We start from the raw sequence: 103,973 nt of genomic DNA on the forward strand, positions 1-103,973 counted from the left end.
GAGTGTTCAGTTTTGGGGGTTCCACTATCCTAACAGTGTTACATTGGCGGCTCCCGACAGGAGGTCCTAATGTCCCCTTTCTGCACGCACGAACACGTGCAGCTCTTGCCTAAAAGTGCTGATGGCTTCTTTTCATGAACAAATATTATTTCCAGATGGGGGTCATGAATAAAACCCGACGGAAACAAGTCGGCTGAAACTGGAAACCTAAAAAAAACAGAAACATAGCGCGATGGCGCTGAGTTAAAAAAAAAAAAAAAAAAAGACTTTCTCCTCCCCCCGCTCCAGTTGTCAGTTCCACGGTTACAAAAAAGAGAGAAGCACACTGTCCCACAGAAACAGGAACGTGCTCAGTCGAAAGCTTTCAGCAGCGCGTAAAAATGAAAACTTCCCTCAGCACAAGAGTGACTTTCATATCAAAACAGAGAAGGGCTTAGCACAGCCGGAGCGTTAACCCCCCCACCCCCCAAGCCTTTACAACTAAATAAACACAGCCAGTGAGACGCTCGTTCAGCTTCTTTGGAACCGCGATGAAGTAAAGAACCCCAAACCTGAGCATGCGCGCGCCGTGCTGCTACCAACACGTCCACGGAGGACAGCTGTGATGGGTTCCAGCAGACGAGGACAAGATGAAACAAACACAGAACATCCATGAAGGCGGTCCAGAAAACGAACCAGACGCCAGGCTTTTTTTTCCCCCCCGCTTCTCTGCTGATGTGGAGGAGGACGAACCACAGCTGGAGGCTTCAATAAATCACCGCGTATTACTGCAAGAAGAAATATTAGCGAAACTTCAAAAGGAATGGTTTTAGGAGGAGGAGGGGGGGGGGGGAACATGAACAATTGCCCATAAAGCGGCGATGTTACACAATGTTGAAATATGTCAAATCAAATCTGTGATTAATTCTGTCTGATGAAGCATAACTTGCACTTCAGCTAACTGCTCTGTTGACTTTGAAAAGAGATTTTCACAGTTCAGTTATTATATATTTTGCAGTGGGGGCGGAATGGCTCAGGTGGTCGTCTTCGCTGATGGTGTCCAAGTGTCCTTGGGCAAGATAATGAACCCCCAGTCGCTCCTGATGCTGCGTCATCAGTGCAGTAGGCGATTGTGTTAGCAGCGTCAAGGCCAAAGGCACAATTTTCTGGTATAAAATCTGCTCTAATGTTTTTAATATTTGGGGTAGAGAAGTGAATGAGGTATCAAAGTAAAGCTGTGGTTATTCTTTATCAGAATTAATCACAGGCTTGATTTTACACATTTCAAAATGACATTAATTACATTAAATTACATTTAGCTAACTAGCCGTTGGCTGCAGCTTCAAATTTATACCTGTCAACCCTCCCGTTTCTCCCCCAAAACTACTGTATTGTGCCCTTCTTTTCAGGTTCCCGCCTGTTTTAACAGTTCTTTTTATAAAAAAAAAAATGCTAACTAGCTAACTTGCCGTTGGCTACAGCTTCGTTTGTTGAACTATAGCTAATGCTAATACTAAGCTGTAGCTTCATCTCAAGCTACAGCATGCTAACTAGCTGTTGGCTGAAGCGTCATTTGTTTGACGATGCTAATTAGCTAGTACTCGCTGTAGCTTCATATGCAACATTGAGCTGACTAGCCGTTGGCTGAAGCTTCATTTGTTTGCACGAAGCGAAGTAGCTAGTTCTAGCTTCATGTCATGCTGCATTAAGCTACTGTAACTATCTGTTGGCTGTAGCATCATTTAATTTGCACTACATTCAAGTTACTAGTGGCTTATAGCTTAAATGATTTCATTATATTAATTAATTAATGCTTCATGTACATTGGCATAACTAACAGTTAGCTGAAGCTTTATTTGCCAAAATAAGCTAATTAGCTCATATTTGTAACTTCATAATTATGCTACATTGAGGTAATTGTGTATTATTACTTCAACACCACCACTATGTTAATTATCTACTGTCTGTACCTTCATGTGCTACATTGAGCTAGCTAGCGGTTAACTCAAGTAAATTTGCTTCCTTATAGCTACCTTATACATTACAGTAACTAACTGGCCACATCTGAATTTATGATATTGTGTTAATTAACTACTGTTTGTAGCTTTCTACGGTACATTACGCTATCTGGTGGCTGTTGAGTCATTATCTTATACTCAGCTAAATTAACATAGAGCTAGCGGCTAAAGCACGGTATGCTACGCTACGCTGACTAGTCAGTGGATATAGTGTAAGTCCATGCTTAAACTTTTTTCATGTCATGTTTTTCCATTCTAAATTCACAAAAAGGGCTGGTTTTAAGTCCTTATTTAGCATAACAATGAGTTAATCTTTTTCTCCCATTTAACCTGTCGTTCTAGTTACTCAAGCTGTGTTGGTCCAGTTGTTTTTAATCTAATCAAACGTCTTTATCTGAGTAATGTGATTGTAATCATCTGTCTTTGTCCAGACAACAAGGGGCCAACGTGAGGCTAAGAAGACCCCGAGGCCTTCCAACCATAAAAGTGTAATTTGTGGACTGGACAAGCCTTTTCAAGTCACTTTTTAACATATTTTATACCTCAATGCATCCTAAGTGTAGTGTTTTGCTTTTAAGTTGTGCTCGGAGGACCATAAGCATTTGGTTTCTTTTCGACATTGCAGGTTTTTTTTGTGTTTTTGCGACTCCAAAAGTCAAGACTTTCCAAATGGCACCGCCTGCCACCCTGAAGTCCCGCCCTTATCTCAACCTCAGCGGGTCCGTCCTGGCAGGCCTGGATGGCAAGCGAGCCCTTTCTTGTGCAAACATTGTCCAGATGACTGCTTCTGCCTGACAGTGATGCCCCCCTCCACTCACCATGACAAAGAACCAGCAGGTACTCTCATTTGCATGTATTAATTAAGCCTGGCGATGAGCTCAGCGTGACGCGGCATTCGAATGCATCCCTGACGTATTGGGCAAACTCGGCGGAGCTCCGTCTTAAACACACACAAAGTCAGGTCGGTATAGACATGCGAGCTTCCCCATTCTCCCTGGACACACACACACACACACACACACACAGGTGCTAATGGGGAGGTGGGGGGGGGCTGCTTATTGTTAAAAATCATACAATAAAAATGCAAATGACAACAAAAGTCAGTGATGAAAAAATGATCCATTTATAAAATAAGACTGCAGATACAATAGACAGTGTAAGAAAAAAACATTTTTCATTGAAAAATATTGATTTCACCCACAGGGTGCGCTTAAACCATGTAAGAACTATTACATTTGATCCTGATACCAATTCAACTCATTTCCAAAAAGGTACACGAAACAAACTGGAATGCTTTTAGTTCCATTTGGCCTCGAACGGAGGGGTAGTTTTCGGCTGCCTATTTGGGTGTTTTATTTCAGCGTCGAACGGGTCCTCTGGGTTGAGGCAAGTAAACGTCGTCATTTCCTGTTGCCACCGGGTGGCGCCGTGACAAATTCAGGAAGCGACCAACGCATAACTTCTGGGTGTCACCGCACACGAAGATCTGACCTTGCGGGGTCGAGTTATGAATGTGAACACCGACGTGGCGAATTGTCAGACCGACCGTCAGAGTTTGTCGCCGTATCCCCACCCCCCCTTGTCCTACGACGCAGGCAAAAATGCTTCGGAATTTGTCATGATCCGTCTGTCTGGTACACATGATTTTAATTTGGGCTTTTTTGGGAGGTGTTTGTCAATATACAAGCCCTAGTTTTTGGGCTTCCTGTTTGTTGGTCAAATTTGGTTCTTTTTGTGCGTCCTGTCATCACAGACGTCTCCAACAAATTTGGTGACAGTAATTGATAGGGGGCGCCACCCCCCTGAAATATCACATTGTTCGCTCGGGCTGACGTGCGTGCACGCTTTGGTTAGTTTTCATGCGAGGAAAGTAGCGGAATAGGAACAACAGATAGATCCGCTTCATACACATTTTACAAAACGATTGCGTTGTCGTTCCCGTCCAAACCCACAAACACGCTCACCTTTGGGAATGGAGCCAAAAGACAGTCACGGTCAAAACAGCGTCTGAATGTTGCGGAACGACTTAGCGCTCGTCTGGCGAAGCGTACATTCATTGCACCGCCACGATGCATGACTGACCGATGTCTTCATTCACATACCCTGCCATGACAACAACAATACGGAACCCCGCTCCGACCGCAAAAACGAATAAAAATGCAGCGATACGCACGCCGGGCCACTGGTTGGCGCTGTGACTCGTACGGAAACACGAGCACACCAGTTTGTTGTTGCAGGAGAGTTTATGTGTAACCTGAGCTCCACACGTTTAGGAGGCGGGAGGACCAATGCTGTCATCCAGAAGTGGCTAATTGGTTCCAGACCTGACTGCAGTAAGTGCATTTCCGCAAAGGACTCCATATTAATAAAATGAATATTTTAGGAGTTAGATCATAGAAAACCTGTTCATGACCTACTGTTTTTTTACCTTTATTAGAACCCCAAAATTTAGCATGTTGGCCACACAGTCACAGTCTGGAGATCTGGAAGATCTGGGTTCGAATCTACGTTGGGCATTTCTGTGTGGAGTTTGTTTGCCCCGTGCGTGCGTGGGTTTTCTCCGGGTACTCCGGTTTCCTCCCACATTCCAAAAACATGCATGTTAGGTTAATTGGCGACTCTACATTGTCCATAGGTATGAATGTGAGTGTGAATGGTTGTTTGTCTATATGTGCCCTGCCATTGGCTGGCCACCGGTCCAGGGTGTACCCCGCCTCTCACCCAAAGTCAGCTGGGATAGGCTCCAGCATACCCGTGATCCTAATGAGGAGAAGCGGCATAGAAAATAGATGGATGGAAGGATAGAACCCTGAAATAACACCCATATAAGTCCCCTTTACACTTATTATTCTTTGAAGGGACCGAAAGGTCGGTTGAGAGTTGATTTTCATTTTGTGAAATTTTGACAAAAGTAAACATCCATCCATCCATTTTCTATACCGCTTCTCCTTGCGGGGGCATGCTGGAGCCTATCTCAGCTGACTTTAGGTGACACCCTGGCCTGGTCGCCAGCCAATGGCAGGGCACATATAGACAAACAACCATTCAGTGGTGCAGGTGTATGCAGGTGCATAGATTTCGGTTTTCATCAGACTTTTTGCAACAAAAATAATGCATATATTAATGCATTATAGTAGTAGAACTCCTTAGATGGATACACTTTGATGGAGAAGCGTGAAAAGGACGCTGGCGTTTAAACAATGACCGTATTTGAAAAATACTACAGCTCAGACACCACACACACACACGGATATTTAAAAAGTGCATATTTTTCTCAAGCTTTTTGCCTTGAAATACTGTATGTGCCATTATCTCACGTATTTAATAGAACACGTCTGACCACGTCTGTTAGCACCATACATGGGCTGATGCAAGTGCGGTTTATGACACACTTGGATCATGATAATATTCATTCATGTTGTTGAATAAAGAACACTGATGTGAAACATAGTTTATGCATACCTACACCTAATATGCCACGATGTTAAACTACAGGCATCGCAATGCGCAACCAAGTCAGCTGAGTTCTGACTGAGCAAAATGTGCTTTCCTCTGGACATAGATTGTTTAGGTGGGAAAATATACCTTTTTAAAAACATCCGTGCATGTGTGGACTTCATCCATTGTCACCCAAACAAATGGTTGTATTTACCAGTTAATAACTGCGCTGTAGAGGTCCTTTAGCTCGCAGCATCGACATGAGCGTGTGCTTGTATAAGAGCTTGTTTTCTTTCCTTGTCCTGAGGCATCAAACGCTGAGCTGCCGCGGCTCTACTTATTACCTCCTCGCCTTAAAAAAAAATCCTACCACGGGGGAGCTGGCTTCACAACAACAAGCAGCAAATAAAGTCAAGGTAGAAACACTTAAAAAGAGTGAAATAAAAGCAGAAGGCGCTCCCTCCTTAATTGTACCTGAAGGGAAATCCCTTTAAATAGAAGTTGGCAGAGGCAGCGAGCTGGCAGAGACATCAAACAGTCAGTGAGCAGAAGCTCTATAAATACATCACATTCACTTGCCTCAGCGCTCAGAGGAGCCTCGACTTTCCTCCCGCTAAGCCTGCGCCGTTCAACATGGACGCCGGACACCGCAGGACTCCTTTTAAGCGCAACGTGTTGCTTTGCTTCACAACGCCGGGAGGTTTTTATTTCTCCAAACCTTTATATTATAAGTCCCAACCCTAACTGGAGGGCAGCCTGGTTTGCGCCTCTTGTTTATAAGGCAGGAGTTTCAAGGGCTTTGCTTTTCTTCACGTACACCTCGGATGTTTGGTCTGGTACCAGGTGACTGAAGCTGCTCCGGAAAGAGGCCAGAAGGCGACCTAGACCAGGGAATAAGAAACAACACGTCAGCTACATCAGCTAGAGCAGTCCCTCTTCCCAAAAGGGCCATCTACTCTCCAAATTATGCAAAAACAATATTCTACTGTAACAATAGACATCGGACTTCATTGGCAAACAATTCAAAAAAGGACCAACAATTCAATGGAACACTGACCCAAAAAATAGGAGAGTGCAGAAATATGCAAACACTAAGCTCCTCATGGACCACTTGGGGACCCCACTTTGACAGACACTGGACTACGAAGTACCTACAGACAACTACAATGTGAAATGCAGACCTCACCAAGGAGAGCTGTTAAAAAACGATGGGGCAGGCTACTTCCTGGTTAATGGAGGAGGTGCCAGTATGATTGTTAGGGATGGGTGGTTCCCATTGGTGCCACAGTGACTCAAACAATTTGAATAAATCCCTCTATCTGCACCGCTAACCAGATTCAGTGTTTCCCACAGGACTGCAACCTATTTATGATGGCAGCAGTAGCGTTGGGGAGGTGTCTGGATGATGTCATCTCATTTGCATAATTAACCATGACACGTGCATGTCATTTTCCTCCTTCGCTTTTCATGATGGCTTGCATTTGATTACCGAGTAAATGCATGATGAAAGAAACACTTCCTGCCTTTCTCTTTTATTGCCTACCATGTAGGAATTTGGAGCGGAGTCACCCTAAATACCGCCACCTAACAGGTAGTGCCAAAACCCTTTCGTGGCGGCTCAAATTTATTTGTGGTGGGCCGCCACGAATGAATGTATGTGAAACACAGAGATGCTCCCCAAGATTCCTCCATTCGTTCTAATCCATTTAATGTACATCTGTAGGCACCCTCGTGCCATCTTAAGAAGTCAACTGTAACCTCAAAGATGAACGACTTGTCCAGTTGTGTACTTTAACTAACCTGTCCATGTCTTCTGTCCACTCAGAGTGAAGCTGCTGCACTGCGAGTGGGAGTTGCAGATGTACGCTGCCTCTCGTGCACCGTGCACAGACAGCACGCAGCCTTGCTGGCTGTAGGACGGCCAGCAGCGATACTCCGCGTTCCCTGACGTTGTCATGTCTTGCATCATGCTGTAATCTGAACACCAAAGAAGGACATGTCCTGTAAGTACACAATACCATGAAGGATGTGCATGCACTATAATGTCGGGACAAGACCTCCACCAAGGCCTTCTTATTTCTAAACTAGGAAGTCAGAAGTCAGAACAGTGCATTTCCTTCAAACTTTAAGTCGCTGCTTGCCAACTCTGGGCCTCGACTTTTATGAAAGAAATTTGATGACACACCTCTGTGCAAACAAAGCAACTGTGGTCTCCAAGTACTAGATGTTTCAGGCTTCCAAACATTCTTGAACGCAGCATAACAACAATTTCGTACAGACCAAAAAAAACATACAAAAAGCATTGTCATCTGTTAATGTGGGTCAAGATGTACAGGGTCAACTGTCCCAATGTCACCCCCCCAGTAACTAAACCACAACTTTCAAGTGCCATAAAGTTTGTGAAATTTGTTTGTGAAAGACATTCATTTCAATGGGAAAAAAAGGTTCAAACTTGGAGGTTTCCCGCTGCAATTTATTTTGTTAGCATGTAGAAAAACAACTACAATCTAAATAGTAGCTCGTGTTCTGTCTTTTTTTGTGGCCATTTTTGAATCCCTTTACTCAACATATTGTTAGCCGACCACAGCTTTGTAATTGCACGATGGTTTTCCAAAACATCTTGAGCTCTTCTCTCGGCGTGCTGCGCCACACTAAACGCATCACCCTTCCACGACCCAAACATTTGCCTTACATTAATCATTATAATTCTTCCAGTCAGGCGTCCTGTCTTAAATCATCTGCTCCACATTATCCATGAGAAAGAAGCACGTACACACACACACACACACACACACACACACACACACACAAAAGGCTAGTTCATCTAGAGAGGGCGCTCTGTTACAAACTGTTAACCTTCTTAAATGGTGTGAGCTAGTTTGTGTGTGTGTGTGTGTGTGTGTGTGTGTAGGGGAGTGTATTGTTGAAATAAAAAAGACATGAGATCTGCCTTGTGGGGATAAAGAGAGAAGAACAAGGAGTGTTTTAGAGGAGCTTTCTCCAGGCGGGAAAATGAGGCCTGTTGTGGAGCGAAAAGGTGGCCGACCTCAGCTGTTTGGGGACATATGCATGAAAGCTCTCTTTGTCTTCCACATGTGGGTGGGAAATGGTTAAACATTTAGTCGAGTTCCTGCTTCACTTGAAATGAATCATCTCCGAAAAAAATAATATTCCAGCTTCCTCTGTCACTGATCTCAACTGTGGAGAATGTACGCCGAAGAATCGACATCTGTGAGCCATTTCAAAATAAGACTTATTACCTGTTGAGTCTTTCTGACACACACGCACGCACACACACACACACGCACGCACGCACGCACACACTATTACACTGACATCATCATGGCCTCTTTTCTGCTGAGTTGCGTCTTTGCTAGCAACAGTTGTGCATGATTAACTGAGTGTTGATTAATCAAGTCTTGAAGCAATTGAGGCAAAATGCACTACTGGGCTGCAACCAGCTGAGGTGCTGTTGATTCAGTCTTACGCTTCTATATATCTATATATCTTTGCCATCTTTTGTTGATTTGTTGACCAACTGGCACACATTACTTTCAATGAAATATAATGCACGTAATGGGATGCACCTATTCCGCCTATAAAGCCTTCTGAAAAAACCTCCAAGAAGCGCCAACATGGCCATTTACATAATGTGCTTTGGGTGCTCACGACAGTTTTCATACTCTCTTTGCATTTCGGGTTCTTTTGCTCAATATCATCTTTGTGGAACCCAAAATAAATTTCCCTGGGACTGCGGTCCACAAATACAGTATGAATGTATGGTGCATACCCTGGCATACTACATCCTGTACACACATGTACTGAGCTACACATACAGCCACTTAACATGACTGGCATCACGTCTCATGCAATGACATTACTCATGGTCACTTATTAGACTGCGTTGATGTCAAACCAACCCACCACAACCATGTCAGCTAATATTTTCCAATAATAATAACATTTATAAATATATAGTGGCTTTCACATTTTTCTAACATTCCATTGTCATGTTATTTGCCTATATGTGTGTGCCATGTTGGCTTTACAAACTGGATAGTTCATCAAAAAAACATCCTCAAAATTATCCTTTACACAAAAAATTAAACAATTAAAATTTCATCAAATAAATCAATCAAATCAATAAAATAATGACATCAAATAAAAGCACGGAATCCTTAAAAACTGCTACCAACAGCAAAGTAATCATACTTTCCTATAGAGACGCTTTTAGAATGTTATTTTCTTGTTCTTTATTTGTGAATTGTCAATTTTGCATAATTGGCCATGATGTACATGTTTCTTGTTTTTTTAAAGGCTTTAAAATCCATATATTTCAAGTGAAGTATTTGTGTTAGTAGTTTTTAGTATCATTCGGAGCAGAAAACAAAGTATTTTTAGCGCATGAGTGGGAAAGCACTGTGGTACGTCACAGAGAGCAGTCATCTTTCCCGCAGCGCTCCAGTATCCAACTGATAACACAGCTAGTTAGCTACGTCAGCGAGCGAAGCTTGTACGGCTGAGATGTCATCGCGCGTCAACGCTGATGTGAACCAAGAAAAGTTGGAGACTTGTAGATTTATACACAGATGCACCAACATGTACTCTACTCTAGTGTTATTCACTTTGTATGGACTTAATGCCAATGACTTAAAATGACAATGAAAGGGTTGAAAAACGTAGTCGCACGTCGCTCCCTTTTTACTTTCTCTAGTTGCACAGTCTATTTGATTTTCTAGCACACACAGTCAAAACAGACAAAAAATGCTTTTATTTTCTTTTTTGTAAAAACACCGAATTTACCGACATGGGCAAAATTACGTCGGTTAACTTGGTAAATTTCGGTAAGGGTAAATTTTCAGTTTATTGGCCAGGCCTATGATGTAGTCACGGTGGTAACCAAATGATTTCAGACATCTTTTTGTATAAGAGTGCATTTGTTTACCACGGCAAACTTCAATAATAAACGTTGAAATGAATACCTCACTGACAGTGTTGAACAAAACTGAACATAATTATTACTTGGTAAAGGCAGAATAAAACATATTTAAATATATAATTAATCATTAGCATCATTATTATTATTATTGTCATAATAATTCTTATTATTGGTGGCATTAATTTATATGACAGATTTCCCCCAGTTAATCAACAATAAAGGAAATCATAAAAGTAAAATTCAATTTAAATAGAAATATATGAGCACATATGTAAAATAAATATGATACAACTATGTATATATATCATTTAAATTTCAAACTATTAAAAACATTTAATGGACAGTGTATTTATAAAAAATATTATAGTCCTGCCATATACTACAATTAGTAATTCTGTAAGTAATCTTTTAAAACCCAAAAGGAAAATGAGGCGAGAAGATAAGCAAAATGGGCAGGAAATCACAATTAGCTGCTATAAGAGGTTGTTTTTTTTTTTCAAATGTAGATTTTAAAGAAGCAGCAGCAACAAAAGAGAATATAACATTAGTGTTAAATCAACGTGACCAACTGGAGGCTCAGACTGCAGTCAGTCATGTGACTGCTTGTGACCTTCTCACTTTACCCATGGAAACAACCTGCTCCACACATTCTCCCAACTGCTTGTTATTTGATGTGAAAGAAAAGCTGAACTAAGCCCACATATAAGGCTAGATCCTACACATTTTCAGCTGCTCTTATCTCACACACCATCAGCCATGCAGAGGCTTGACTTTTGTGGCACCTCCTCGCGAAGCTAAAACATTCCCTGCTGGTGTTAGCTTCGGCGCCCATGGACTCTTTCCCCTCAATCTGTGATTAAATTCACAAAGAGCTGCTATATAAACAGTCCGGCATCTGCGGGACGGAAAAATCTCTCGCCACAGGAACGCGGCTGAGTCTTTCTGTTATTAATATTTCATACGAGTGCAGACGGACGGCTGGAAGGAGGGAGCGAGGAGGGGTCACAGGAGAGTCAAGACTTTTTTGTGTGTATAGTGAAAGAATACAGCTTTGTACGTTATATGGCAAAAAAATGTCAAGCTATTGAGTAGTTCTTATTTATATATATAAAAAAAAATCTTTGCATGTATCCATCCAATGTTTTCTTTAAAAACACAGACTTTCTGAGCCGGAGACATGCAGGATTAATCCCACTCTGTTAGTTTTGTCCTTTCATTCCAGCTGCCTAATAACCTGTCAAAACAGCTCGAGCAAGAGACCCCCCCAACCCCCACCTCTCCACACACACACACACGCACACACACACACCTCCCAGACCTCATTTTTTTAAAAGAAAGAAAATGAAGTGTAGCCTGTCCTCCATTAGCCAGAGAGAAGGCCAAGCATTGTGTCAGTGGAAGGTCACAAGAGGGCCCTGTGTTCATTACCTGCCAGTAAAGATGGAGGCATGTTGTCCAGGTGCAGACCAGACTGGTAGAGGCGCAGGATGTGTTCAAAAGCCCCCAGCGTCTCGTTGATGTCGGCTTTCAGCTCACCTGGACACAACGTACATGCGGTGTATTCAGAATGCAGCTAGAAAAATATCAGCACGTCTACGTGCACCATATGTAAGCTGATCAGTACGTTAACATGCAAGAAAGAAAGTTCCACTCCCCCGGGAAGATACTCGACAAGAATCTGTGGTGTGTTTGTGTGAAATTTTTGGCTCCATTCATCCAGAAAAGCATTTGTGAGGTCAGAGGTCGCAGACAGATGAGGGGGGCCGGCTGGTCTGTGGAAGCATTTGGAACTTGAATAGTTCAACATGCCTTGGGGAATTAAAGCGTCTTTGTCAGCTCCTTATTAATTAACTGGAAACAATGCATGCTTGTAGATGACTACAGTGCATCCCACCAGGCATTCCTCAACTGTTTATGTACACTATACTGGTGTCTTAGAATATTCGGCTATTTGATTCGGAGGAGTCTGATTCCACTATTAATCTCACTGTTGACTCATATGAAAATATCACGTGATCAAGATTGTACCATTCTGACTACATGGGGTTGCCCGCGGCTGCGCGTACATTTTTACATAGAATGCCTTTGTTTTTGTCATAAAAAGCATATTTTGATGCAAAAGCAACCTCATTTGTGTTAATAAAAATTGAAAATGACGTGTGTGTTTAACAGAAGACATATACTTACGCAAAATGGCGGCGTGTACACACAGTGAAGCCCAGTGGCTCTTCCAGATTTGCAGTTTTATAGTTATTATTTTGCTAAAATCGCGTACGTTTGTACAAGGCAGCTTTGGGCTAACATCTTATACCCGTCAGGAGCTTTGGACATTGGGTTTCGCAACGGCAACATTTTCATCACCGATCTTTGAGTCATTCCTGAGATCTCCAGAGTACTGGAGTCTACACACGCACATGCGCACACACACACACCCCAGCCAGGCGGAAGGCGAGGAGGAATATGAGCTAAGCTCAAGCTAACACCACACAGACTCGGAGCATTTTCCTGGCTATTGTGTGGTGTTTGGTGAATAAAATGGATGAGGTACGCCCCCAATGTCACCCACAGTAAGAGACTTTTCACCGAAACATGGCTAAACAACAAAAACATTTGAGAATTCGTCAACTATGAAAATCCTTAGTTGAAGACAGCCCTAACTGTAATATAAATATTGATCGCCAAAAGTAAAAAATAATTGACTAGTGGTAAACTGATTAATAATTCATCAAGATTAATAGAAACATCTCGAAATTGAGTGCACTGTTGATAGACTACTAAAGAAAGGTTTCAGCTACTGTTATGCATACCATACATTTTTTGTTTAAAAAATGGCACTATAGGATTACTTTTAATAACATCCTCAACTCTAAAATCAATATAAAATATTGATACAAAATAACAAATAAAGTGATTAAAGGATCGTTGATTCTTTCTCCAGTTGATAAAGGAAACGCCCATCCTAAGCAGTCTATCCCAAATTCACGATTACAACATTCAAACGCACCAATAGCTAATTGTCAGCTAATTATAGCCATTTGGCAAAGTTTAGCTACTAACGTTAGCCATCTTTAAACGCATAGCCTATCATAACCACACAATGAAACTCTTCAATGTCTTTTAAATGACATAAGTTCTTCAAAATTTAAAGGGATAACATTTTCACATCAAAATCTGAACATGATCCAAATGAAACTGGAGTAAAAAAAAACGAATCCACTATGAATCCAATGTACCTCCCAGTGGAATCCTAATAATGAATTGAGGTGTGTTTTGTTCATACGGAGCATTCATGACAAGTTGTATTCATATCTTGTTCCACGTCAGCGCATTAAATGAAGCATTTAAAGATGGGGCAAGTCATCACAAGACTACAATAACACAATGATCGACTTCTCTCTGATCTTCACAAGTCATGTCGAGACGCCGCTCTTCCTCACCTGTGGCGTTCATGATGTGGTCCACCAGGTGTGTGAGGCCGGGCGGGGCCTGGTGAGGCAGCAAGTAGGTGAAAAAATACCTGGAGCCATGCAGAGAAACGGAAAGATCCATCATTGAACATGACTTGTGTGAAGGTGCTGTTAAAAGCAGCACATAAAGCTGTCAACAATCTGAAGGTGGTTCAAAAGCGACAAGACTCGCTTTTCGCCTCAAACTACCCATTTATGAATCACGCCTCTCCCGTTAAAACCACAAATCTCCAGCCCCTGTACGCTTTGACTGGCAACATTTTGTCAACATGGCGTCTGTTTAAACACACACGTGCATCGCTCTTCATCCATCTTCTTTACCTGTAGGCATTGTAAATGTTCATCTTCTCATTCAAACCATCACACACGCCACGAGACGAGCATCTCAGGGTGAAATTTCGGTGTGGAAACTGGAGGGAGCAGTCGCCGTCGGTCCGGCAGGGGGTTTCGGCCGCGCTGGCGTCATCGAGATCGGTGAGCTTTAGCTCGCCTGACACCATCACGAACTGGCGGGGCTGAAAGTCCAGCAGAGCCACGGAGCCCAGAGGAGATTGAGACAGGAAGTGAAGGAGACGGACCAGGTCCAGACACACCTGGAGGGACACAAGACAATTCTAATTGTCTGATTGTTCAGGTCATTGTAGAAATCAAATCTCCCTTTCAATCAAAAATGTTCAATATTTTCGTTAACAAATGATTTACGCAACTAAAACTACAATTGAAATTGCCACCTATAATCACGTTTGACACAAGTACTGGTGTAAGTTTGTGTATGTGATTAAAAATGTGTTCAAAATGTTCCACATTTTGCATGAAAATCCAACAAAAGCCTAAAAATTCAGGCTGGTAAACTAGGCGGACAAACTCCTGATTATTTGCACCAGTGAGTTAGCCAAGGTACTTACGTTTTATACACTCAAACATCATTAGCATCAACGTAAAACTCTTCTTTCTTTTAAAGACATCCACATTTCCAAGCCATTTCCTCATGCTACAGAAACAGGAAGAATGTAGGCATCAGCTGCACACTGACAGAGCATGTAATATGTGTGTGTGTGGGTGTGTGCGTGTGTGCGTGTGAGAGAGCGAGACAGTACAGAACATGCATACTGCAGTTAGTGTTGGGTAAAACTCTTTGGACGTCACTGGCACAGTAAAAACAGGAGTCCATGAAACCAGACACCTCTGGATTACTGTAGACCTCACAGATGTACTGTAGCTGAGCAAAGCCGAGCACGGCAACAGAGAGATTTTTTTTCGAGCTGCTATTTAGCTGAGACACGACTTTGCGTTTGGAGGGGAAAAATCATGTAGGCTAAAGATATAAATAACTTCCAGACCCCCAAACGCTTGAAAACACTATAGTATGTGCGGCAGGCCAGTCACTTTGGAATGAAACGGTCCTTCCATGTGAAATCTTATGTACGATGCGGTAAATGTACACTTTAATACTAGTTTTCAGCCTTTCAAATGTCATCTTGTTGGCCAAATGATGCTGGTTTTACACCTTTTAATATAGGTTTTATGTAGAGTGATCATAATTTGATTACCAAAAACCAGGACACTCAGCCCGGCAATGAGATACTGAAATGAGTTTACTCAAAGATGCCTTATGACTTAAATACATTCAAAGTATGCCTCTTTTGTATAGATAGAACATTGTTGTACAGCCAAACCCAGGTTTTCGTCACAGATTTTCACCAAAATGTTGCTTCTGTTTTCATAGGCTGTCTTGTTTTGTATCATATTGCCCGAAAACAAACTAGCCAGTTTACCCGGGACTGTATTGTCACGCAAAATTGAGTGCCCAAACAAAGCACACTACGCGTTGATGACTCACTGTCCATGAATTTTTTATTGAGTGCAACTGCTAAAAACAACTGCTAAACAACTGCTAAACGCGCCATTCGGCCGAGGAAAGTTGCAAGGCCCATCAATTTCATAAAGAATGTGAAAAACACTTGAATTTGATCTTGCCAGGATGTACGGGAAGTCCACATCAACAATGAGGTCCATTTGTAATTATTTCACAGTTTTCTGCATGTAAAACTATAATTATGCTCAATAAAAAGTATTTTTGGTTTATTTTTTTGGGTGTCTGGAACAGATGAATTGGATTCCTATTGGAAAAACTTGGTTGGCCTTGGTTTTCGTACGTTTCACTTTTCATTTCGAAAACCAAGGTTGCACGGTATTACAGAATACTACAGACAACCAAACACAAATTCTAAAGGAAGAACGTTAAAAAAATGTTCAAATGTTTCTAGATACTTTACGTTTGCTTTTGAGGTGTAACGATTAGTTTGAATAATGATGCCGATACGATTCAAGGACGATAGTGGTTCATTACGATCCGAAACGATTCAGTAACTTTTCAGCCAAAAACTCAACCAGTCTGACTGTGAATTAAATACCTGGTTACCGGACAGTGCAGGTGAAGTTTCCTAGATCCCCATAGTTTTTTGTAAGGGCATCAGGTATAAATAAATGATGGATATAAACAAACAAGTAAACAACAATTAATGGCAAATGCATTCATGTTTTATTTGAAAACCAACCCTTCAGCATGAATTAATGAATGAATTAACAGGTTGAATGAAATCAAGTCTGTGATTAATCTGATAAAGCGTGACTTGAACTTTAATGTGAGACCTCATTCACTTTTCTACCCCAAGTATTAAAGAAGTTATAGCAAATTTCATACCGGGATATAATGCCTTTGGTTCCCATTTCTTTTACATTGAGTCAAGACAAAAGCTGTGATCGATCCGCGGCCCTTGGCAAGTACAACCGTACTCCAGAATATATAACAACTTAGGCTGTGACACTTGTATTAAAAGTCAACAGAATAGATATTTATATTTTTTTTTACCATCTAAGAAAGGGAAGGGAAGAAAATCAAGTGTCATTTCATGTAGGCCTCGTACTCGCAGTGCAGCAGCACGCTGTATTCGTTTCCACGCCACACTACTAATTGTATGTGCACACTAGTTCCGGGGCAAAATTAACATATTTCTCAACATCAGATTTTAACGAAACTTCATCTGCAGATAGATATTAAAATGAATTTATATCCTACATACCGTTTAGCTTGTCCTGATGCTCCGATCCATGAGTTTGAAAGGCTTAAAGTTGGACTTAACTTTCGAAGCACTCTTATGACTCGATGGGGTCCAACACTCAAATAAATCCTGTATAAAACGTGGCGATGACATCACAGGCTGACTGAATCGGGTGTAGCGTCCGAGGTGTAGGGCGTCTCATGTCACACCTTACAGGACAAAAACTCACAAACTTGTGCTCTTTGGAGGGGACGTGTCGGCTCCGTTTATTCAACTCCACATGACGTCATCCGTGCACCCTGCTCAACAGGCATGACTCATCAACTTACGCCAAATCAAACTGTCACACGAGTAACGTTTAACATCTTTATCATTAAAAGTACTAAAGCCTGTCGTGCTTAAATCCAATGTTTTATTTCCTAGTATCGAATCAATCGACTGATTACCTTTCAAACGAAGTTAGATCATATATGTCGCCTGGAATGGGAACTTGCTGAACACAGATCGGTGTAGTTGGATGGTAGGAATATAAATCGATACATGGATGTGGTGGATGAATCGTTACACCCCTAGTTTGCTTGTTAAGTTTTGGAATGTAACCAGTATTTTGGGGAAAAACATGCCCTCTGAAGTCGCAAAAACTTAGGAATCTGAACCACCGTTGTGCATGTTGTCCCCCTTTTACAAGACTTCAACCCGGCTAGTGTCAGAGGATGAACTCATGTGTTTTGCTTATTCTTTGGCAATACTGGTTCTAAAAACCGCCCACATGGCAGCCTCTCAGGGATTACATCACACGCAGCATAGTGCCGCTCAATGTAGCATTCCAATGAAAAACAATGAAAACCAGGACATTTGGTCGCCCTAATTTTATGCAATGTGTGTCCTTTTCACTCTGTCACTCCCTCCTATTATTTCAAAGCAAAGCGAGCCACACTTGGACCCCTGCAGTGTCATCTGGGCTTCTGTTGACTCCCACACTGTGAGCATACCTGCCATGGGGGTTGTGCTAAAGCTGGGTGTGTGTGTGTGCGTGTGTGTGTGTGTGTGTGTGTGCGTGTGTGCGTATGCTGAGATGACATTCCTAGCCTGCAGTGGATTAACTCTTGGTCCCATCTCCATTCCAACGGGGGCCTGATCAAATACACTGAGGGACAGATGTCAGACCCCCTAAAGTTTCACGGTTCCACCTCTCTCACCCTCTCACCACACATGCCTTACCATGCAAAAAAGTACAGAAGTGCATCAAGAGCTTACCCTGAAGCGGTCCTCCCAGGGGCTCTGCAGCAGCTGGATCATCTGGAGAGGGCTCCCTTGTTCCAGGATGACAGTAACTCTTCCTGCTGCTTCTCCAACACAGTGACCTTTGAACTGTGTGACAGCACAGCAAGGCAGCATGAGACGTTGGGACGGTGTGAGGACATGAAATGATGCAGCACGCAGTCACACCACTGCTGGATGTGAGAAAGCTGTCAATTTGGCGGCGATAGCTGCACCATGTGGCTTCAGACGGATAGTAAAAGGAGACACATTGTCTGCTCCGGAAAAAGTGCACCCCAAAAGGTCACGAGGGGGTCAACTGATTGAATGTAATTAGAAGGGATGGTGCGGGACTTTCAGCTAGTGTGAGACAAAGGAAACATGTGACGAAATGCTACATGGAGGGAAAATCAAATACAATATGGAGTTGATCTCGCTCCACTACATTTGGCATGCGCGTCTGTGGGAAAAACTTTGGGAGGTCAGGTTCTTCCACACCAAACTCATCCAAGAATGCCTTCATGAGCATAATACTGCGCACACTAACACAAAACGGGCCTTCACCACACTCTTCCTACAAAGACAGAAGCACAGCATTGGCCAAAATGTCACGAGGAGATGAAGGATTAAGATTTAGGGGGAAAAACAGGGATCTAGCATTGAAAAGGAACAGTTTTGGTAAGAAAAATAATAGAAAATGACATTTACACACTCCATTGTGATTTTTCTCATCCCAACAGCAAAGCAAAAGATTACAGGAAATATCATTTAATGTTAAAAGAGATACAAAATTCCAGTATTGGGTTTGAAGTGTGCATTTTTATGTATTATCTAGTCAGTGGGCTTAAAAAAAAAGTTCTGTTAATATTTTCTCTTAATATTTATTTGACTTTGTTGTCTGGAAGATTGCTAGATAAATATATAAATGAATTGTACTTATGTCAAAAGGTTTCCTTTAAAGACATTTATCTATGAAAGGCATATTTTTGCATACCTTTAGCCATTTAAAGGTGAAGAATGAGGTGTCAGTCACTTCTCATTCGTTAAAAGTAGTACTTTTTTTTCCAATGTTGTCTTGATCTTTAAACCACTTGGTGCTAATTGAGGGCCACATAATTTGGGGCCATTTTAAAGGGAAAGGTGGTCTCAATTCCTTCTTTCTACCAAAAAAAAGTCACGCAAAAATCTTGTCTCTCTACCCAGTTTCTGCGTTTGCATATTAATACTTTACATGCTGCGCTTTCCTGTAAAGCACTTCATGACTGAATTATTTGTCAAACAAAAAAGTGCTATGCTGTATAAGCACACGTGCTTGTAAGAAGAGATTTGTGGTACCTAAAGCATGCGTTTGTGCACAGCTTCTGGGCCATTTACTCACATTGATCCCCTTTTTAGCCGTTAAAGTTGCACAAAATGTGAGGAAAAATGTCCCATGTTGTCCTGTATACACTGTTTTATGCATTTCATTATCTTTTACACAAGTTTGCGTTTTGTACAGGACATTGTGACCACTGTCGATGAAAAAGTATGCTAGATAAAAACATTTGACCTGATTACCTACGTAATTTGACCAATATTTGTATCTACTTAAGGCATGTTTTTGCATAATTTGGGGTCATTTAAGGCGAGGTGGGGTGTAGCTATAATGAATACCCAATTCTAACGTGTAAAACGGCTTCCTTTCAAGACATTTTTCTATGTAATGCATCATTTTGCACGGGTGACTCAGGGGGGTTAAAAAGGGACGTCTAAGCCACTTTTCATTTATTCAAGCAGCAACAAACGCGACCTACAATTACATGCTGTGTGCATCTCTTGATTTGTGAAGCACCATTGTCCACGAAAAGTAATAGAAATACATCTAATAAAACATGTTTTTGTCTTCTAGTTCAGGGCTGGCTTTTCATCCCACATGCATGAAATCAGATTGCAAAGCAAAGGCGTGTAGGTGTGACGCTCAGTGCATACCTTGATGATGTTTGGATGCTGCAGCCTGTGCAAGAGGGCAACTTCCTTGCTCAGCTTGTAGGAGACCAGCTGCCGGCAGCCATGAGGGTCTTTAAAGTCCTCCACACACTTGGCCATGTCAATGCCCTGCTCGTTGACCATCTTGAGGGCCACAGGCTCTCCTCCTGCCAGCGTCACTTTCACCACCAGCTTGGTGTAGCCGGAACCCAGCACCTCCACCGCCTGCATGTCCTGCAGAGCTCCACAGCCCATTGGATCCCCGGACCCACGCGTGATCTCCCTCCACATGTTCAAATCCCAGCTAGATCCCTGTGCTGGGAAAATGCTCTTCTTGTCCTCTGGTAGAAAAAGCAAAGGGATGATTTCTTGGCGTCTTTGCATGAGTTGGTAGTTTAACGCCAGCTCTTCATCATCGTCATCACCTCCGCAGTTGGAAGGTTTGGACGTGTTGGCTCCAAAGTGGTGCACGCTGCTAATGAGGAGGGACACCAGAATGGACAACACCACGAAAGACAGCAGGGCAGCCGCGCGTAAAGACTTGCCCACGGTGGAGGACATTGTCCACGCTCACGTACAAGCTCCACTGTGGACAGCGGTGGAGGAGTGTGAAGAAGAAGCAGCAGCACTGCTTCTGACTTTCAGCAGATCCTCGCTTGGAGGGAACTCCCTCTGGAGGTGTGTCCTGCCCACGTGTAACTTTACACCCAGCTAGCAAACCCTGCAGGAGGTCTTACGTCATCATCTCCGTTTTCAAATGGAAAATATGGTAACTCACTTAGCAACGTGGAGTCACACACGTGCTCTCACAATAAAGTCAAATTTCCTTTTTTTTAAATTAAACCTTCTCTCCCGATTGCATCTCCTGGAATTTGTAAGAAATTGAAGTTGAACTCAAAGTACTTTCACCACCACTTGTTTTTACTCCTTTAACTTTAATTAAACATTTGCTCCAGTTTCCAATCCGACCAACAGAGGGCGACAGAGCTCCTATGTCCTCAGAAGACTGGCCACAACATTAGGTACACTTGCACACTAATGCAGGGGGGTCCAGACTGTTCTCCCCCTCGGGGCACATCCTGAAAAACGAAAGGATGCAAGGGCCGCTTTGATGCAAAGCAACACATGTACAGTACATATGCTAGGAAGTGATTTCCTGAAAAAGACTATTATTAATACGAACGTTGGTCTTTTCTCCTTTTTTCCCCCCATTTTAGCTGTTGGGGGGGGGGGGGGGGGGGTGTTCAATTCAGTTCAGTTTAGTCTCATACAACTGTGACTTTTTTCTTTTTTCTGTTCATACTTTCATTTATGCTGTTGTTTGTTTTTTTCCAAATATTTCACCTTTCTTCTTAAACAGTCTTCCGAAATTTCATGGCTTAATTTCAATATTTTTTCCTTATTCTCGTATGGTAGCTTTTTCCCCAAACTAATTTTCAAAAAAACAATTATTTGTTTTATTTTGTTGTTTCTTAAAAAATAACTTCTTTTTTTTCTTTAATATTTCAACCTGTTGCAAGTAAAATTACATTTTTTTTCTCATATTACGACATTATTCCTGTCAAATTAGGACTTTTTCTTGTTAAATTACAACTTTTTTTCTCTTAATATTTTGACTTTATTTTTTTTTGGCATGTTTTACAATGTGCCGCGGGCCACACTTTGGACACCCCTGCTCCAATAAGATCCAATACAAAACCTGTATCAAACTGGGGCACCACTTTTAGACATGAATGCAACAAATAAGTAACAAATACGTTTTTGCTTTATTTTTTCTCAAGCTTCTGCAGCTCCCCTGAAGTCTTCTGGTTCTCCCGGGTGTCAGCTCGCCTCAACCTTGGAAAACGGTATTACACTCTGTGTTGCTATTGTTTGTAGCTATGGTGTTGCCAGCACATCATTATTCATATTGAGCATCATTTCCCTAATGGCATCCTCTCACTGCTAATTCCTTCTAATGTAATTTATTAATGGATGCATTGTTCCCATTTGTTTCCACAGCTCATCACACTGTTTGTTTTAGTGCCACATGCAAATGACCACGAAGTGTGTGTGTGATAAGTTAATGAGTGTCTGTGGTCAACAAGACATTAGCCATGTTTCAGGCGCAAACAACACTAACTTTATTACAGTGAGCACAATGTGGTCTCCGAGCTTCAGTATCATAAAATCATACAAGGATTGTGCAAAACGATGCATTTCGTCAGCAAACCACCAAGATTCATTGATGCGCTAATAGTTAGAAACGAGGCCACATGACTGAGATAAGAGAAAACCCCTCCCCTGCTACGGTTGTCACTGAAAGCCCCTAACTAGACTTTGATCCCTGCTCCCTTTACTGGTCCCACTCTTGTTAGTGGCTGTGACGGCCCAGTGCCACGATTCATATTTAGAACCAGACCAACATCCTGCCAGCCGCCTCATCTATTAGCGCCCGCTTGCATGCATCAGGGGCTCTGCTACTGCCTCACACTTTTCTTGGAAAGCCGCATGCCACCAAGACACATACTGGTTGCTAATATCTTCAAGTCAAATCAATCATTGCATAATACAATCATCGTACTCCACATAACAAAAAACAGAAGGGCGCGGGGGCCACTTTGTACATAAAAGATGCTAAAATCAAGTCAGTGTACAGCAAATATACTGTATGTTACTATATGTTATTGAAACAAAACATCTAAGCTTTGTGTTATAGGTGAGAAGCAAATTAGCGAAATATCTAATAATATATCTCATTAATATTTAATTCATTTTATTTTTACATATGGCAAAGGCCAATAAAATTTAAAAAAAAAAGACCTTGGGACTGAAAATGGCCCCCGGGCCACACTTTGGACACCCCTGACCTATGCAATATAAATGCTATGAAAATATTTACTAGTGTACGACACGTTCTCGAAACCTGCTGACTAAAAAACCCAACAAGGGAGTCAAAATTTCAAGTTGAAGTTCAATCGTGAAAAGAAAAGTACAATGCTAACTCAGGGAAAATAGTGGCAAATAAAACCTTGCACTGACAAAACACTCACATCCGTGATAACAACACGTTTTATTCTAAAACATAATTTAATGTTTTATCCAAAACTGCCCAGCTTTTTGCTTTGCAGCTGGTGTGTGTTACAAGCTAAACCGAAGGCACTCAAGGTGCTTTCCAGCAATTAAAGCGCGTGACGGCAGCGGACACGGAATGCAATGATTGTTATTTGATGACCAAAGTTCCTTCTGGTATCAGGGTTCCCACCTTCACAGCCGGGTGGGGGAGTTTACGTTTCGGACAATCTCATCAGAAATGTTCGGGACTGGAACAGCGTGTAGGCTGCGTTTCTGTTCTTCAGAGGTTCATTTTGCTCATCCAAGCTGCATTGGTTCCTCTTGTGCATGTTGATTGAAGCTTGGCAAACAGCTGTCATAGATTTTATATATTCTTTCACTGAACTTTTCTTAGAAGTTAAAGTCTTGTCTCGTGTCGTCCTCCTAGACCCAATCTCGTGTATCGTCTGCTGGCATCCCCACTTCCTATACATGATATTAATATTAGATGTTTTCAGGTTGACTGTGAATGTAACCAGACATCAGGGGTGTCCAAACTTTTTCCAGCGAGGCCCACATAGTAAAAATGAAAGGATGCACGGGCCACTTTATTCTGTACTGTAGATATCGGGGGAAAAGCCATTATTAGTATCAACTTCGCTCTTTGCTTTTTCTTCGCCCCCAATTTTGCTGTTTTCTAAGTTTTCCAAATATTTCAATCTTCTTCTTAAATAATCTTTGTACATTTTCTTCTTGTAATTGACTTATTCCGATAATATTTTGACATTATTCTTGTAACATTCGAACTTTTTCCTCAACCTAATTTTTCAAAAAATTAAAACTTTATTCATTGTTTTGTTTCTCACAACCTTAAAAAAAAATTCTTTAAAATTTCAACTTATTGCTCCAAAGATGACGTTGTTTTTCCTCTTTCCTTACAACCTTCCTTACGACCTTTTCTCGTTGGATTATAACTTTTTATCATCTCTTAATATTTTGACTTTATTCTTGCGAATTTACTGCAAATGTTTCCGTTTTTGCTGTTCATTGCTTTTAAGTTTCCTCATCAAAGTACATTTAAACAACAAATAAATAAAATTTAAAAAAAACAACCGCCGGCCTCAAATTTCAATCGCTTTCAATCCTTTTGTTTAAATATCGCCAAATCCCAACAGCAGTTCCCTCATGGCACTTCACACATGGAGGTCATGAATGAAAACATAGAACCACTGAAACCCCACATGAGCAAGCACTTGGCGACGGAGGCAAGGAAAAAACTCCCTCTGGGGAACAAACCTCAAACAGAACCCAGGATTTGTGTCTGTCTCGACCAGTTGTGTTAAGAAATAAAAAAGGTGTAGAGGGATAGATGGTAGATCAAGCTAGCAGTCTGTGTCTCAGTCCAAGGAACATAGAGGAGTGCCTCTGATGCATATCAGCGCATCGGAGCGCAGTTCTAACTACAGTGTATATGCTTCAGCATACCCATGATTACCCATGATTGACTAATTCTAAAAAATTCTAGGAGTGGCAAGTAATTGTAAATTCTGGGAGCGCAGTGTTCAGATGGCTCCCGGGCCGCACTTTGGACAACCTTGCAATAGATCCACAGCTTGTTGTGGTTAAAAGAAACAAATCATTTAACCATCACTTTAAACGGAGCGTTATCATCTTAGTCAAGTGAGAGTATTCACTACAGCCAAGGGTGTCCAAAATGCAGCCAGTTTTTGTAGAAAAGGCGCAAAGCAAATAGAATAGGCGAGATGTTGATAACACAATAACAAATAGGCTGATAACACAATGTTTTATATACTGGAATACAGTGTATACAGTATATACAGTGTTTTGTTTTTAGTCTTTTTACAAAATAAAAGAATATATTAAAAAAAAGTACAAAGTCTCCAACGCATCCTTTGATTTTTTCAGTGTGCCGCTCTCGCATTGGCCAAGTGTACCTAATACTGTGTCCCGTGACGTAATCGCCAATTAGGTCATTATATCACTTTAGCAAGCTCTATCTACTCAGAAGCTGCGTATTCTTTCCTCAGCCGTTCTCATTCCTCACGGATTGATGTGTAGCATGGTGTCCGCCATGGGCGCGCCACTCCGGGTGTACGCACTGATGGACGGAACCAGGCAGCGTCCTCAGCATCATCGAGGCTCAGCCAATCAGCGCTCAGCTCCGGGCAGATTAACCCGCAGAGCCCCGGCGGTGCTCCGTAGTAGACCCACAAACAAGCTTCTCTGGCACAGCAGCAGACGGCGACTGTTTGATCAAAGCATTTCCGAATTGTGCCATAAATTGTTCTTTTTTTTGATGCATCGGTGACTGAATGCAAAAGAGCAGGAGATGGATGCTGACTCCACAAAAGGAGACAGCACGGATGCGATAGTGATGGATGGCTGTTCTGCAGAAGAAAGGAGCATCCAGGATACCTATCGCAGGTGGGTTTTATGTCGACATGCGTGTTAAGTCTTCTTTTTAAAAATGAGGCGTGCCACTGCTTGTTCACAACGATATCATCACCATCATCACTGCACAGGACACTTCATTAGGTAGGCTTGCACAATCTAATGACAGCCACTATCACAATCAATCATGCTTTCACAACGTTGCTGGTGTACGTTTCTCTCACGTTCAACTCATACTCTCCTATGTACGCATTCCAGCTGTATTTATTTAAGTGTGTGCAACTGGAGCTCTAGTTTGACTGCTTTATTCACTTTTCCTTTGTTATTTTGACTCCGTGGTATGAATGGTTTCATGTTTGTTCCTCTCTAGATGGAAACCACTACTTTTTTACAGCTACAGTATTTATTGTGTGTCCATGAATATGCACCGTCTCTTCCAAATGACATGATAAACATTCGAAACATTCATGCAGCCCGGGGGTGTCCAAAGTGCGGCCCGGGGGTCATTTATGGCCCGCGGCTGTTTTTTTAAATTTATTTATTTATTTTTTAAATTGGCACTCTGCAGTTCTAAAAATCCAATTAAAAGATAATAATAAAAAAAACAACAGCAAAAATGGGACAAAGAGCAGCAATTTTAGGAGAATAAAGACAAAATATCAGGAGAATACAGACATAATATTAAGAGAAAAATAGCATAAAGTTGAAATATTAATTACTATTTTTTTTTTTTTTTTTTAAAAACAAAGACTTTATCAAAACAAAGAATAAAGTTGCAGTTCTAGGAAAATGATGGAAGGTAAAAGCTATATTACGAAAACCAAGTCCAAATATAAGATTAAAGTAGAACAAAAAAGGTAGAAGAAGAAAGTGGAAATATTTGTAAAAAAAAAAACGTAAAAAAAGGAAAAACGAGCAAAAAAAGTGTAACAAAATGATTACAAGTTCATATGAAGAGTCACCGATAACAAAACACAAATAAATTCCATTTTAAAAAGTCACGGGTAACACAAAGCTGAAAAGCAGACCGTTTTTTTCTTTAAATATCCATCCATCCATCCATTTTCTATACCGCTTCATCCTCATTAGGGTCGCGGGGGCATGCTGGAGCCTATCCCAGCTGACTTCGGGCGACAGGCGGGGTACACCCTGGACTGGTCGCCAGCCAATCGCAGGGCACATATAGACAAACAACCATTCACACTCACATTCATACCTATGGACAATTTAGAGTCGCCAATTAACCTAACATGCATATTTTTAGAATGTGGGAGGAAGCCGGAGTGCCCGGAGAAAACCCACGCGCACACGGGGAGAACATGCAAACTCCACACAGAAATGCCCAGGGGAGAATCGAACCCAGGTCTTCCCGATCTCCAGGCTGTTCCTGTATTGGCCAACGTGCTAACCACTAGACCACCGTGCAGCCCAGAAATTATAATTACTTCACTAAAACATTACTAAGACTAAATTACATATTTTACATTCTTTAAATATCATTCTTTTAAAATCTACACGAGTTGGTTTGGAAAACGTACACGTGGCCCCTGCATCCTTTGCTTTTTCAGCATGTGGCCCTGAGTGGGGAAAGGTTTGCACCCCACTGATGTGTTCATCTGCACACTCTAATGAGGTCCAACTAAGATGAGGTCCCAAATTATACATAATTATGCACAGTATGACAATAATTTGGCATTCACCCAGCAAGCCAAAACATTAGGAACACCTCTGTGTGTGAGGCAGTACAGAAAAGACACAATAATAGCATGAAATGTTATTACTGTGAGCGTGTGAGTCTCACATCATTTGTTACTATTTAGAAGTAGTGAGAGACTACAAAACCTTACAATTGTAAAAATGTTCTATTCTTCACTAAATAAAAACACGCGATGCCCCATCTGGGAGCGGTGTACCCAATAAATTGCTTAGCAATAAATTCAACTACAACTTTTGTTTTATTGTGTGTTCCTGCATGTTTTCGAAGTAAAATTGTTCCCAGGAGGTTTCCCTGACGACGGAACAATAATAATTTCGCCATAATGGAGGGCCAAGCTTGCAGACACCTCCCTTGGACTATTTCTGTATTCACACGCTGAAATATTGATGCGTTGCGCCAATTGCCCGCCGTGTCTGTTCGTATCAGCCAGCACTTGGAACAATAGCAGAAATAATAAACAGGCTTTTAGCAGTGCTGAATGCATGCATGTACTGGAGAATATGAAACTAAATGATTTGATTTGTTGTTGTACAATCTTAGTTTTATCAGTCAAAACCACAGTACTCGCTTCTGCTGCTGTGCCCCGCTGACAATATCCATCACTGCGCCCTCTTAGGGGATGCACATTAAAAACAGTGTGAGGTCATATTGCCTGTGTTGACTTACTGCGTTGCCATAGCGACAATGACAGGAAGTGCGGTCGCATCCAGTGCACTGTGGAAAAACAAGCATGTGTTACACAGACGCGGCACACTCTCTCCCTCTACTTGAGTCACCACACGACCTCATTAAAGAGTCCTGGAAGTCAGAGCACCGCATCCCCATTCACACAAACATACATCTCTCGCCTACGTAAACACTATTTGACATTGGAAATACGGTCATGAGACTTTAATCCGCTCCGTTTGCTGTACTTTGATGAACACTTATGACAAGTGTAAAAAGAAGTGAACCACTGCTATAGAAAAGATAAAAACAATACAACACTTTAGCTTAACTTCGATGATCTACCCCAGGGGGTCGGGAACCTCGAGAGCCATGAAAGCCATATACTTTAAATCAGGGGTCACCAAACTTTTTTCTTGCGAGAGCTACTTTTAGAAAATGAAAATGGCCACGAGCTACTCATTTTTGTAGAAATGATTTTCATACCTTATTTCAACCCAAACAGATCAAATGGCCAGCTACCTGGTGCCCACGGGCACCACGTTGGTGACCCCTGGTTTAAAATGTATTTCCGTGAGAGCCATATAATATTTTTTTAACATCAAATACAACTAAATGTGTGCATTTGTAAGCAAGACCAACAATTTTAAAATATGATCCAACATCTGAATGTATTCCGTTGACTAACATTGCTATACTGATGCTAACCAACAATCAATAAAACACTTGCACCGTACTCCGTATCTTTCTTTCTTGTCGCCATCTTATTCATCAAAAGGGTTGGCTCCGCAGAATTAGCCAGCTGACTATTTCATGAAAGGAGGTAAGTTTACTTCCTGGCCTCTCAATACCCCGAGTAGGCTACCGCATTATCCAGTAATAATCACGTTTTGGTGGCTGACCCAGCAAATACCAGAAGGACAGCTGGCATTGGCTCCGGCCACCCGCCTTGCGGTAGGAAAAAGGATGAATGGATAACCTCAGTTATTACTCGTCATCTCGCAATCTTCTCCTCCTAACATTCCTTGTTGAAGCTACTCCTTGTCATAAAAAAAGGCAAAGAAAAAGAAAAATGCATGAACAGTTACTCCTTTGATGTTCATCTGCAGCCCGCCTGGTTGAGCCGGGCCTGACCCTGTGTCCGCAGAATGACATTCGGGAGTGTTACCCATCGAGCTAAAAGCCCGGACTGTCAACTCAATATCCAGTGCGACTCTTAAGGTGTGAGCGAGTGAGGTTCACCGACGTACATCCGCACACTGGCTGACACCTGTTACACTCGTCCCCTTAAACCTCACTCTCATTTGGGGAACCAATGCAGCCCGCCTGGTCCAGCCAGCCTGGTACATCTGCACAGCCACACTGGCTGGCACCCGTTACATGTCGTTTTCAGGTTGTCACTCTGAAAAGATGACATTTTCCCCATCAGTTTGGTCAAATGGTGATTTGTACGACTGCCGGGGCATTCACCTCTATAAGCTTAGCTGGGTTCTGTGTTCTTGCACCTCCTGTTCATCCGTGTTATCAGGATTTACACAGCCTTCTCACATCACGGGATGGGATTAGATGTGCGTGTGATTTCTTACGTTTTTAATGTAAAAATACATTTGCAAACATTTAACAAAACCTTCTTTCATGTTGTCATCATGTGGTCACTTGTGTAGGATTTTTTGGCTAAGAAACTAATTTAACCCATTTTGGAATAATGCTGTAACAAGAAAATGTGGAAAAAGTGGAAGTGATGTGAGTACTTTCCAGATGCACTGTGTTCTTCCTCTCATCCGTCCTCCTCAGTGGAATCCCGGCTGTGTCGCTGTGCCCTCCCGATAGCGGGCATCCTGGCCAAGCTGAGCGGGAGCTATGTGATGGTTGCAGCAGCCTTGACGGACCGTCTTCCTCCACTCAGCTTCATCACAAAGTATGTGTGAGTGACGGCTGCACTGGGTTTAATGATATACAGTACAGCCATGCATGAGGTCAGGCAGAAAGCCATACAAGGGCTTTGAAATTGGTAAAATAGTGCGTCGCTGCCACTTTACACAACATCCAATACAAGAGCTGGATCAGAAAGTCTGCCTTCACAAAGACAATGTCCAGTTTTGTTGACGGTATTACAATCTAACCGTATTTACTATTGTTGTGCTGGAGTAGAACTGGACTGTGACTACATAAACCCTCTAAATTAGAAACATCTGTCATTACAATATAGAACAGCTGTTTCACACCACAATAATAAAAATCACACCAACATTAAATACGTGGGCCTGCTAGCTGTGTCTCTGTGACGTGCCTTGTTGGCAGGGCTAAAACTACTTTAAGCTCAATACTTGTGCTACTTGAATTTTCTATAGTGAACGGAGAAACGATCCGCTGCTAAATGGCAAGTTTCAAGTCAACCAGACTTATGGCGTGAGGGGTGCGGCCTTTTAAACCTGGTCATCTGCATGCCTATCAGGTCGAGTGGTACAATCTTTTTCAAGGGCTCTTTACTCATTTTCAATTTTATGCATTATTGGATGTTACTAGATTGTGCATGTGTACCTAATATTGTGGCAAGTGACTGCATATGATGGAATGACTATCATTTCTCCCCCCCCAAACTTCAGCTCCCCCGGGGCTCAGCAGAACTCCCAAAATGTTCCCACAGCAGACCTTGCACCGCTCTCAATCCAAACAAATGCGGAGACCCGAACAGCACCGTTGGCTCTAATGCAGAGGGGGGTGTGCTGGTGAAAGTGGGACACAGCTGCGGTTCAGCCCATCAGACGTCTCGCCAGGATGAAGTGGCGAGATGTCACTGGCTGCACGGGTCAAGAGACGGCGACGCGCAGAAACGGACGCAGCGCCGCGTGGTGACAGCTTGGTGCGCTTCCTGACATGCATGCGTATCAACGTGATATGTAACTGCTGTATGACGTAACATATGGATTTGTCGTTACCAACAGGGGTGGAGGACTCGACTGCTTTGTGAGAAGGTAAGAGCACACTTTGAAAGTGTCACTCAAAAATGTAAAATGTATAAAAAAACACTTACTGCGTCTTTGACAGCTCCTCCTTCTGTGGTCCTGCTTTCTTCTTCCACTTGACAGTTACTCCCAGCTGCTGGTGGAATACCCGCTAGAGGTTCTTGTGGGATGTGCCTTACTGCTCCTCGGATGTTCACTGGCTGGCCTCTTCATCGGTCCACTGCCTGACTTCTCGGAGCCTCTGCTGGCGAGTGTGCTTGTGAAGTACTCCTGTCGTTGTAGTAGCGTATCAACATAGAGAGGGAGTATTTCTTACTAGTCGTCTGTTATCAAATCTTGCATGCATCGTACTCGTGAACGTGGACTGCCATGCGAGTGTAAAAAGAAGTTAGGAGGTGAGGTGTGACTTGTAAAAACTACAAAACGTGTACTCACCTTTTGTTGAGTTCGAGTGAAAGTGTAGGACGATTCTGCCAATCCCTTCACAGCATACACTGTTCTTTTATTACTGTTGTTGCCATGTTGTACTGAGCAGCCAGGATAGCCAAGTATAGTTTGTAATGCTTTCTATCATCGCAACATCCATTTGCAGTTCTGTGGTTGTCATATTTGTCCTTTTTGTGACAAAAACGACACCAAAAAGCCGAACAAAAAGCCAAATACACTGATGTATCAAAGCCCACTGAGCTGGAGTCTTGCAGTTTCATGGGAGGACTAGGTTCCGACTTTTGTGTGACTTTAGTCCGTGGGCGGAGCTGAACTGGGGCGAGAAACCTTTCAGGCACAATGATAAAAAAAATTCACACAAAAAAATACTTTTGTAAATAACTAAATACAATTTTAAGTAAATACATATCAATTTTAAAAATATGGGCCATTATTTTATTCAAAAAAATAATAAAGTTTGAAGTTTTTGCATGTTTATGTTTGTTGCAAGTGTCCCACTTTGACAGTCCTTGAACGCACCATCGTACGTGCGCTAGCCTTCGTCCACTCTGCACAGATTGTCAACTATACTGTATTTTTATCGTTTTTCTTTCACTTCATATTTGCTCCCAAATGCTGATACTCTGTGGGAATGCATAAAGGTAAAGTTTGATGACGTTATTGAGCGCTAATATGTATATTTGTTGTGTGCACAGCTTCAAGGTAATTCATGCTAGCACTGTTAGCACACACATCAAGCAGCGGCGCTATCATCTTCTCTCTGAAAAACAAAGTCCAAGCTTATAGTGGTGGATGGTGGGTCTGTATTCACTTTGTGCTTTTAATTTGATGTTGTTGCTGTCTTAGTTTTACACAATACATACTAAATGAGATCAATTACATAGCTATACCACCACCACCACCACCACCACCACCTCCGGTCCGCGGAGATGTGTGGGAACACGAGCCGGGCCGTGGGTCCAAAAAGGTTGTGGACCACCGCTTTAAATGATTAAAAAAAGAAATAATAACAACCACTCCACTTTTATACACTCAAGTATATTGTTTGCAAAAATTGAACTCATACTGCGGTTTGGAATTGTAAATAAGACCACCCTCGGCCCAGTGTTAATTAACATTTGCATCAGGACTTCAGTCTCATCATAAGATGCACTGAATTAGATCAGATTACACTCACTTTCATCAAAAACATCAAAAAGGTGTTCCTACAGGAGGCTAATTAATTATTCCACTATGTACTAGTATGAGTTTTGGAGACAAACCATAGATGGACTGCTTTTCAAGTCTTAATATAAGGCAATATATAGCATCCACACAGTCTTTTGTTTTGATTTTTGTCCATGTGCGTGTGGTCTCCTCAGGGCTTTGAGCCACGAGGGACAGACATCGGCATTCGCCAGTCCAGCTTGTCCAAGCTGCAGGAGAACACTGGCCCAGGGAAAGCATTGTCCCTGTTGCCACAGCAGCTCACTCAAAGGTCAGTGGAGAGTTTGGGCGGAAGGCATGCTTTCGACATCAGCACTGCACTAAAGTCTTAGGTCATCACTTTAAATGACCTTTTTCCACAGCATTTTCACACTATCACCAATACAGTTTTGTCTGCGTCACTTGTAGCACTGCTCCTGAAGGAGAAGGCATCCACAACACCTCAGGACTACGATTGAAGAGGATGCTAGCCACAGACTCGACTTCAGAGTCATTCCTATGTGATGCCCCAGGTAAATCAGTCTTGATTAGTACGTCACACAAATCATTGGAAGATCAGCTATGATAGATAATCGATTCAACACTACACTACATTATGAATATAAATATAATGCTGTTGTAGCTCAACCTTGCATCGCTGACATTGTATTGTTCTTTGAACCACAAATAGACTGAATGAAGAGTCAAATACAGAGTTGTTTCACATGCTAGAAGAAAGGATGAGTCACAGGTGGCCCTATTGTATGTTGACTCCATCTGTCTCCTCTGCACAGGCCAGCGTTTAGCCCAGCTGGTATTTCGCTCAGAAAACTCAGCCAGTCTCTGGAGCCTGAAGGCCATCCACGCCATGTGTGAGATGGAACAATCGAGAGTACGCTCTGATCTATACTCATGCTTCCACGCCACCTTTAGTCCTCGCCCATCTGCTTGCTTCTTCAGCTCCTTAGTAATCATCCTGTGTTGAAATGTTGGCTCCAATGCAACGTAATTGGTTAATTTGTTTGGGAATGTGTTCAAAAACATTTCCCTCGTCTGTCGCAGATACGCTCCCAGGCTCAGTTCCAGGATGTGTGCCAGCAGCATGTGAGAGCTGAGGCTGAAGCGGTGTCCAGAAGTGGCTGCTGTCCAAGCTGGTCTCTAGGAAATTACTTAGCAGTCCTCACTAATGCCTCCTGCTGCCGAAGCCTAACCTCACACCAGGTAGCTTTTCCAAAAAACACACAGACCGCCATCAAGGGATCTTGAGTTCCCCGGTCCCAACAATATTTTTAACAGGTTTAAAAGCTGTTTTTACCATTGCCTTTAAGGTTATTTTTCTTCACCTCAGGTCTCGGAGGCTCTTAATCTTCTCCGGAGGTGTGCTCCTTACTATCACGAAGGCCACCTGGTGGAGGCCTGTTTTCAGACACACAAGTATGGCAGCTGTTCTTCTGTCCCATCTCACTGCAAACAATCTCGGATAGTTTTCCAAATTCTACACTTCCTGGTTGATAAAGACTTCCTCAGCCCACAGACAGCGGAATATCAGATCCCAACGCTCAAGTACAGTCTTCTGTTTCTACCGGTCAACAAAGGGGAACGCATGATGGAGATCTACATGAGGAGCCTGAAGGGAAGAGATCTAACGTACAACAACACGACTGTCACTGGCATGGATCTTGGAATCAAGCAGGCACTGTTCAAGTATTATCTCGCAAGAGACTCAGTGTTCCCGGTCCTTGCAGTCATTTCCCTTCTCTTCACAATGACCCTCTATCTCCACTCTCTCGTCATGGTGGCGTTATCTGTGCTAGCGATCACAGGATCCCTCCTCACTTCCTATTTCCTCTACAAAGTAGCATTTCGCTTGACTTTCTTCCCCTTGGTTAACCTCACGGCAGCGCTTATTCTCCTGGGAAGCTGCTCCAATCAAGTTTTTATCTTTGCCGACTTCTGGAATCTGCAGCGGTCCCAGAAGCCCTCGGCCTCCTTGGGGAAGCGAGTACACAGGGTTTTGCAGGAAATGGGCTATTTGATTCTAGCGTCAGGATTGACCTCCAGTGCGGCTTTTTTCTCTGGATATCTCAGCAGCATCACAGCTATCAGATGTTTCTCCGTTTATCTCGGCACCGCCTCCTTGGTCAGCTCTTTTTTGGCGTTGGTGTGGCTGCCGTGCGCGTTTATCCTGCATGAGCGCTACACAGAAGCATCCTCTGCATCCGTGCCGCCGCAGGGATGGAAGCCCTGTTGCACTAAAAACCCTGTCGGATTTTGGGATGCGAGCTCACGCAAGAGGTGCCTCTTCACATTTGGGCAGAAGCTAAGAGAACTGAAACGAGGTCTTGCTGACATGTCAAATTTAGTGTTCCTCAAAATCCTGCCTTGTGGAGTGGTAAAGTTTCGCTACATCTGGGTGTGCTGGTTCGCAGTGCTGGCTGCGGGTGGCACGTACATGTCCTGCTTTGACCCGGGAATGAAGCTCCCCACCCTTGACAGCACCGTCACTCAGCTTTTCCGCTCCAGTCACCCATTTGAGAGATACGACGCCGAATATCGTCACATGTTCATGTTTGAGAGACAGACGAATGGAGAAGACAGGCCCGTGACATTGATGCTTGTTTGGGGAGTCAAACCGACGGACAACGGAAATCACTTTGACCCAAAAAGCAATGGCTCTTTGGTTCTCGATCCAGACTTTACAATGAGCAAACGTGATGCTCAGGTTTGGTTGAGGGACCTGTGCGGACGAGTGCAAAACCAAAGCTTTTACTCTGCCCCGTCCGCTGTAGACAAAGAGGCGATGACAGATAATGTCTGTCTTGTGGACCAGCTCATACACTGGGTATCTCTCAGAAGGTGCTCAGAGAGTCGCGATGCACTTAATCTTTGCTGCAACGACATCGCTTTCCCATTCTCCCCTAGCGTCTTTGAGAGCTGCTTGAGCATGATGCTGGCAGAGAGGTCAGCTGAGGGCCATCTGACCAAAGGGGGAGGGCTGTACTTCCAGCCAGATGGCCGCATCGCCGCCCTGGTGCTGGCATTCAAAACCACATACAGCTACAGCTTCAACTTCAACCAAACGAGTGTTTTCTACAGAGAAACCCTGGCGTGGTTTAACAAAGAAATATCAGGAGCTCCAAAAGGGCTGGAGAAAGGCTGGTTCATCAGCCAGCTGTCTCTTTTTGACCTACAGCAAGCTTTGAGCTCGGAGACACTAGCAGTAGCCGGCACCTCTGTGTCGCTTACATTTATTTTGCTTCTCATAACCACCTGGAGTATTCCATTAAGTGTTTACGGGACTGTAGCTGTGGGTGGCAGTGTGTTTGTCACCGTTGGACTCCTGGTCCTCCTCGAGTGGCAGCTTAGTGGCATTGAGGCTCTGTTGATCACATCTGCAGCCGGGCTGTCTGTTGACTTCGTGGCCAACTACTGTATTTCCTACTGCTTTGCTCCTCATTCTGATAAAATAGGAAAAGTAGCACATTCCACAAAGAGGATGGGATGTCCCGTAGCAATAGTTTCTGGTGCTTTTTTCTGCACTGGGCTCATCATGTCACCTTCGACTGTGTTGCTCTTCAGAAAATTGGGGATTTTCTTATTTTTGGTGAAATGTGTAGCATGTGGATTTGCAACTTTCTTTTTCCAGTCACTGTGCTGCTTCTTCGGCCCTCAGAGGAACTGTGGCAGGATTCCACTCCCTTGTTTGTCAGACCCGCCTGGCGGGACGGTGTCTTCTTGCTCAGGGGCAGAAGAAGGCTCCCTGCCGACTAACGGGGCTTTTGACAGAGCTAGATTGAGGAGGGCTTATGAAAAAGAAGCAGGTGGCTACCTCTACTCGAACCAGCAGAGAGGGAACCAGATGGGAACCAGAGGGCCGGAACAGTACGAGCTGCAACCTTTAGCCTATCGACTGAGTGACAGCTTTGAGAACAGCACCTGCACCAGTAAGTTGTCCAACAGGCCTTCTGTGCTGTCTGATGAGATTGAATACTGCGGGAGTGATGCAGCCTTGGCGGGGGAAAGTGGGCAGACGTGCCAAGCACCTGTAGCTCTGCAGACCTCTTCTCCATACAAAGAGAACTCAATGCGATCTGTGGGTGCCGCAAAGGATGAAATGACTCTCGGCAAGAGGTTGTGTAAATCTTGTCAGGATCCTTCTAGCACACTGCAACACTGGACCAATAAAACATTCTCCTCGTCTTCTAGCATAGATGAGACCATAATAAGCCACACCCTTGAGACCACTGACCAGACATGTCTGTGCACAGATGAGCAAACCACAGAGGAGCAACTCCTTCAGGCCTCCTCTCAGTCCATTAGCTCCTGCGAGTTCCTGGATGATTCTAATGAAACATGTTTGAGCGACATTGAACCAGGGCCTTCCAATGCCCAGCAAAGTTACGGAGAAGCTCAGTTACAACCGGGACACCTGAATGGGAAGAGAGACACATTACATCTCTCACTCAGGGAGACAGTTTATGAGACCTGTGGGAAAGGTCGCAGCAGTCAGACTGAGGACGTTGTCATTTTACCCAATAGCAAGCCGGATTTACCAGACGTTTGGATTAAAAGAGATGGACGAGAGGAGACGCTATAAGCGAAGAACACTGTGCATTAATTGTCTTAATATCTTTTCACAAGGACATTAGCCCATTAGCCCAACATATTTGTATTACAAGCACTGACTTCAATAGGACAACGTTTTCTGTCGAAACGACATAGCACACAAACAAACGTGCAACCACAGCCTTTTTTTTCCTTTTACACTTAATCTCAAGGTTATGCAATGGTTTTACCTTACATTTATTTAGGAGAGGAACAGTGGCTTCTTTACTTTCCACTCCCCTCTGAAACACAGAGAACAGGGTTTTTTAAAGTGTGAGGTGCCAGAAGGGGAAGCGCAACAGCTTGAGAAAAATAAAGAAAACCTTTTTTAAAGCTGACTTTTGTTATATTAGTGCAAAGTAAACCGATTTTTACTTCGTACAGTGAGTGACTAAAAAGGCTCCCGAAATTAAATTTTTGGGGGAGTAGGGGAGGCCTCAACTGTATTATATTTGCTGAGTGGAGGCTCCCCACGTCACATTTTAGAGTAACTTGGGTCAAGACCCTGGCAACCTTTAAAAGAATTTTAGATTTGAGTTCTCGGGTAAAACTAACCAAAAGAAACATCAAGGGAAGCAGTGAAGAGGAAACGTAAGACCAGAAATCTGCTGCTAGTCAACATCATACAGTTTGTGTGCTAAATATTGTATCGTAAATGTCAACTATAAGGATGGTTGGTATGGAAAAGGTAGACACCAGGTAGCTAACACTTTAAAGATCGATCTTGTCTTTTGTCAGCAGAGGGCACAGTTGGAACATTCAGATTTCAAGAAAAAGGGCCCTGCAAAATACACAATGAATGCAGTACAGGATAAAAATACAATGCATCGATGCAGTTTTCTTCATGATGACAATGTTCTTTGTTTTGTGTGGCCATCGAGGAAGTCAAAGCCAGTTCATTGTGTGTCATAACTTGTGAAAACTGAATGCAGTTTATTCTCGTGCCCGTGACCAATTTACCACATCCACGCTAAAGGCAAATGAGTGTAATGCAAATTAAGTATGTGTGGATGTCTGTGTATTCTGTGTAGATCAAAGTGTGCTTATCCTTTTCTAATGACATGAATAATTGTTTACTTTGTGGCAAAAAAAGAAAACTATCTTTTGAACAGAAAGGTTTGATTTAGACCCAATCTCAGTGTCTCATCATTGCCATGCAAAACAATTATTGAACAAAATGTGCCAAATGTCTATTGACTGCAGAAATACCTGTTGTGTGTATTTGTGTGCCAAAAAGGTAAAACAGAAATGTTCATCTTGTTTCTTAAGTGTACCTTTTCTCATAGGTGACAAGGCTTCACAATAAATCCATACAGTCTGCCTTAAGAAGGAATCGTTTATTCCAGGCTTCCCTTCAGAAAAATGAGAGCACTTCCAAGGTTGTTTCCAAACCGCTGATAATAAAACAATATTTTCTTGCAGCCTAGGATTTATTGGCTTTTTATCATGGGACCCAACACATTACCATGAAACTAAAAGCACATAGAAAACAGATGACTAGATATCGCCACTGTCCGATGATAACCTCGTAAGTAAGTACCGCTACACTTTTGACTATTTAACACAACATGATTGTTCGTGTTCTCTTGCAGGCACGCTTAACTAATGCAAACACGATTTACAAGACCTTGCTTTTAACCTTTTCGAAGACAAGCAAGGATGCTCAACACCAGGGACTTCGTGATAATACACCAAGTGTCCACAACCTTTGAGCAGATGATTTCAATTCAGGTACCGTACATTCCCAGCCCCAAGTCTGATTGGTGTATGCTGGGCAAAGTTGAGTGGCAAAATTAGCAACTGAACTACAAATTATGCTATTTTTCATGTAAAATAAAAATAAAAAATATAACTATCCATTTATAGTAGACACCCATAATTACATGACACATATGTTCTTGCCAAACAAACATGGTTGGGCAACGAGCATCGACGGAAACCGGGGCTAACGTTCCGATTCTTCCGGGATCGCTCATTTTTAAAATTTCGATTCCTCATTTAGATGATCGACCAGCCTGCCGACTGGAAAAAATGGGCGCATTACACCAATGAAGAAGAAGCTGGCGAACACCAACGAAGAAGAAGCGGAGGTGGAGGAAGTGTTTCTGTTCATCCAGGGACGGTGTGTGACGGCGCTCGAAAGTTTGGCTGCAAGAAAAATGGGTCGGCGCAGTGCAACATTTACAAGGCCATCATATTACGAAAAAGTGGACTCAAGGTGTACAGAGTTCCCAGTTTTGACGCACTACGCCGGACTTCTTCCAACAGGCCAAGTAAGTCAAACAATAAATTCCGTCTATCTTATGACAACATTGAAGCAGCAAACATTTTTAGACTTTACCCTGCGAATACGGTGGGCAACTCAAATATCCAGCTCTGTTTTCATGAGGTTTTCACAAATAAAAATCATTTGTGAACGTGCACTCATAGGTAAAGATACTTGAAAACATTTAATGGTTTGATATTTATACACAGGTTGAAAATAGCCTGTGAGAGATTCATAGTGAAGTAATTCATAAAAAGTTCATGTAATTAAAAAAAATTCAGACAAACAGAATTGAGAATTGTTAGGAAGCGGAATCAAAAAGAGGAATCAATCAAATTCAAACGATGCCCGACCCTAAACATAGATGTGTCCTAAAAAAAAACAATGTTTTTTTTTTTTTATATTTAACAGTAAAAGATTGTATTTCTCCTCAAAATAAAATGCAAGTCAGAGACGTGGTTACCATCAGACAGCAATGATACGTTCACAGAAACCCATCTTTCCTGGAAAAACTGAATGTATCAAAGCGTCACAGCAGAATCCACCTTGGAGCCAATGTGGAAAGCGGTTTTCAGACGGGTGGTGGTTTAGCATCAGTCCACATCCACCCAGTCCTCTTGGGCCCAGTCAGGTAACTGTGTTGAATATTCAAAGTCTGGTCCTTTGTAGCGCAAAGCGTGCAGGTACATGATGAGCTCCTTCTCGGTGGGGTCAGCTCGCACTAGTTTGCACTCACTACAGAGGTGGTCTCTGGTGGTCGTTTGGCTTCCATTCGATTGGTCTTGAGCTTGTTGGATTGAGGTTTTGTCACCACTAACGGTGCTCTGTTCTGCCTCTGTCAAGATGGACTGTGGCATAACTTCCCCACAATGCATCTGGTGAGCTTCTCCACTTTTCTCAGTTCCACATGACCCATCACCCAATTTCTTGTCCAAACGCCTCTCTTTTGATAAAATGCTCCCATTGTCAGATAAATCCAGCAGGTGCAGGCTTTCCTGGCGCTGATGTTCCTTTACCAGAGCCTCCAGAATCTCCTCGTCGCTCTTTCCCACCAGCCCACCTTTCCCCCTGTGAGGACCCCAGGCAGAGGAACCATAGATGGGATCATTGAGGATAGGGAAACCCAGGTACTGAAGGTGCACCCGAATCTGATGGGTGCGGCCCGTAAGGGGTAAACAGCGCACGACACTGGTCTTCCCGTTAAAGCTAAGCCTTTGGAACACTGTACGACACTCTTTTCCCTTAGGGTCAACGCGGCACAGTCCGATTTTAAAGGACACAACCAGGATGGGCTCCTCGCAGATCACCTCACCTTCTGGAAACTCCCCTTCGACTCGGCAAACATACTCCTTTTCAAGCTGTTAGAAGGACACATGATCTATTTACAATAAAACTATCTCGCTCTTGCGCAAGCAATGGGAAACAAGCAATAACCCCCCAGGAGCCTTAAAGAATGAACTTACTTTTCTGTCTCTCACCAGCTGGTCCAGTTTCTTTGACACCTCTAGTGTCCTGGCAAAGAGCAGCACCCCTGAGGTGAGTCGGTCCAGTCTGTGGACTGTGTGCAGCTCAGAGACGCCCCGCTCTTTACCCAAGATGAAAATCACCGTGTTGTGTCGGAAGCGGCCGCAGGGATGGACGGGGATGGAGGCGGGCTTGTCGACGACGAGGACTTCACCGTCGTCCACCAAAACCTCCAGAGGCTTCCCAACCACGGGGGGCTCGTGGCGGTGCACGGTATTCCTCATGTGGTCATTATTCTGTTGCAGGGACAAGGCGGAAGACTAAACATAGGTGCTTTTACGTCAAATCAATGCCTTTTTTCAATGCCCAACGGAACCTCTGAAGCTGATGCTTAAGTTGTAGAATTTGAACACAACTTGCAGGGATAAAATGGCTGCATAAGACCTTAGCCAACTTAACAGGATTACAGTACCTGTGCATTTGTTTTACTTTCATTTTTTAGCTTTTTCACAACCAAAAAAAGAACTGGCCACTTGTCAAAAGTTGTTATCAAACGTAAGGTAAGACTGCCTTTAATGAGGTTCTAAGTCAAATAGATTTTTTTGGTAGTTTTGAGACAATTCTAAGCTACATTGTGCATGTTAAGCCTGTTAGTACACATTATACTGGACACTGGACACTTTAAGAGTTCATAATAAATGACCTCAAAATAAATAAATAAGACATAAATTGCGATCTCAATTCACAGGAACACACAGTTGAATTTCTAAAAGAAGATTTAAAAAAAAAAACTTAATGAGCTGCACTACAAGCAAACACTGCTATTTTCCACTAAACCGTACCATTGTTGGTATGATGGACGACATTTCCTTCTCCCTCTCCCCACCCCCAGTGAGCGTTGCCGGCCAGGGCAAGTTGACTCCACTGCCCTGATTGTACCCAAGGACTGGCCGACAACAAGCGAGGCTCGCTGGCTACCGTTCATCAACTTTTCTTTGCGTGCGTGTGTTTCTATTCATTTCTATCAACAAAGTACCCCATCAACTGTCCTTCTGGGACCTCCCATGAAGAATGGCAGAATGAAAGACAATTGGAAGTCAAGACAATGAAGTCTAATAATAATTTCAAAAACTCAATTTCTTCGAAACAAAAGCACATGGTGCGATAAAATAGCGTCCAGGAGAATTGTGATGTTAATTCCAAGCAAGTAAATTGTGATTCATATTTTTTTGCAAAATTGTGCAATCTTTTTCCAGCTAAGTAAGCTAACTTTAAACTACATGAATGAGAAAATAAACAGATTTTTAGTTCCTACAGGAAGCTAGTTAACATAATGTGGGGTGAGCAGAGGCCCTAACTGTATCACTGTGTCTTGTTTTATGACGTCACTGACCTTGAGGACCACTGAGAGATCCTCCACAGGAGTTTCATTCAGGCGGATGCGACCCTCTCTAGCAGCCCTTTGGTAATATTCAATGGACTCAGCTCGGAACTCACTCTCGAACACTTCCAAAAGGCTCTTCCCTATCCAGCGACCTTTGCAGTAGGTCTTGAAGTCAAAGAAATACGGATGCACTTTACGAAGACCATCCTCAAAGTAGTACGAGGTCTCGTCGAAATGTGCCTGACTGAAACTGACACCCGGGTTACGCTTCTGCGGAGGAGGCACGTATCTCTCGCCGGGCTTGAGCTTCTTACCCCCGGCTCCCCTTCGCTTCTTTACCCAGCCACTCGCTTCCGATAGCGCGTCGCTTTTACGTTTGCCGGTTACGTTGGCCTCGTCCGCCGTGGTTCCCTCTGTCGGTGCCGTCTTGCTTTCTTCCACCAGCTCCATGGAAACTGTGACGTTATAACGTGTAAAAATGCAGAAACGACACAGACTAACTTTGGCGCCCAGCCGTGTCTTCTGTGGGGAGTCTCCGGCTAACAACTTGTCACCTGAATGGCTATTACGACTGAAAATAGCTCTGTTCTGGAAGTTATATTTGACAGAACTGGGAAGAACACACAAAACTTTGTTTACCAACTGCCTTGTAGCTTCAAAACGAGTTAAGGATGACACATATGATGTTATCGGTCCAACATTTCTCACAGACAAACCAGCGTGCATCGTCAAGAGGTCCTTCTGATACAGCGGTCGCACATATGACGTCACTTTGTAGTCTTAACATGTATGTAGTTTATACAGTTTGGTTAGCAGTTTACTCTGAAGTTCTAAGGCATTTTTTGTGCTTCCTGTATTGTATGTTTACAGCAAAATGTATTATTACATGGGTGCTATTCTGTTTTTACTATTCTATGTTCATCCATTTTCAGAGGAAAAGTCTTACAATAAAATGTAAGTCGTATTTGTCGTATTTTCCTCCTCCTTGTCCTACTCATTGAACCGAAGACTCATTTAGCTGGTTAGCTTCTTCTTCTTCTATTGTTTATTGGTGATTAGCAAGCATCTCACACAGTTAGCTAGCGACTCACTATGCAATACGTACCCGGAACGCAATCGGTTCAACTAGTACATGTGCAGAACGCGTCTTGATCCGGTCTGCCTATTTTTTGGCAGTCACATGTTAGGCACGCCATCCGTCGATCTATTTTACGGCAGAAAACGTTATTAATAAAGATAGAAATTGGAGAAACTACAACATAATCAATCTTTTTTTTCTCATATCATATCCACGGTGCAAGTGGACAATTTATAAGCCCTCTTATCTTAGTTCCATAAATTATTTTAAGTTTTTTTCACCCCTGAAAAAACACACACGAAAGCATTTGCTTGGAAGATATGTTTGGATGGATGGTATTTCTCCGTTTAGAAAAATATCTAGCTTAATCCTCTAGATTAATCTATCATTGCACTCACGTTATGGTTGTTTACATTGAAATATCACTGCATTTGATGTGTTTTATTGTATTTATTCATGTATGTTACATGTAACCAGATAGGACGTTTACGTCTGCGCTACTTGCATTGCTTACGTTTTTACATAGCTCAGTCTTGGTGGATGTCATAATACGATAGAAACATCCGCATGCTAACCAAGTAATTTAACAAGAGTCACTCATAAAATCACCTCCCAATATATGACATATATGAAGTATGGTTATTGACATTTTATATTCATACATTTAAAAAATTCTACCACAGCGCGTGACGCCGCAGAGCGCTGTCGTAAAAATGTGCTAAAGGACGAAGTGACGTAGTCCTCGAGCGTGCGCCGCACCGTTTGCGTTCCGGGTACATACTGGTAGTGACAGTGACCATTGACCACAACAGGAAACGGCACGAAGGAGATTGATTGACAATGGTATACAGCCAATCAGGACGCAGAACACAATAGGCGGGATCTCTCTTAGCCAATAAGGACTGTTGTGGCTTTATATTTAGCCGGCTATGTCTACTGTGGGTTCCTGTACACATCTTCAACTCTCACATGAGTATACAGCACCCTCTACTGGTAGCAGTAGGAAATACAATAACAGACACATACAACAAAGCAGATCACTCTAATAGCCACAAGGATACAGTACGCAATGCGCATTCATATGCTGTAAAAAAAAAAAAAAACGTGCAAAATTGCATAAAAAAAAAAAACATGAAACAGCGAATCCACAAGGGTTATAACGAGGGACCACTGTAAATTTAACGTGAATAAAAAAATTTTTCTTCCAAAAAAAAAAAAAATAGTACAACAGCACACAATACAAATTCAAAGCCACAACTAACTATTGTACAGAAGTAATATTTAATAATAAAATGTAACATTTTAACATGGTGGATTAAAACACTCACAAGGTAGGTCAGATATATCGATAATGCTAATATTTATGGAGTAGTGACCTAAACGGTCACAAAATTCTATTTCGTTTTAGATTTGTAAATTATGTAACATTCGGTATCAAGAGTTTTGTTTTTTTTAATAAGTCTGATAAAGAAAACATTTCTCTCCTGAACTAATCATGTTTGGCACAATCTCAGCATATTTTACATAATAATACAGCTTGTAGATATGCCGTATGGAATAACACTTGCTAGCATAAAATAGAATTTACTCTAAGCTGCTGTTATTACTTGGCTTGTTTTTGTGCTCGCTCTTACTTATGGCTGGATTTAAAACCAAAGTCTGCCAACTTGCTTACGAAATTCAAGCCTCAAACATTCGTCTAAGAAACACACAAAGTGTAAATTGCGAGGTCACTATCACAAGGTTTTCCCATGAATCCTACGTTGACAACATTCCCAGATGTGCACTCATTCAAACGCTCACTGTTATTGCTCGAGAAAGACAGTGAGTTGGGCGAACAGCGCCAGATCCTCCTTGTGCACGTCTAGGTGACAATTCAGCAAGGAAGCCTTGGAAACGACAAGGGAACTATAGGGCTGAAGGCATGCAGCACCAGCGCCACCTCCTGCAGGGGCAACCACACTGCAGTCAGAGCTCGCCACTGAGAAGAGAATGACAGTCAATGTAGTTTGACTCATTGTTATTATTACAACTACACCTCATCAAGGCGATTCTAAGTAATTAGTGTTGTTATATACCCAGGCCACTGTCGTCTCTTGTCTGTCAAGGGGACATAAACCACTCCCATCAAAGCTTTTTTGAGAACGGTCCCATCAGTCTGACGATCGTACTGTTCTAGCACCTGACTGCCACCATCAGGGCCCACTGGGAGCACCAACCGCCCGCCAGGCTTCAGCTGCTCCAAGAGCTTTCCAACAAAAGAACAGGAAAGAAACTGCTTTCAAATGGTAAAAAATGAGGCCTTTTTATGGCAACTTAAATGGAGAGTGGCTTGGTGGCGCTATTGGGGGGGGGGGGTGCTGCAACTACGAACGCAGCAGAGGGCGCTTTCTCACATTCACTCAACATTTTCCAGCAGGAAGACGCTTTGACAAGACGTATCGTTGCGTCACTGCACGTTTATTAATGTATGAAGCTGACTTAGACGTGTTTAATAACTGTGAGACGCATATTAAATGGTTTAGAGTATCAGTGGGGCTTTTTATGGGTGTAGCCATTAGTCACATTTTTCTGCCATTTGCGGTCTTGGACTGTAACCTCCGCAAATACTGGGGATCTACTATATAGCCAATGGGAAATTTAAAAAATATATATAAATAAGTTGATCAGCATCCCTAAATGTGTATAGTGTATTTCATTTGAAATGCGTACATACAGCTTTAGGAACAGTGGCTGCAGCTGCACCGACATGAATGGCATCATATGGAGCTCCCTCTGGGTATCCAAGCCTACCGTCTCCTACTGCGGACACACACCACACATACATATTGTAGGCATTGCTGTTAGTATTAAGAGATGATTCTGCAGAATTTCAATCCAGAGGTGTGCTAACTCACCAACAAGTCGGACGCGTCCAGAGGAGATAAGTTCTGGGTCATCAGCTTGGACGTTTTTGATTGAAATTTGTACCAGTTCATCAATGTGTTCAACACCCACCACTCTGCCACTCTTACCTGTCTGCACACACGAGTGGAAGGCAGCCAGTGATAGTGAGTGATCGTGAGGACACTGTCTGGCACTGTCACTTACCATTCGTGCAAAGCAGGCAGTGAGATATCCACTTCCTGAACCCACATCTAAGGCTGATGCGCCTTCGGTGAGTTTGTCACTCAGCAGCTCCAAAGCATGGGCGTGCTGTCAGAACGAGACTAATGATGAGAAGACATTTAGAAAAAGGTACGCATAAACAACTCGTCACCACTGCTTACCATGTGTGGTGCACTGATGGTGGCTCGAAAGCCTGTGATAGGAAACAAACTGTCATGTTCACAATTCTACAGTAAGTGTTTGCAAAGAAAAATTAAATGTTCATACCTATAGACTGTGGAGAGTCTGCATATGGATAATCTCTGGTGTAGATTCCTCTGTCTGTGGCCAGCATGGCATCAAACACTCTGTCACTGTGGATCACACCATGATCTGAAAGAGCAAACAAATGATTTGACTATTGACCGATGGTGGCGCTTGATTATTAAGATCAATGATAAAAACATTAACAAATGCATTACCCCTCAGTCTGGTTATGAGCTCTTGATGCGTTTTGCCACTGGACATCCAAGCCATGGTCCGGGACAGCAGCACCCCCATTGGGACCGCCACGACTGCCAGACGCAACACAGCTCGCATCTCCTACACCGGCTCTCCCAGCAGTGGCATGACACACCTGGGCAATGGACACCAAAGGTACTGTAAGTTACTTTATCCAAACAGTCTGTTTCTATCCTTAGGACAAATCTCAGCCTTATCAGTCATCTCAAACATCAACGTATCAACAGTAAAATCTACAATAATCGTATTTTTAAATTACACATTATTAAATAAAATAACTCAGGAGCGTTTGTTTACCTGAGCTGCGACGAGTCTGACCAGGGATTTACTTCCGGACTGGCAAGTGGATAGCCAATCAGCTGCAGAGTTATTAACCGGAAATCACAATGAGCCAATCATCGGCAAACCTATTTGACCGACATATTTTATGTCGAATCATTAGTCACCATCGCGCTGTAGTTTGACACTCGTTGCCATAATAAGCCAATCATATAGCAGACATTTGACCGGCATATTTTATATCCAATCATTAGTCACAAAACACGGAAGTGCGCTGTCGTTTGTTGAAGCTAGTCGATCATGGAGAACGTAAGCTAGTGAGGCTTATATTGTTTTAGTACAACATTCAGAATACAAGGAGAGAAAACTGTCGACCTAGTAAGTGTTTCCAAACAGGTAAGTCCCTTGATTATATCAGCGGTCGAGTTTAAATGCATGGGTTGATGTAATACTTATCTTACTTATTAATTACTTATCTTTGGTAATGTCCACTTGCATATGGCAATAAATACAGTTTAGCTGAGCGTCTTGTCTGTTTCCGATCATTAACAAAAGAAAGCTAGCTGATACCGACGTGTGTTCACATCACAGTCTGCAACAGAATGATTGACGACTTTGAGAGACAGGAAGTTCGCACCAGCGGGGAGCTTTGGTCCCAAATATGTGGTCCCAGTCAGCCTGAGATGCAGACTGAGACCTCCTCAGACCACAACACTGAATTTCAAGACTCCTTCCAGCCAGAAGCACCAGTAGGAGCACAGGTTCATGGCCAGTCTAATGGGACCAGCAACACCAATTCTACCAGTACTAAATGGGAACCCATGGAGGACTCTGAGACGTACATTGCCAGTTTAGGTTTGCACGTGTCATGCCCAAATCCCATTTTGTCACATAATTTTCATTGACGTCATTACAATGATTGTTGTTTTTGCTTCAGAGAACCGACTGAAGAAGCTGAAGGGTCAGTCCAGTGACGTCACCTCCAGGGACATGCTGCGATGCTTGTCTCAAGCCAAGAAGGAATGCTGGGATAGATTCCTGCACGATGCACAGACCTCTGAGCTCTTCCAAAGCAGTGACATGGACGAGAGGTATGATGGGTATGGGAATGGGCGCACAATCCGTGCGCGTATACTGTACTGTGCCAACTCGCCCCATTGATGGACACACAAACATACAAGCCCTTAACACGCTACACTAAACAATGTCCCTCTATATTCGTGAGCCTTGAATAATTAAATGGGAGTGAAATAATTTATCGGTGGGCTCACTGGGGTCTCTGGTGAGATCATGTCCACAGGAAATCACAAATCTGGGCATGAAAAATAGTGTGGAATAGTTCTGAACAACATTATATGCCAAAAAAATGAGTCTGCATGCAATCCGAACTTTAACTAGTTGGATAAAATATGGAAAACAATAATATAACCATGTGATTTTATTTTATTATTGTAACAGTAGTGTTTTAGTCATTGTCATTGTACCATGTGAAACTGTTGAAAGGACAATAAACCAATACTGACCAAAAAAATAAGTTTAAATTGTTACATCAATATCCTTCTTGATGCAAACGGGACTGTGGACACTAAAAGAGGTGCATGTTGACACTTGAAACCAGCCATTACCAAATACTGGACCTCGGTCCAGATACGGACCTATGATGGTCCTTTACGGACCCATGACCAATTAAAGTGAATGGGAAATATAATAATAATAATAATAGTAATAAATAATCATGTTTGTGGACCAATCGGGGGTACGTGACAGCAAACGCGGTGACTTCACTCAAAATGAGCCAATGAAATTGTTTCATATATTTATTATGTATTTGATAAGCCGTTATGGTACCAAATCATATGGTTCCTTTTTTCCTTCTCACGCTCATCTATTAACACCCTCTTGTGAAGATGTGGCAAGAAGCAGCAAAATCCAAAGAAAAAGCATATTCACAGATTAAATCGCCTCTTGCCAGATTTTCTCCCATCTTGCGTGACCGGTTTAAAGTTTTCAGCGGTTTAAGGCATGTCCAAGACCTTTAATTCGTTTTGTGCCCTCTTTCCTTCCTTCACAGCACCCTTGAACACCTCAAGAGGTGGTTGGTTCCAGACAAGGTGGCCATCAGTGCAGAGGAGTTGGAGTTTCTACTGAGGCCGGCCCAGAAGGAGGACCACGCCCAAGTGGACCAGCAGCAACAAGGGGAGGGGGAGGAACGTCACCATGCTGAGGAAGATGACTCTCAGAGCCCTGAGAAATGAGACTGAAATGCAACATTAACAAAACAACCAATATGGCGATACAGTATGTCAAAACGTATTAGCTTTCATGTTTTGTCTGTGCACCACAGGAGGTGTTGCCGTATAACATCACATTCCCACTATCTTGCCGGCAATCATCTCCCTTTAAGTCATGTTGTTCAAAGGAGCATCAGCATTGTCATGTGACTGGGATGCTTTAGCACTTTCTGCAGCAGCGGTGACATTTGATGCATGTTGCACTTGTATGCCAAAGCATGGGCGTGCTTAAATGTCAGCGGCAGTGAAACATCATTGATTAGCAGTATGCAGCGACATGACACATGTAAAATGATGGAAAAACATGCTGTGTAGTACAGTGAATAAAATTTGATTCATTTGCATCTGCCACACCGGTGACTGTGTTATGTGTTGTGTGATGTCTTTCCAACGGAGCATCCAAGAGAGGAGAAACACTTTTAAACGACATCTAACAGGACTTTTGTTTTAATTTGCAGCCTGCTGTCTTTTGTGTAAGCATCTCTGGTGCACAGACCCCCCCCCCCCCCCCCCCCCCCCACAGCTAGCGTTTCATTCTCCAATGCAGAGAATTTGGATTAACAAAAAATAGCAGTAGGATGCAACAAAGTGTATACACAGTCTCACCTGATTGAGTGACTCCGTTCACACATAAATTCATCAGAGGGTGATTACTACGGAATGCAAATACCCCTCCTTGTGTCGGCTTTCAAGAGGTTCTATTCAGCGCAAAATATAGAAAAAATACATTATGGAAGTTGATACAATTATAATTACATTATAAAGTATAATGTTGACATATAGTATATGTTACTTACAAGGACAACATCAATACAATATGAATGTACTTATAAATCTATATTAATTACAGTACGTTTTTACTTTATTGTAAGACCTGATTTTAGGCCTCTTTGGGTAGAGCGCCCCCGTGTGGACAAAAGCTGATCTGTCTATAAAAATTCAGTTCAAATTTTGATCGTTTAAAGCAGGGGTCCCCGACCACCGAGCCGGGCCTCAGTATCCGTGGGCGGGGCCGAACTGGGCCGAGCAAACCTTTCAGGTGCAATGATTAAAAAGAATACACACACACAAAAAATACTTTTGTAAATACTAAGTAAATGCTTATCAATTTTGGCCATTATTTTACTCAAAAAATAATATAGTTTGTAGTTTTTGCATGTTTGTGCAAAAATCATTTGTTTGTTGTGAGTGTCCCACTTTGTTTGACAGTCCTTGAACGCCCCATTGTACAACACCTGCACCACTTGAACCATGTTGTAGTCACTATATCACTATGTATTCTTTACTTGCGTATCTTGCTTGCTGCTGTAACAAGTGAATTTCCCTGCTGTGGGATTAATAAAGTACAATACAATTCTCCCACTCTGCACAGATGGTCAACTACACTGTATTTTTATCGGAGTTTTTCACTTCATATTTGCTCCCAAATGCTGATACTCTGTGGGAATGCATAAAAATGTAAAGTTTGATGACGTTATCGAGTGCTAATATGTATATTTGTTGTCTGTACAGCTTCAAGTTAATTCATGCTAGCACACTGCCTGTTAGCACACACATCAGGCAGCGGCGCCATCATCTTCTCTCTGAAAAACAAACTCCAAGCTTATAGTGGTGGATGGTGGGTCTGTATTCACTTTGTGCTTTTAATTTGATGTTGTTCCTCTCTTAGTTTTACACAATACATACTAAATGAGATCAATTACATCGCTATACCACCACCACCCTCCGGTCCGTGGAGATTTGTGGGAACACGAGCCGGGCTGTGGGTCCAAAAAGGTTGTGGACCACCGCTTTAAAGCATATACTGTATCCTTTACTAGAACAATACAATGTAAATATAGAAATATAATTGAATAGAATACAATGGGGTTGTCACTGCATTATACAATACAATGAAATTTAAAAGCGTTTCACTAGCCAGTCATGCCGTCACACCACACACACACACACACACACAGGCAGATATCAATTAATACAGCGGTAAAGTGCATGATAATAAGGTGCAATGCAGTGTGCTTGAGCAGGTTCTGGTGAGGGGCTGTGGGATGGCGGGATAGGAGTTCCGTTCTTGAACAGGTGAGGGGTAATATCTGTTCCTCAGCCTTGCCGTCCGTACTGTGGCGCCTTCCAGAGGGCAGCAAAGAGAAGGTGTAGTGGAAGCGGTGAGTAATGTCTTTGATGATCCAACAGGCCTTGCTTTGGCAGCGTGACCTGTAGATGTCTTCCAGCGAAGGGAGGGGGAAGCCAATGATTTTCTGAGATGGTAGACATCTGGAGAGCAGCCCCGTCTGCTTCTGTGCAGTTCCCAAAGCACGCCAGTATGGCGTAAGTCAGTACACTTTCTACGGAGCAGTGGTAGGTTTTCAGCAGACATGAAGAGCTGTTTTTTTCCGTAGACTCCTTAAAAAGTACAGTCTCTGGTGTGCCTTCTTTACTGCAGCCATGGTGTTGACGCTCCATTCTAGTTTGTTGATGATGGAACCTGAAAATGGCCACCTGTTCCACTTCCCGCTCTCCGATCCTCAGTGGCAGGTGCACGTTCCTTCTTAAGTCCAATATGAGCTCCTTCGTTGTTTTCCCCCCACACCAGCTCATCAGCCTGCGGACTTCATCCATCCATGCGTTCTCATCCGTGTTTGAGATGAGACCTACGAACTGTTGTATCATCCACACACTTTATTCTGGTGTTTGTCGGGTGCATGGGTGAGCAGTCCCAGGTGTAGAGGGAGTACAGGGTCAGACTGAACACACATACTTGGGGTGCACCTGAGGTGTGGGGGGGCAATATAAAGATGAAGGTATATTCATGTTTTTTTGTTGTTTTTTTTTTAATTCTGAAGGCCAAAATTGGCCTCATTATCTGGGGAGCCCCTTGTGGACAACAGCCGGTACTACATCTGCTAACTTCTCTGAGCACAAACCATAAAAATGAATTACCATATTTTCTGGATCATCAGTCACTCCGGAGTTTAAGTCGCACCAGCCAAAAATGCGCAATGAAGAGGAAGAAAAAATATATCCTGTAAGTCAACACTGGGCTATAAGTCACATTTTTGGGTGGAAGTTTATTTTATAGAATCAGAGGCCAAGAATAGACATTTGATCTTGAAAGGCAAGAGCGCACTCTCTCGGCTGTCAGTGTGGGGATTAAAAAAAACATAAGTTGCTCTGGAGCACAAGTCACAGGACCAGCCAAACCATGAAAAAAAAATACTCCAGAAAATACAGTAAATTAATATTTTATAAAATAGTTTAAATAACATATTTATTATTAGCTTTAATTAAAGCATCTATATTTATTTTAACTCTGAAGAAGAGACCACAATGTCGACCTTTTGGCAGGAGAGCCTCTGTGTTGACAAAAGCGGACACGACATCTGTCACCTTCGCTGAATAAACCATGACCATGACTTCATAAGTCTACTAGTTACATTTAATAGTTACTCAGCAAAAATTTAAACGCAACACTTTTGTTTTTCTCCCATTTTTTTACGAGAGGAACTGAAAGATCGAAAACTTTTTCCACATACACAATATCACCATGTCTCTCAAATCTGTCTAAATCTGTGATAGTGAGCACTTCTCCTTTGCTGAGATAAGCAAGTGTGTGCCATATCAAGATGCTGATTAGACACCATCATTAGTGCACAGGTGTGCCTTGGACTGCCCACAATAAAAGGCCACTCTGAAATGTGCAGTTTTGTTTTATCGGACTAATCATGGGGTCCAATCAGATTTAGACAGATTTGTGAACAATATTTGAGAGAAATGGTGATATTGTGTATGTGGAAAAAGTTTTTGATCTTTGAGTTCATCTCATAAAAAATGGGAGCACAAACCAAAGTGTTTATATTTTTGTTGAGTGTATATATTCTAAACGATTATACCAACAGCAACAGAAAAATTACCTGAACATTTTTTTTAATTCTGAATTTATTTGAGCTAGCGCACCCCCCGTGGACATGAGCTGATCCTCTCCATCTGTCAACTTTGCAGACAAAACCATAGAAATTCATCATTTATATAGAAATCTATGTAGCACATAAATGGGGTAATCAGGTCTCACACGCACACGTCAAACTCATATATTATTTATTACAATTAAATATTTTTCTTATATTACAGAGGTCCATTGGAATCAATACAAATAAACTGTGCTGTGATGAATATTTCCAAGATACTTCCGAAATGCCATGCAGAGAATATGAACATAAGCTCACGCCAGAAAAACCAACATTTAGGTATAACATTCTTCTACACCTACATAGGAATGATATTCAGTTCATGTTTCAATACCTTTTTTTGGTGCAATTCAACATCAGACCAGTGTCATCTGACTCAAACGAATGAAAGGCATTTGGAAGTAAAACATCAAAAATAAACAATAACTCCTCACACATCTCATCCTGGAAAAACACTTGGAATATATATAGATATATATATTTATATTTATATATATATATATGCTTCTTTTAAAATATGGGCTTACAGGAACAGGCACAGAGGACCAATTAAGACATCTAGTATCACATGTTGATTAATGAGAAGAGCTGAGTGACTTCTAAGGCCATACTGCACATATTGTACTGTACTGTAAGAACACCCAGTGGGGCTTTTCATTGATTGTTGAGCAGCTGAACTTCTCAACTGCTGTTCACGGGGCTTTACATCATCATCATCTATCAGCTTGCATTCATATCAGTCAGTCGGAGCGGAAACAAAGCAACGTGTTCTCACCAGAATTTAGTACTAGTATTTTTCCTTCTAAATGTGTGTCCAAATGTGCAAAAAAAAAAAAAAAAAAAAGGCAAATTAATACACTCAATCATAAATTAAACGGACGTGGTGCAGACATTGTCCGCACAAGATGCTGTATTTTGCGACAAAACAATGATTTTCTGCCATTTCATACGGGTTAAGAAATACAAAGAGTTTTGCTAAAACAATGTGGGGTAATGATAAGAACACAATGATTTTTAATGTCAACCTCTGCCAACCATCACCCCAAAAATGTGTATTGTACGAATGACATTGTATTAGATTAAAAAGAAAATTGCCCTAATTATGTAGCAATAATAATAACAATAATAATAAACAATTGTGCTCTTTTCTACTAAATTCTAACACGTTATTTCAAACCATAAATAATATTAAAAAATCTAAATAAATCACATCTCTATTTTATTGTCAGTGTCCAATAAAGTTACGACGGAGTATTCCACATTTAAAAAAAAAAAAAAAGAATACAATGAGATTTTATTTCCGTCACATTCCGACTTTTTTTTTTCTCGTAAATTTGCGACTTTATTCTCGTAAATGTACGACTTTAATAATAGAGCATCTCCCATCAAATTTGGTGCTTTTTCTTTTTGCTTCAACCCAAAAGCCAAACCAGTATTTCTACAAGACACTTGGGACACTAAGACTTTTCGTTTTGTAGTTCTTCTAAATTCTTGTGAGAACAGGCTTAACAAATAATAATACCATGACATTTCGATATTTACGACTTTATTCTCGTAATATTATGTTTTCTCGTTTTTTTCTCGTAAATGTGTGACTTTATTGTCATAAATTTAAGACTTTATTCTTGTAAATTTACGACTTTATTCTCGAAATCTCGGATTTGTATGTTTTTCCCCAATGCGGCCCTAATATTCAGTGGTAATAAAGAGCATCTCTGAACAAATGTGGTAATTTTTCTTTTTGCTTCAACCCAAAAAAAGCCAAACCAATATTTCTACAAGACACTTTGGACACTTGGGACTTTTTGTTTTGTAGTTCTTCTAAATTCTTGTGAGAACCGGTTTAACAAATACCATGTTATGGCGGTTTACTTATTTTGCACCTTCCAATACAGACCATCTTTCTCCACATTTTATTTTTTCTTTCAATGCTACAAGAACAACAAAAAAATATTGTAAAATATATGTGTCATGAATAAAAAATAAATAAATAAAATTTGCTGAGCAGTTATATATTTTGGGGCCATTTGTGCTCAGTTTTATGTAGAAAGATTCATTTATTTTATTTGTTTTGTGGCCACTAGGGAAGATTTAAAAGAAGCACTGGTAATGGCTTGTAGCAAAATTGTTATTTTTTTGTAATTTGCATAATAAAAAGGTGCACCAAGCCAACAAACAGACCAATATTTCTGCAAGAAAACACAAAAATAACATTTTTATAGCCAGTCTAACGTGCACTCTCTCATTTGCCTGTCAAATCCGTTTAATTCTCAAACTATTCCTGTTTTGGGCGTGCAGTGTTAACATGTTATAAGTTCAGGCCTCCAAAGATCACATGAATGAGACGTGTATATGTGTGTGAGATCTAAAGCATCATCTAAAGCCTCGTAAAGCCAACACATTTTCAAATAAATGTCTGGGAATGTTCTCTAAGGCAGCAAGCTGAAGGGCACAAATCATTGTCTGTAGTACAAAGTGAGGAGGCAAAGCTGAGAAGAAGGTGAAGAACTGGCCAAACTACTTCCTCTGATCAAGCAGGTGTGCTTCACACTGCATCTTGCCCAAAAGCAAATGAGTGATGAAACCTGCTGGGAGGACTTCAGTAATTCACCACAAGGTCGACTAGGCTCTTATCAGTCACACAAACACTAATATTGCAAAAGCAACGCATCGCACAGTGCAGCTACAACGGGCGACGACGCTCTCTAGTCTAAAAATCTTTCTCTTGAAAATAAATTATAGATTTTCTCCATACAGAAATAAATACATTATCTTCTCTTCAAACATAGAGGAATGAATCATCACCATCATCTAAATGCTACCACCGAATACATCATCGATTCTCTCACAGCCTGTCAGCGGTGAGGAAACAAGAACATGGGCGACTAACCGACGCCATCTGCAGTCCACGCAAATATACAGACGGCCAGGACACCGCTACAGAATACAATATAGTCCCCGTTCTCAGTCCTCCGCTTGTTTTTCACATTGCAAACTAACTCAATTGGACTTTGAGTGTGTGAACACTGAAGCTACTATTACAGGACAATGAGGGAAAATTACCGTATGGCCTCCAATAGACGACCACGCCTTTTTCAAGACACCTTTCTGAAAAAAAAAATTCTATAAAGACAAAAAATTTTTTAAATACATGTGAAATCATAATTCATTCATAATATTTCATTTGTTGTCGTTATCCGCTGCTGGACAGTTGTTTTGATTGATCGCCATTATCTTACAATTAGCATCATAACGTTTGCGTTGTGCGCTAAACTGGTCCTAACTTTGAGCAGCAGCAGGACTCTGTGTCGTGGCTGCATCTCTCCAGGTCAATGGTGTGTGTGAGTGACAGGAAGAAAAGCTCTGATTCGCTTGGGGGAGAAGTGGCCTGGCACCACTTGTTGGTTTGCATGTATACATTTCTCTCTTATACAGTAATCCCTCATTCATTGCGGTTAATCGGGTCCAGACCCAACCGTGATAAGTGAATTTCCGTGAAGTAGGATTCTTCATTTATCCATGAAATATTTTCCTAGTTACTGCACAGAAAACCTGTTTACGACCTTCTAAATGCGGTTTTAAACATTATTGGAGCCGTCTACACATGAAATAACACCCATATAGTCCCCTTTACACTCGTATTACCCAATATAATAGAGTTAATAAGCCACTCAAGACATACAACTCACTGGTATATGTTGCTAGGAGAGCTCAGTTGTGGGTGGACAGGAAGTGACGTTGGGGTTCAGAGTTCAGTATCCTGTGTTTGTATTAGGAATTATTGTACCTGTGAGATAGCTCAAACCTGCAATAAACCTGTTGTTCCGCCGATCGAGTCTGGTTTTTGTGTCTCGCCGAACATTGCAGTAACATTACTGACACATAGTGACTCGTGTCTTTCAATGCGTCTTCTAAATGCTTTATATTTGTATTTTATTTCATTTATCCATTTTATGCTCAAAAATGCTGAATTCAGGCAAAAACTATTTGTTTCAATATGCATATTTTTGGATTAGTAATAGGCTGTTTTAAGCAATGAAACATGATTTATTAATATATTTAGGAAAAAACGTGATAGTGAAGTCTTGAATTTGAACCACGAAGTGCAGAGGGATGACTGTATAAGATGAAAATAGCGTCTTAGATTCGAGTCAATACAGTGTGTGCTCTTAGAAGATTACTTTTTAGATTTTAAAGAGCAGCGCAACATTTTGCTATTTTAAGCAAAGTTTCAGTACCAGATGCTAAGCTAAATTAGCATATGGTCGCAGTATTGTCATAACCCTGTCCACTTGGATGATTTTTTATTTAATTTGTTGCATTTTTAAACAAGTAGCTCCATCGGTTGCCAGATTTATCCATCAAACACAAAGTCTGCTTAAAACAAAAATCTCGTAATAATACTTTTGACACTAAATGTGTTCAATAGCCAGAAAACTGTTTTTATTTTGGCTGCTGAATAAAAGATGTTTGCTATTTTAAGCCTAGTTTCAGTTTTAAATGCTAAGATGTGTTAGCATATCACCCACTTTCTGATGATTTTTTTTATTAAATTTGATTTCATTACATTCATTTTTAACTGACTTTATTTTCATGTAATTGAATATGATGGACATTTATTTAAACAAGTATCTCTACTGGTTGACAGATGTGTCCATAAAAGAAGTCCTGTTAAAAAGATAAATTGACATTTTGTATTTTTTGTAAATATTTGACCTATTTTGCTTGTTGACACGGGGGTCGGCATATCGTTACATTCGTCTCATGTGAGCTCCTTTCAATATGCCAATCAATCGGCACATTTCTAAGATCTGCTGGAGAATGTTCCCTGACAGCGCACGCTCAGTCGTAACAGAAAGCCATGTATGATTCAACTCAATTCAACAGCGGCATTACAACGTGGCAGACCTTTACACCTACTTCATAAGTGTGTGTCCGTGTGAAAACAAAACAATCTCACAATCCTTCATCCCCAAACCTCCAGTCTCTCCCCCTCAGCAGGCTTGGCGCTAATTAAAGTAGAGGCGGCTGAATCGGGCGTAACCTTATCTCACGTCTCTGGTATTAGCGCGCTGGATGTGTTGTTCCGCTGTGGTCAGTGGACGCTACTGCAGGTTCTTGAGGAGGCGTCCATAGCGGAAGTCGTAGACATGTCGACAGAAAAACACCAGCACTGGATCAGCGTCGTCGGGAACGCATCGGTGGCTGGGTGTGGCGTGGTCGACGATGGGCGGCACCAGAAGAGAGGCGGCGCTGTCGGGTACGCCCTCCCCGCGGCGTTTTACCAAGGCACAAAATCTGAAAGTTTAATTGTGCCTTCAAAAAGCTGTATTGTTTTTTTAACAACGCTGCCCTCCCAAACCCTTCCAGTGCGTACTCACTAGGGCTGGGCGATATGGACCAAAACTCATATCCTGTTATATTTAGCTTGACTATACAGTAGCTATACGAAATATATCCCCATATTTCCAGTGAACGCCTCTGCCAATGCAATTTTCACAGACAGAATTCCTAGGCACTGCCAAGGTGTCGAGGGGGTCCAGTTTGGGGACTTCGGATCTCGTCTCTGCTATTCGCAGATGATGTGATCCCGATGGCCTCATCGGGCTGTGACCTTCAGCATTCACTGCGGTGATTTGCAGCTGAGTGTGAAGCTTCTCGGATGAGACTCAGCACCACCAAATCCGAGGCCATGGGTTCTCAGTCGGAAAACGGTGGATTGCAACCTATGGGTTGGGAGTGAGGTCTTGCCCCAGATGGAGGAGCTTTCCTCGCTCCTCCTTCATGCATGAAGGGGGCGGGGAAGGAGCTCACACACAGTGCAGAGTGATGAGTGAGACCTCAGCGCAAATCTAGTCTATATCGATATGAACGATATGCTTGTCTTTGATATCGAGCTTAAAAGAAATATTGACATGTTAATAATATCGATATATCACCCAGCCCTAGTACTCACACTAGGCCAATTTTCCGGACTCTTCTCAGACAGATTTTCATTGAAAGGGAATGTGAATGGACAAACATATGGATAGAATATGTACTGTACAATTTGTACTGTATGGGAATTGACACAATAAGGGTTAATTAGGGATGATTAGACTAGACAAACGTACAGTATACATTCGGAATGTATGTAAATAGGCAAGCCATATGGTTGCATTTACATTGTGTGGGAATGGAAAGAATTATGTATCCATTATGTAAGTATAGTATGTTTGCGAAGGGATGGACGTAAGCTTACAGTAGGTGTGCTTGTGAATGAGCAGACAAACATTATCCATGCATTATGTACTGTATCTATGCGAATGGACAGACATGCTTACCATATGAGTGTATGAACTGACACATATTTTTACATTGTGTGCGTTTGTGAACAGACTGACATGGTTACAGTAAGTGTATGTGAAGGGAAAGACGTGGCTAAAAGATGGGTTTGTGAATAGACAGACATGGTTACATCATGTGTGTGTTAATGGTAGGGCTTCAACTAACGATCATTTTAACATGTTTACTGGTTCTATAATGTTGATATTTAGTTTGATGTATATTACACATTTTTGCAAATTGTGGTTGCAGCAGAATAATGTGTTTATTTTGTGTTATTTTGTTAATTGATGGTTTTGTGGGTTTTTTCTCCCCCCCCCCCCCAACAAAACTATGTAACAGTTATGATAAATTTTCAGTTGTCGTTTCATGTGTCATTTGTAATTATGTCTGCATCATTTTCTGCATGTAAAACTAGAATCATTATCTATAAAATGTGTTTTGTGTTAACATTTTTGGGTGTCTGGAACAAATTAATTGGATTTACATTATTTTCTATGGGAAAATTTGCCTTGGTTAGTGTCTGTTTTGGTTTGAGTCAGACCTTCTGGAGGGGATTAATGACGTTAACCAAGGCACCACTGTATTATGGTTACGTTGTGCGTGTTAATAAATGTACATAAATGTACATGTACGAATGTGAATGGATAAACACTGTGTACTGTATGTATGGACAGACATGGTTACAATATGTGTTTGTGAAAGGACAGATGTTTACATTATGTGCATGCCAATAGACAAACATGGATATACGAAGTGTGTGAAAGGAAAGACATACATTTACAGTGTGCGTGTGAATGGATACAATGCGAAAAACGACTAGCCGATATCAGTAGGACCACTAGTCTAAACATACAGCCGTAATTGGGACACTTTTCTAACTAAATGTCAAAAACCATACATATGAGAAAATGATGCATTTCTTACCGACAATACTGTGCCAGTGTTAGGACATAGCATTTGTCTTCAATACAGGCCACACTGTTCACATCCTGGTGACGAGATGCAAAGATCTCATTCTAGAAATAAAGGAAAAGATGGATCAGTGCAATAGCGCCACTGAGCTTTGTAGATTGTGTACAGATGTACATCCGTTTATTGGAACAGCAGTAGTAGAAATGCCTTCTTACCTGACAATGCACATTAAGATTGCGTCCCCCGTGTGTGTGTTCTGGACGGTAGTACCAAAACAAACTCATCATCAACTCTCCTGAAATGACAAAAATAACATACATTAAACACAACATTTTCCTGAGATGTTGACAGTATGTCTCCTACCTGTCTCAGGCTCCTCCCACAGAGCTGAGATCTTAGCCACATAAGGCAGTGACTTTTTCCTCGGTCCAGATTTCAGCAGGACAGTGTCCCTGACCCGAATCAGCTCGCCATCCCTCTGGACTCCCTGGAAGCACTTTCTCAGCACCAGAGTTTCCTCTCCCTGGGGCACACATGCGGCAGGAAACGACTGAGTTGACTTGCAAGAACAGACTGACAGACTGTCCAGTAAGAAGCTCCAGGATTAAATACAGTGGACCCACAGAATGCAAATGCTTCAGCAGTCATATCATTTTTCAACCAAAATTGCAAAGAAAAATGTGGTTAAAAACCTGGATAAAAAATGTTTAGATGACACAGTGGTGCATCACAAACCAGCAGCATGACTTTGTATACATACCAGACAGAAAACCTCTTTTTCAAAGGGGAGGCCCACGGGTCGCCAGCCGTTGGTACTCTTTTGGCGGCCGTTCTTCGGCTGCTTGGCAACCGCTTGGCCTCTGGCGCTGGCAGAACCGAGCTTCTGTTTCTTTTCCTTTTTGAGAGGAAACACAACCGAGCTGATGCCACCGCCGCTGCTACGTGCGACAGACCTGGACCCGCTGGGCGGCTTGGCACTCTGCGGACACTCCTTGGCCACCTGCAGGGGTGGTTGCTGCGGTTGGCTGGGGTCGGACAGCGGAGTCTGAACTGGGGGCACTGATTGGCCGGCTGGAGGCACAGCGGGAATGGGGCAGCCAGTGAGGATTCTCGGGCTGGGACAGATGGGGATAGAGGACGGGCTGTGATGGTCATTGAGGGTTGATGAGTAGTCGTCTGTGGAAGTAACAGAGAAGGCAGTGAGACAGTGAAGTGCTCAGTGGACACTTTGTTCGGTACATCTGCACAATCAAATGAGATCCGATACACCAACTGACTGGACCGCAAAGGCTATTTCTTGCAAGCAATAATATTGCAATGATATGAAATATCACATCATAAATAATAACAAAAATAAATATCAGAGGGGTAAACAGGCATTAAGGCCAAGGCCACGACTGGCAAAAAAAATGTTACTAATGAACACACCCATAAAAAGCCAGAAATATGCCTATTTTTTAATACTCTAAACTAGGGGTGTCCAAAGTGCGGCCCTAGGGAAATTTGTGGTCCGTGGCTGTTAAAAATACAATAACAAGGGAAAAAAAAAAAAAAAACAGCAGCAAAAATTTAAAAAATCTGCAGTAATTTTATAAGAAAAGTCCAAATATTGACAAAAAAAGTTGTAAACTAACAAGAAAAAGTCAGAATTTTATGAGAATGACATCTTAATATTATAAAGAAAATAATTTAGCAGCATAAGTAGAAATATTAAAGAAACAAAACTATTTTTTTTAAGTCGTAATATTATGAGAAAAACAAATTAACAAATAAAGCTGTCATTTTTGGTAAATTGGGATGCGTGAATAAAGTCAAAATATTACGGGAATGAAGTTATACTTATGAGAAGAAAATTTACAAGAAGAAAGTTGAAATAGTTGGAAAAAAACAACAGCTGACATGGAGAAAACAATTTTCCGAGGAGAAAGTCAAAATATTCTGAGAAAAAAGTTGTATCCTAACAAGGAAAAAGTCTAAATTTTACAAGAATAAACATATTATGAGGAAAAATTATGTTATTTTACTAGTATAGAGTTGAAATGTTAAAGAAATAAAAAATGTTATTTTAAAAAAGTCGTAATATTATGAGAAACAAAGGAATTGGAATTTGGAATATTGGACTGGGGAAAAGTTATAACAGTATGGGAATAAAGTCAAAATATTATAGGAATAAAGTCATACTATTATATATATATATATATATATATATATATATATATATATATATATATATATATATATATATATATATATATATATATATATATATATATTTTAACGATTATTTAAAATATTTGGAAAATTTAAAAAACAGTGGCAAGAATGGGGAAAAAAAGAGCAAAGACCGAAGTTCAATACTAATACGCTTTTTCCACCTATATGACAAAGCTGAGTGCAGTTTTTTCTTGAAATATATAACTTCCTAACATATCTACAGTACATGTGTTTGTTTACAAAGAATCAAAGTGGCCCTTGCATCCTTTCGTTTTTCAGTATGTGGGCCTTGGTGGAAAAAGTTTGTTGGACACCCTATCAAATGCCTGCAAAACGTGCAGTTACACAACATCACGCCTTGTCAAAGCATCTAAATGCTGGAAAAGGTTGAGTGAATTCACTTGTGAAACAGCGATTCATAGCTGCAGCACTCTTAATCCCCTGCAGATAGCGCCATGAAACCCTTTCCTATTCAGCTTAACATAACAGAGAAAAGAAATCTGCGAATATGCAAAAACGCGAATGCCAAACCATGAATAGGCGGGGTTCAACGGTAAAGTGTGATGTATAAAAAATAGATATATAAAAATATTGAACTATAAATATACTGTATAACAATAGAATAATAAACTAATACACATGTTGCTACAGCTGTTGCTTTGGATTGCTTAGCAGGGGGCCCAAATGGGATGACCCATGATTGCATGTATCACTGCGGGCCAAACAATTAGACATCCCCATAAAACTGAAGCACACTTCGTCCTATTGATAGCTGACAGCATGGCCCAGTCATTCATTGGAAATCAATGTCCTTGCAAGCTGAGCCACAAAGCTTTCAAGAAGGGAGCCTTTTTTTTTTTTTCCCCCAACCACCCTCTTACCTTGGCAGCGAAATTTATTTGGCACTTTTTGGTGTAGACTACATTCAATAGTCCAGTTGAGCACCATTTTATGTGAGAATGTGGAGCTGAAATGTTTGCTATTGAAATAAGTCTGAGGTGAACAAGTGGCGTCTTCCTGTCATATGACACTGATACCAACGGTACAAACAGGTCTCAGTGTGCGTACAGCACACAAGTGGGTTTTAATGCGTAGCTTGTGTTGCGCACTTGTGTATTTAGTTATGATAGTTCACATATCAGAAGAGTAAACTGATAATACTATCAGTTCACTAGCCACACGAGCCTTTTTATTCACAGCTGGTTGGCATCTACTTAAATGCAGACTTGTTCTTCTGCCGCCTTTAACTTAAGTAATGTAGTGCTGCTTTGGCATTTGGATTAGAGAGAAGCTTCCTAATAACAACACTGTGCTTGTTAAAACGTGCTTAACTAAACTGTGGCGGTAATCCTCTTGTCTTAATTACGCACTTAGTTTCTGCACAGTGCATATTTGCACAGAGCAAACAACATATTTTTCTCCAGTGGTGTACAGTGAGGTTATTATAAGAACAAGTGCACACACACTGCTTTTTGCTGATTGTGTGGTGCAAACTCCCAAACATTCAGCAATAGAGATACAATGTGTACAAAAGCAATAAGGATAAGAACCACAACTGGAGGAGTTGTTAAGAATTTGCAGAGCTGTTAGACAGTCAGCATTGTAGACAATTAATTCAAATGTGTTTTTCCAAAAGACAATAACTTCAAATTGGTTTTACTGCACAACCAGACGTAATCTGACATGTGTGACAAATAATAGGGCCATGTAGCATGTTTATTGGTACAGTCTGGAAAGATTCTCAAATTCAATAGCTAGGGTTGCATTACTCTACCTTTAAAAATAACTTGTGGCACACTTATTTTAAATGTGGCACCTCTGTTATCAAGACTATGGCAGTAGTTTGTAACTTTTTGTATGTCCATGTTTAAGTTAAAATACGGTATGTTCTACTGAGAGAGCTTTTCTCCAAGCAAAAAAAATCTTGTCACACATCATTTATCCATTTCATTTTTCATTTATATGTATTTCTCATTGTTCATATTGTTTTCTTTATGTAAAACTATAATTCTGTTCACAAAATGTGTTTTGCATATCTGGAATGGACTAATTAGATTTGCATTATTTCTCATGAGAAAAATTGATTCTGCTTTAGTATGTTTTGGTCTTTGTCTGACCTTTTGGGATGGATTAATGACGAAAACAGACATTCCAATGTATGTTTTTTGATAAACAGTGACAATGTTTCACCAGTGTGTGCACTGACCTCTGTTAACGCTGTTGCTGCATTTGCTGCAACCTCCTCTGGCAATGGTGGGAATGACACTGCCGTAGGTGGAATAGCTGTTGATCCTGCAGGGCTCTCCATAGCATGCTTCCACAGAGGTGCAGCAGTAGACTGGATGAGAAATCCCTGAGGGCTGTGTGCTAGAGCTGGGCAGCAGTTTGGGTCTCTTGCTGCTCTTTGGACATAAAGCGAGGGGTGTCATGGAGGAAGGCGAGGCGTCCGGGTGGCTGAAGTGAACGCAGTAGCTGGGGAAACAGGTGTACGAGTGCGGTGTGATGGTTATGGCTGTCGGGTGGCTGGTCTGGAGGTGGTGGTGGTGGTGATGGTGGTGGTGGTGGTGGTGGTGATGGTGGTGGAACACTTCAGAGAGCGAGACTTTATCATCACGCTCCTTGAGGGCCTTGTCCTTAAGGAACAGGGCAAGTCTGTGACAGTATTCGACACACCTCTCTTGTGTACAACAATAGCAGGTTGACACTTCAGTCTCTTCCTGCTCCTCTTTGATTGTTTTTAAGGAGAATCCTAGTGTGGAGCCACAATGGAGTGCTTTTAAACACTCCTGTCCACCTGACTTCCACTCTGGGTCCAAAGCCTCTGTCTTACAAAGACTACAACATCCCTGGACAGGAGAGCCCGGTTGGGAATGAACTGGATCCTCTTTACCCTGTTTAATGTGCTTTAGCTGCTCATTGTGTTTTGGATTTGTTCTTCTTTTGGTCTGCAGTGTTGCTCCACTTAAAGGCTTACCACTAATCTCAACCTGAGTTGAATCCTTAGCTTTAGTTTCGCTTGCGGCCTGGGACTCCTGCTTCTTTTGCCGCTTGTTTCCATAGAGGGAACTGGTGAGTTTGAGCAGCGTCGCAGCGGTGAGGCCCGCCTGACGCCGAGGGGTTGGGGCAAACAAACTCAACCAGTCAACTGGCGGAGTCTCCGCCGTGGATCGCTTCTTTTTTTTATGACTTTCCTTGAGGTCTGTTTTCCCTCCCTGGAGAACCTTCTTGGCTTTATGAGGTCTCCTTTCACCTTTAGGCAGAGCTTCATTTGAAGGCTGCTCTTTCTTCGTCAGATTGGATGCGAGGGAATCAGCCCTATAGAGTAGCAAGCTGTTGACAGCCTCTGCATTGAGAGAGGCCATTCTCCTCCTGCGAGGCTCAGGAACAAACGGGGGCCACATAAGCAAGGCGTCAGATTTGCCACTTTTTGGTTCCAGTGCTTGTTTAGAAGCTGATTTCTTCAACTTGTGAGATGTGGTCCTGCTTCCAGAGGTTCCCTGCTTCTTTCTGACATGTACACTTGGTTCTTTGCAAGTTTTCCGCATGTCCTTATCCACAGCTCCCTTCTCCTCCAAACGTGTGAGCAGGACACAACAATCCAGTGCATCTCTCACGCTCTCCGCCAATGTCTTCTTCCTAAATCGGTGTGACTCTGTCATCTGCTTCTTTCCTCTCTGTTCCTTCATTCTCTCTTTGCGTTTTCTCATTCCATTTCCCTTCTCTTTGCCTCCCTTCTCCCTGTGGGACTTCCCACCTTTCGATTGCTGGTTTCGCTGAACTTTCACCATGGTCTCGTCCTGGAGCAGGTACTCCGTCTACAACAGTGGTAGGAGCTCAGAGCGGCCCGTCAACAGGAATCATCATGGATCATCAACTGGGGCCATCCACTCTCTGGGGAGAGACGGAAGCAGTATCTTACAGATTATTCCACTCTTTGCCTGACATTAATGTAACAGACAGACATTATTTAGCAACAGGTTTGACTTAATTTGTGACCAATTTCCGGGTCCCAAGAGGATACGTCCACTTGGCTTGGAATGTAAATGCACTGCATACAAGATAGTTATTGCATTAGGGTATAGTTTAACGCCTGAGGCCATATGCTACTTTTTTTCCACTGCTGCAGTAGTTAATGTGAAATTTGTCCACATGATACACAATCTCACATTTCGGCATCTGCTTAAAGTGCTCATGACACCAAAACACATGTTAATCTTGTTATTTTTGCTGTGAAACATAACATTTGAAACGCATATTTACGGTGTTAGATGTGTGCTGGAATGTTGACATATTTAGCCTTTTTTTTTTTTTTTTACATTTTTCTCCACTGGTCAGAGACTGAAGGAGAAGCAGGAAGTGAGATTTCGAGAACCCTTCCTCTCGGAAGTATGCATGGGATGCAGTGTTTTCATACTGCTGTGGTGCATTTTTTGTTGATTTTCTGTTGTTGTGATATATTTTTTCATATTTTGCCCGCTAGTTGTGTGGCAGGCTTTTGCTAAAAGCTTTTGCAGACGAGGTAAGCCGATTTACATTTCCAAAAGACGGCATCCTTTGGTATTTTGTGTGGCACATTTCGAGAACAGTTGCTTTGATAAGGCACCTCACATCAAGCAAATGTACCGAGATGAGCAAATTCAAAAAACGATACAAGCAGTTGATGTTTGCTAAATACAAGGCAGAAGAGTCTTGATCATTACAATGATTGTTCTGTCATGCTTGTTTTTTACTGTTATTATTTATTATTACACTGATTATTATATAAAAATATATGGAAAGCAGGAAGTGAATAATATGTACTGTACAAGATGTGGAATAGATGGGGATAGGATTAAATAAACTTTGCTTCTTCCTACTCCTTTTTGACATGTGGAACTGTGAAAGGATGATTCATGAGATGTATTCCATTGTAACCTTCATGTTCAAATAAACGAAACCAAACCAAACCAAATTTAATGAGACTGAATGAAGAAAGTGAGACAGAATAGTGTCAAGCACCGGTGGTGGGTCCGTACCAGCACCAAAACGCTAACAAAGGCGTTCATTATCCACCGTGCCGGTGTTGGTGTTGTTTTTGGATACAGGAAGAAGAAGCGGAAACGAAGCGCATTGCGTCATGACCATCATTTACCGTGCATCGAAACATTGTTCGTGGGATTTTTTTTTTCTTCCCCTACTTCATGCATGTAAACGGGTTATTCCGAATGTTTCAAAAACAGGAATATTGACCTTAACCCAAATATTGAATGCATGTAAATGTAGTCACTGACTACCCCAAAGTATATCATCAAAGTTTCATTTCTATGGTATTGTCCCTTGAGAAGACAGATACTTCATTGATCCTGAAGGATGACACAGTATGATGACATGTTCCAATGTAAAGTAGCGCTAACAAAAATGATTACCTGTTTATTAGAGCCTGGCCGATATATCGGGCCGATTATGACATACCACAGATTAATCAATATCAGTGAAAATGTACCCGATATCTAGTCGATATATAACTTTTTTTTTTTGCTGCGCTGCAGTTCAGTCGCTCCCTTCCAGTGTGTCTCTGTGCTGCCTGTACCTGGCCCCTCCCCCTCACACACGCAGCACAGCGCTCACTCTGCGGCGCTCGCTCACTCAGATGGTTTCGGAGACGAAACGCAAAAAGAAAGTGCATTTTTTTACACCATGGAAAGCTGGGACTTAGTAAAACAATATAACACTACACTTGGGTGCCAGGCTGTCAGGGTCCATCAAGGAGAACATTCTTGTTTTCATGCAGGTTTTAGAGAGCGTATTACAGCGCTTTAACGCTGTACACTATAAGTTGCATCGCACAGATAAAAATAGATGCAACTGTTCATTCTAAATCTAAGACTATTATACCGCCTTTTAAAGTGAAATAAAGATATATGCAGATATACACAGCGTGCCATATCACTTCATACCATGTCGGATTTCCAGGGGCTCACACATTTTGAAAATGTTTAAAGTCATGTATTTAGTTGTCATTTGATATACTGCATGTTTTGAAAGCAGCTACATTGTAAAATAAAATGTAGTTTAGTCCCTTGTATTAAGTCTAGCGCCGCGATGCATGTTTTATTGATTTTGTTTATAGTCAACTTCAGCGAAAAAACTTCTGCTTCAGTATTTGTTTTTTTCAACTGTTTGCGTAGATTCAGTGGCTGCAGATAGAACTCAATAGCTAGTAAATATGACTAAGATGTGTTGTGAATATCCATCCATTTTCTATGTGCTAAGCCTTTTATAAACACATCATGTATTAGTTGAAAAACACCTGACACTAGCCTGCATTATAACTCTCAGCCCAATGCAACCACTTGTTTTTATTTCAAAATGCTCAACTAGAGCTTCAAATTCTAGGCTAATTACCAAAACGCACTAAATGTATATACTTTCATTTGACAGGCAGAAGGGAAGAGTCAAGTGTGGAGGCGTTACATTAGGTGCAACATGTGCCGTGTGCAAGTTAGCCAGGGCTCCAGCAGCAGCAAAGCAAAGAACACTACAAATTTGTGGCAACACCTAAAAGTAAATCACAAAGAGGCATGTCCTTATGTTGACAGTCTTGCTAATTCAACTTCCTTATTTTCATTTGCATGGGTATTATAAGAATGTACCTGTACATCCTGTGTAGATCAATGCTCTTTTTTCATGTAATGGGCGATATCTGTTTTAGGCTGATATATCGGATATCGGCTTTCTTTTAGCCCCCAATATCGGGATCTGCATCGGCCCCAAAAATCCCCTGTCGGTCGGGCTCTACTTTTCCACCTTATATTCACATATCAGCCGATGATACAAATAGCACTCTATGAACATCACTCAAGGTTAAAACTCAGCCAGCAACTTATACCAAGGTACTGTCAATGATTTATTATTTGTTCAGTACGACTGATCATGCTTTTCAGAGTTAGAATTTTTGCTTCAATGCCACACCGATCAAATTGACGTCATATCTACAGCCTTCAACTGAAGCTCATTTCAAGTAAGTAGCTTCTCAAAGAGTGGCCCATGAGGCAACTTATAAAAAGACAGCACTGAACTTAAAAGGGCTAAGGCGTCCATGTGTCAAAAAGGTGAAGTCAGTTAGGCTATGTTGTCATATGAAATAAAGGATTTCTCTTGTGCAATGTACAAAAGAAATGCACAAAATGCAGGCAAAGACCTTTCACTTTCGACAGACTTCTCCATTCAAGCAACTCCAGAATCACAGCGGTAAGAACTCCAAAGTTGTACAATTCTGAATTCAACCACAATTTTCAAGAATATGTGCCTTGAAAGCCTGTCTCGAACGTTGAACCACTGTCATGCATGACATCACACAAAGCGCCAGCATGCCGTGGAAGTCCTCAGCAAATGATTACGTGTTCTTTTGACTTTTTTCCCCACAACTTATTTCAACAGAAAAAACAGCCTCAACAAGGGTGTTAATAGAAGAAGAAGAATGTGAGAAGCAAAAAAAGACTATACAGTAATCCCTCGTCTATGGCACTTAATTGGTTTCACACCCAAACGTGATAAATGAATCTCCGCGAAGTAGGATTTCCTTCATTTACGATCGCCTAAGTTTGTTTTTTAACATTAGCCCTCTAGACATGAAATAACACCCATATAGTCACCTTTAGATTCGTATTACCCAATAGAGTAGAAATAATCAGAGAAAAGAAGCCATTCAAGACAAATAAAACCTGTCACAGTAAATGTGTTCCAGGCGTGTGGACAGGTAGAAGTAGCCTGTGTTATTGTTATTATTATTATTATTATTATTGTGCCTCTTGTGAGTTAATTTAAACCTGCACTGTTCTGGTGATCAAGTCTGGTACTGGTCTCACCCAACAATTATTGACATCCAGTGACCAATGCAGAATGCTACATTTACAATTTTAATTCATCTTCTTAATTGCTTGTTGTATTTTAGTTCATTTAGCCATTTTTATAAAAAAAAAAACCAAAACGCTTAATTTAGGCAGAAAATATGTAACATTTACTTAAATATGCTTTAAAAAAAAACTCACCGTATTTCAAATATAGACACTCGTCTCTTTAGGACAGGCTAATTAACCATCCAAATTATTTTGAAGCTCAAGGAAAACATGTTTAGACCTTTATGTAACTACACTTTTGATGAAAAGATGCTGCAGCCCTGAAACACAATTACACAATTATGTCAGTATGTGGATCTTTTTTATAATACGGGAGTCAGTAAACCACTGAGCTTTCACCACAATGATACCTGCAACCTAAAAAGGATGTACTACCAAGTAGTGTACACAATTTTGATTTCATTGCTTCCAGACACAATTCATCAACAATCAATTATACAAAAATGACAAGAGTTCTTAACTATGAATGTGTCGCTTAATCGATTGTTCCGGCACTCAGTAGTAACCACAATAGCTAATTTTACTGCCATTATTTAACAGGACGGCATCCAATTATTTTCTAATCAGCAGCAGCCTTTCGCGTCCTCAACCACGATTGCTGGAACTGCCAAAGTTTTGCAAAAAACGTTGACTCGGGAGTGGCCAGCAGCCTTCGATTTGACTGTTTTGCAACCATGTAATGGCTCAAATTGCTCTTATTGTCGAACGACTCGGTGAACCGTGAAATGCAATTCATTAGTGAGAAATTTAATTTGAAGATTAAAAAAAAAAAAGGGCAGAAGGAGCCACACATTGAGTTTCTGTCTCTGGATATCAAATCAAGGCGCTTCGTTTGAATGGGACAGACATGCACAATGGAAGGACAGGAACTCACTGACGAGTATCATTTATCTACTGAAGGAGATGTCTACACCACAGTGAGCACAAGCAATAACACTGGATATTAAAGGTCTACACATCCCTGTTTCATGCAAATGCAAAACCACCTGTACAATTCAATGGCAGAACAGTACAGGTGGACACACTTTTTTTTTTGACAGTGTGGTGTCACGTCTGTCCACCTTTCAAGGGAAAGTTTGTATTTTTTTGGCATGAAGTTGTATGACATCCCCATCTGCAGAGTAGTGCAGCAACAGTGACTTACCTCGCACTTGGACCAGCGAACCCCAGTTCTGGTCGGATTTTGGTGATGACAAACGTAGTTCCGGTTAGTTATTGGGCTTACTTAAGTTAAGAGTTTGGCGTCTCAAAACAAAATGCGTTCGAAAGATTACAAAAAGATGACAAAAATGCTGCCTCAAAAAAAAAAAAAAATCAGTCCTCACAAATCGCTTGGCTTTACTTTCTCTGACGTATTAATGCGTGCTGTCCATTGTTGTGCATGTGATGAACATGGACCTGCCGCGAGCGTCGCAGCCATCTTGTTTACGTATTTGTTCCACAGCGGATGAAGATGCAAGGGTCATTTTCATCACATACGCAACAATGGACAGGCGACAGTGTGCAGTGATACAACGAAAGAGAACAGTAATGCCGAGCAATTCGTGAAGGCTGTTTTTTTTTCAAGGATGCATTTTTGTCATGAAAATGTATTACTCTTTCAATCGCAAATTGTTTCCGGAAGCCTAACCCTTTACTTAATAATAACTAACCGAAACTATGTTTCTCATCACCGAAATCCTACCAGAACTGGGCTCACGGGACCAAGTGTGGGGTAAGTCACTGTTGATGGACTACACTGCTGATGGGGATGTCATACAACTTCATGTCAAAAAATACAAATTATCCCTTAAAACTAATACTTTTTGGAAGCTCATATGGATTTAATGATGCTGTCCATTAGTGGAGGAGTATATCAGTCTATCATTGGGTTTTTTTTAATTGTTTTTTTTATTGCTTTTACTGTTTTATTAGTGTCATTATTTTTGTCCATCATTTTTACCTTTCTGTTATACGATTTATTATCAGGCGTCTTGTGTAGTTTTGTGTTTTATTGGCTGCAGTACAGCACTTTGGGCAGTTAACCGTTGGAAATGTGCTATATAAATAATTTTGACCATGACCTTGACCATTTTCCCACATACTGTATCTATGCAAAAGTGCTCAGAATCCCTCAGATGGTGAGACGCAACTGGATTTAGGTCTCACTGGTTCAAAAGAGTATTTGCTCGACAGTAAAATAAGCAAATAAAAGAAAAGGAAAGTCATACAATTATCCTCTACCTTTTTAGCTTCGCTTGTTCTAACACCTCACCAAAAGTGGTTTTATCGATGATGGTATAGTGGGTATAAAAAGTCTACACAAACCTGTTAAAATGCCAGATTTTTATGATGTAATAAAATAACGTGAGTCATTCCAGACCTTTTCCACCTTTTAATGTGACGAATAATTCAAACAATTCAATTGAAAAACAGAGTGATTTTTTTTTTTTTAGGGGAAAGTGGGGAAAAAAATGCAGCCATCTGGAGAGCCTGGTGTGTGAATATTTAGAGGTTTACCCATTAAAATTAGTACTTTTTTTTTTAATAACTAATAATAAAGATGCTTTTTTCCCCCCAAGAGCACTGCAAGTCACGTGCTCAGCCCTCTGTCTTAATCCCTCGACGGCACACCACTATAAAACTAAGCCCAAACTCTTTTGCATACTTGAAGGTTTTTCAAAAAAGTAACAATAATTGCTTTCCTTGGTAACAAATTCCAATCATGAAAGCTTAATTCTGTTACTAATTCAATTACCTTTTTGAGACAGTAACTATAACCAATTACTTTCCTTAAGTAATTTGCCCAACACTGGTAAAGCCATTCTTATGTTAACATTTGTCATTTGGGTCATTGATGTCACATTCGATGCTCACTCTTGTCTTTTATTTTGTGTACCGTTTCTTTTTGTTGTTCCAGACTCTTTTTCCTGGTCCTGGGTGGCGCCACGAGAGACACCTGGGGCCACTTGCCAATTGTCACAGCTCTTACAGGGTTTCCGCTACATGTAATGGATTGTGGCGCAGCGCTCAGGTAAAATAAAAGCCGCTACACCTTGAAAATAATTTTTTTACATGAAAACAATGTAAACTAATACATCGTATGAATGTCAGCCATCGCGAGGGTAGCATGGGTCGTGCGTCACCCACATCATAACCGTCACTTTGTAGATGTCATATGACATCTGTCAGCTGACATTAAGCCCTCTCCTGATTTGCTCTTATGCTGCGGCAGCAAAAAAAAAGTGGAGAACAGACGTCGGCAGCCACACACAAATAATGCAACTTTCATCTTTATAGTAATATTTATGGTTTCATAGTAACAGGTAGATCATATTGATTGTGTGCACCCCGATATACAATGTACATAAATAATCTTATTTAGAAATATACAAAATATACACTGAATATTCTCTATGTACAGTATATAGTAAGAGGTAGATCTTTGGGACATGGTCATATTAAAAGTAGCCCACAGGCTGAAAGCGTGTGAGCTTCCCTGTGCTACATAGATACATGTATAGTTACATATTGACCACAGTTAGTTTGAAATCAAATATCAAATATCAATATCAAATATAAATACATTTCACTATGCTTTATTTTGAAAAACCCGCCACCACAGCTTTGTAAAATCCTAGGGGAAACGCTGTCGTAGGTTCAGCAACTGCAGCAGTTGCTAGTTTCGTCTTCTGCGTTGAGCCTCGCCTTGCCATTTCTGTCTACGTTAGACAGTTGGACTCTAGTAGCTTTCATGCATTAGCTAGCCTTTTGCTATTGCTCTCTTTTTGTTTGCTTTTTGGGTCTCGTGCCTTTGCTCAGCAAAGCTGCAGGTTCTTGAGTTGTTTTTTCTTCTGGCCTTTGACCTTTCTGTGCCCTGTGGACTTATTGTTGGTCAAATAAAGTATTGCTATCTCTACCATCGCCGCTTGTCTGCATGCTGCATTCAGACTGACCCTGACAGTTGGCCTGCTGAAAAGTAAAAATCCTCATACTTTTTCAGTTTTCTTGAATATACCTGATAGTTTCACGCTAAAAATTATATGTAGTAGATCCCCGCTTTTTGCGGCGGTTGGTGACCACCAACGAATGACGAAAATCTGTTTGTAATTGGGCCCGTAAAAATGTCTTTTTGACACATGGCCTGCTCACTCTCCTCCTCCAAACCCTCCTGCAAGCTTAATGTTGACGTTCTCCTCCGACTTGGGATCAACATTTGCATTAAGAGCGACTGTTGTAACTATTAGATCAGATTCAGCTCCGTAAACCTCCCTCGTCGCTCTTCAATATGTCTCACACACATTATAAACACATTTTAAAGTATAAAATGTGTAGGTACTGTACTTCCCACTAACAAATGATCATGTAAGATGATCGATGAGCAGATGCAATCTGAGTCACAATGTCACAAGTTGTTCATTATAACTTTCACTTTTGCATCTTGCACCAACTATGGTGCGTTCAAGGACCGCCAAACAAAGAGGGAAATCTCAACGCTTCACAAGAAAACATTAGTGAAGCATAACGACTAACATGTAAAAATTGTGGCCTTTGTTAACAGTGGTACATCATGTGCTACCTGTATTATCACGTATTTAGACATTACTTCCGACTTAGGGTGAATGAGCTATGTTTTCTGCAGAAGAAAACCTGCCTATTTTCTGAGAAGAAAAAAAAAACTCAAAAATGATTTTTGACTAAAAATCTGCAAGTTTGTAGGGGCGTGAATGCTAAATCACAAATGTGGGGGGGACCCACTGTACTACAAGCCCTGAGCGTGACAGTGCCACCACCATCGTTCATCGTGGTTTTATTTTCGACCAAACATACCTGTTTTGCTACGGGCTTATTGGCGACTTTTTGGAGTATGTTTGGAAAAAATGTTTCCCCCCCCACAAGTCTACCATCTTAGCTCATAGTCAGCCATATGGTGCAAAGAAGAGATTGTTGTCACATGTAGCACACAGCCAGTACTTGCCAGAAATTCCTACAGTTCCTTTTATGTTGCTAGAGGCCTCTTGGCATCCCCCCGACCTGTTTTTTTGGAGGGATGTCCAATTCTCACTGGTGTCACTGTTGCTGCCATATTTTTTTTTCACACGTTGGAGAAAGTTCCTAATAGAACAATGACAGCTAGATAGATAAAGCATATAATTGAGTGAATGTAATCCCTACTGCACCAGTGCCTAGTGCTTACAAAACGTGAGCTACTGCCAATTTTTCACATAAACGCGAAAAAAGTCCTGACATGATTTATCTTGGTCTCTCATCAGACATCACACATCATTGTCATACATCACAAAACCCCGGGACTTGAACTTTTTAGCTCTACTGTCATCTTTTGTTTTTCACTTCACAAAAACATTTTGTGGCTTTATGCCTACAATTCCAGTTGTGGATTTTTGCAATGCCACCACAAAAGGGTACCAGTGATGTCAAAAAGGAGAAATGTGATGATAACCATAAAACAGGAACTTACTGCAACATTGAAAAGCGGAACACACAACACTGTCCTGGCTGCTCAGTAAAATAGGATGGCTAAATTGGCAATAAGAAAACAGGAAATAATCTGCGTTCAGTCATTATATGTGCACAAACTCTGCATGTGCTTCATAGGGTGAAGAAACGTTATTCTTTTTAAGTTTCAATACACAATGGTTAACTTTTTACACTTGCATGACAGTTAGTGTTAAAACGTGCAATACTCCTGCCTTTGTTGTATGCTATGCATAATCAAAGACTGAGTGGTTTAGCATTGTGCGGTTAACTTCTTTTACACAAGGATTAAAACACGTAATGCATGAAGGTGACTTTGTTTTAAAATTAAATGACTATTAAAGAGATATAGTATTAGGTATTACACTAATTTGCATTGTCACCTTAATATAGCTAATATGTTTTGTTATGAAAGCTTAGCATATATACAGTGACACTGGATCTCTAATGCTTAGCATCTCAAATACACAAAATCTATCAAAGTGGCCCCTTGCATCCTTCAGTTTTTTCTGTATGGGCCCTCACTGGAAAAAGTTGCATTTTGTGTATTTGCTATGCACAATGCACACACCAACTTAGGGTGACTATAAAAGCATTTTTACTCTTACATCACTATGTTGAGATGTAAAGGGCAATGAAAAGTATGTGAGGTGAGTTGTGAGCATGTTTATGTCAGCTGCATTGACATATGGGGAAGTGTAAGAAAAATATTGTCCCTTTAAATTGTAACACCTGTCAGAAGAACTGTGCAGGGGGTCTCAGATTACTTAAAAGTGTTGGCAAAAAACTAAACCTTCCAAAAAAATTAAAGCTAAAGGATACCAGGACTGACATAAAACCTTATTAAAAGTAAACCTGTCATACATGTGTCTCCTCCTAGCGAGGTGACTGTCACTAAGGAGGAGGAAGAGCAGGAGGCTGCAGTGTGGAGCTGCTGTCATTATGAAGAGGAGAAAAAAAAACCTCACGGAGCTGTGGGCATCGCAGCTGGTGTGCAGCTTAGATCCACTTTTCCTGGAGCCATCCATTGCATTGGCTCTCCACCATTATCACCATCATCACCCACCCTCACCTCCATGTAGGTCGATGCAAAAGCAAAGAACACACATCCACTCGTTTGTGTGCATGATATTATTAAAAGCAAATAGAATTGGGGGAAAAGGAGCATGCGTGTATACTGTATTGTCATGTTGTGGAAAAAGACTCGCCTACTTACTTGGCCGCGGTCAGTGTGACAGCATGCTGGGGCAGGAGCGCCGAGATCCGAAGTGAAAAAAAGAAAAAAACGACTCCAAAACACTCGATGATCGATCAATCCATCGCGGAGGTTCGGAGCAGTCCGCGCAAGAGCTTCGAATCATGGGCGAGTTTAAGAGAATCTTCGAAGCGGAGCCGGAGCGATCATCTCCGCCTGGAACCACCGCCGCGGTTCATCGTGTGGCTTCCGTGTCCCGTCGGGATTTAAAACTAGACCACACACACATACATACAAGCACACTCATACACAACAACCCCCCTTTTTTAAAGCGCTGCTGCTTAGTTTCGCTTCGGTCGGACTGCTTGTGTCGAGCCGTGGAGCGATCGGCGAGCAGTCGCCGGAGACATGGTGAACAAATCGGCGAGCGGTGACCTACTTCCGAAGTGGCACACTGGAGATGATATTCATGCGCTCAGTGGCTGCGTGCATGCGCCGGGACATCTCGGTCTTTCCAACGCCTAATCACTCATACACCACACCGACATCAACACCACACAAACACACGCACGCGCGCGGACACACACACACACACACACCACTAATTGTGCTCATGCTGAGAGTGCACGAAAGATGTTATGTGAACACTGGGAAGCAAGTACAGTCAGTCACACTAAGGCAAAAGATCTTAAGTGAATGAATGCCCAGAGTCCAGCATTATTAACACTAGTGACAGTGTGCATCGCAGGTATGTGAATGCTGTCATTGAAGCTTTTAGACTTTTCTAAAATACAACAGGAATGCAGATTATGACTGATACAACAAATATACGTTAACGCTGAGAGTACAGTATTAAAACGAATGATAATGTTGAGTCAAATATTCAAACTAAACCTTGCCTAAACATATGAATCAAATATATTATGTGAATGCTGAGAGCTGAATCGACGATTCATGATTAATCGATTATCCAATTAATCAACATCTATTTTGGTAATCGATTAATCGTTTCATTCAAAAATGTACTCTAAATATCCTGATTTCAGCCTCTCAAATGTGACTATTTTTTAAATTTCCTTAGTCATCCATGAAAGCAGACCTATTATTTTGGTGTTTCAGGCAAAACAAAATAGTAACACACATCAGCTTTTGACATTTTTGCCTCTTTCTGATATCTTGCATGCGTAAGAACATTCCCATGTAAAGTATAGGATTTATCCACTTGTACTTCTGCATAGGAAAATGCATACATTTATGCACAACTCTTACCATCCGTGCACACATAACCTAGTGGCAGAACAGTCAAACTACAAATAGCTATGGCTGTGCCTGTCCAGCGCAGGTCATATCATCTTGCTATATGCTTCACAAATTGACCATCAAACAGGCACCACCCCTGCCCCCAGAGCAGATGAGCCGATGCCAAACGCAATGCCTGCCCCTCAAGTTTATTTGTTATTTCGTATTTATTTATTGGTGATTTACATGGAGCCGTACATCAAAGGGATTGCTGCTAAAAAATGTGGGGTTTTTTTTCAATCCAATTCATCGATTAATCGAAAAACTAATCAACCCATTAATCGGTTAAAGTAATTGTTAAGTTACAGCCCTAACTGAGAGTCAAATATTCATACTAATTATACCACCCATTATACAGTCAGTCGTCCATCGTTTATCTTGGTTAAATCAGTTCCAGACTAGACTGCGATAAATTAATTAATTCGCGAAATATAATTCAATATTAATACATTGAATATTTACGTAGTTATGGCATAGAAAATCTGTTTACGGTCGTCTAAATACTGTTTTTAACATTACTGAGCCCTCTAGACATGAAATAACACCCGTATAGTCAACTTTACATTTGTATTATCCAATAATCAGAGAAAATAAGATATATTAGACATAAATAAGATAACAGACTCACATGTTAGCAGTTCCTTGTTTTTTTTCTGGACAACGTACTTCCTGCGTTGATTACTGTCTCATCAGTGTATTGTAATGGCAACTTTAAATGACTTTACACTCATATTACCCAATAGTGAATTTCCCTGCTGTGGGATAAATAAAGTACAAATACAAATGGAAGACATAATCAGAGCAAATAAGCTATTTAAGACGTACCTAAAACTCAGTGCATCAAATTTGTCTAGATACTCAAAGAGTTAAGCATCCACATTAATAATGCTGTGGATTAAATACGTGATGTGAATGCTGCAGGTCAATCATTTGCACTACTGCTACTCACAGAATCATAAACATGTGAATGCTACAATTCAAGCATTTGCAGTCACCATACAATGCAATCTAAATATGTCAATTCTTTAGTTGCATCCAAAATATTACTGCAGTATGCTGAGTCAAACATTCCAACCGCTGATACTGCACACCAGAAATATGTGAAAGTTTAGGGAGTCAAGCATTCACACTATTGAAACTATGGAATTTACCAAACCTGAATATCACTCTAAAAAAATACACTGGAAAAAAAAGCATTGCAACAGTTTACATTCAGTCAAAGGAAATTTGAATTGGCTAGCACTTACACCGTGAATGTTTCCACACATGTTTTTTACCAAAAGTTCTAACGCTTATTGTACAGTTAAACAACATTTCAAAATCATTTTTTCATAATTGCCAATCACAGATTAGCAATACCATATACTACAGCTCAAAGGACCAGAGTGCCATTAGCACACTCGCACTCAGGATGCGATCAACCAAGAACAACAAAATAGCAGGAAATGAACCACATGTGTAATAAATAGTACAACCCTGACTGCTGCACTACTAAGACATCAAAACATTTACAAACTAGCAGCATGTAAAACACAGGTACAATTCAGCAAACACACAGCATTCTGGAAAACACGTAAATACCAGCACGCAACAATGTCAACTTGGTATTCAATGTTATCAAGTTGCTTCAACTTTACATTTGTTTTCACGAATGAATGCAGAAATTCTATTTAAAATTAAACATATTAAGTTAATGTAACTACCAACATTACTATGTATGACTCAGAAAAAAAGCTTCCAACATAATTTTAGTTGAATCTAAATCAATATATTAGAATTTGTCTCTTGAAACAATGTATTTAATTGAAATAGTGATAACACTGAGATGCTCCTCTTTTGTTTTTATGTATATGTTGTTACTGGAATCCTTCTCCACACCGATTGGTTGGAGACATACTTGGTCACTCCATCACCTTCACTTTCAGCTTCCAGGAGGAAGCTCAGCAAGGCACTTGCCATCTTGGAGGAGTGTTTGGGCTCCTTATCATGTTGGAAATCTGCCATTCCGTCAAGTTTCCCAAGGAAGGGGATCATGCTCTGCTTCAGAATGTCACAGAACATGTTGGAGTGCTTTCAATGAACCGCAGCTCCCTGTACTGCCTGGCAGCACCAGGGTTATGTTTTTATTATTTTCACCTGCACACGTAATGGAAGAGGTGATGCAAACACTGCCAAGTGACATGCAAAACAAGCTTTGTCGTGCAGGAAAAATAAAATGGGGTTTCCCCTTAAAAGACACCCACATTAAAATCCCCTGTATTTGAATAAGCAAGGTGACAACTCACAGTAACCTGAGCCTTATTTGTTCATCTACATCAGGGGTGCCCATTATGTCGATCGCGAGCTACGAGTCGATTGCCAAGGTAGTTTGGGTCAATCATGTAAACGTCACTCTGTAGATGTCATATGACATCAGCCAGCTGACATTAAGCTCCCCTCCTGATTCGCTATTGCTCCCCCCCCCGCAGCAAAAATGAAGCGGTAAACAGACGTCTCAAGCTACAACTGGAGATGCAACTTTGGTCTTTATTATTCTGATTACGGATAAACTAACTCAGCGGTAAGATGCCTAGATAACAAAACCTGCCCGTTCATTTGTAGCGACTAGTTACGTAGAAAACAAGTCAGTTACTTGATGACTTGGCTTCGCGTCCTGAACTGCACTACAGAAATGTTTTTTTACACCTCCATTTCTTAAACTACTATTTCATGATGAATGGCCTTGACTTAGGCTGAATTGTCTTTTGCATAATCAGTTCAGTTCTTGTTTATCGGTCATGTTTGATAGCAAATACCAACTGGACGTAATACATGAACTGTGTGTCTAATGAACGCTACATAGCTATGTTGGCTGACATATTACCAGTACTCGGGTTATCTACACAACTATTGTGGAATTATGTGTAATTATCTTTATTGCCATATTGAAATGAATTGTGAATTAGTGAATTACATCAACTACTTTGATTACCTGTAAAGATTAAAACTGTGAATGTGAAGCACTAATCAGTAACTTTGAAACTATAGTTTCAAAGTTTACTGGTTAGATGTTGTATGCTTTATGGTAAGAGATGGATTATGTCTACGTGCTCAAGATGTGCATGCACCCCTGATGTACATGTACAACTTACATAAATACACTTATTTATACATAAATACATTTTCTATATTTACAGTAGATCTCTGAGACTTGGTCATTTTAAAAGTAGCTTGCAGGCTGAAAAAGTGTGAGCACCCCTGAGCTACACCATTTAACTATTTTAATCCATTTCATCTTTCACACCTAACAACAATGAAACATTTTTACACTCCAGGTTGGTTACATTAGACATGTTAAGACATCACAGTTTCTCCAAACAAGTTGTTAGTACGATGAAGGGATCAACCGAGACACTACATGAATAATCGACAATGTCAATAATTACCTCCAGGCCACGAGCAAACACCACAAATTGTGATTATGTAACACATCATCATCAATAGGTCCCTCTGATAATATCATAAAATATGAGACCACTACCCGCACTCTAATTAACAACCACACACCAATTCAGATGGATGACAGCCCATAATAAACACACACAGCCCTCTTTATTGGCCTCATTGACTTGATATCCTTTTAATGACTCCGAGTATCTTATAATAAGTCACATATCTAACTTTGTATTAGAGCGTGCATCCACTACACAGTGACACTTATGAAGTGTAGTCAAAAATCAAGCTTCATTGGCATTAAAGTGGAGCGCTCTCATCAATATCAGCTTTCCAGTGCACAATGAGCAGCTGTAATGGAGCTGAGTGTGTAGGGTTAATGAGGCGTGGACATTGGGGTGAGAAGGTGTCTGCTGAGTGCTGACCTGCACTGTAAGAACTAATAGACACCAACCGGGACAATTACCAAGAGCCTAACTGGAAGGTCTGAAGTTGAAATGTGATTTAACAATACCGTGGAACGTCTAAGGTCAAACACAATCCATTCCGGGATGCTGATCGCCCTCCGATTTGTTCGTATTTTCAAAACAATTTGTCTTATAGGAAATAAAAATCTGCTGCCATTATAAAACCTTTACACAAATTGTAACAATTTAAACTCTGAACTGAATTTTAATTAATCATGTCTTGAAGCAATTGAGCCAAAATGGAGTGCACTATTTGATTGCTACCAGCAGAGGCGCTGTTGATTCAGTTTTCTGCCCGTCTAAGTAAGTACAGTCGTCCCTCGCCACTTTGCGGTTCGAATTTGGCAGATTTACTCTATCACAATTTTTTTTTAAATAGATTCATTAATAAATCATGTTGTTTCTTGGTTAAATACGGCCTATTCTTAGTCCAAAAATATGCACACTGAAACAAATTTGACCTATTTTTGCCTAAATTAACCGTTTTCAAGCATACAAATGAACTAAAATAGAAATATAAGGCATTCAGAAGATGCATTCAAAGATGCTGTGAAGGATATTTAGTATTATACACTGGTCACTGGGTGTCAGTAATGTTCATCATCATTCAGTTCCATCTTCTCGCTGAAGGTTGGAGGTCATGGTTCGCCATTAAGCACCGTTTTTTAGCTGCTAATTTGCAGTACTGTCAACATTTGTTGTTCCATGCGGTAATGTTGTCGGTCCATTTGCGTCTTGGTCTACCTCTTTTTCTCTTTCCCTCTATTCTTCCTACCAGGAGTTGAGCTTGAAATAGTCTTTTGTCTGATTGTGTGACCAAAGAACATGTTTTTCCTCTTCATAATAGCCATCAAAAGCTTTCTCTGTTGATTTGCCATTGTTGGTACTTCTTTGTTGGTTTTCCTTTCTTTCCAGGACACCTTTGCAATTTTACATACACACCACATCTCAAAAGCTTCCAATCCTTTTGCAGTTGGTTTAGTTATTGTCCAAGTTTCAGATCCATATATTAAAGTAGATGTTATACATCATTTAAGTATCATAAACCTTCGATCTAAGGCTATTTTCCTTGATGTTAGCACTGAGTACATATTGCTGAAAGCCCTTTTGGCTATAGCTATTCTACATTTGTTGTCATCACACCTATGACCAAACAATTTATGGGATAAGATATTGTATTTTGGTGCCGATGGTCTGAGGAAAACAATTATAAAAAGGCAGAGGGGACTAGCGATCGGAGCCGACTCTCTCTCCTTATGGTCAGGAAGCCACAGGAGGACACGAGGAGAGACAGTTGGCCCGGATATCCAAAGAATGTGAAATTATTCTGTCTGACTTATTTTTCAATACATTTTGTAAATCTAATACCAGTGTGTGAGTCTTATTCCTTCTCATAACTGGAGATTAAAGAACACGTACGGGGGGGATTACTAATTTATTTCACTTAAATTTATTTAAGTGGTCCTTGTGGCCTTTATTGGGTTGCGGAGAATTTCATCTCCAACAGTGAACATTTAATTTCTTTCTCACATGACCCATTCCACTCATATGGTTTGTCCTAAATATGTAATTTCCTCATCTTGTTCAATATGGTCACCATCTGCAGTATATTAATATGAATTGTGGGCATTGTGATGTTCTTCCTGACATCCACCATATACACTTACATCAGACAAGCGACCAACAATTTGGAGTCATTGTATGATTATAGGACGTACATTAGTAGCCAAACTTAGCCACATTGCTCTTATTAGCTGACAACAAACATAGCTAATGCGCGTGTGTGTGTGTTATGTCTTACATGATGAAAGCAGGCAGAGGCGGGATATAAACAGTCTCATTACCTTTGATTATGCACAATGAGCAGGAATGCGCATCAAATCTTGTTGTCAACGTATCGTTCAGTTAGCCATATTGTACTGAGCAGCAAAGTGTGTACTTATGGAATAACTGACTGCGTGGCTAATATGCATAAACCAGGCTGACTCATGGCCTTCCTTAACTGCTGGTTTGGTGTTGGTTGTCGGGTGTGTCACTAGCTTAAATCTTGACAGCCATTGCCTGATGTGGTTTGAAGTTTAGTGGCATATTTTCACAAAATTTTTTGATTGAACTCCAAATTGCTCAACCTCAGGGGCATTTGACTTTTGAAACTGCAATGCAGAAACAATGATTTGTTTTGTGCATTTATATCAAATAAGACTGCAGAGTGAGATTCCCTTTCATACAGTATTTATTTTAGACTTACATGGACCACAGAGAAGCTGCTGGCATTCATTTTTAATGCCAGTCATGTTTGGATCTCCTTGTTTTCTCTGCACTGCTTTCTCATGCATGCTCACCAGCTAACCTCCAATGTGTTGTGGCCGTGTGGGATTTTAGAGCTTTTTTTTGTTTCAAACGGTTGAAAACTGTGATTGAAAGCATTGAGGAATAATCATGTCAGTACAGTACAGACGTCCACTCCAAGAGCAAAAAAATATTTGCATTTGTGTTTTTTTGTATTTTGCTTGTCGGTCACTTCTTGCTTCCTGGAGATGTTACAAATGGACGGATGGTCAGGACCATGTATGTCACAGTTTAATACAAAACCACACTGAAAATGCAAATGCTTCAGCTATGCTGTTGCACTACCCCTTTACAGTTTCATCATAATTTGTTTTTGCTTAGGGGTTTTTGTGTATTTCTGCTAAATAACTACATATACCACCCGTCTTGTACTTTGCGCTTACTCAGAATATGAGGACGTAAATTTAGGCTACATTTACATGCGAACAACTAAATAAAAACTGGATCAACTGGTTCTCTTGTCGAAAACTCTGAAACTCAACCTACAAAAATCAACAAACACAATATAACAAACACTCATACAAATATCTCTGCAATAGTGTTGCGCTTTTTCTTTGGCTTTTATGTGTGTTTATTTTATGTCAGTGATGGCAAGCTACAGAGGAAACATGATGACATTCACAGAAGTGGACATTCAACTTGGAATTGCACAGTGACCCTGGCTGCTCAGTAACACAACTGAGTCAACAATAAAATAACAACAGAATGATTAGAAATACATGGTATTTTTAAATACATTATGCAAGGTGACGTTACAGTAATCCCTTATTTATAGTAATTAATTGCTTCCAGACCCAACCTTGATATGTACATTTACGCAAGGTAGGATTCCTTCTTTATAAATGGAATATTTTTGTAGTTAGCGCATAGAAAACTTGTTTACAACCTTCTAAATATGGGTTTTAATATTATTAAACATACATGAAATAACAGCCCTTTACACTCGTATTACCTGGCATAGTAGACATAACAGAAAATAAGACATATTAGACATCAATAAAACATAACTGAGTCACACATTATCACTGGGAGAGTTCCCAGTTGTTGTTTTTCCTGCGGTGTCTATTGTCTCGTCAATGTAACATTACTGACACCTACTGACCAGTGAAGAATACTAGATATCACATTTTTGAATGTGTTTCCTGAATGCCTTCTGTTTGTATTTTCGTTCTTTTAGCCATTTTTATGTTTGAAAGTGCTTAATTTTGGCAAGAATACCTAAAATTTGATTAAATATGCATTTTTTTTTTTTACTAATAAAAAGGCCCTAGTGAACCACGAAATAGATAATTGCTTTTATGTTTGGTTAACCTTTTACTCTTGTATTTTTACAGTGGCTCAAGTTCTTCCTCTTTCATATGTTTTTACTTCTTATGGGAAAATTCATTCTCAAGCCTTCTTTATCATGAATGAGGCACTCCTACCACCTGTCAATGAGATCTGCTGAACCAGTCAGAGCTTAGCAGAGAACAGCTGGTCATCATCATCATCATCATCATCATCATCATCATAGCTGAAAATGGACTGGCAGCCCTAATGAACATGAGGACGGCTGTTTAATGTCAGTATCACCAAACAGTGGGAGAAGAAGCGATGTGTGCAGCATGACATTAAACACAAGCACAATTTCAGCGCTATGATTGAGTCATTACTCAGCATATTGAAGGGAGTTGAGTCACTCACCGACATTTCTCTTTAACATTTTAGCAACCTGCCTAATTGCCACTTCTCGAATTGTAAGTGCTGGTGGCAATGTGATCCGGTTTGTTTGTGCGTGCTTACTCACACACGAGATGAATGGAAGCTAATCAAATGTGATGCATTTAGTTGGAGTCAGCAATTAAATCATGCAAATACGTCCTCACAGTCCATCCATCGGCTTAGTTGTTTCACAAGTGCACCGAGAAAAGACTTCTGTGGCATCAAATCCTCCATGTCCTCACCCTGGAGGAACAAACACTTGGTATAGTAATAAGATAAATAACACACGAGATATTACACTGCCAGCTTGCTATGGCAGAAATCTCCTTCAGTGCCTTGGTGATACAAGTTGCAAGTGTAACATTTTTTTTCCAACATCCTGAAATGTTGATTTTACTGCAGGTTAATGCCAGTTTTTTTGGTAAACACTAAGTCCAACCAGGGCCACAGCTTGCGGGGATTGTGAGGGCCCACACTGATGCACTACATTTGGACAAACAGTGCTGTCACTCAAAGTAACTCAAAGTAAGAACAGCCTCCCACGTACAGTAAGAGACTCTCAAACATATTCATCCTTCAAAACAAATCTCAAAAAGTGCATGAAACAAAATCAAGTCTGTCACCACACTGCACACATGGATCGCTGCGGGCTGCTAAACAATATTATTGTCAATATTTTTTTAGACCAAATAAATCACTGTTCTAATAATATATAATAATAACAAGAAATAATATATCATCATAAGGCAACATTTCCATTAATAAGTCATCTTTCACTCTGTAAAGTTGCGGAATCGCCGTTTGTGACGTGCATTTTCTCACAGGCAAACATATGCAGCATTTCTTGAAATGCTGGCTTTTCAATAGGGGTGTCAGCATTAATAGTTTCAGCTTGTGGTTGAACAATGCCAGCTCATTGTTTTTGTCTTATCTACTTGTCTGTCTATTTACGTCAGGGCTGTCCACCTGTCCTTTGATGTTTATAATTAAAAAAACTACTAATAATAAATAAAAACGTTTAACTTTTTCTAGATACATCATGCCTTTTTGCTCTATTTGTCCACTTTGGCTGGGTTTTTGTTCATTTTCTTTCTGCAATTAGCCATGTTCCATAGATGGCCCCTGCGCCACACATCCATAACCACTTCCATATTATGGGTATTATCACTCACAGTAGTGATGCCGTAGTTCAGTCTGATTGGCTGCCCTGTGCTCACGAGACAGCTTTTCTGCAAATGAGAAAGATCTCGTGACACCCCTAATAATGTCCGTTTACACTGCAGTCAAATTGGCAGATATCTAATTCATCTAACTTTGATCGATTTTATCTGTGTTGTGCTCTTTATGCTGCCATGACCAATATCTAAATTGGTCCAAAAGGAAGAAAAAAACCTACAAAATTGTGTCACTTGAAGCAAAAGTAGCCCAAGATTTGAGGTATGAGGTATAGTGGGGCTTTCAACCTGCTTCAGCAGCTCCACCTTTAAGGCTGCAATACGGCTAACTGTAAGTTACCGTAATAACATATGACAAGCATGAATCCATTAAAGAAAGAAGAGTGTCTTATTAGATAATTGAAACAAGTGCACCGAGACAAGCTCACTATCGGCAAAAAAAGAACACAGCGTGCGGTGGGGAGGAACAGGAGGCCTTCTGTCCTGGTTGACATCCAGGCGGAGGAAATGAAGGGGTGGAGTAGTACAAGAAGAACCTTGCGGTCCAAATCAATAAAAGCTAAACTCGACTCCCCAACACTCTCTCTTCAGCTCTCTCTTCAGGACGGGACAGAGGACACTGTTCTTCCAAAAGAAGACTTTTGATTCTTCTGTTTGTTTAGATTCCGATTCTAAATATGCACAAGATTGTTGACTTTACAGAAGATAGAACATTAGCTGCAGAAGCTGCACATTAAATCTATCAGATGTATAATGTCAAGAAGTTTGAAGTCTCATTTAAGATGGATTTACACTACATAGTTCAGGTTTTTATTATAATTATTATTTTTGTGTCCCAAGTGGCACAATTAATTGTAATTTTCACATTTTATTATGTCAGGTGTCTGTTATCATTACTAAGTTCTGGTAGAGAGATGGTAGAGTAATTACACTAATTAAACGACACCGGTGTCCATTCATTTTGTTAGTGTATTAGAAAGTCCTCTGCGGAGGACTATGCAGGACGGTACCAATATAGGAGCCGAGGCAAACAGCCATATAGTGAAGCTATAAAAAGTGCAAACAATTCACCTTTATATGGTTACTCACAGGATAAGCGACATAGAAAATGGATGGATGGATGTTTACTCACCAAAATGTGATAATGATTTTTTTCTTTGCTGTAAGCAAATCCATAGAGCTACATGTAAGCATAGATTGACATTGTATTGGATCCTGGAATCATGGCTTTTCACAGTGATCAATTCCGTAAATTCCTGGATCAAAACCCAAATTAAAAGGGTCCGGGTGGTCCTCGTGTAATGACGTTACGTGTTACGACGTTACGTGGTTACGACGCACTCCCATAAATTATTAATACTGTGCAAAATGAAAGAACTAGTTACATGCACGCCGCGGAAGAATACATGTGTGTGCATTGCTACACTTTTGTCCTTTTTATTTAACTTTTTCCCTTTCATTATGACTCCCAAGTGGAAGGCAGACAGACAGTCGAAGGAAAAGAAAGTGAAAGTGAAAAGTGGAATCACATGTTATAAAATGCTCCGAAAGCGCAGAAAGGCAGATCAAACGCTGGCTGCATGCCTGGTCCAAGCCGCTCAAATGCCACGACCATCATAATAATAATACTGCATTTTATTTATAAACACTTTTCTAAAAACTCAAAGGCACTTTATAAAAAATCAATAAAAAATCATAAATAAACAATGAATACAAACATAAACAATATGAACAATAATACAATAAAGCCATAAAATACAGAACATTTTTTAAATCGAGTTAAAAACGAAAAACAACAAGCCACTAAGTGACATAAATAATAAAACATCAAAAGCTAGTTTGAAGAGGTGGGTTCAGAGTCTTAAAGGTGGACAGGTCAAGTGCAGTTTCAGGCGGGTGCGAGGAGGGAGTTCCAGAAGGACGGACCACACCATTTTGCACTGTTCAGTTTGTATTTACTTTGCCAAACAAACGTGTTAGTGAGTGTTGACTGTCGGAACAAAGGCTCTACATCTCGATGCGTACTTTTTTCCCCAAATGGGAGACTGGGTCAAGTGGACATGTTTGAGGTGGGCAAGTTTGTTTTGTTACCTTTTATGTTGTCATGACTTTCAAACAAATTCGGCATACTGGCTCGCTCGTATTGATGGGCTCACCTTGCTCATTATTAATATTCCCACACGTGGGCTGTTTGCAAGCATCTTTTTCCTGCCTAACTTCTACTACATTACCTCGCATTGCTCCTCAGAGGCTACACTCTTTTACAGTGTGTATGCACACAGTGAACTCTCTCCCTGCCTGTTTGGAGGCAAGAGACGAGGAAAACAGACACGCATGCACATGGCAATATATGGAAGCCGGCAAAATGATCAAGTTCATTTTCATTTAGAATGTGATTAATTCATTTATTTGTTATCGCGAGGTATAAATTCCAACTTACACTAAAACTCAACTTACAACACTGTTGTAGGAACTGAACTCGTACGTAGACAGAGGACCTCCTGTACTTCCATGATTCGCCACGTTAAATCAGTTTATTAGTTTCTTGCATCATCCCGTTGACAAACAAAGTGCAGATCTCTGCAACCAATCTTGATTTGGATAAGCACCTTCATCAGGATCGTCATCAAAATGTAATGTGATTCTTCTTATGCATGTGTCACCCCTCTACAATACTCTGTGTAAACTAATTAGCATTTTTTGAATAAGCCTGCAATAAGAATATACTATATATACAGATGAAGATGTAACCTACTTGACAAAGGTAATCAAATCTGACGCAATTTAGAGTTGAAATGAGAAGGGCCAAGTCAGAGTGATTCTAACAGCCTGGATGGGCTGACGAGGTGCTCACGGCAAGGATGTAAGCACTTGAAATGATCATTTACTGAACTTCAAGAGAGAAACGGAGACAGAATGACACATAAAGCTGTGTTGCTGCTCCTTCTAAGCTTCAGCATGTAGCCAGCAGACACGACTGAGTGTTCATCCTCAGAGAGGCCTCACAACATCCTAGACAGCCTGACCGGCAATGGAGGGGAGCTATAGATGAAGACTGCATTCAGACAGCAGAGCGCCAAGGAAGAGCGGAGAGGGAATCTCACATCTCATTCGGGAGGAGGGGAAAAAAGCAACGGAAGGCTCATTGTGAATCAGCAGGACCATTTCTCACATTCAGCCTCCTGGTTTTCTTTGCTTGACAGCCAAACTGAGATACACGTAGACATCAGGAGCGAAGGCAGGCGAGAACAAGGGTGGAAGAAAAATTAGGAGAATATGCAGGAACCGCTTGAGGACAGGACAAGAGTGATGGATTGAGATAGCGCTGCGAGTGGAGACAGCGAGAGATTGTCATCATCGTGAACAATGAGTCCCTGATAGAAGAGGCCTGTCGCCGTGTTTCCAATCCAGCTGAGTGAGGAGCAAGGAGTCAGAGAGCCGTCGCCCGCCCGTCCACCCACCTGCCATGGCCTAAGTCATGCTTTAGCATCTGCCAAACTGAAAGACGCTTGGTGCCATGTGCTTTTCATTGACATTTGTCAGTCACAGAGAGGGCTTCTGTTCCATTCCTCCATCCAAACAGGGTTTAATGCCGCAACCACACGCACACACACACACACACACACTCATGTAAACAATCCCAGTGTGTGTGATAAGTGAGCGACACCCTGGCTCCGTAAGCCCCCCACATCCACTGCAGCTGTGGGTCGGCCGACAGCTGACGCTGAGCTGTGGATGTGAACGAGCCCCCGTTCCTTCCCTGCTAGGCCTGCCTTCCCTTCTTCTGGGTTTCCAAGAAGCAGACCTGTAATTTTCACAGCTGTGTCTTAGGCGTGGTGCCAGGGCAGGCCAGGCAAAGAAAGGCTGAGGAGAGCGAGAGTGGTAATGGCTAATGGCCTCGAGAGACTCCAGCACAGCTTTCCACATTTTGCGCCACTCAAGGTACACCACTCGTCCAAATCAAGAAACTGATCAGTAAAATACGTGGGCTAAGCCACGTTCACACTAACCAGACAGACTCAGTTTGGTTTCCCTCTGTGTCAACAGCGCAACCTTTTGACAATGCCATTTTATTTTGTTAATTGTGTTATTTTGAACTAAAAACTATATTACTGAACAATTAATTTCCCATGTGTTCGTATTGAAACAGGCATCAAATTCAATTTGGTTTGTGTCACAAATAGCACAAAAAAGTTTTACTTTTGTACTAGTCGCACAGTATTATTGGACTAAATAGGTCAGGTATCAAAAAGGAGGCTCGACATTTTAAACTCTAACTCTAACTTTAAGTGTTCTCAGCAACTTTGACATTGAATTAACAATCTTACAATGTTCTCGGTTCATGTACTGCTGGTTGCAGAAAAAAGTTAAATAAGTTAATAAATAAATAAGTAATAAAAATTGTCATTTGTCGTAAAAAAAGAGAAAAGTAGATGCAGCAGCAGCAGCACAACACAGCGGCGGCAGTGCGTAATCCCATGCAGCCCACCACCACAGCTTCAAAAAAATCCAATGGGAAACCCTAATGGCGCCATCACCAGTTGACTCTGTAGTTCTTTGCTAACTAACACAGTTCCGGCGCAAGTCTCTGCTTTTCTTATTGATCACGGCTGCAAAATAACCCACAACGGAGACCAAAAAAAATCTGCAAGTGCCAGCATTTTCATAAGGATGAGAAACACTACTGAACTCAAGAACTAACTTGTGGGAAAGTATGAAGGTGTCATCGCTGCACGTCATTGCCTTCTTTGTCAACAAAGGTCTTCAATCCAGGTAAGGATTGTTAAATGTGAATGTATCCCTCTCATTCGTCTTTAACAGATTTAATTGGATTTACATTATTTCTTATGAAAAAAAATGAATCAGTTACAGCACGTTTGGATTTGAGGCGGACCTTCTGGAACAGATTGGCGTTGACCAAGGTTCCACTGTACTGTAAATTGACAAGTGCTTAATGACATAGTGCATCATGCTATTCTTGTTATGGTTGCTATCATCAAATTAGCAAGATTAATATTGCGTTGCGAGTTACTCTGCGAATCCCAATCAAGTCAACAAGGGAAAGGAATGCATCACAATACAGGTGGTCCTCGGTTTACGACTTTCCGGGTTTCCCATTTGTGAACGCACTCCCATAAATTAATTACGGTAAACACAAGACGTGCTTGAGAACTAGTTACAGCAAGAATGACAAGAATGCAGTGTGTGTCTTGAGCGCTTGGGGGAAGAATACAGTGTGTGCCTGCACAGCTACACTGAGAGAGGATAATATTGTTTATTAGTTAACTCTTTGCAGTTCATTATGTCTCCCACGCCGCAGCTTGCCAAAGAAAAGGAAAGCCATTGCCATGGATGTGTAAATCAACATCATAAAAAGCCCAGAGACAGGGGAAACGCCCGTCAACAATGGCCGCTTTTTTGGGCTATGTCCGCACTGGAGGTCAATTCCGATTTTTGTGCTCATATCTGACCTGTTTTTTCATGTCAGTGTGAACGGCACATTTCCGATTTTTTCAATTGCGACTCAGGCCTCATTTGTATGTGGATATAAATAAATACCTCATCGAAAGGCGTGTATTGCCGTGCTTACCGAGACTTTAAAAAAGGTACTCACCGATGTAGGCAGTCAACGAAAGGCGTGGTTTATCCTGCAAGACTTGGATAAATTTAGTCATCGATGTAGGCAAAAGTTCCTCTCATCCAAAAATGATTGTTAAAAAGGTGTTAGTGAAACAGCTCTTGTTAATGTCTCACCACTCCTGCTTCTGACGTCCACCCACACGCACCTTGGAACAGACGTGGCAGCAAGTTGTGAACGACAAGTGAACGACCATATAAGAAAATCAGGGGCGGCGTGATCATGTTGAAGTATCCTTGGGCAAGATACCGAACCCCCGGTTGCTCCTGATGCTGCGTCATCAGTGCGTAAATGTTCTAACAGTGTCAAAGCGCTTTGAGTGCCTTGGAGGTAGAAAAGTGAAAGACCATTTACCATTTAATATTTAAACAAAAAATCTGAATTGGGCATCATACCATGCAGTGTGAACGTAGTCTTGGTTTCAACTGCTCGACTGCTCCGACCATCATTAAGAATAACGTTTATTGAATGGTAATGAATGGTTAGATGGGTCATGGATTCCGTACACTGTTACAAGGAGATCTAGGAGTGCTTCCAGACTAACCTGGCACAATATTTTTAAGAAGGTGGGATAACCACAGGAAGCTTCATTTAATGAATTTATCTATTTACCTTTTTACTACTGTATTCTATATGACTTAGGAGTTCATTTAACTATCACTTAGGCGTACGTTCCTACTTCCACTCAAACTCGACTGGCATAGTCTCGAAAAAAAACTCATTCAGAACCTGAGGACCAACTGAACACTATGTTAGGGCCCTATGATTTCCGCGTTAAAAGAGTCGTGGACGAAATCGCGGAATGGGCCAATAAAATAAAAACAAGTTAGCCAAGCTACATCCCTGAAATACTGGGCAAAATTGGCCAATGATGTATTGCATCAAAATGTAAAAAAAAAAATGAATTCTACAAAATGAAAACGGAATTTGGAAAAAAAATTACACAAAAAAAACCTGTCATAGGACCCTACCAAATATCATCAGCTCTTTCTTGTGATCCACGGTATTATCTTTTGCGTTACTGGTCCTATTATCACAGGGAAATGATGGTTATTCTTCATCCATTGGACTAATTATTTAATTTTTATCAAAGGAAATAGAGTATTTCAAATAAACAGTTGCTTACCATACCGACTTTGGTTGAAATGAGGCTAAAACTCGCTGGCGTTAAAATAAGGACAAAGTCTTGGCAGCCACAAAGGATAATCCGGCTGTATTACGACCTAGTCCATATTTGTGTGCTGCTTGAAACCTTTAAGGCTTGCGACTGTCATGTCAGCTCAAGTTATAGAAGAGGGTGTATTTATTTTCACAAGTACATGTTGAGGTCTGGGAGATGTGTTAATTAGTGAGCAAACAGGTTATAAAGATGTCATCTTATGTAATCTAGCTTCATGGATCATAAAAGTAAAGGGCACTGGGCATGTTGGGAGCTGTGAGTGGTGCAAAATGTTCTATAATGGATATTACTCAGTTGAGGCTGTTTAAAACCACCTGGATCACCTGAGTCACTCTTATGCATGGGTGCTAATGAAAATACTGAGAGGATACCGTTCCTTTGCGCTTTTTTTGTCACTTTCACTTCAGTCAATTGTGCGATGAAAAAATCTTATCTCACACGCTTCACTGCATCTTTTTCTTTTTTTTACAAGGAGATGCATTGTTTGTGAATGCGCTCGCTGTGAGAAGAGTGTAAGGGTGCATTATTGGTAAATCAGAAGGCTCTATTAGATGCCCGCAAGTCCAGAGTCGTACTGATTTTCAGGTAGAAAATTATTATGTTTTGTTTAGGACCGTCAAAGTTAAAGCAGCGATGCCACAGCTGATGCCGAGACACAAGTGGGAACAAACACAGCGCAGAAATGGACAAAGAAAAGAGCACCCTGAACGGCAAAACTACCCTCAAAGCCCCGGCAGATACAGTAGCTCTCCTGACAAGACCAGAGCCACTTGGATCCACTGTCACTGCAAGCCGAACCCACACCGGAGCTCGCCGAGTGCCCGAGAGTGCTGCAGGTATTTTTTAGTGTCATTTATACAGTGGTACCTTGACATACAAGTGTCCCAACTAAGGAATGTTTTTTTGTTGTTTTTTTTTAGATACAAGCCGGCTGACTTATTGCTTTGAACTGTGAGCTAAAATTTGAGTTACGAGCCGCTAGTTACCGGCAGGCATAGCCGAAAGCAGCTATTTGGAGGGCTTGTGTCGCCTTAGTATGTGGGGACAAAGGCAGAAGTGAACGAGCACACATGCAGCGCTCAATGATATGGCAGGAAAGGCTGGCAAAGGAATTTATTAGCGTTATTGTTATTATTTATTAGCGATTTATCAGCATTTGTGCTTGAACTGCTGTGTTTGTAAAAGACAACAGAGTAAAAGTTGCATGTTGCAAGACCCGCGGTGTCATACTTCTACGCTGCTAAAGTCGCCAGACCAAGAAAAATGTGAAAAAAAAGTGTGTGTCAAAGAGAGAGAGTGCGTGTGTGTGTGTGTGTGTGTGTGTGTGTGTGTTTGTCTCTGTTAAAGAGTGTTTGGAACTGAAGTTTAAGCTATATAGCCTGACTGCACTGGAGTATATGGGCGCACATTGAGGTCCATTTTGTGTCGAGCTGTTTGAAAAAACTGAATGTTTAATAAACAAAATTAGCATAAAACAAAGATATTATCCAGTCCCATGTTGGTAAATGGTCTTTCACTTGTTTTGCGCTTTTCCACCACCAAGGCACTCAAAGCGCTTTGACACTGCTACTGACACATTACCTACTGATGATGCAGCCTCAGCAGCAACTGGGGGTTCAGTATCTTGCCCAAGGACACCTCAGCACAATAGCAAGAGGACGCTGGAGGATGCCCTATGGTATACATGGTGGTCGCTTATGGTATATATGTTTGCTTGTACGACTTCCTGTTCCTGCTGCCCTTAATAAGTAATTCAGCAATTCCTAGTCCGCCATGAATGGTATACTGTATGCCTGCATTTTTATTGGCTTCGGGGTACAAATGATAAATTCTGCCCAACAACAAAAAAAAATAAGAGGAAAAATTAAGAGGGAAGAATGCGAAGAAAAAAATTAAGGATTCAAATCTTCCACAAGAATTTCCACCAGCAACCACCCACCCTCAAAAGATTTTTTTTGCGATGAGACGGGGGCGGGGTGGGCTGTGTGTGTGTGTGTGTGTGTGTGTGTGTGTGTGTGTGTGGGGGGGGTAAAGACCCACATGCTATTTTACTGTCGTGCTTCTTTTACTTTGCAGGCCCGACCGGCTACTGGATGTATTACGCTGTTGCCTGGGTGTTGCCAAACAGACCGGAAGCTGTGATCCTCCGTGAGAGCCGGAGACAATTTTATTTATTCATTTTTAATTAGTTAAATTCAGGAAACTATTCAAATGGGAGGGCGCCTGGGAAAAAAAAAGGCAAAATGCAGTAGTTTCCCGGTGAAATGGGGAGGAGAACTTCATTTGTAAAGTTTGATAATAAAATCCAAAATTATTTGTGTCAGAAAAAGTAATAAAAATGCATCAGACAGTACTGTACAGTAGTTTCCTTCCTTGTTTTCTACATGAAACCACCACTGATATAAACCTATATAAAAACAGAGTGTGAACACTGGGCTTGCACCAGATTAAAACCAAAAAGGGAGGTGTGCCAGTGTGTTTTTTTATGGCACTTGATAAACAAAAAGGTCATTGATGCATGGTGGCATGTTGTTTTCACTTTCTGAATGCCAACTGTTTGTTTGCCATTCAGGCGAGACAACAATGGTCCACTGATGTTTTAACTGCTCTCTGGTGTGCATGCATCATCTGGTTTACATTCTCTATTATTCTACTGTCTTCCATCACATTTGGTGTGTGTGTGTGTGTGTGTGTGTGTGTGAAAGCAGGAAGTGTGTGTGTGTCCCCACTGTGACAGCAAGCAGGATGGTGTGTTTGGGGTGACAGGAGGCACCTAAAAGCCCTCCCTCCGTTCGACCCTCCCCCGTTTAACGGCCACAACAGGACGCTTCTTGGGAAATAATGGGATTACGAGCAGGATTGATCTCCAGCTTTATAGCTCACATGTGGCCCACTGCCTGTCGGAACAACACACCATGACAGGCCTGTCAAGAATGGACGGGAGCTACACAAAGCTCTATTGTCAGCCACATAAGGCTTTACACACAACATTTATACACAGGAACTGGACAGGCAGCTTACATGTGTGTGTGTGTGCGTGTGTGTGTGTGTAAAGCCACACTTTGCATCATCAACATTTCATCTGTGAGGAACTCACAGCATCAATCAATGTGATGAACACAGCCTACTGTTTTATATCAAAATAACACTAATTGTCTTCTATGACATTATTTACTTATCATTTTTCATCGTTTTTCTGCAAAAATCACAAAAATAAATCATGCTTAAAAAAATCCAAAACAACCACAACCGTTCAAGTGCAACATGCACACTGTGCAACCTCCAACATGACCATTATGTAAAGCAGCAAGTAGCTAAACCTGCAATCTAATGACGAATAACACATCTTCTTCTTTATTCAACATTATCATTATTATTGTGGCAGTCGTTAGCAGTGTGGCTGCTCCCAATTAACATTAACATATGCAGGGATACGCCACCAGGTTGTAAAATTTGGAATTGCACCAAAATTTTCAAGGAAAACGCTTCAAAAGTCACAAAAAAACTGGGTGCTCGTCAGGTAGCTCGCAAGTTACGCGTAGCTTACCACAGTAGGTTTAGGGTAGCTCATAAACTCTCTCGGCCTTTATAAAAAACATTCCATTTGGAGACCTGATGTCTAATTATCACAAAAAAACATGTGTCATTCAGTGTTTTTACAAGTAAATACCAGTCATATATGTAAACCACATGTGACCTCAGCCACTTCCATTTTGTCAAAGCAGATCCCATTGTGTAAAAAGTCGCCGAGCACTGTTTTAAGCAGTGTTTTGTTGTTTTTATTGACGTCTATAACACTGTAATGATTAACCTCATTTTACATTACGAGAGTTGAGAATGCTACTTAAAACATTGCCTGTACAGTTTATACAGGTTTGATGGTGGTGACGGCTTGACGCTGGAACAGATGAATTCATATTTGCACATAAAGAATGACTAGCAATAAAGTTAGACACTTAAGGTACCTTTACTTTAAACAAACTTGAAGAACTATCATAATAACACTGTCAAATAGTAAGAATAAGTTCATTATTGTGGTTGCCCAAGTCCAATTATGCTTCTCAAACTACAATCTACGGAGAGGGGCAAACACTTTTTCACACCACTATACTGTATGGTGGTGGGAAATAATCGATCCTTAGATGCATCACGGACATTGACTATTATTAATCGATTCATAAATGTCAATAATCAAACAAGAGGAATAAAAAAGACGGAAAGCGGAAGTGTGGCCCCACAGTTTATGGTGGTGCACGTAAGTGTAAGTGGAATGGAATGGAATGCCACACAGGTGAGTGACGTGTTCACATCCGAGATGTATGAGTCGCCCACGGTTTTGGTTGGCTGTCTTGCTGGTACCGGTTCTTACTCGTATTGAAGATAAACTTACATAAATATCTGTGTAAATGAATGTAAACTTACCCGCTGTTTACTGTGGCACCACCTAGTTCCCATGCCGCTGTTTATTTTTCTTTACATCTCTCTATTCTTTTTTAGAAATCTCAAATATCTCCGGGAAATCTGACACGGCAAGTATAGCGCACTGATTACCATCCTGCCTGCTCATTGGTCGATCAATGAAACTCCCACTGATTGGTCCTCGTCCGGCGAAATGGATGGAGAGTTGAACATTTTTCAACTTTCTGGGATCGTGTCACAAGCCAGCGTGTGCACGAACACGCACGTGCACCAAGTTTCACACACAGGAATTTCGTGTGTTACTTGGCTGGACGGTGACACGCGTTAAACGCCCAATCGCACAGGTTCCATCGAAAATGCATGGAGTAGAGGCGATGTCGCCTCCCGTGTGTGACGCCCATGAGACGCTACCAGAATGGCCGAATGTATACTCCGACACGCACCTGCTGGATTTAAAGCGAGCGTCGGGAAGCACTTTGGCTTTCACATAGTTGAAGGTAAAATGAGCTGGACAGTAACCCGACAATATGCAAGCTTTGTCAGACAAGCTTAAAATATTTTGCGAACACAACAAATAAGAGAAACCACACAGCACGTTTCCACCCAAACCAGGAGGAAAAACAGCCAGCTGAAGTTGCTGCCAACCAGAGAACCATCCAGCAGGTGATAACTAATTTTCCACCCAACTCGGAAAAGGTGAAGTGAATCACAGAGTCAATCGCAACTTTTATTGCAAAGGATTTGTGGCCGTATTTGAATGTTGAGAAGCAGGGCTTTCGTGCTTTGTTGCACACTTTGGAACCCGGATACAACGTCCCAACACTGCAATTGTGAATAAGGGCAGCCTGGTTGTTTTGGTTATTCATAATATACTGACGTCTGCAAGCATTATTCTTATTAATATTATTTTGTCAGCAATTCTATGCTCAGGATTTTAGTTTGAATTCAGAAGACTACTATGTATTTGTCAATAATGGCAGATTTTGTTATGTTGGTTACTCAGAACATGCTGAAGTTTGTTAATTTTATACATGCTGCTACTGGTGCACTTTACTTTTCCTGCTGGTTCTGTGCAATGGGAAATATATTGGGAGATGTAACCTTCCAATTATTAAAAGATAATGGAATTTTAATTGTGGATCATTACAAATATGCTTTGTTTTAGTAGTACACAGTGAGTACAAAGAAATGATATATAGAAAAAAATGATGCATGAAAAAATTGACTGTTGTTCACAAAAAAAGCTGCATTGAGATGCATCGATAATCGTTTTATCATCGCAGCGCAGGCCTCTGAATCGTAATCACATCAATTCGTGAGGTGGCCACAGACACTGTAAATAGTTATTGGACTTTTAATCTAACTCTTTATGCTTTTCCGAGGGCTTCATACACCAACAATAAAAAAAATATTAAAGGGTGCAGCAGCCACTTTGATATTTTCATACATACATTTTTTTGTCAAATGTTTGTCAAAACGTTATGTGTATTTTTTAAAGTCAACAATTTGTGTGATTACTACTTATTCGTATAAACAGGTGTTTACATTTTGCCTTTTTGTAGGGATGTTCCAACATTTTGAGAATTTTCCTTCATCAAAAAAAACTTTTTTTCGAGAACAACTGCAAAACTCTCATCTCATTATTTCTTCAAACTCAAAGACATTTTCCACAATCGTAGATTTCAGCATGAGGAATCATTCACTTTAACTATTAAACATGTTTAGTTGGTTAATTAGTTTGGTCAGTAATTCCGGGCCAGAACAATGGTTTGTCTCAGCACTGAAACAGATATTTGTCAGTAATCATCCTACATGTTTTATCCCAGTCCTAAAGTTCTGATCCTTCTGTTTGAACATGTTGAACTTGAGCTTCACTTCCTTTATCCACTCATGATCGCTATGATTTAAGTCTCCATATATCTCTGATACAAAATTGTCTGAAGTATAAAAATACAGCGGGGAAATCCGCAAGACTGTCTTTGGTTCATTTTATGTCCACAAATCTGCAGAGGGCCAATGAAAAACGAAGCACGGACGCCAAACTGGCCCAGGGCTACACTTTGGTCACCACTGACAAGCAGCTTGAGTTAGCTCAACAGCAAAAGCGCTAAACTCTTATAAAGCGGACTCAAGGCTGCACGTATTAAATATCTGCACGAAAACTCTTGGTAACAGATAAAGAAGCAAGAAAACACAAGTGTGTGTTTCTAAAAAAAAAAAAAAAAAGTTGCTAGCTACAAGCATCGCTACATCGGCGTGTAGCTGCCACACGAGCCCGGGCTTGCTATCACCATGCTCGGACACTTTCAGCTTGGCGTCTCGTTGTCTTACCGTTTGGACGGGCGATGAAATTGGTGGGGGGAATCACTTCCACACGGTAGGCGAGGGATGTGTCAGGTGTACACTTCCCGCAAGTGAAGCAGGAAAAGAGCGTGTACGGCGACTCATGCTCACTTGAAGTAGAAGGAAAAAAAGTCCAAACTGCCAAAGCGTTGAGTCGTTACTCTTCCGACTAGGCACACGAGGGCAGAGACAGTCGAGGGATAAATGTCTGTCCAATGTGGAGGACATAAAAGACAACAAGTACGGCTCACTTGTGCGTGTTTTTACATAACAGCATCATCCGCTTTTTATGTTGACGCATCACGAAGAGAAAACATGGAGTTTCTTAAAGGGCCCACACTTTGACAGCACACTTTACGACAACCTTGCGCGGACACGGACTACATCATAGTGGTTTTACTGTACACCTCCTTTACCCCAGTTTAATAACTCTTCTCTTCTGTTCATGACGGGTGGGCGATACTGCAAATCGTGGTATCGATCGGATACCAATTAATACAGTCCCAATACGTCTATACTGACACCTTGAAATCTTTCAACATCATTGCAGGACTTTGTCTTTAACGTGTCAATCGTGATTATAATCAGAATTTTAAAAAAAACAGAAAAAATTCAGGCAAAAAACAAACTTGTTTGTGAAGAATTTAACAAGATAAGACAATGTCAACAAAATCTGCTACACACAAAAGTTGGGGACAAGCACAACTGTTATGTTAGAGGACAGCAAGTTGTGTGTTAAGTCGTGAACACGCTGGGCGTGTGCATTCAGAATTAAAGAAGCTCAAATGAAGTTGCCCTGTAAAGGTTATGCAGCAGCACACCTTAGGTTCATCTTGAAACGGATCTGAAATGTCCCTCATTTCTTCTGAGTAGTGTAACACAATTCTTATTATAGGATACTATTGGCTATCATATAACATATACATACATGTTCCTGGCCATGGACCCCAGATGTCCGTGTTTTGTCCAGGGGCCAGTGAGTTATCACTTTTTCTGTATGGCAAGGTGCTCCATGGAAAAAGCATTGGTTGTCACCAAAACTGTTCTTGGATATTTGGGAAAAGTTGCTCTTGGAGGGGGTTTTGGTACCATTCTGTGTTCGTGGCTGGTTTTGGTACCATTCTGTGTTCGTGGCTGTGTTCCTAGGCAAAAATGTGAGCGAGCCCACTGCCTTGGCTGAGAAGCAACCCTGCACATGAAGGACTTCGGGATGCTTTCCTGTTGGCTTGACACAGGAGTGGGAAAAGGGATTCATCAGGAAAAATGACTTTACCCCAGTCTTCAGGAGCCCCATCCCTCTACCTTTTGTCAATACCAGTCTGTCCCTGATGTTTTTCCTGGAGAGAAGTGGCTTTTTTGCTGCCCTTCTTGACACCAGGCCCTCTTCCAAAAGCCTTCGCCTCACTGTGCGTGCAGATGCACTCACACCTGCCTGCTACCATTCCTGAGAAGGCGCTGCACTGGTGGTGCACTAAATCCCGCAGCTAAATCATCTTTCGGAGACAGTCCAGACGTTTGCTGGACTTTCCTGGGCGCCCTGAAGCCTTCTTCACAATAGCTGAGCCTCTCTCCTGGAAGTGCTTGATGATCCTTGCCTATGAAGACCTTTTTGTACAAAGCAATGAAGACTGCATGGTTTTCTTGCAGGTTTACCAGGGAAAAACAACATTTTCAAGCACAACCCTACTTTTAAAGCTTCCAGTCTGTCATTCTAACTCAATCAGCATGGCAGAGTCATCTTCAGCCTTTGTGCTTGTCAACACACTCATCTATGTTAACCAGAGAATCACTAACACGACATCTGTCAGCTGCTCTTTTTTGTGGCTGAAATGCAGTGGAAATGTTTGGGGATTCATTTTCATGACCAAGAGGGACTTTGCAATCATTGCCATTCGTCTTACCACTCGTCACCACAGTAATGCAAACTGCCATTATAAAAACGGAGGCAGCAGACTTCGTGGAAATTAATATTCTCAAAACCTTTGGCCATGACTGTTTATGGAGACAGAACACTGCCATTACGTTTTGGCATTGTAGCAATTAAATGTATGGGCTCAGAAGCAAGTATTGACACTGAATAGAACACACACACAAAAAAATACAGCATGGCATTTGGACGGTGTGTTTTTTCAGTGTCAGCCTTTAGATTTCCCCCTCATGTCTATTTTTTCAGTGGCAGTGCTTTAATTTTGTCAGTGTTGTTTTTCAATGTCAACATCCTGGCTTTTGTGGGGGGGTTTCCCCACTTTCAACTTCTCTTCATGCAAGTAAGCATCATAACAAAAACATGAAAATGATAATGTACGTTTAGCTAACATATGACAGTATAATGGATAGTATACTGTACCTGTTCAATACCTGAAATATCTCCTGAGATCCAATACAAGAGCTGTGTTAAGAATACTAATATTAACATTAATGTTTATGGCAGGGGTGTCCAAGAAGTTATATATAGTT

The 103,973-nt window shown here is 41.2% G+C and overlaps 6 protein-coding genes across 13 annotated transcripts; 2 read left to right on the top strand and 4 right to left on the bottom strand.

The window, feature by feature from the left end:
- Positions 1–245: 245 nt before the first annotated feature.
- Positions 246–38,581, top strand: disp2 (dispatched homolog 2 (Drosophila)). 4 transcript variants are annotated; one of them, XM_054797432.1, is made up of 16 exons: positions 246–1,148; positions 2,429–2,485; positions 2,623–2,834; positions 4,271–4,330; positions 7,261–7,438; positions 21,910–21,975; positions 25,504–25,606; positions 29,751–29,874; positions 30,563–30,819; positions 30,902–30,931; positions 31,046–31,169; positions 32,731–32,846; positions 32,984–33,087; positions 33,349–33,446; positions 33,617–33,775; positions 33,903–38,581. In XM_054797432.1, exons 5-16 carry the CDS (start codon positions 7,432–7,434, stop codon positions 37,149–37,151), a joined length of 4,437 nt encoding a protein of 1,478 aa, XP_054653407.1. In that variant the 5' UTR covers positions 246–1,148; positions 2,429–2,485; positions 2,623–2,834; positions 4,271–4,330; positions 7,261–7,431; the 3' UTR covers positions 37,152–38,581. The 4 variants fall into 4 exon arrangements, with proteins under 4 accessions (XP_054653407.1, XP_054653408.1, XP_054653409.1 ...); XM_054797433.1 differs by lacking the exons at positions 246–1,148; positions 4,271–4,330 and having other exon boundaries at positions 1,940–2,834; XM_054797435.1 differs by lacking the exons at positions 246–1,148; positions 2,429–2,485; positions 2,623–2,834; positions 4,271–4,330; positions 7,261–7,438 and adding exons at positions 20,011–20,897; positions 21,008–21,150 and having other exon boundaries at positions 33,903–38,580.
- On the bottom strand, positions 3,121–21,295 carry pkdccb (protein kinase domain containing, cytoplasmic b). Its single transcript, XM_054797441.1, has 7 exons — positions 20,132–21,295; positions 18,161–18,274; positions 14,163–14,434; positions 13,812–13,891; positions 11,803–11,910; positions 7,236–7,412; positions 3,121–6,316 (listed from the first exon to the last, which is right to left on the bottom strand). Exons 1-7 carry the CDS (start codon positions 20,687–20,689, stop codon positions 6,210–6,212), a joined length of 1,416 nt encoding a protein of 471 aa, XP_054653416.1. The 5' UTR covers positions 20,690–21,295; the 3' UTR covers positions 3,121–6,209.
- rpusd2 (RNA pseudouridine synthase domain containing 2) lies at positions 31,041–43,092 on the bottom strand. 2 transcript variants are annotated; one of them, XR_008573525.1, is made up of 4 exons: positions 42,283–43,092; positions 40,889–41,185; positions 31,358–40,783; positions 31,051–31,192 (listed from the first exon to the last, which is right to left on the bottom strand). XR_008573525.1 is itself a non-coding variant. In XM_054797439.1 (3 exons), the coding sequence occupies exons 1-3, from the start codon at positions 42,997–42,999 to the stop codon at positions 40,019–40,021; spliced, it is 1,779 nt and encodes a 592-aa protein (XP_054653414.1). In that variant the 5' UTR covers positions 43,000–43,092; the 3' UTR covers positions 31,041–40,018. The 2 variants fall into 2 exon arrangements, 1 of the variants encoding a protein (XP_054653414.1); XM_054797439.1 differs by having other exon boundaries at positions 31,041–40,783.
- A 206-nt stretch (positions 43,093–43,298) lies between these two features.
- On the bottom strand, positions 43,299–47,984 carry pcmtl (l-isoaspartyl protein carboxyl methyltransferase, like). Its single transcript, XM_054797442.1, has 9 exons — positions 47,258–47,984; positions 46,921–47,075; positions 46,727–46,831; positions 46,621–46,652; positions 46,442–46,546; positions 46,249–46,369; positions 46,068–46,153; positions 45,430–45,599; positions 43,299–45,332 (listed from the first exon to the last, which is right to left on the bottom strand). Exons 2-9 carry the CDS (start codon positions 47,036–47,038, stop codon positions 45,320–45,322), a joined length of 750 nt encoding a protein of 249 aa, XP_054653417.1. The 5' UTR covers positions 47,039–47,075; positions 47,258–47,984; the 3' UTR covers positions 43,299–45,319.
- Positions 47,476–49,881, top strand: ccdc32 (coiled-coil domain containing 32). Of its 2 annotated transcripts, none has more exons than XM_054797443.1 (4): positions 47,476–47,635; positions 47,831–48,094; positions 48,177–48,330; positions 49,311–49,881. In XM_054797443.1, the coding sequence occupies exons 2-4, from the start codon at positions 47,842–47,844 to the stop codon at positions 49,492–49,494; spliced, it is 591 nt and encodes a 196-aa protein (XP_054653418.1). In that variant the 5' UTR covers positions 47,476–47,635; positions 47,831–47,841; the 3' UTR covers positions 49,495–49,881. The 2 variants fall into 2 exon arrangements, with proteins under 2 accessions (XP_054653418.1, XP_054653419.1); XM_054797444.1 differs by having other exon boundaries at positions 47,506–47,617.
- Positions 49,882–50,062: 181 nt separating this feature from the next.
- On the bottom strand, positions 50,063–102,177 carry bahd1 (bromo adjacent homology domain containing 1). Of its 3 annotated transcripts, none has more exons than XM_054797438.1 (7): positions 101,505–102,177; positions 65,152–66,836; positions 61,492–61,907; positions 61,095–61,254; positions 60,947–61,026; positions 60,744–60,835; positions 50,063–50,228 (listed from the first exon to the last, which is right to left on the bottom strand). In XM_054797438.1, exons 2-7 carry the CDS (start codon positions 66,731–66,733, stop codon positions 50,219–50,221), a joined length of 2,340 nt encoding a protein of 779 aa, XP_054653413.1. In that variant the 5' UTR covers positions 66,734–66,836; positions 101,505–102,177; the 3' UTR covers positions 50,063–50,218. The 3 variants fall into 3 exon arrangements, with proteins under 3 accessions (XP_054653413.1, XP_054653411.1, XP_054653412.1); XM_054797436.1 differs by lacking the exon at positions 50,063–50,228 and adding an exon at positions 53,609–58,790 and having other exon boundaries at positions 101,505–102,176; XM_054797437.1 differs by lacking the exons at positions 50,063–50,228; positions 101,505–102,177 and adding exons at positions 53,609–58,790; positions 77,535–78,339.
- Between the last annotated feature and the right edge of the window lie 1,796 nt (positions 102,178–103,973).

This window comes from Dunckerocampus dactyliophorus, chromosome 13 (genome assembly GCF_027744805.1).
Source record: "Dunckerocampus dactyliophorus isolate RoL2022-P2 chromosome 13, RoL_Ddac_1.1, whole genome shotgun sequence".
In the NCBI taxonomy this organism is placed as follows: Eukaryota; Metazoa; Chordata; class Actinopteri; order Syngnathiformes; family Syngnathidae; genus Dunckerocampus; species Dunckerocampus dactyliophorus.

Excerpts from the sequence above, each read along its gene's own strand:
- pkdccb (XM_054797441.1), bottom strand. The coding sequence starts at position 20,689 with ATGTCCTCCACCGTGGGCAAGTCTTTACGCGCGGCTGCCCTGCTGTCT. Across the intron at positions 11,911-13,811 it reads CCACATCATGAACGCCACAG|GTGAGCTGAAAGCCGACATC; the intron begins GTGAGGAAGAGC and ends CGTTGTGTCCAG. Across the intron at positions 7,413-11,802 it reads GCCTCCATCTTTACTGGCAG|ATTACAGCATGATGCAAGAC; the intron begins GTAATGAACACA and ends TTTGGTGTTCAG.
- disp2 (XM_054797432.1), top strand. Across the intron at positions 30,820-30,901 it reads CGCCGCGTGGTGACAGCTTG|GGGTGGAGGACTCGACTGCT; the intron begins GTGCGCTTCCTG and ends CGTTACCAACAG. Across the intron at positions 33,447-33,616 it reads GTGAGATGGAACAATCGAGA|ATACGCTCCCAGGCTCAGTT; the intron begins GTACGCTCTGAT and ends CGTCTGTCGCAG.
- bahd1 (XM_054797436.1), bottom strand. The coding sequence starts at position 66,733 with ATGGTGAAAGTTCAGCGAAACCAGCAATCGAAAGGTGGGAAGTCCCAC. Across the intron at positions 61,255-61,491 it reads AAAAAGAGGTTTTCTGTCTG|GGAGAGGAAACTCTGGTGCT; the intron begins GTATGTATACAA and ends TGTGTGCCCCAG. Across the intron at positions 60,836-60,946 it reads ATCTTAATGTGCATTGTCAG|AATGAGATCTTTGCATCTCG; the intron begins GTAAGAAGGCAT and ends CTTTATTTCTAG.
- ccdc32 (XM_054797443.1), top strand. The coding sequence starts at position 47,842 with ATGATTGACGACTTTGAGAGACAGGAAGTTCGCACCAGCGGGGAGCTT. Across the intron at positions 48,095-48,176 it reads GACGTACATTGCCAGTTTAG|AGAACCGACTGAAGAAGCTG; the intron begins GTTTGCACGTGT and ends TTTTTGCTTCAG. Across the intron at positions 48,331-49,310 it reads AGCAGTGACATGGACGAGAG|CACCCTTGAACACCTCAAGA; the intron begins GTATGATGGGTA and ends CTTCCTTCACAG.
- pcmtl (XM_054797442.1), bottom strand. The coding sequence starts at position 47,038 with ATGCGAGCTGTGTTGCGTCTGGCAGTCGTGGCGGTCCCAATGGGGGTG. Across the intron at positions 46,547-46,620 it reads CCATCAGTGCACCACACATG|CACGCCCATGCTTTGGAGCT; the intron begins GTAAGCAGTGGT and ends TCGTTCTGACAG. Across the intron at positions 45,600-46,067 it reads CAGCCACTGTTCCTAAAGCT|CTCTTGGAGCAGCTGAAGCC; the intron begins GTATGTACGCAT and ends TTTGTTGGAAAG.
- rpusd2 (XM_054797439.1), bottom strand. The coding sequence starts at position 42,999 with ATGCACGCTGGTTTGTCTGTGAGAAATGTTGGACCGATAACATCATAT. Across the intron at positions 41,186-42,282 it reads ATCTCTCAGTGGTCCTCAAG|AATAATGACCACATGAGGAA; the intron begins GTCAGTGACGTC and ends TCCCTGCAACAG. Across the intron at positions 40,784-40,888 it reads AGCTGGTGAGAGACAGAAAA|CTTGAAAAGGAGTATGTTTG; the intron begins GTAAGTTCATTC and ends TCCTTCTAACAG.